General features: G+C 55.4%; 6 protein-coding genes, 1 long non-coding RNA gene and 1 pseudogene across 12 annotated transcripts in view; 7 read left to right on the plus strand and 1 right to left on the minus strand.

The window, feature by feature from the left end:
* The window catches only part of ZNF277 (zinc finger protein 277), a 46,787-nt gene extending 45,510 nt beyond the window's left edge, over nucleotides 1-1,277 (plus strand). For both annotated transcript variants that reach the window (XM_070424807.1, XM_070424808.1), the window contains exon 12: nucleotides 697-1,277. In XM_070424807.1, coding sequence (XP_070280908.1) covers nucleotides 697-898 — 202 coding nt within the window. In that variant the 3' untranslated portion in view covers nucleotides 899-1,277. The remainder of the gene's footprint in view (nucleotides 1-696) is intronic.
* A 5,670-nt stretch (nucleotides 1,278-6,947) lies between these two features.
* LOC139016576 (NAD kinase pseudogene) lies at nucleotides 6,948-9,630 on the plus strand (annotated as a pseudogene).
* Nucleotides 9,631-33,770: 24,140 nt separating this feature from the next.
* Nucleotides 33,771-33,970, plus strand: LOC139016578 (uncharacterized). Its single transcript, XM_070424810.1, has one exon. The coding sequence runs from the start codon at nucleotides 33,815-33,817 to the stop codon at nucleotides 33,968-33,970; it is 156 nt and encodes a 51-aa protein (XP_070280911.1). The 5' UTR covers nucleotides 33,771-33,814.
* Nucleotides 33,971-34,013: 43 nt separating this feature from the next.
* Nucleotides 34,014-50,684, plus strand: IFRD1 (interferon related developmental regulator 1). Its single transcript, XM_070424809.1, has 12 exons — nucleotides 34,014-34,104; nucleotides 37,977-38,081; nucleotides 38,224-38,308; nucleotides 39,387-39,511; nucleotides 41,045-41,202; nucleotides 42,248-42,298; nucleotides 42,376-42,554; nucleotides 42,641-42,749; nucleotides 45,578-45,712; nucleotides 47,515-47,643; nucleotides 48,015-48,110; nucleotides 50,019-50,684. The coding sequence occupies exons 1-12, from the start codon at nucleotides 34,014-34,016 to the stop codon at nucleotides 50,106-50,108; spliced, it is 1,353 nt and encodes a 450-aa protein (XP_070280910.1). The 3' UTR covers nucleotides 50,109-50,684.
* Nucleotides 50,685-51,931: 1,247 nt separating this feature from the next.
* Nucleotides 51,932-58,414, plus strand: LSMEM1 (leucine rich single-pass membrane protein 1). 5 transcript variants are annotated; one of them, XM_070424814.1, is made up of 5 exons: nucleotides 52,184-52,265; nucleotides 52,623-52,765; nucleotides 56,270-56,407; nucleotides 57,403-57,531; nucleotides 57,856-58,414. In XM_070424814.1, the coding sequence occupies exons 3-5, from the start codon at nucleotides 56,275-56,277 to the stop codon at nucleotides 57,984-57,986; spliced, it is 393 nt and encodes a 130-aa protein (XP_070280915.1). In that variant the 5' UTR covers nucleotides 52,184-52,265; nucleotides 52,623-52,765; nucleotides 56,270-56,274; the 3' UTR covers nucleotides 57,987-58,414. The 5 variants fall into 5 exon arrangements, with proteins under 5 accessions (XP_070280912.1, XP_070280915.1, XP_070280913.1 ...); XM_070424811.1 differs by lacking the exon at nucleotides 52,623-52,765 and having other exon boundaries at nucleotides 51,932-52,265; XM_070424812.1 differs by lacking the exons at nucleotides 52,184-52,265; nucleotides 52,623-52,765 and adding an exon at nucleotides 52,331-52,408.
* A 5,015-nt stretch (nucleotides 58,415-63,429) lies between these two features.
* Nucleotides 63,430-95,473, plus strand: VOPP1 (VOPP1 WW domain binding protein). The gene is made up of 5 exons (XM_070424817.1): nucleotides 63,430-63,546; nucleotides 85,486-85,544; nucleotides 92,275-92,352; nucleotides 93,124-93,260; nucleotides 95,100-95,473. Exons 1-5 carry the CDS (start codon nucleotides 63,493-63,495, stop codon nucleotides 95,288-95,290), a joined length of 519 nt encoding a protein of 172 aa, XP_070280918.1. The 5' UTR covers nucleotides 63,430-63,492; the 3' UTR covers nucleotides 95,291-95,473.
* A 7,577-nt stretch (nucleotides 95,474-103,050) lies between these two features.
* LANCL2 (LanC like glutathione S-transferase 2) lies at nucleotides 103,051-115,812 on the minus strand. Its single transcript, XM_070424818.1, has 9 exons — nucleotides 115,520-115,812; nucleotides 112,276-112,393; nucleotides 111,640-111,847; nucleotides 110,614-110,761; nucleotides 109,020-109,166; nucleotides 107,903-108,085; nucleotides 106,706-106,882; nucleotides 104,778-104,850; nucleotides 103,051-104,048 (listed from the first exon to the last, which is right to left on the minus strand). Exons 1-9 carry the CDS (start codon nucleotides 115,724-115,726, stop codon nucleotides 103,945-103,947), a joined length of 1,365 nt encoding a protein of 454 aa, XP_070280919.1. The 5' UTR covers nucleotides 115,727-115,812; the 3' UTR covers nucleotides 103,051-103,944.
* On the plus strand, nucleotides 110,173-112,754 carry LOC139016583 (uncharacterized). Its single transcript, XR_011472696.1, has 3 exons — nucleotides 110,173-110,820; nucleotides 110,940-111,279; nucleotides 111,584-112,754. It is a non-coding gene; the product is annotated as an uncharacterized lncRNA (long non-coding RNA).
* Nucleotides 115,813-131,209: the final 15,397 nt, after the last annotated feature.

Raw genomic sequence — 131,209 nt, forward strand, 5'->3', positions numbered from 1 at the left:
CAGTTCCTGCATTGAGCATCTGCCCCCTGGTGGTCAGTGCACATCATAGCTATAGATCAGAGCATCTGCCCCCTGGTGGTCATTGCATGTCATAGCTAACGGTCAGACGATTGCTTAGGCTTTTATATATATATATAGACTAGAGGCCCAATGCACAAAATTTGTGCAAGGGGCTCGGCCCTCACAGCCCCAGCTTCATCCGGAAGGTCTTCCTGCTATCTGGTCTAATTAGCATATAACGCTTTTGTTATTATAGATTACTATCACCTAGAATGAAGGAACCAGTAATGGTTAGGCTGGGAAAGAAACAGGGAAAGCCGTTGTTCTCTTTAGATCTTAGCAGATGGAGTGTGAGGGAGGAGCTGTATTTGAAGCTGCTACCCAGTCGGGGAGAGCGAGGCCTTTGAGAAGGGAGGAGGGATGTCAGCTTCAGCCTGGGAGCGGGAGGCGCTGCCTGGCCGGCTGCCCGAGGTGGAGGGGTGGCCTCTGGCCCAGTGAGCTTGTCTTTATGTAGAAAACCAGCGAGGACCCTAGCAAGACGTGAGGCAGGAAGGGGCACGCTGAGTCCCTCAGAAGGGCCTCCCTCACAGCCTGTGCTGTTGAGATTGTGGCGAGGAAACCCATGGAGCCGCGTGTCTGTGCGGCCTGGGCGGTCTTGGGTGAGGTGCAGTCTGTGAGGCCTATCTGGTGTTGCAGGTACTACTTCCCCACCTACGAGAACGACGGCCTGCTGTGCACGCTGTCCGACAGCGAGGGCGACCTGTCGGCCCTGGGGCAGAGCAGGGGCGTCACCGTCATCAGTGAGGACACGTCCCAGCTCCAGGCGCTGAGGCAGAGCAGCGTCCTGAACCAGCTGCTGCCGCGGGGCTGGGAGGGCTGGCACGAGCCGGGAGTGTGAACTGGAGCCCCAGCCAGGGATGCGTCCTGGCCAAAATAAACGGAAAAATGATCTTTTACTCTAAAGTTTTACTATGTAACCAGCGCACCTGGTCTCATTTCATTAGACCAGTTGTCTGTGATAGGACTTGCACATCACAAAGAAATAAAATGTTCGCCCGGCCGTATGGCTCAGTGGTTGGGCCTCGACCTGTGAACCAGGAGGTCACGGTTCGATTCCCGGTCAGGGCACATGCCTGGCTTGTGGGCCGGCGGGCTTGCTCCCCAGTAAGGGGTGTGCAGGAGGCAGCCAATCAGTGATTCTCATCATGGATGTTTCTGTCTCTCCCTCTCCCTTCCTCTCTGAAATCAATAAAAATATATTTTAAAAGTAAATGAAATGTTCAGATTATTTATAATCCAGGTTTCAGCCAGTGTCTTCAGCGCCTTCCCCCCAATTCCACCCCCACCCCTCTCCCTTCATCCAGGAAGTCACAGTTTTGACCACACATGCTTCATGCCTGCGCTGGGCAACCTGGAGGGCGGAGGCCCGACGGGGAGCCACGGAGGCAGGGAGCCGGGCCATGCAGGTGGCGCACAGATGGGCACTGTTTCAGAACAGTCACGAGTGACCATGTCACCGTAACGCCTTCTGCCTGGAGTTGCAAACTCCCTAGAAATGGATGTGAAGCCACATAAGTTCACTTTCCCTGCAGTATGTCCACATCGTGCACAGACTGCTATTTTCCCAGGTGTCACCACATTCCATCGTGACCTCACAGAACTAACAATCACACGGTTTCCGTTTTCCTACTCAGAGTGCCTTTGACAGGGTTGTCGGCTATGAGACAGGTGCTCTGTGCCTCCTGATGAGATGCAGTGAGGAGGAGGAAGCCTCGCTTTCGGGGATTCCTCCCAAAAACGTTCATGCGAATAGAAGGGAACAGCAGTCCACGCCAGGTCAGGTACAGGCTAGAAACAATTGGCTTTCATTCTTCTAAGTCCAGGCCAGGGAAAAGCAGAAACAACTACGGTTCCCACTAAAGAGGCACCACACCTGTGACCTGCGATTGGATCCTGGACCAAGAAAAAAGGGTTTTCACCCGGCTGGTGTGGCTCAGTGGTTAAGCTTTGACCCATGAACCAAGGGGTCGCTAGTCCAATTTCCAGTCAGGGCACATGCCCTAGTTGCAGGCTTGCTCTCCAGCAGGAGGCGTGCAGGAGGCAGCTCATCCATGTTTCTAGCTCTCTAGCCCTATCCCTTCCTCTCTCTAAAAATCAATAAAAAACATTTTTTAAAGGTTTTTCTTTTGTGTAAAAGGTATTAGAGGGACAACTGGCAAAACTTGGTAAGGTCTGTACATGTTGTGATGTTGGAGTCAATTTCCAGTTGTTGGTGATTTGTATGCGGGGCTAATACACCACCCACTTCCTCCAAAGGGGGCCGGCGCAGCCTTGGTGTGCTTGGCCAGCAGAGGCGTCCCCCACCCCAACCCCCGCCGCCCTGGAGTCTCCCCGATGGGGGAGCTGCGGGTGACAGCAGCTGCAGCACCACCCAGGAGCCGCAGTGGAACTCTCACGCCTCATGACTGATATGCTGGAGAGCACAGCGGTTCAGTCCCAGCTGACAGCAATTTGCAAGACTGAATGGCGCTGTAAGAATGCTAATTGAAACTGAAACACTCGGTGAGTTCATACAGCATTAACTCAGTGTCTAAGATTCAAGGGGAGCTGGGTCCTTCGGGGCTTGGAAAATTAGACTACAAAAAAACACAGATTTGTGAAGATATTCTCACTCAGTTGGCTTGGATACAGGGTGAGCAGTAAATGAAAATCTAGTCCCCGTCAGCTGTGATTTGAGTATTGTCATCATTTGGAAACATTGGGAGATCAAAAGAATACGGTGTGGTCAACAGCAGAAGCAAAAATAAATTGATGTCTTACCTTCAGCAAGGCAGCCCCTCCCACACCTGCCTCACTGCCCAGGAGTCACCAATGACGGCACCAACAAGTGGAACAACAAACAAAAGCTTCTCTCTCTCCTTTCCTCTCTAACAGCAAAAAGTAAATTAAAAAAAAAACTTTAGCTTGGCCCGTGTGGTTCAGAGGTTGAGCGTTGACCTATGAACCAGGAGGTCACAGTTAGATTCCTGGTCAAGGCACATGCCCAGGTTGTGGGCTCGATCCCCAGTGTGCAGCATGCAGGAGGCAGCCAATCAATGATGCTCTCTCATCATTACTGTTTCAATCTCCCTCTCCCTTCTCTGAAGTAAATAAAAATAAATGTTTTAAAAAGAGAGTTTGTTTGTCAAGGTAGAAGCCAGCATGTGTTATTGAACGGCTTGTTAGCTTCGTTGATAACTTCTCAAGTTTAGACGCACAGAATGTGGGCCTTCGGTGTTCTCTGGCCCCAGGTCCCACGACTCTTGGGGAAAGCCCACCGTGGGCCTCATCCCAGGAGGGTCTGGTCCATCTGCACGAGAACGTGAGAGTCCAGGGGCCCTGCCCAGACCTGGCCCCGCTGACACCAAGTCCCACGTGCTAACACTGGGAGCGCCCAGAGATGGACTGTGGGTATAATGTACTAGTTACATGTGATATTTTCCTTTTGTTACTGTAGAAATGTTAACCAAAATTATAATTAAAGCAGTTAAGTGAGTAGTGCATAAAATACAAGATGTCCCCCCAAAAACTGTGTACACATTATAAAGGCAGTGTGTATTAAACTACATTCATTTTCAAAATGTAATAGAATCTATAGCTATCAGCTGTTAAAGGGTGTATACATTTTGGGGGGACACCTTATATATCATGTAATAATCTTATACTTGGATATAACGAATTACAATTCAACATAATGAACTCTTTTAAAATTGCCTATTAATGTTGTTATTAATTAGGGCCAAAGAAAGCATTCTAGCTGTCTGCCTACGCAGTTTAGTATGAACGATCCAGCAAGCTCTATAGCAGCGGTTCTCAACCTGTGGGTCACGACCCCTTTGGGGATCGAACGACCCTTTCACAGGGGACGCCTAAGATCATCAGAAAACATATATAATTACATATTGTTTTTGTGATTAATCACTATGCTTTAATTATGTTCAATTTGTAACAATGAAAATACATCCTGCATATCAGATATTTACATGACGATTCATAACAGTAGCAAAATTACAGTTATGAAGTAGCAACGAAAATAATTTTATGGTTGGGGTCACCACAACATGAGGAACTGTATTAGGAAGGTTGAGAACCACTGCTCTACAGGAATGTATTTGTGCACGCGTGCGCGCGCGCGCACACACACACACACACACACACACTGCCCCCTGCACACGGACAGTGCTCAGCCCTCCCAGTTAAAGCTTGTTAGTGAAGCTGCTTGTGGGGCCCGAAAGGCTGCAGAGCCCTGGGGGAGTCAGCTGGCTCTCCCGGGTGGTCATTATCTGATCAACTCCCTGCAGGGGAGCCTCTACTGAGATGCCTTTGAGGGCTCTCTCCTCAGTCTTAGGAGGAGCCCAGCAGCGCCCCCTGGAGGCCGCCGGGGGCTGTTGCCCGGTGTGCTCCTAGGAAGCGTGTCCTTTGCAGCAGGGTAAGAGTGCGTTTCCCCCGCCTAACTGGAGAAAAGAAAAACAGGTTTCCTCCTTGATCACCTCGGGAATATCTCTTAACTATGCAGGAGCAGCATAGCCAGTTCCTTGAATCGTTAGGATAGTTTAAAAGCCGCTCTGGTGACATTTGTCGCCCCTCCTTCCTTCACCCTCAGTCCCTGGCATTGTTGTCATTGTTCTTGTCGATGGTGCTAATTTTACCAACTTTCACTAAAGCCTTGATTGAAACTGTATTCAATACTGAATGGGATGGGGTTTTTAAAAAATATATTTGTATTGATTTCAGAGGGGAAGGGAGAGGGAGAGAGAGAGAGAAACATCAATGAAGAGAATCATCGATCCACTGCCTCCTGCATGCCCCCTACTGGGGATGGAGCCCACAACCTAGGCATGTGCCCTGACCGGAATCTAACCTTGACCTCTTGGTTCATAAGTCAATGCTCAACCACTGAGCCACACCGGCCGGGCAGAATGGGGTGGGGTGGTTGGGTTTTTGGGTTTTTTTCTTTAAGGTTTTGAACCACAGCAGCAGGTGCTTCTGGAGAAACCGATGTGAAGGGAACGGTCCGAGTCTGGATGTTCCAGTGCCAGGGCGTCCTCTGGCCACAGGTGGGTGCGGGGCCAGGTACAGACGCCCCTGTGCACACGATGCAGCTGCAGATGGAGGAACCTCAGACAATCCCCAACTCGCAGAAATACAGACACCCCTCCCCCCTCCCGTGAAAATGAAGCTGCTTCTGATTAAACAAGGTCACAGAAAGTCAGCACAGACTTCGTGTGTAGCGGCCCTCGGGCCTCCTGATGGGGGGTGGTGTGCTTAAGGCTATGAGGGGAAGCACCTCCCCCCGCCCCGCCCCCGTACACCACACCTGACAAGTGCCAGCCCCTGCTGAGAGCTGAGCGGAAGCCGCTGTGGGTGACCAGTCCCTCTGTGGGGAGCACAGTCGGAAGTGGGAGCGCCGTCCAGCCGGTGGCTCAGCTGGTTGTGCGTCGGCCATGCACCAGGAGGTCGCCAGTTCGATTCCCGGTCAGGGCATGTGGCAGCAAGGATCCAGCAGGTGCTTAGCTCGGCTCCGGGGGATCCCCCCGATCAGTTGGCACACATCCCCCCACATCGAGTCCGCAGAGCTCGTGGGCCCGCATCCCAGCACAGCGCAGCCTCGCTGTCCCGCCGGCTTCTCGCAGCGAGCCCTGCCTCCTGTGACTTAAACTCCTGGAGCGTCTGATTCACGGGAGCCGTTCACACGCCGCTTAGGCAGATGTGGCTGCCGCCCGGGACCCAGGCTGCACCTCCACTTCTGGACAGGAGGAACCCGCCCGGTGCTTCTGGCTCTGGGAGGCCTGCGAGCTGAATGGGCCGTACATTTCTGTGGGAGATGAAAACTCCACCGCAGGCACTCACCACCAGGCCGCCCGGCCACCTCTTCTATAACAATACCACCGACGTTGTTTATGGGGCTGGTAGGCAAGGTAGTCGTTGGCCCAGAGAATTGGGCTCATTAAGCCAGAGCAAAGCAACAACAAAAAAGTATTCAGCAATGTGGCCTAGAAACAGTTCCTAAGTCCAGCACGGGCAGGCTGGGAAGGCGGTAGGGGGGTGGGATGTCCTCATGGTGATCTATTTACCGTTTACGCAGGCATTTCGTGGTTTAAGGGATCAGTGAATATCCCGGGGCCAAGTCCCCTGGCCGAACTCTGTCCTAGACACACAGCCAAGAGCGTAGCCAGTGCAGGGGACGTAATAAAAACAGCATCCAGTACGCACAGTTTGTGTGAGAAATGAGTGAAGCTGTGAGTGACAAGTGGCTCTGGAGCGTCCAGCGCCCTGCGGTGTTATTTTAGTTACCGCTCTCCTCCTGCCTCGGCCCAGACGCAAGGACTCAGCCAGCAGGAGCTCAATGTGCGATTGGCCTATGTGATTATTCAGTCCCCGGGGCCCTAGGGCCTAGGCCAGGGGTGGGCAACCCCTGGCACGCGTGCCAAACATGGCACGCCAGTAACTTTTGCTGGCACGCGAAACCCTCTCATAATCTTCCATTTACAATTTTTGTGAACATTTGAATGACTTAAATGTTAAATTACAAGGAACTGGCAAGACACTTGATGTTATGTTTGGTTACATAAAGGCTTTTGAAAAGAAACTGGAAGTCTTTAAGAGGGATGTGGATGGTGAGAGATGTAGATATTTCCCAAACCTCAAGAGGCACATCAAAGACCTCCCAGAAGATGACAGAACAGACTGTCAAAGCCTTCAAAAGCTGTTTTTAAACATCATCGAGTCAACTATTGAGCAGTTCTTCTCAAGATTTGTGAAATTCAGCGGAGCGCGCGTGCGCATTGGCTGCGCGGCGGCATTGCTGCTCGGTGGGCCGGCGCCGCGGTCCCGGCGGCCATGGGGCGGGGTGCGGCCGCGGCGCCGGGGGCGGCTAGCGACGACGAGCGGCTGCGGGGTGGCGGAGTCCGCGGACGGAGCCAGGCGAGGGGACGGCCCCGTAGGCGCCCGCGGCAGCGAACGGGATTGGTGTTTGGACCGAAGCCCTTGTTCATCGATGATGGAGATGGAGCCTGAGAAAGTCAACGTGCGGAGGGGGCTGAGCAGACACGTCCTCCTACTGCTGTGCCGCCTGCCACGGGGATGAGGACGGTCTGATGGGCCACCCCATCCGGGGTCGCGCCAAGTCCCGCAGCCTGTCCGCCTCGCCCGCCCTGGCGAGCACCAAGGAGTTCAGGAGGACCCGCTCTCTGCACGGGCCATGCCCAGTGACCACTTTTGGACCAAAGGCCTGTGTGCTGCAGAACCCCCAGACCATCATGCACATCCAGGACCCTGCCAGCCAGCGGTTGACGTGGAACAAGTCCCCAAAAAGCGTCCTCGTCATCAAGAAGATCCGGGACGCCAGCCTGCTGCAGCCCTTCAAGGAGCTCTGCATGTACCTGATGGAGGAGAACAACATGATCGTGTATGTGGAGAAGAAGGTTCTAGAAGACCCTGCTATCGTGGGTGACGACAGCTTCGGGCCGTGAAGAAGAAGTTCTGCACCTTCCGAGAAGACTATGACGACATTTCCAACCAGATCGATTTCATCATCTGCCTGGGCGGGGACGGGACCCTGCTCTACGCCTCCTCGCTCTTCCAGGGCAGCGTGCCTCCCGTCATGGCGTTCCACCTGGGCTCCCTGGGCTTCCTGACCCCCTTCAACTTTGAGAACTTTCAGACCCAAGTGACTCAGGTGATACAGGGGAACGCAGCTATTATTCTCCGGAGCTGGCTGAAGGTCAAGGTCGTGAAGGAGCTCAGAGGGAAGAAGATGGCCATCCCTAACGGGGTCAGTGAGAATGGGGTGCTGGCCTCGGACTGGGACACGGAGGCCGGGAAGCAGGTCATGCAGCACCAGGTCTTAAACGAAGTGGTGATTGACAGAGGCCCCTCCTCCTACCTGTCCAACGTGGACGTCTACCTGGACGGGCACCTCATCACCACGGTGCAGGGCGATGGCGTGATCGTCTCCACCCCAACGGGCAGCACGGCGTACGCGGGTGGCGGCCGGGGCCTCCATGATCCACCCCAACGTGCCAGCCATCATGATCACTCCCATCTGTCCCCACTCCCTGTCATTCCGGCCCATCGTGGTCCCTGCAGGAGTCGAACTCAAGATCATGTTGTCACCGGAAGCAAGGAACACCGTGTGGGTGTCCTTCGACGGACGGAAGAGGCAGGAGATCCGCCATGGAGACAGCATCAGCATCACTACCTCGTGCTACCCGCTCCCCTCCATCTGCGTGCGAGACCCCGTGAGCGACTGGTTCGAGAGCCTGGCCCAGTGTCTGCACTGGAACGTGCGCAAGCGGCAGGCCCACTTCACGGACGAGGAGGGGGAGGAGGAGAGCTAGCCTCGCCCGCTGTGCTGCACGTGTGGTCCCGTCACATGCCCTGCAGGCATCGGTGCCAGTCTTCTGTCTGTAGCCAGAGAAGGAGCCCAGAATCTGCCTTTGTCAGCCGGATCAGCCGTTTTTAGCATTTTAAATCTGACCTTTTTTGCATTTCTATATAAGCCACGTAAGCGAGTCAGGCACATCCCACGAGCTGCACGGGCTCTCGTGTTCTCTGTCAGGAAACCACGGGTCAGCCTGTCACACTGAGAGGGAGCAGAGTGGGGGGACCTGTCCTTGGTGTGGAAATAAGTGTCTCACAGCTAAGTCTTCCTTTGGCCACAGGCTCCCGTCCCGCACCCCCACCCCCACCCCCCAGGGGAACACCTGTGAGGAGCACTTGGGAGCTGGTCACAGGCTGGTGGGCGGATGGGCCCCGAATCCTACCCCTGCTTTGGTGTGACGGGGCCACAGAGTGACTGTCACCCGGGAGCCTGGTGGCGGCCAGGTGAGGTCGGCCCACACATTCCTCACGAGTGAGTCGGCCCCGCCCGGCGGGCAGTCTCAGACTCTCACGCTGTGCGCAAGGACGACCGTGGAGCCTCGTCCTCTGTGCTCTGTGACGCGGGTGGGACCTGTCTAGTCCGCCATGGCCGCCGTGCGGGGACTCATTTAGGAGCCTTGGGCCTCCCCAGTTGTCACGGGAAGATTGGGACAAGCGTGTGGGAGCGGAAGGGAGTGCTGATGCTTCATACGGGCCCTGGGGTACAAGGACACCCCATCATTCCAGCATCGCCCTCCCTCGGCCCGCTGGCTGGGGCGTGTGCAAGCATGTGGACAGAGCCTGTGTGGAGTCCATGGTTGGAGCCGAGGCTCAGTTTGCATGTGGCCTTGGCACCCTCGCCCAGCAGACACCCTCAGTGGGGCCTTTGAGTAACGGATTTCTCCCTGTGGGTTTCCATCAGCTGCACAGGGAGAAGGGAAGGGCTCACATCGGGGCGATGGCGGGCAGGGTCTTCCCCCTGCAGCGACGCACGCCCCAATCTTGTGCTAATGAGGTGTCCAGAGCCACATGCGTGGTCACCCTCGGCCAGGCCTCGATGGCTGGTCTCTGCCCTCCGTGCCTGTGTGGACGTGTGTTGATGGAGTGCTGTGCCCACTCTTGTCCCTGCTGGGGCACCTCAGCACCTGGACCTCAGTGGTGCTTGGCACTCGGCCGGGTGTTGGACACAGGTGGGCTCTCCCTGCACCTGCCCACCCACCCGCCCTGAAGCAGCATGATGTTGGGATGGTCTAGAAAGCTATGGGTTTTTGAAGTAAATTCTTAATGTTTCATATTGTTAATATCCTGAAAGTTTATTAAATGTTGTTGAGAGCCTTAAAAAAAACAAACAAACAAAAAAAAGATTTGTGAAATTCAGAGAACTGGAAGAGACAGCAAAATTCATGAGGTTTCCAGACAGCATGAAACTGGAGGAACTAAACTTACAAATGTTTTCATGGATAGACATGGCTGACTTTGAAATGCAGTTGAATGAATTTCAGATTAGCTCAATTTGGAAGCAGAAATTTATTGACCTTAGAGTTGACTTGGAAAACATTGAAAAAAAGTGATTAGAGACAGGAGTACCAGAGAGAAGTGTCGAAAACGAACTATTGAGGACTTGGAATGCCATTCCAGAAAATTTTTTCTGTTTAAAAAACTTTGCAACAGCGTTACTCTCCATGTTTTCATCCACATACGCTTGTGAATCTTTGTTCTCATGATGAATTTTGTTAAGTCTCGTAATAGGAGTAGCCTGACGAATGAAAGTAGAAGCGTGTGCATATCTCTGAAGGTCACGAAATATAAACCTGACGTAAAATCTCTGTCATCAGTGATGCAGCAGCAAAAGTCCCACTGATAATATCAAATGGAGTCATAAAGTTTTCTGTCGGACTATCAGTGTACATGTATACATTAAAAAAGAAATGTATTTTTCATCATCATATACTGTGTTTTTGCTGCTTGAATGAATTTTATTATTTCTTCAAGGTTCTTCACATACACCTTAAGAGATATCAAGTAGGCGTAACATGTTCTCAAAAAATTAGGGTTGGCACGCAGAAGAATTTTGAGTCAGAGGTTTTGCTGGTTTTGGCACGCACTCACAAAAAGGTTGCCCACCCCTGGCCTAGGCTATTAGGCCCGCAGGTGCGATCTTAGCCAAACGGCACAACGGGGTGGCAGCTCTGTTCAGCGGGAGAAGCGGTGACTCGTCCTGTAACCCAGCCCATTTACCCAAACGAGTAATTCTAAGATGATGCAGGGGTAGCAGGCGTTGGGCAGTGGGCGTGCCACTTTGGTTCCTGGTCAACTCCGCCCTCCGACCGCACGGCTCCTGGGCCCCAGGAGTTGAGTATATCGTGGCCTTTGGATATCTTCCATCTCTCTCCTCCTCACGGCCGTGTTTTCTTCTACCTTCTTGAATCTGTAACATATTTATAATAACCATGTCAACATCTCTGCTGATGCCACCATGCTTTTCATTTCTGGTTCTGGGCTGTTGTTCAATCAGCGTGTCCCCAGGTTATAAATGATCGTGCTTGCCTCTCTGTGTTCATGGCCAGTTGTGAGCAGGTGTTGGGCGCTGTGAGAGTTACGTTTTTGAAGGTTTGATGTCTTTGCCTTCCTTCAGTGCTGCGCTCTGTTCTGCACATGGTTAGTCACGTGGAATCGGTGGGAGCTTTCCCGCTCTTGCCTTTAAGCTCTCTCGGGGCAGGTCCAGAGCTGCCCTCGGTCGAGGGGTAACGCTGCCCCGTTATCAGGATGCACACCCCCGAGGATTTGGCAATGCCCCTCGGACTGCACACCCTGCCCTCGGGCCTGCGCCGTGCAAACCGCTCCCGGCGCCGTGTGAGCTCCGGGACTGTGCCTCTCGTTCCCAGGCTCCTTTCCTGGCCGGGGCTAGTTTCCTTCACACGGAGCGTCCTACCCGGCCAAATGCTCAGCGATGCCTCCGCCGACCTCGGCGCGCGCTCTCTCTCTCAGCAGCGCCTCCTCGCTGGTTATTTGTCTTGAAAATTCTACTTGCCTTGGCCAATACCTGCCTTCATACTCCCCGAGTCTGCAGGGGATGGTTGGGGTGGCGGGGCTCATCCATTCAGCAAGGATTCCTTTAACCACATTTCTGCCAGGTGCCTGCTCTCCTGGCTCTCCCGCAGGCCGGGCCAGCTGCGGGTCAGGTGCAGCCAGAGCAGCTGGCAGGCTGTGGCCACCAGGTGTTCGCCTCCCTCGGTCAGTCCCCTGAGCCCTCTCCCAGTGTCAGCACCAACCTCGAGCCCCGGCAAGGTGGGGTCCTGTCCGGAGCTCTGTGCTTCAGACACCTGCGTTTCACAAACACAGAAAACAGAAGTTTCCTTTTTGTTGTTGTTGTTAATATATATTTTAATTAATTTCAGAGAGGAAGGGAGTGAGAGAGAAACACCAATGATGAGAGAGAATCACTGATTGGCTGCCTCCTGTTCGCCGCATCGAGCCCGAAACCCGGGGCCTGCGCCCTGACCGGGAATCGAACCATGACCACCTGGTTCATAGGTCGACGCTCAACCACTGAGCCATGCCGGCGGGCCGGGCAGAAAACATGTTTCTGAAAGAACACGAGGACCCTCGTCCCTGGGCCCCAGGGCGTGGCTCTGGTGTAGCAGGGCCCTGACGTTACACGTCTGCCCTCAGGACCCAGGGAAATACTCAGCCGCAGCTTTTCCCCGGAGTCCCTTCAAACAGGCGGGCATGGAGCCCTGAAGGTCCGATGGGTTTCCTGCAGGCGGAGGGAAGGACACGGCTCTGGGGGAGGCTGTGCTAGCAGAGATGTTCAGTGAAGAGAAGGCAGATTAAGTCCCTGTTGAACGCCGCCGCTCGGGGGCCGGAATGCAGTCGATGCTGCAACGTGGATGCACCTGGGGCACATCCCGCCACGTGAAGTCAGCCGGTCACACAGGCAGGCCCTGCGCGATTCTGCTTCCCTGCGGTCCCCGACGGGTTAGACTCCAAGACACCCAGTGCCACGTGGTTGCCAGGGCTTGGGAGAGGGCGGGGGAGGGTTAAGTGGGTGTAGAGTTCCCGTTTTGCAAGATGGAAAGTTCTAGAGATGGTTGCACAATGAGGTGCATTTAGTCAACAGTATTGTACACTTCATGCCTAGATGGTCAAGTTTAAGTGACTTTTTAAACCACAGTAAACAAATGTTGGGCATCATCATTCATTATAATATTGTGCCTTGTCGTTGTGAGGGAACATTTGAGACAAAAATAACCCTTGTTCGTTTTCTCTGGCCCTTGGCCCCACCGAAGCAAGGTCAGCCAAGGGTCGGCTCCTCTCCGACCTCGACCTTGCCTCTGCCGGGTGCGGCACCCTGACCTCCAGGCCTGGTCTCTAGGCCCCGTCGGGTGTTCGGGAAATGTGGTTCTTCGCTGTAACTTGTCCCAATTGACTTGAAACAGTGCCAGTCCCCCTGCCCCCGCCCACACTGGGTCACGGGACAGAGGGAGGGCTGAGGCCTCCGGGGGCAGAGCCAGGAGCGGGGCCAGTATTGGTGTCACTGTAGCCAGTGTTGACACCAGCCATGAAGCGTGGGCGTCATACGGCAGGAAAAGTATGTAGTTATCCTCGGAGGAAATTGAACAATGAACTCAACCACGTCCCACCCATAGCGGCCACATCTGGACTTCCATTGGTCAAGAGAAAAATCACATGACCCACTTCTAAGACACAGTTTCAGCTTTAAGACGTCAATCAGGCCCTGGCCCGTGTGGCTCCATTGGCTGGGCATTGTCCTGGGCACAGAAAGGTTGCTGGTTCGATTCTCGGTCAGGGCCAATTCCCCGGACAGTAGGGGGCGTGCAGGAGGCGGCCCATCGAGGCTGCACTCTCACATGGATGTGTCTCCCCCTCCTCACTTGGATGTTTCTCTCTCCCTCTTTCTCTCTCAAAAAAAGATGTCAAGCAGAACAGTGCATTTGCAGAAATATTAACTGCAAACCTTACACTCATCCTCAAGGTTTTCATGAAACCAGACCCACCTGGCTCTGTTAAGCTGCTTCCAAACGCTAACTGCTTGGCAGGAGGGGCAGGTGTTTGGGGAAATGTTAGAATCGCACCGATGAGAGCAGGTGCGTTGTGTCCTGGCAGCGCCCTTGTGGGGGGCTTGGAACTGGGGTGTTACTGTGCAGATGAGCCCAGGTGGCAGCCCTTCCGAGCTGTTCGGTTTGTGAACAGTCCCTTACCCGCCCTGTGCCTCAGGCAGGGCAGGGTGCCAGGCTTCTCATCTCACTGGGCTGAAGAGTGAGATGACGTGTGTGACTAAAATGCTAGCAGGGCGCCCTGCAGCACGGCTCAGGGCCGGACTCCCGGTCAGGGCACGTGCCTGGGTTGCAGGCTGACCCCCCAAAAGGGCGTACAGGAGGCAGCCCATCGCTGACTCTCTCTTATCATTGATGTTTCTATCTTTCTCCCCGTCTCCCTTCCTTTCTCTCTGAAATCAATAAGAACTTTATTTTTTTAACGCTAGAGCGGGGCCTGGCACATACCACGCACTCAGTAAATACCACGTATGACGAGTGCTCTCTCTCCAGGTCGTTCGCTCCCTCTGCGACGGATTCCATCTCAGCTCACCTGCTGCCTGGCAACATGTGCTCGTGAGGAGGGTGCTCAGTGGGTCCGTTTAAACTCGTCACCACGACAGATGATTAAAACACGACAGCGGAAAAAAATAAATAAATAAAAAAAAACAAAAACAAACAAACAAAAAAACACGACAGCGGAAGGGCCTGTGATCCTGGGGGTGGTCATCGTGCCCCGGAGGCCCGGGGAGGCGGGGACGGCGGGTCTGTGCTCAGTCACAGCTGGAACCCACGCCGAGGGCCACAGGTGTGTGTGAGCGGCCGGCGGGGGAGCCCGAGGTTGGCGGGCAGCGGCCGCCTGTGACAGAGCCCTTGCCATCCGGTCACGAGGGTGGTGGGCAGGGATCTGCTTCTCTGTTCTGTGACCCTGGGCTTGTGGAACAGGTTTGTGAAGACGGAGGTGCATGTGAGCTCCTGTTGAAATCAGGAGCAGCCGGTCGGACTGAGGAGGACGCGGGGTGACTGGGGGGCACCCCACCGTCCCCGATGCATGCATATGCTTTGCCTACCTGCTCACGTCCTGAACTCAGTGACCCGTCCGCACACCTGCTGCATCTGGCCGCTCCTGAGCCACTCCTTCGGGGAATGTCTCACCCGAGAGAAACAAACCCCACCCCACCCCTGACCCTGGCCCCCATGGGGAGAGGACTCTTATTTGTAGACATTAGCATTGTCTCAGCAAAGGGTCTGTAGGCCACCGCTGCCCAGCTGTTCTGCCCCGAGCGCTCTGGGTGACCTGTCGCTGCCGTAACCCAGAGCCATTCTTTTCCTCTCGTTTTGTGACCTTGAAAGTCCAGCCGCGTCCTGGTCGGCTCTGGGTGTTCTTTTTAAAGCTCCGCGCTAGCGAAGGTGACCTTCTGGCACAGCTCCGCCTGGTCTGGCAGGAGGCATAACAGCCGGGCTTTGTGCGATAAGCAACTTCTGCAAACAAGGACCCTTATTCAGCACCAAGTTTCTCACAAGGAGGGAAAAACCACCACCTAAAGTTAAAAATAGGCCGCCCAGGCGTGCAACCCATCACTCGGTGCCCTCGGAGCGGTGGGAGGACACGGACGGGCTTCCGGGGGGATCGAAGCAGCTGCTTGTTGGCTGGAGGTTTTGGACGAGTTTCAAAGCAGACTTCACTCCCAGGGGCAAGTCTGGCGTGTGATTAACCCCTGGAGTGCCGAGAGCACCCTCACGCTCCTCCTGCAGTGTCACTCTTAGATGCTAGTAGTTCACTCTTTACTGACAGATGGCCCCTAAGTGCAGATTACTTATGATGCCGAATGTTTGCAGTTCTAAAATTGGCCACTGGCATTTATCTGCCTAATTTTTTACAGGTACTACGATTTTATGAAGCTTAGATTTGGTAGCCCTAAAGCTTCGAAATGGCGTCCAGTTCTAAGTCTGCTTTTATTAGTGATGATGATATTGCTAAATATGTCAGTTCTTGCTGTGAAGATGACGCTTTTGTGGAAGATATTGGAGAAGGGTGTCCCTCTATTTTAACATTATATGTTTTGTTCAAATTTTTTTTCTACTAGTATTTTATAATACAACCAGCAAACAATATATGTCAAAGATGAAAACAAATATAGTAAAGGTTTCCTTAAGTTTTTGAATATGTAACTTCATTTACTTGCGATTCATAATTTTTTTCCTAAACTGCTCGTAAAATCAGCAAAAATGCCTTGGCAATTTTAGCATCGTTCCTAGGATACTGGTTAAAATCCCTTTGTCTGCGCTTGTGGCTCTAACCTGTTGAGCAGAGAGAAGCCCAGAATGAACTGTGTGGCGTTTCAGAAGGAAGAGATGCATTTGACGGAGGGGACAGTTCTGGCCCCAGAAAGGAGGGGGCGGCTCCGTGCTGCTCCCTGTCCGGCCGCTGCGGAAACACAGGGCGCATTTTGCTTGTCTGCCAAGAAAATCTTCCCCAGGAAACGTCTCCAGTCACCTCCCTGGGAATAATCTGGCTGCATATTCAACACAGAGACTTCTCCCAACAGAGGGGCAAGAGGACCACGATGAGCGAAGCAACGGAGCAGAACACAGAATATGTGAGAACTCCTGGGTCGGTGCTGACCGTCTGTGTGCCCTGCCCACCCCCAAATGCATACTTGAAGCCCTTGTGCCCAGTGTGGCGGTATTTAACGTGGGGCCTTGAGAGGGACTTAGGTCAGGGGTGCAGCCCTCATGAAGGGGATTAGTGCCCTTGTAACAGAAACGCTTTCCTGCACTCATTGAGATGGTCATGTGATTTGTATCCTTACCCGTGTTGACGCGGTGATCTGTGCAGTTGAACCATCCTTGCGTCCCAGGGCTCCATCCCACTTGGTGAACGATCCTTTTACTCTGCTGTTGAATTTGGTTTTCGAGTGTTTTGTTGAGGATTTCTCCTGGCACCTTGTTCTTAAATGTCCCAGCCTCCAGAACTGTGAGAAATAAATGTGATCTAGTGCCAACCAGTGAATATAAGAGCACGTCACCAATCATGTCCCTCCTCTGTCCCAGCACAGAAAGAAAAAAAAAAGGGCACGTTAGCTGGGGAAATAGTTTCTTCCCTGATAAGAGCCTAAGCTGCAGGAGACCCTGGTCTCCGGACTTCCAGCCCAGCGGGCTTCATATCGGTGCCACCCCCCAGCCCCCAATGAAGTGTGTGAACAGCACAGTTTGTCCTGGAGGAACCTGGCTGCAATTTCTCTATCCAGACCCGAGGCTGTGGGCTTGAAGTTTCATTTGACAGTAAGTACCATATTTTTCTGTGTATAAGATGCCCCCATGCATAGGATGCTCCCCACTTTTCCAACCCAAAATTAAGAAATCAATATCTTAAACGTTTTTCTGATTTTCCTCTTAGGGCCGTCTTCTTTATTGGCATCTTAAGAAGCTGTTCTTCCTGTTTTCTCCACTGTCTGATCAGACACTCAGTGGCAGGAGGTCCAAATTGTCTCCCTGCAGCTCTGTTTCCATGCTCTTTTGCACAGCTGATTACATTCAGTTTGAACTTTGCAGAGTAAGACAATCGCTTACCGGTATTTATCTTTTTATTGTTTGACGTCTTTATGGGCTCAGAACGCTCAGGTCCCTGTTGCACTCTCCACCTCCACCTCCGATTACAGCATCAGCTGACGTCAGTGACAATAAGGCTCGTGATTGGAGGAAGCCTATTTGACAAGGTATGGGCAGCCGACTCCCTGCTTGGCTGACTTCCGTGTATATAAGGCTCCCCTCAATTTTCAGTCTAACAATTTTAGAAAAAAAATAGTGTCTTATACACAGAAAAATACAGTATACCATCTGCAATTGGGGGTGGGGGGCAGCATGAAGGGGGGACCCTGGAGGAACCCAGGGCCAGTGGCCACAGGGTTTGCTGGCGTCTGAGCCTGCTCTGGCCTCTCCCGGCAGGAAAGGGCGGTTCCTCCTCTCAGCCTCCCCACCTCCAGCTCACTTACCTGCAGACTGAGTACATGTCAGTTTCCAATAAACAACATTTTGGTATTTGTTAGTCCATTTGTCAAAGGTCATTACATGTTCTATTTCCAATAACATCACGTTCTCCAACGAAACCTATTTCTGAGATGTATAAATTAATCGCGGCTGTGTGTGCTTGTTAAAGTTTCAGAGACTTTATTTCTGTGGGAATCTTCAAATAAAAGTGTTCCTGAAACTGTGAGGTTACATGATCCCAACATTCCCCCATATTTCTGTCAAGTATTTAGGGATCTGTAAAGACATGCATGTACCATTTGAAGAAATTCTGACTGTTTATAGAAAAGCAGAACTTGGTTGCAGTGCTGACAGTCCTCGGTCTCTGCTTTAGACATGCAGCTTGGAATCAATTCTGTCGGAAGAGCCACACGTGCCACTGCGGTGGGAGTGCATTGTGCAGACCTCCTGTCTCACGCTTTCCCGGGACCGTGCACGCGGCTGGTCTCTGGGTTCTCGTGCCCTCTGCTGGCTAAGCTGAGACCTTCCTAAGAAACACGTCACCAATGGGCGTCCTGTCCTGGTCTACTCATTTCCAGGGCCATTTGGCAAAAGCCTCCTTCACAACCAAAGGGGTCCGGACAGGCCTCCCCAAGACGGGCCACTTTGGCGTACAAATGATTCCGAGCTGAAGGCGATCGGGACTCTGCAGACCCCTCCCTTAAAAGGGTTTAAATCCGGGGCTTTGCCCATCAGAGCTATCGCCAGAAACACCTCTTTATCACCTCTCCCTAGGGCAGGGCAAACACCCAATTTCTGAGCAGTCTGCTCTTCCATCATTCTGAGAGGGACTCCGCCCCCTGCAGCCCCGAGGGGTCTTACCTCATCCTCAGCTCGAAGGCCATAGGTACCTCATCTTCCTTTTGTGTCTCTGAACCCCCGGTGTATGTGGGGTCTCTGACTCTCTCGTGTGTGGGGCTCCCATCTGCACGTCAGTAATTGAATCTGGTTGTTTTCGCTTGTTCCTCTGCCTCAGGTGGAGGTGGTTGTGGGATCAGCTCTGTCTCAGGTGGAGGTGGTTGTGAGGCAGCGGGAGACCCTCGAGGGTAAAGTTTCTCCCTTCCCCCACCACCTTTCTGCCCCAGGTAACCATCTAGCTTTAGACCCTGCTTCTCATCAATGTTCCATGACCTGGTGGCCAGCTCCTGGGACCGGTCCTGTCTCACACATGTCCCGTGTTCACCCCCCACCCATTGCCAGCACCTCCTCACACTCTGTTCTGACCGTGTCTCCGCCGCGGACTTTAGTAGATGTGTCGGCAGGTACATGCAAGGTGGTTTGGTAAGTGCCTTCTGCCTGGGCTATTGCTTGGTGTTTGCCTTGTTCGCCCTTGTTGTCCATTCTGTGGGCCTCCAACCCCATCGACGGGGGGCCAGCGGAGGCCTCAGCATAGAATCCAGCCATCACACGCCCCCTGGACCTTCATGGCGGATGAGGGGCCTCGTCTGGCTGGGACCCCGGCGTTCCCAGGCCCCCGCCCGTCCCCTTGCAGGGGCCACGATGGAGCACACGCCCTGGGTACGGTCAGCCCCTTGCAGGGGCCGTGGAGGAGAGTGGACCAGCTCCTCCTCCTAGCCCGTGTCCCTGCTCCTGCTGGTGGTGACCTCGAGAGGATGTTGTCTGCTGCTGAGACCCCGCGTGCTCTCCTCTCATCCGTGTGGTTCCCCGAGTCTGAGGTCGGCTCGGGACTGACTGCGCTCTCAGATTTCCACGCTCCCTTTTCCATCTCAGGTGAGATCGGTGTGATTGTCTCCAAGCTATTTTGAAGATATGAACTTCTCTCTCCCTCTTTAATTTTTTAAAGATAATTGATGAGTTTATATTATTTTTTTAAACATATTTTTATTGATTTCAGAGAGGAAGGGAGAGGGAGAAAGAAACATCAGTGATGAGAGAGAATCATTGACCGGCCGCCTCCTGCACGCCCCCTACTGGGGATTGAGTCTGCAACCCAGGCATGTGCCCTGACCGGGAATCGAATCTGAGCCCCTAGTTCATAGGTCAACAAGGCTCTACCCCTGAGCCACACCAGCCGGGCTGTCTATCTATTAGTTTGTACTTTTTCACAGAGGGAGGGCCTTGGTTTTGTGTTGTTTCTACACGAGGCCGAGACGAGGTCACTGTCTGGCTGGGAGGAGAGAGGGTGCAGCGGTGCTTCGCAGGGTGGGGCTGGGCTGGGGCTGGGGCTGGGGCTGGGCTGGGCTGGGGCTGGGGCTGGGGCTGGGGCTGGGGCTGGGCGATGTGACCGCCCTGCAGCAGGAGTGACAGCCTCGGTGTGGCGTGATAAATTTAAAGACCAGTCCACGTGGCCAGGGCTTCTCTCCACCCCGTTCAGCTGCATCCTGTTGTGGTTTCTCCCAATGACACAAAGAAAAACCACAAGCAGATGGGAGCGGCCAGCCCTGTGCAGCCCCCGGGAGCCGCACACACGGGAGGACGTGTGTCCTCGGCCCTCAGCTCAGCCACGGGGTGGCCCGTTCCCCCTCTCCCCCCGAGGTGAGGGGCACGTTTACCGCGATCACAGGAGACGTGGCCATTTCTTATTTATTTTTCGGGAGCCAGCAGAGTGGATTCTAAAGTGCATAAGAAAAGTGAACGAGCGAAAGTGAATAAAGAAGTAGACATTTAAAGAATGTAAAATGGCCCGCACACACCTGAGAAGGCACTCAGTACTGCTTAGACTAAGAGAGAAGTGAACTAGGAAGTATTTCAAAGTCTGATTGCTCACCCATCCCATGGGGAACATCTGTTAGGGAGGCCATGCACCAGCAGGTGTCGCCCTAAGTGTGAGCGAGCAGAGCAGGCAGCCTCTAGGGAGCATACTTTGGAATCCAATATAATAAAAGGCTAATATGCAAATTGTCCCCTCGACCGGGAGTTTGACCAGCGGGTGAGGCCGACCCACCAACTGCCCATGGCCCCTCCCCCCTGGCCGGCCTAGCCTGACCTAGTTAACTAATAGCGTAACCTTTCACGCACCTGTTGACTTAGCGATTCTACGTGTAAGAATCTCTTGAAGCCCTGACTGGTCTGGCTCAGTGGATAGAGCATCGGCCTGCGGACTGAGGGGTCTCAGGTTCGATTCCGGTCAAGGGCATGTACCTTGGTTGCGGGCACATCCCCAGTGGGGAGTGTGCAGGAGGCAGCTGATCGATGCTTCTCTCTCATCGATGTTTCTGATTCTATCCCTCTCCCTTCCTCTCTGTAAAAAATAAATAAAATATATAAAAAAAAGAATCTCTTGAAAATCAAAACATTGCACAGTATTTATTGTGATATTATTTGTAAGAGCAAAAGTTTATAAACAATCCAAATATTCATCAATGGGGACTTATATAAAAGAGAACACAGAACAGTTGTTTAAAAAAATAAAGGAAAAGAGGAACTTGCTAAAAATAAGACTCAAACCAAAGGTTGGGTAGAGAGACAGACAAACGATACCCATAGAGCGCTCGTGCTCTCTCTCTCTTGCTCTCTCTGCCTCCCCATCTATCCCTGTTTCTTTCTAGCCCACTTACGTGGCAAGCAGTGGTATTTTGGATTCATGGAAGAGTAAATCTCTCTTTAAGGGTGGCTGTGCACAGATGAAATTTCAGTAGGTCGGATTTAGCAATAAACTGGACAGACCTGACTCAAACTAACAATAGCATTGACCAGGCCCAGTAGGTGTGGCTCAGTGTTTGAGCATCAACCTACAAACCAGGAGGTCAGGGTTTGATTTCTGGTCAGGGCACATGTCTGGGTTGTGGCTAGATCCCCAGTGTGGGGCATGCAGGAGGCAGCCAATCCATGATTCTCTCTCATCATTGATGTTTCTCTCTCTCTATCCCTCTCCCTTCCTCTCTGAAATCAATCTATATATATAAAAGCCTAAGCAACTGTTAAGACCAAACCACCAGAACGACTGGTAGACCAGTCACTATGATGCGCACCCACCAACAGGGGGCAGACGCTTAACGCAGGCGCTTCCCCCTGGTGGTCAGTGCACTCCTACAGCCAACCTCCCACGGCCCCTCCCCCCCAAGCCCCTCCCCCCAGTTGGCCAGGCCCCCATGCCCCCGATCAGGGGTGCTGGCTGGCCAACCTCCTGTGGCCCCTCCCTCCCCCAGGCTGGCCGGCCCTCTGATAGGCCTCGATTGCCAGCCAGGCCAAGGGACCCCACCTGTGCACGAATTCATGCGCCGGGCCTCTAGTAAAAACATATTTAAAAAAAAATAGCACTGAGCCTCTGATGTTCCTCTCTCATTTCATTTCTCCATAAAATCCACTACCAGGCTTCAGCTTGGAAACCACTTTTTTAAAAATTTTATTTATTGATTTTAGAGGGGGGGGAGGGAGAGAGGGAGAGAGAAACATCAGTTTGTTGTTCCACTTATTTACGCCTTCATTGGTTGATTCTTGTATGTGCCCTGACCAGGATCGAACCCTTAATCTTGGTGAGTCAGGATGACGCTTGAGTGAGCCTCCCGGCCAGGGCCTGGGAGTGACACGTGGATTTCAACCTTTGCTCAGACTAGTTACGAACTCACCTTCGTGGGACCCAGTTCCCACCATTTCGGCAGCACCTATCTTTCCCAGTTGTTGGAAATGCTTGCTCACAGGCATGCACACCTGTGCCAGTTCTTCGCTGAAGGGCGCCCTTGATAAAAATAACATGACTGTGCCTGCGGGAAAGTATAGGAAAAAAGACGGGAAGGAAATGTAGGAAAACATGGCTGGTGGTCATGCCGTGGGGTGGCAAGGTCGCTGGGCTTTTTATCTCGGTGACTAGACGCGCCTGGGCTTTTCCTGTCTTGTAAAATGACGGCTCAGGACTTTTATCGTCAGAAAACATGGTCTGTTCTCTTTCCAGGACTCCGCCTGTTTCTCCAAAACAACTCACAACAGAAGTCGCACCAAATAGAGGAAGTTGTGTCCATTCGCTCCATTCACCACCAGGAGAACGAATGTGAACACAGACGCGGCCTGAAAAAAACCCGCAAGCGAATACGGGAAGAAGGAAAAGTGCGGACTTGCTCTTATCACAAACGCTGACATCAGGCTTCAGCACCTGGCGAGCAGGTGGCAAGTCCCTCCAAGTGTCGGCCAAGAAGAGCCGGCTGGAGGTGTGGGGCGGGACCCCAGGGAGCAGAGCGTCTGCTATCACAGGCCCCTCTCGGGGGAGGCCCCTCCTCGGCAGCCCTGCGGGAGCGTTGCATGTGCCAGGGGCACCGAGGCGGGCAGCTCTCCGCCCCGCAGCCCGGTCAGCGTGGAGGACGCCCACCAGGGCAAGTGGGGCTTGCAACGCCGCAGTGAAGGGAGCAATCGAGATTGGAGCCCAGAGGGAAGGAAGTGGAGAGGGGTGGCTGCGGCAGACCTGCAACCAGGCACCTGCTGTCCTGCAGGGGCTGCGGTCAGGGTGGCAGAGGAAGGGGGCCCGGGGAGGCCTTTCTGACCGCGGGCGTTTCATAACCAGGACACAGGAAGCGGGTTACAGGGCCTGTGGGGCTGCAGCGGTGTGTGCACCCCACCTCCGGCCTTGTTGCCAAGACAGGCGCCCAGGAAGCCAAGATGGTGACAGGCGTCTCCAAGGCTTCGCCCACAGAGTTCTGCCCACTCCCTAGGTCACACACAGAGCCCTGTCCCTAAGTCACACACAGAGCCCTGTCCCTAGGTCACACAGAGCCCGCTCCCTAAGTCACACACAGAGCCCTGTCCCTAGGTCACACACAGAGCCCTGTCCCTAGGTCACACACAGAGCCCTGTCCCTAGATCACACACAGAGCCCTGTCCCTAAGTCACACACAGAGCCCTGTTCCTAAGTCACACACAGAGCCCTGTCCCTAAGTCACACACAGAGCCCTGTCCCTAGGTCACACACGGAGCCCGCTCCCTAGGTCACACAGAGCCCGCTCCCTAGGTCACACGCGGAGCCCTGTCCCTAAGTCACACGCGGAGCCCTGTCCCTAGGCCACACACAGAGCCCTGGGGGAAAGCCGGGTGAGCCTTCGTCCCGCAGAACAGAGCAGGTCGACAGGTCCCTGGCGGACCGTTCCCATGGGGAGGACTGTAACAGCGAGTAGATGGAGGCCCTAGGATCACGGGTCCGAGTGCTCCAGCTCCGTTGATCTGGAAAACACACGCCCGGCAGGTGTAACGCCGTGGTTGAGCGTTGACCTATGAACCAGGAGGTCAGGGTTCGATTCTGGTCATAGGCACATATCCAGGTTGTGGGCCTGATCCCCCGTGTGGGGCCTGCAGGAGGCAGCCAATCAATGACTCTCTCATCGTTGATGCTTCTATGTCCCTCTCCCTCTCCCTCCCTCTCTGGAATCAATAAAAACATATTTTAAAAAGAAACGCACCCAAGTGTTTGCTGCACTGCACCCATGTCCTGCCCTCTCCCCTGGCTCCCTCCTCGCTGTCACTCAGCTGAGAGGAGGAACCGGGCGCTGTGCCAGGGGGTCAGGAGCACCTGCGCCAGCTCAGGGCCTGGTTCGCAGGGGGCGCCCAGGGTGGGGAAGAGTGCGGCTCAGGAGCCCAGGCCGGGGCTGGTGCCCGGAGGGGAAATGGCCGGTCGGGTCAGTGGGGAGGGATGATCCGTGAATAGGAGGCAGAGAGGTCGGCTGCTGGTGGGTCAGGAGCCGGGGTGGACGGGGTGGACCCGCTGGGCCTGCTCTGCTGGAGGCCTGCCCGCGAGGACTTCAGTCCCCACCCGCGGCGGGGGCCAGGGGCAGGGTGACTCAGCACTTCCTCTTAGTGACTCAGGCCAACCCGAGCCCCAGCCAGCAAGGCTGCGGCTGCTCGAGCAGGCTGTCCTCCTGGCCCCTGGCTCATTGTATGTGATACGAGGGATGTACAGTCACCCCAGGATTAATGGTCTTTCCTTTCTTTTTTAAAACTTGGGCCAACAGCCTGAACTGGGTCGGCTCTGGGCTGGCGCCAACTACTTCATCTGCTCTTACTCATCAGTAACCTTCACTGCGATCGATCGCTAGGCGCCGACTCGTGCAAAGAACTTGCTGGGACTTTCTCAGAAGCAGCCACGAGGTAGGTTCCACCGCCGCTTATATGTGAGGAAACGGAGACGGTGATCGATGACTGAAGGACAGAGACTCTGACTCAGGCTTTTGATGTGAGCGTCCGCCCTTGACCTGTCCCTGTGCCCGGAGGTTAGGAGCCGCTCACTGAGCTTCAGCAAACACCGGACGGTGACCCCGAGCAGGGAGATGACAGGCACAGGGGGCCAAGGCAGTCGCTCACTGCGAAGCTTCCCCGTCGGCCCCTTCCGTGCACGGGCCCATGCAACGCCCGGGGAGGGGCCCTCGCAATCTTGTCTCCCATCTGCCTTCTTTACCTTAAAGAGGACCCGCACCCTCTTCACACTTAGACACACACGCCGGGACCCACCCCGCCCAGCCCCTTCGACCCATCCCTCTTCTTCACGGAAGTTCAGAGTCCCTGGGCCTCCGAGGCCCATCAGAGCTGCATCAGGTGTGTGACTGGTGAACCTTCTCGTCGACTACTGGTCCTCTTGCTCTGCTCTTTTTTGTTTGTTTTTAAATCCTCACCCGAGGATACTTTCCCATTGACTTTAGAGAGAGTGGAGGGGAGGGGGAAAGACAGAGGGACACAGATGTGAGAGAAGCACATCGATTGGTTGCCTCATGCATGCACCCCGACCAGGCCCCGGGCCAGGGAGGCGCCTGCAACCAAGGTACATGCCCTTGACCAGAATCGAACCCAGGACTTTTCGGTCCACAGGCCGATGCTCTATCTGCTGAGCCACACCGGCCGGGGCTCGCTTTGCTTTTATACCCACTGAGGCCCTTCTGCTTCAAACCCCCGGCCCGTCCCATCCTGGCCGTGCCGTGGCGACGGGTGTCTGGGCGTCCTATGCCGACAGAGCCCCGGCATCAGCAGGTGTCACTGTGGCCACACGCACATCCGGCATCCGACACTGACCGCTTCCCGTTCCGCTGGACACTGATGAGCCGGGCACTTGGCCCGCTGGCCTGCTCCTTCGGGCTCTGCGCCTCTGGACACTGGTCACTCAGGAGGTCGGGCTCCTGGGATCGGCCACACCGTTCCTGTGGCCGCAGAGCTGCCCTGGGCCGCGCTTCCCCCCCCCCCCCCCCCGCCCCCCAAGGGGCGTCTGCATTGTCCTCGCTGCTCTGCCTCCTGATAAATGCCTTCTGAGCAGCTGCAGCTCCAAGTGTGAAAAATCCAATTTCACCTCTTCCGCCTCCCTCCCCTCCCCCCCAGCCCCCCCAGTGTCCCCTCTGCTTCGGCAGCGTCTCTCAGACACTAACATGGGCCTCTCATGTCAGCGTGTCGTTCTGCGTCTCACAGACAGGGCCGCCCCGTCTCCCTCTTCCTTGGGGACAAGGCAGCGTGGCCCCCGCGATACAAAAGGCAGCTCGGTCGCATCCCAGCCGCCGTCCTGCGTGTCTTATAAGATGGTAACTTAGGGGAAAGCTGTCCTAGAAATCAATACAGCCCGGCCGCGTGGCTCAGTGATCGAGCGTCGACCTACGAACCAGGAGGTCACAGTTTGACTCCCGGTCAGGGCACAGGCCCAGGTTTCAGGCTTGGTCCCCAGTGGGGGTCATGTAGGAGGCAGCCAATGGATGATTCTCTCTTATCATTGATGTTTCCCCCTCTCTCTCTCTCCCTCTCCCTTCCTCTCTGAAATCAATAAAAAATATTTAAAAACTTCTTAAATCAAATATAGAATGTCACCACGAGGAGATAGTTCTGGGCCATAGCACCCGGTGCTGGATGCTGGATTCCAGACCGGGCCTTCCTCATCACCCTCTCCTCGGCGTCTTTGAACTTCTGTGTGAGGCAACAGAATCCCAGCGGAGGGCTCAGCCAACAGCCCTGCTCCCCGGGGCCAGCAGCACTGTGCTGAGGGGGGTGCGTCCCGTCCAGAGAGCAGGACGGTCCCTGTGTGGGAGCTTCAGGCACAGTCACCAGCTGCCAGGGTGCGGTGGGGTGGGAGCCTCCACCCTGGGCGTGCCCGCCCACACCCGTCCTCATGTCTGCGTGGGCCTCCCCCCACCTTGTAGTCATGGGAGGGCGTGTCGGGCAGTGGGGGGGCCTGGGGGGACCCGGTCCCACATCGTCACCTGTGTTTCTGGGCTGGGTGGGCAGGTGACCAAGGTCAGAGGCTGCCTCCCCTGACTGCCCGGCAGGAGTAGGTGACAGTCTCGAAGGAGGTATTGGAACTGAGACAGGCAGGGCGGCCGCGTCCCGCCGAGCGTGGAGGCCTCTCTAAATCTCCTTTCCCAGGAAACTCCGGTCTCTGGGCCCTCAGGTGCTTAGGAAGGAGCGCGTCACCCCTTGCCCTGCCGTGGGCATCCTTGGTAAATATTTGTCCACGCGGGCCCTCGCAGCCTGAGTGCTCGGTAAATGTTTACTAAGCAGGCCGCTGTGCTGGGGGCAGAGCCAGTGTTAGAGGTGGTGTCACCGAGTGGCCTCGGAGCCAGTCCCGGGCGGGCTCCTCCTGACGTTACAGAAAACCCACGGCGCGGGCCCTGGCAGTTCTTACTTCCTCCTTTTCATACTCGTTTATTCTGGGAATCAAAGCCAGGGACGGGCCTGGGCTGTTCCACGCCCCACGCTCTGCCTGCCCCTACCCCAGATGTCACCTTTGAGAACTATTTCAGTGGAGGGCTTGCTGAGAGGAGACCCTGGGGTCTTCACGCTGAGCAGGTGGAATCGGCTGCGGGTCGAGGGGGTCCCTGAGTTGAAAATGCACATGATCTGCTGGCAGCCGCAGGCATGACGCCATCACCCAGGTAAATCAGAGGTGATGTCACAGAGAATGTACCTCGCTGGTCAGTGCAGAGACCGCTCTCTCTAAAGCTGCAGTGGCCTCATCACCCTGGACATGCAGACTGGGATGTGCCGTCACTGCTGGACCTGTTGTCTGACCCTTTACCAATGCTTCTCTCTGAAGGTGTCATCTGGCGGCTGGTGGCGTAGAGCATGTCTCCGTAGGCGTTCGCTTTGTAAAAGGAGATGGAGTGTGTGCTCACAGGGACACCGCTTACTCACGAGTGACAGCGAGGGCAGGAACGCAGGGCGGTCCCCGGGCACATGCGAGCGTGCTCCGCCCGGGGCAGCGCTTGCCCCAGCGCCCAGGGCAGCGGACAGATGATCTGTCCGGAGTGACAGTCACAGCAGGCATTGAGGGGGCGCAGGCGATCCTACATGCTTGCTGAGATTCCTCACCGCAGGGACGTGCTGAGGGCGTCATCGGCATTTGAACTGAACGAGGCGGAGCATCTGAGGGCTGCGTCCTGGAGTCAGTGCCCTGCGGCCCAGGGTTCTGTGGGGCGCCGAGGGGGAGGGGACCTGCTCTGGCCCTGAAGCCTGAAAATGTAGCCGCATCCCCATCCTATACTGTGCTATCACACCCACAGACCACTGTGGGGAGCCTGCCTGTTTCTAGCCTGGGGGGCCACCTGTAAGGGGTCAGGAGACGGTCCAGGAAAGGGCACCTGCATCAGAAGTGACCGTGGTGGAGGCGAGGCCTGGAGACGCTCCGGTGGGGGAAGGGTCGTTTTGAGAGCTGTGCCTCATCTTGCTGGGCCTGCTTAGGGGCTGATGAAGCCAAGCGGGTGGGTTGGAGCCAGATTCCGAGGCCCGGAAGCCAGGCTACAGCGTGTGGGTTTATCGGGCAGCCAGGAGCCCGTCAAGGGCACACACAGGCAGTCACGTGGTCATCCATCCACAGGCGTCACGGGATGTCCACTAGGTTTCAGGCCAGTGGCAGGTGCTGAGCTTCGAAGACGAACTTGACACAAAGAACTCAAAGTCCAGTAAAGGAAAATCCAAACCAGCGAGTCAATGGGATGATGATGATGATGATGGTGATGATGGTGATGACAGCTTACACTTATGAAGCATCATGTGCAAGGGTGTGCATCCGAAGAACCAGAATAGAAGACAAAGGCAAAGTCGTTTCAATGATGGGTAAATGGAAACAATTTGAGATCCCTCCTTCGCACAAAAAAGACTAGGCTGTGGGAATCAAGCCAACCAATCAATAGCCTTCAAAGAAAACAACAGTCGTGGCCTATATGCTTAGAATCAAATGAACCCTTTTATCTTGTGGGTGGGGATGCTTTATTCCCCGTGTTTGGGGCATCGCCAGGGCACCATGGCTCACCCGCTGGCAGCCCATTTAGAAGGAGAACTGCCATTCCAGTGCCACGGCCTCCGCAGGGCGAAGAGTAGCCAGTTGGGGGCCACTGACAGAGGCACGAGCTCGCCTGTCTGCAGCCGTAGGGACAGTAAGGAACCTGAGTCGGCCAGGCCATCACCAGGCACCAGCACCAGAGGTCAGGGGTCACTGAAAACATCACCACGGCTCCGGGGACAAGCAGGCGTGGTCCGAGAGCCAAGGCCAGCCAGGACCCTGGAGGCGGCGGGCCTGGCTCTAACCTCGGCCTCACTGTTGGCCAACAGTCCGAGCGCAGGGAAGCTGCACACCCACTCCGAGCCCATTTCTTCATCCCCGAGTGGTCAGGCTCGTCTTTCCCTCACGGGTGTCGTAAGAAGTACCTGAGACGTGTGGAAAGAGCTGAGAATTAAGTGTTCTTAGCACAGACACACACACACACACACACACACACACACACACATGAGGCGGGAGGAAGCTTGCAGGTGATGGGTATGTCCATGGCACTGGTTGTGCTGATGGTGTTATGGGTGTGTACTTACCTCCACACTCAACGTGTACACATTAAACGTGTAAGGCTTCTGGTGTAGCACACCTCAACCCAGCGGTTAAAAACAAACCAGATAACCTGGGAGAATGCCGTGACAGAGGAGACTTCAGCAGTTCAGCCTCATCCTTCCCCACAAGTAGTTTCTTTGCCTTTAAGAACATGGCTCAGCCTTAACCAGTTTGGCTCAGTGGATAGACCGTTGGCCCGCGGACTGAACCCAGGTTCGATTCTGGTCAAGGGCATGTACCTTGGTTGCGGGCACATCCCCAGCAGGGGGTGTGCAGGAGGCAGCTGATCGATGTTTCTCTCTCATTGATGTTTCTAACTCTCTATCCCTCTCCCTTCCTCTCTGTAAAAAGTCAATAAAATATATTTTAAAAAAAGAAAAAAAGAACATGGCTCAGATACAGAGGAAATTCCCTCCAGTTGAATGAAACAGTTGTTGTCTAGCAGGCCCGCTGCGGTCGGTGCATAGGCTGTTCCCTGCCGGAGGGGGAGGGGGGGCCGGGACGGCTCACCCAGTGGGTGCCCTGGCCTCTCTCCAAGGTGCACGAGGCTGCTGCAAGCACTCAGTAAAGCCCTGGTGTCTGGTTCTGAGATGACGACCCTGGACTTTGCCCACTTTGGGTCTCAGTCAAGAATGACAACGCACACAATCGCTGCTGCTCTGGGGAAGGAGCTGCAGGGACAGAGGAGAGAGATGTAAAGCAGAGGGGCGAGGACCTGGGACTACAGGAGGGGCTGTGGAGGAGGTGCAGTAGAGGAGTGACACTGAATTACCCACCCGCTTCTCCACTCAGTAAACTGACTGAGCATCCGCCGTGTTCCAGCTCTGAAGATAAGCAGCGAATAAAACAAAGCCTCCCTCTCGCCATCCCGCCATTCCGGCGGAGATGATGGTGACTGAGCCAGAGACAGACCCGGGGCACGGCGCTTTGGGAGAACACAGGCTTGGTGGTGGGCGGGGGAGGCCTCGGGGAGGTGTCATTTAAGCTGAGATCTGAGTGGCGGTGTGGGAAGCTCAGGAGACCTTGTATCAGGCAGATGGAGCAGCTGCAGAAAGTCCTGGGGGGAATGAACTTGGTATTGGGGGTTGGCGAAGCCGACTGCTGAGCCGGCGGTGCAGCAAACGGAAGAGGTGCAGGAGATGAGATGGAGAGGTAGGCCGTGCCCACCCTGTGCCAGGCCCGGCAGCTCGGGCAGTGAACTTGGAGACCTTCTAGGGGCTCCATGTGGCAGAGGGAGGGGCCGCGTTGTCAGCTGGTGGGCGGTGAGTCTTAGACTGAGAACCGAGGACAGTTACTCTCACTGCCACGCGAAGACCCCACAAAGCCACGACCGCAGTCTCTGAGACCCTTCCATGTTGCTGCATCAAGAGAGGTTCCAATACCACGTCTTGTGTTTATTTTTAATATATTTTTATTGATTTCAGAGAGGAAGGGAGAGGAAGAGAGAGAGAACATCAATGATGAGAATCATTGATCGGCTGCCTCCTGCACGCCCCACACTGGGACCAAGACAGCAACCCAGGCATGTGCCCTGACCAGGAATCAAACTGTGACCTTCTGGTTCATAGGTCAACACTCAGCCACTGGGCCACGCCGGCCCGGCTTATTTATGTTTCTTGTTCTTGAACCAAAGTCCTCGATATGCACATCCCATGAGAGGTCAGAGCTCACCTCACGTGTGTCCACAGATTCAGGTTAATGTGAAATTTATTCTTGCAACATCTGAAGATACCACGATGGTAATGTCTGTTAGATGGAACGTTCGACTGCGTCAGTTGTTTTGTAGATGGGGGGGCGGGGAGACGAGGATTCACCTTCTTAGGAGTAAGAGGTATCCCATGATGTCAGGTTGGTAACAAACATACAAACATGTGATTCTTATTTGGGAGAATTTTGTCTCAGTCCAGAAGGTGGACGCAGCCCGTTGCCTGCCTTATATCCATGGTCTCCCCTTCATTCTTGCCCACAGAACCTCAGGCGTGATCATCCATGAGCCCAACCACAAACTCTTGCCTCCTGGATGACCCGTGGCACATCAGGCCACCTCGATGCAGACGAAGTCCCTAGGGAAGGGCTTTCCGAGGAACCAGGCAAAGCCTGGGCAGGAGAAAGCCCTTTGCCCTGTCCCCGCTTCTCCTCGCATTTCCAGTTATTTGGTGACTCTCTCATGTTGCTGGGAGTCTTCTAATTTCTTCAAATATGTTACAAAACCACTATGTAGGTTTTGGATCACTGTCTTATGAGGTCTATGGCTAAATCTGTGTTTGTACTGACCTGGAGTTAAACCGTAGACATAATAAAGATACAGTTAAGCTGATTTTATGAAAAGGAGCTCTCAGAGTTCATTCCACTGAAAGCAACATGTGTAATGTCGGTCCCTTTTCAGGGCCCAGAAAAATCTAGTCAACAAGTATTTCTTAACATTCACTGAACATATACTGTCTATAATGACAAAGATAACCCTTTTCATGTGCTTTGAGGGATAGAGATGATGAAAACAAGGTTCTTCTTTGCAGGGAGTTGACAATTTCATGAAATGACAGCTGTGCTGACAAACAGATGTAACACCAGTGTGTACCTGATGAGGTGGCCATGGCTAGTTGCCCCAGAAAAGCCCCTAAGCGGCCATGAGTGGATGCGGATACAAGGACTGCGCCCCAAATGCAGGCAAAGCACAGCTTTCGAGGCTGGGAACCTGGACGATGCGGCTCAGAGAGTAGAGAGTAGCAAAATTGTTGCCTGCGTTGTTTCTGGGTGATAAAGAGCCTGGGTTATAAAATAGTTCGTACTCCTTCAGCCTGGGGCCTTCTCCCTCGGTGTCAGCCAAGGCCACGGGCTTGATCCCCAGCCTCTGAAGGGAGGGCCCGGGACACAGCGGGAGCCCTGCCCACCGGCCGGCACCCTTATCTGGTCGGCTCGCTCGGTACGGTATACGTGCTGCTTCAGGGTTTGAACAGCCGTGCGGCCTGTGCGGATGCAATGAGTGCCGTGAGAGCGCTGCAGGGAGGCTGAGGACACCGAGGAGGCTGAGGAGGAAGAGGCCATTCTGGTCGGAGGCTTCACGAAGGGGCGGCATTGGAGCTAGACCCTGAGAGACGGGTGGCCTTTTGCAAGGTGAGGATGGGAGTTAGGACATGGAGAACACGGGACAGCATGAGTGACCGCTCCGGGAGGGCAGCAGAGCTGTGCGCTGGGAACGAGAGCGTGCAGGTGGCTGAAGAACAGGTGGTGTCTGGGGAAGCAGTGAAAGATGGGGCCGGAGAGGAAGGCCAGGCCAGGCTCAGAGGATCGGCATTCAATATACTAGTGAAGGGAGCCGGGGGGAGGGGGGTGGGGGAGTCTTGAACAACTAGGAAAGCACATGAATAAATAAATAAGTTTGGCAACTTCATCACCCATGAAACGGTGGTGGCATAACTGGGAGATCCCTTAAAATGTCCAGGCATGAACTGAGGGCACGTGCGGTCAAGACTAGGACTCAAAGAGTTTTATTATTCCTGGAGGGAGGGTGGTGCCCAACGGAGAAGGAAACCACATACGAACGAGGGATTTTGAACTTGGACTCGTGGGAGAATAGCAGGATTGTGAACACACAGAGGGAAGGCAGGAAGGGGATTGAGGGGCATGGAGACCTTCGGATGCAAATGTGCTACAGGCGGAGGAAGAAAAGGAGGAACTCAGGAGAGAAGGGGAGAGGTGAGTCAGCCAGCGTGGCTTGTCAAGCCCAGGAGCACGAATGGAATCACAGGTCCTAAGTACATGACACATGCACCAAGGAAGGCAGAGCTAGGATCACCTTGGGGGGGAAAACAAAACAAAACAAAACACTGCGATTAGTGCTATTTATAGCTCGTGTCTGTTTTACCAGCTGTTATGTTCCCAGAAACTAACCCTGAACCTGACCGCCTACCTGGCAGGTGAGACGTGTGATCCCTGAACCGCCAGATCTTTCCAGTCTAGAATAAGAGAAGGACATGAACGGCACGACTCATCTGGTTGAGCCCACCTTTCTGTGGAAATGAAAGACACAGCCCTGAACCGGAGTTCAGCTATAGCTACTGGCGATCGCTAAGCTAATTCAACAGCTACAGCCACGGAAACGTTGCCACGGCCGCCGAGGGGAATTGGGGGAAAAGGTAAAAGCGGAGGAGAACGCGAGCGAGGGGGGAGGAAGGGCCACCGATGGCGTAGTTACCACTGGGCGGCGGGCTGTCGTCATCACGCGTACCCGCCCCATTGCTCACCACCCTCGGCTACTGCAGGTCCATTCCCCACCGGCCCGGAAGCAGGGGCGGGGCCGCCAGCAGGAGGCAAAGGCGCAGGAAAGGCCGTTGGGAGGAGCCAGGAGGGGAGGTCCCCCGGGCGTACTACATCTCCCAGCGTCCAATGCGGCAACAAGACTGGCTCCTGGGGCGCCGATGGGGCACTGGCAGCATGGGATTGGTAGTCCGCGTCCAGCGGCCGCGCCGGTGGGGAGAGGCACGGGGATTGGCTAGCGAGAGTCCTAGCCACACCCACATGCGGTGACAGGCGGCCGTCCTGCTACTTAAGGCGTCGTGGCCGCGTCCGCCCCGCCTTAGCTCCCGCGCTAGAGAGAAACATGTATCGTTTCCGATCACAGCTCTTCACCGGGATTTCTGCAGCCGCCAGCGCCCGCTCTCACCCACGCCGTTCCTCGCCTCTGTTAGCCGAAGCCTCGCCGCTCAGCCGCCCGCCGCACAGACGCACGAGTATAAAGTGCAGCTCCATCGGCTGATCCTCGCTGAGCTCCGAGTCTGCGCGGCACCGGGCGTCCCACGATGCCGAAGAATAAGAAGCGGAACACTGCCCACCGCGGCGGCGGTGGTGGCGGCGGCTCAGGGGCAGCTGCAGCGACGGAGACGACGGCAGGTAAGGGGGTCTCGCCGCCGCCGGTGTCCCGGTTGCCGGCCGGGCTGGCGCGTCTTTTCGCCGGGGGCACGCTGGGAGTCGTAGTTCTTTCTTTCTCGAGCTGTGCATCTGCGTGGCGCCTGGCAGGGCTAGCGAACTACAACTCCCAGCGTGCCCCGGGGGGCCGCACCTCGCGCGATTTGGAGCTGGCGTGCGCTCCGAACTCTTGGGCACTGGCGGTGGGGGCGGGGAGGGGGGGGCAATGGGTCCTTGGGCCCGAGAGCGGGTTGGGGTCGGGGTGACTGGGCTCTGAGCGACGGGGGAAGTGTCCTCAGATGCCAGTGCCTGTTCAGCGCACCCCCTCCCCGGGGTGGGGCAGAGCCGGGGGTGCGCCCCTGCTGTCACGGGTCGCCTTTGGCCGCCTGCGCCGACGTGGACCTGCTGGGAATGCCAAACGTCTGCCGGGTCTGGACGGGCCCTTGGGTCACGCGGCCCGGCCTCGGGCGCTGGAGCCGGGGTGACGCAGAGGCGCCCATGTGCCTCCCCTCCCGCTCCCTTCTCGCGCCTCCCGCGTGCGCACCTGGCCAGGCGGTGGCACCTGGGGGTGCGAGTGGGGGTGGGTGGGTGGGTCACTGTCCCAGCCCGGGTTTGCCCCGACCCCGAAGTGCCACCTGCAAAAACCTCCCCCTCCCCCACCGCGCCGCACCGGGGGCGGGGGAGGCGACCTGCCCGCCCCGGGGCAGAGCCACGTTCTCCTTTGTCCTGGAGGTTCTCTGCTCCGAGCCCCGAGGGGAGGTGCTCGGAGCTCAGGTTGCACTTGGCCAAAAGTTTAGTTTCCTGTGTGTCCCCGCCGCACAGCGGCAGCTTTTCCAGGATGGGTAGCTGCCTAACTGGACTTTGGATTCTCTGCGGCCAGTTACACAGTTAAAACAAAAGGGCTTCAAGCAGAAAGCCCCTCCTCGACCCCACACTAAGCGCACAGCTCACTGGGCAAGCCGTCTCGTTTGGTTCTTGTTTGAAGGCTTTGGAGTTAAGTATCGGAATGCCCTCAGTCTATCGCATGGGAGAGGCTTGTGGTCCTTAGAAATTTGTCAACATAGTTGCCACTCTGGTCCTCAGAATGATCCTTTTCATCAGTGCGTTTTCTTGTTGGGGATGATTGGAACCGGCTTTGAAAGGCTTTCCCGGAGGGCTTCTAGCAGGAAAGCTGGTGATCGTGGGCTGGACATTGAATAGTTGACACTCGGAAGGGGTTACTATGAACGCAGTCCCCCCTTTTCTTTCGCTCTTCATTTGGTTTGGATGCGCTTGATGTTCCTCGAGTTCATTCTTGATCACCAAAGTGTAAGATACATGACGAGTTGGTGGCATCTGGTTGTTCCCTGTGAACTGAGGATCCCTCTGAACCTTTGGTGGTTCAGCTTTTCCTCTGAAGGAAACATTTTCCTTCCGTCTTGAAGGTCCTTATTTTATTTAAGTTTGCCTTTTGTTGATGACCCAAATCATGGGGAAGCGGCAAGCTGAAGCCATTGGGATCCGGTGGGGTTGTTGCTAATGGCCTGGAATAATTACCAACCGGGTATTCCCGTCTGGGGCTTCCTGTGGGACCTCCTTCCTTCCTGGCACCTAATGGAATGGCCAGTCTTCTGCTGCTGCCTTTCCGATGACTCTCCGTGGAAAGGGTGCTTACACTGAGCACAGTGAGCTGGGAAGGACTGGTTAGTCTGTAAGACTGCTTGCTTTGAATATCTGCGACTTGACACGGCCTCTGGAGAGAGGGTTGTGAGGTGAGATTGGCTTTTTAAAAATTTTAATTTGGTTCCATGTTAATGTACTTCTTATTTAGTAAATAAATGAATAAATAATAGTTAATAGACGAGATGGGAAATTGTCAGACACTTGTACTTACAAACCACTTACTTGATTGGTCTTTTTAAATGGCATCTAGAAGAAATGGGGTTTATTTGAGATCTTTACATGTACAATCAAGATAAGATAACCAACTTCTGCCCGGCCAGTGTTGCTCGGTGATTGAGTGTCAACCTATGAACCAGGAGGTCACAGTTCATTTCACGCCAGAGCACATGCCCAGGTTGCAGGCTCAATCCCAAATAAGGGCGGTACAGGAAGCAGCGGATCAATGATTCTCTGTCATCATTATCTCTCCTTCTCCCTTCCTCTCTGAGATCAATAAAAATACATTTTTAAAAAAGATAACCAACTTCTTTTACTTTCATGGATTTTCCAAAGTTAGTGGAGGGCTGTAGGAAGGTAATAAAATTGATCTATTACGCAGGTGTGCATACTTGTGATAGCATTTACTTTGAAGAGAGCATTTTTAGGGGAAAACAACACCTTGTTAGTGAGTAAGCTCCCAAGAAGGAAGGCCCTTGCGTCTATAGTTGCACCTCATTAATGGCACTTAGGGTCACCAGGTGGGTGAGTCTGACTTAGATATTAGGCATTCCTATAGGGTTCTTTTCCTTCATTTTTTAAAAAATCTCTATTCCCTTTAAGTCGTGGGAAACTTAGAGACAGGAGCTCAGTAAATCCTGCCTAGGAATAGTCTTCTTGACAGATAAGAAATAGGCTGAATATGAAAATTGTAAATTGGTGAATAAATGTTAGTAAAAGTTAAGCAGATGACTCGGCTGTTGCCATGACTTCACATCCTGGAAACAAATGAAGATCCAGAAATAGAGAGTGATGTCATAGGTCTTTGTTTATTTGTTTATTCTTGCCCTAAGCACTGTGATTAAGAAGTTTTGGGGTCTTGGCTGCATTGCTTATTTTTTATGGCTTACTGTTTTTATTGGCAGTTTATTCCCTTTAGTGTAGCAAGCACATTGGAAGGCTGCTTCCTCTGCTGATAGAAAAATCTGCTAAGTTCTCTGTTTTGATTTTTACAAAAAGAAAAACACCATTAAAAATAAACAACCCAACAACAAGCAATGTATGTGTAGATGATTTCTTTAAAACTTACCTTAGGGTAGTCAGTGTCACATGTTTTTTGGCAATCTGATAAGGAAACAGGCTCAGAGGTAAATCAGGTGACTCGAGGCCACTTTGGGGCAGAATTTGGGGGTTATTTGAGCTGATTGCTCAATGTAATTCATGACTGGGCAATCCTGTTATTAATATGAAATTCCTACAAAACACAATGACTAGGAATATGGATTTATTACTTAGGTTAATGAAGTTGACAGATTCTAGTTTAAAAAAGGAGATTTTATTTTTTAGTAACAGCACTGATCTTTTTAAACCGTTGCTTATGTTAGAACCTTTCTTTTACAGGTAATTTATCTAACAGGCTATATCAAATACCAAAACTTCCATTTTAAGCCTTTTTTCCCCTCTCAGTTCAGAGGGAAAAAAGGCTTAAAATGGAAGTTTTGGTATTTGATATATCATCTATAAAACTACCATCCTGTAACTCCTTAAATTCTTTCACTTAGGACATGTGTATCCAAAAAAACCCATTCACCAGTTACTGTTTCCCAAGTCATACTTGTTGGAAAGTATGTTTGTCTTGGTCTTATGATGACCTATGATATCATAGTTTATTTCTGGATCTATTTCCATTGTCTTCCTGATTTGAGGTTGTGGTTAGGAAGTAGTTTTTTCATCTGTAATCTGGAGCTGCTGGTCAGATGATTGATGTATTTCTGAAGTTGATGGATATTGTAAATTGTTCATGCTCAGAAGTACATATTAAGTGAATTGACTTATTTTAGAAATATTTGTGTGTTCTTTTATAACATAATCATGTTTTCTTAAATAAGTTTTGGGTTTTTATGACTGGATTCCCCTTAAGTAACTACTAAGATTCTCAAGTTAAATATTTGCATCGATGGCTGCAAAGTTTCTTACCTCCACCTTTGTTGACTTCCCAGGTGGCCAGCATCGAAATATTCACCCGTTCAGTGACGAGGATGCATCGATTGAAACCATGAGCCACTGCAGTGGTTACAGCGATCCTTCCAGTTTTGCTGAAGACGGTATGCCCTTTCCATTCCGTTGGCAGTTCAGGCCGATGCTTTTGTTGGGGGAGTTCTTGTGCCCAAGGTGTGCTAGCACTGTCCCCAGCTGCTCTCCTGCCACTTGACTGACAGCGGCTGCCTGGTCCCTGTTGTTCCCTAGGACCAGAAGTCCTGGATGAGGAAGGGACGCAAGAGGACTTGGAGTACAAGCTGAAGGGCTTCATTGACCTGACCCTGGATAAGAGGTAGAGCGCACTGAGACTCCCCATGGGCTGTTCGGCAGCACCCTCTGCCCGTGGGCAGGCCTCTGACTTAACAATGTGGTCTGTGTGATTCTAAGCTTGATTTGTTTGCTTTGGATGTCTAAATGATTCTTGTTTCTTTGGACTTTGGATGTGGGTAGAAACGTGCCTTAGAATTTAGATTGACTCTGATTAGTGGATGTTCTAGCACAGCGGTTCTCAACCTGTGGGTCGCGACCCCTTTGGGAGTCGAACGACCCTTTCACAGGGGTCTCCTAAGACCATCGGAAAACACATATATAATTACATATTGTTTTTGTGATTAATCACTATGCTTTAATTGTGTTCAATTTGTAACAATGAAAATACATCCTGCATATCAGATATTTACATTACGATTCACAACAGTAGCAAAATTACAGCTATGAAGTAGCAACGAAAGTAATTTTATGGTTGGGGGTCACCATAACATGAGGAACTGTATTAAAGGGTTGCGGCATTAGGAAGGTTGAGAACCACTGTTCTAGCGTAATGCCCGTCACTGTGTCTGACTGCAGCCTGGATGGATGTGTTGAATTAAGAGTTAATGTTCTAGAACGGACAGCTGGACTTTTCCTGTAAGCCTCTTGGTCACAGTTTTGTTAGGGTCATGAAAAATACGAAGCTAGTCATTTTCCTACTTCCCAGTGGCTCTAGAACTCGCTTAAAACCAACGGAATTAAAAACCCAGGGGATGGGACAGGAACTCGAGGCTTTTGTAGTGTTAAGTAAGATGTGCGTTTACTTTAAATGTGGAGGGTATTCATGGAACATGTAATACAGCAGAGCATGTCCTGCCCATTGAAATTATAAAATACCATGTGGTCATTTAAAGTTGTGGTTTTAAACTATAAACAGGAAAATGCTGTGATCTAGAGCAGCTTAGAATCTTTTGTGTAATAAGGTGAGTGTAGATGAAAAGTATGTTATTAAAAAATGTTTAGAGCTGATGCCAATTAGATTTTTAAAATCTATAAACAAAAAACGCAGGAGGGGAGACAAGCTCAGTTTGACAGTCACTGACGGCACTTGTTCCCAACAGCGCCAAGACCAGGCAGGCGGCCCTCGAGGGCCTGCGGAGCGCCCTGGCTTCCAAGCTGCTCTCCGAGTTCCTCCTGGAAAGAAGGATGACTCTGACCGACAGCATCGAGCGCTGCCTGAAGAAAGGTACTGTCCTGGCGTCGGAGCGCCGGTCGGGCTCCCTCTCTGCCGTGCCCCCGTCACGGCCCTGGAGACGGCCTGCCCTGCAGCTCCCGTTGTCAGGAACGCACGCTGTTCAGCTCGAAGCCAGACTCCCTAGAAGCTCCCTGTTGTCTGCGGTAACAGCCTGGAGCTCGGATGCTGGGGTCGTCGTCCTGTCGTATCAGACCAGGGGTGCTGTTGTCATGGGTAGCAGAAAGGCTGGGAACAGGGTCAGATGTCAACTAAAGCTAGCGTTAAAAAAGCCATTTTTTATTTTCCTAAAATTGAAAAAGGACCATAATTTTCTAGCTTATTTCCCTTGTACTTATTTAAAACAGCCGTGCCTGTGGCTGATATCATTTTCAGGTTACCCCTTGGGATATTTGAGTTCTAGGACTTTATAGTAGAGATTCTAGAATTCATATTGTCATAATCATGGGACCTTTAAGAATAAAGAAAGACCTTAAAGAGTAAGTCTGGCATTACCAGACTTTTCAATTTTAGGAACCACCAAAATTGACAAGATTTGGGGCCACCACCTTACTCATTTTGCCAAGTGAAAACGTTATGAAGATCATTACCTTCCATTATTATGACTTGATTAACAAAATATTTCCAGCACAAACAATGTGGGAAGCACACGTGCTCCTCTGAATTGAATGAGATGTGCTCCGTTCCTTATTCTCACTGCCTCAGGGGAGCTGGTCCTGCTGGGGTTGGAGCGCTTTGCCTAACTCACTCACGCAGCATCGAGAAGGCCCGGGCGGAGACTGTCGAAGCTCATGGAACTTTGTTAGAGCTGTCCTTATAGAGCCGACTGTTTTGGATGCTACAATGGCTTTGTGAAAGGTGTTTCCATGGAAACTGTGTCCTATGAGGTAGCTGGGCTAGGTGACCTTTAGCAATTCCATTCCAACCTGCATATTTTACCCATTTTCAGTTTATCAGGTGATAACCTAAGTTCAAAATATGCCCAGATCCTTCTGTGTATCCAGTTCTCAAAAGAATTAATTTACATCTGCCTTTATAGAATGTATTTCTGTGGTTGAAAGAACTTTGGTTTTCATCCCACTGGGGCCCCTGCAAGTTTCCTTGGTCCCGTGGGCTGGTGCACCTGCCTTGCTCGGGAGAGGAAGTCGGGGCTGGTGCCCTCGCCTGGGGGTGCAGGGAGGGTTTGGAAGGTCACCCGGCTGGAGGGTCCTTATTGTCTGAACTGTGACAGCACTCCCACAGGTCGGCGTCCCCCTGCAGGTCACAGAGGAGGGGTCTGTTGCCCGAGGGAGAGGGATTAGGTGGCGATCGAGGCTAAGCAGTGGGCCTAGGATTCGAGCAGAGTCTGTGTCCAGAGCTGAGCTCTGGCTTCACACTGGGTTACCACTCGTATCAGAGCCCATCTGTGATGGAACATGACCTGAGTGCCACGGGTCCCATCCATGGCGGATGGACTTGGAAGCCGCTGCCTTCATACGCTGGTCCTTGGAAGCACTCATCGCAGTTGTCTCCTGGCTTCCCCCGCAGGGAAGAGCGACGAGCAGCGCGCAGCCGCAGCCCTGGCGTCTGTCCTTTGCATTCAGCTGGGCCCCGGGATCGAAAGTGAAGAGGTTTTGAAGACCCTGGGACCGATCCTGAAGAAAATCATTTGCGACGGAACAGCTAGCATCCAGGCGAGGCAAACAGTGAGTCTGAGGGGTTTGCACGTGTTGGTTTGGGCGACACCTGGGTGTGAGCGAGACCTGGGAGACCAGCCTTCGTGACCCTGGGACAGCAGAAGGGAGTCTAGTGACAGCCCGGAGGAAGGGGAGGAAGGAGCCTCGCTGCCTGGTGGGGCTTCCCTTCCTCCAACAAAAGGCAGTTACAGGGTTCCCAGCCTCTTTTCAGCATGTTCCAACATAAGAAAAATCTGAGTTAATGAAATGCTTCTTTAAGGGAGAAGTTTGAGGACGATTACTTAAGTTTTATGAGATTTCTGCTGCTGGTTGCTTATTTTTTTTGAAAGCTGATTTATTTTTTAGAAGTTTTCATAGTAAACCCTACATTAAAACAAATGCATATAAATGATTTTAAAAACCTATAGCAAACTTAATGACTTAAAGGTTTTTAATAGAGGTAGTGGATGTGGTGATGAAAGGGGAAAGTTGCAGTGATGCCCGGGGGCCATGACAGAGGGATGCAGGCAACTCTCGGAGCTAGAAAAGCCAGGAAACAGGTTCTCCCCTAGCGCCTCCAGAAGGAACGCAGCCCTGCCCACACCTTGATTTTAGAAAATCCAATTTCAGGCTGCGGCCTTCCAGAACTATAAGAGAATAAATTTGTGTTGCTTTAAGCCACTAAATTTGTCACGGCAGCTATAGAAAACATACAGGTAGCTTTAAAAAATAACAATAAATTAAAAGTTGTAGTTTTCTTTATCCCAAATGACTAGCCTCGTGTGTCTTTGATTGGAATTGAAGTTTGCAAAGATCCGCTAGGGGAACGAAAGCGGTGACTCGAGTTCCTGACGTCAGAGTTCGGTAGCGGAGCTTGAGCCAAACCCAGCCCTCCCTTAGTCTTGTCCTGCCGTCTCCTCTCTGACACTGTGTGGGCCCTGACGTAGGCGTGCAGTTGAGAAAATGTTCACGTTGAATTATAACAGCAGGAAGATGTAGAATTAATACAAAATGGCAGACATTGATGTGTGTGTGTGTGTGTGTATTTATTTATTTTTATTTTTATTTTTTTTAGTGTGCCACGTGCTTTGGCGTTTGCTGTTTCGTTGCCACGGACGACATCACTGTGAGTAGAGAGCCTTTGGCTGCAGCTCCCTTCCCGTTTCTCGTTTGAGAGGCTCACCGGCTCTGTTCTCGCGCTAGGAGCTGTACGCGGCCCTGGACTGCCTGGAGAGCCTCTTCTCCAAGGCCGGCCTCAAGGAGAAGGACGCCCTGGTCCTCGGCAGCGGCCCCAGCAGCGGGCTCCCCGTCAGCGCGCTCCTGGCGTGGGCGCTGCTGCTCACCATCTGCCCCGCCAGCGAGCTGAAGAAGAGGCTGGAGACGTACGTGTCATTGGCCTCAGGTTTCATAAGCGCATTTATCGACGACATCGTTTATGTTCACAGTGTGACGACTGCCTGTTTTCTAGGCATTTCCATAAGCTCCCGAGCCTCCTGTCTTCGGACGACGTGAACATGAGGATCGCTGCCGGGGAGACCTTGGCGCTGCTGTTGGAACTGGCCCGGGGCATGGAGAGCGTGAGTACCCGGCGAGCACCCTCCTGGGCCAGTGGGGGGACCGGAGCCCAGCCCCAGGGAGCCCTGGTGGCCCATCGCCTGCGTCTCGGCAGCGGCCATGTGATGCTTGCAACCCGGAAACCAGAGGGTGGGCAGGGCAGCTTCGGGAGGGTGTCCCTTGCACCCCACTGTGCGGTCTGCTGCCGGAGGCTTGGGTACTCCTCCTACGTGGGGAGCACGCGTCTGCACTCGGGGCTGCGGGCACATCGAGGTGCTGCGGGCATGACGCTTCATCGTGGGTGTTAGATAAATGGTGGGTGATCTGTTAAGTCAGCACAGGTTTGGGGTCAGGTGGTTCAGTCACTGCTGTTTGACTAACGGTGTGAACAGACCTGGCCTTTTAGACGGGCCCCCATCGTCTCGTGGGCGTCACCACCACGGTCGGCTCCGGGGGGCGGGGGGTGGCATCTGACAGGCGCCCACCCCTGGAGTGTCCCGGTTCCGCACTCAGAGTCCTGTGCCTCGGACATCCCGTCTCAGGCTGACGGGGCAGTTGGCCACCCTGCTCCTGACCTCAGTGTCAATCTTGGGTTACTTACTAGGTCTTTAATTTAAGGAGAAAGACTTTCCAGAATGAAACTTGTGCGGTTGAGTTACTAACAGTGAGTAACCCACTGAGACTCGCACTGCTCTGGGCCCTCGTCCTGCACTTCCCGTCGGCCTGGGTTAAAGATGTTTAGACTGGAAGCTTATGTCTGGGAAGTGCCCTTCCTGCCCCGCCTCCTCTTTCTGAAGGAGAGCAGGTGGGAGGGAGCAGGAGGGGTTGTGCTGTCAGTGGCTCAGGATTCTCCGTGAGAAACGACTCGGGTTGAGTGATCAGGCTGCTGTTGCCCAGCGAGTGAACGGCTCCCTGACCGCAGGCCCAGCCACCGCCGTCGCGTCTAACCTTGGTTCCTCTCCTGCCAGACGAGCTCACCTCTTCCCTCTCCAACTGCTTCTTAGAGTGAACGAACCACGACTGCAGTTACACGCGTTGAGTTGGTTTGTGGAACTCTGTGCACATCCTGGGTCCCTGCCTAGTGAACGTGCGGGAGCCTGAGGGTTTCATCGGGCCCAGGCCCTTGTCCGGGACACAAGTGCACCGGCTTCTGCAATAGAACCGAGCGTTTTGTTTGTTCCTTTTGATGAGGAAGTGAATAAGCTTTTTGAAAGTAGTGAGTGGTGGAGGTGGGGGTTGGAGGGTGTCCGTGAACTGACTAGGAGCCGGTGAAGAGTGTTGATATTCTTGAAGGGCCTCTCTGCAAGCGGGTGGCGCTGAGTCACCCGGAGCTGGCTGTAGACGGGGATGAACCAGGGGCCCAGCAGTGCTGACTGCCTGGGAGCCGAGAGACCTCCAGGGGTGCGAGTGCTGAGACCCCCTGCTGGGTCCCTAGTTCTTAGGACAAACTAAGGGATGTGTAGCTTTCTTACTTGCAGCTTTATTCTTCCACATGTATTTAAAATCTTTCATACATTCTCTTTTTTTGACAATACTATAAAAAAACACGTAGTTGGTGACATACACAGGAAACTGCTGGTGCCTGAATGTACTTACTCCAGCAACCAAGACTGTTCCCATCTTGTTAAGATGGAGTCGGATTTATTGGGATTTAAAACAGATCAATATAACTTTGATCTGCTTTACTACCTCATCCGCTTTGGTAATTGCTTTTCTAGATACGAGTCTTAATGGGTGTTGTCTCCAGCTAACTCAGACATAGGAGGCTGAATTGGAACATTTGAAGAAAACATTTGTTAGAACAGTGGATGATATTCAATCTTTAAAATATCGACAATAAGAAAATATGTGCTTGCAAGTTAGAATGCCTGTTATTTTAGTTTCAACCTCATTTTCCAGCAGTGTAATATTCTTTTTCATTCCAGATATTAAAAGAAATCACATTTATACTTTCGAGATTAAACAATTATATACACAGTTTGAAGAATGCCCAGAAAAAGAGCTGCTCATTTGAATAGGATGTTAAATGATTGTTGCCGCGTGTTAGGAAATGCTAACCAGGCGTTCATAGCAGAACTGGGGTCGCGCACCTTCTCTTCCCGAAGTGTCTGCTCTCGTTTGGGTCAACTAGATAACTTCCGCTCATCTCTTAGTTTTTAACATGGTTGTAAGATAGAACTAGGGGATAAGAACACGCTGGCGGCAGAGGAGGAGAGATGGGGACGCGTGTGATAGGATCAACAGTAAAAACAACCACCCGGAATAAAGACTTCATGGGAGGGCAGCCACTGGCACTGTCGCAGGGCGCCCCGTGGGCTCTGGAGCAGCACCTCATGGTTGTCTGGGGCTCCCGCCCAGTGGGGTTGAAACGCCTTCTTCCCTTCGCGGTGGTCGCCTGGGTGCGCGTGGGTAGACGCTTCGTGCCTGTTGGAAACATGCCAGTGCGTCATACACCAGGTGCTTTAAAAGGCTCCCGGGCTGCTTAGCGTGGGATGGATCTCTGGACGCCTGGGAATGTGGGGACGAGAAAGGACAGGGTGAACGGATGTGCGTGCGCCTGACTCCGCCGGCCCTGAGCCCCAGCTCCGTCTGAGGCAGCAGGAGCAGCCTTTCCGGTGCGCCGGGCTGTGCTTGGGAGGGGATTTTAGTTGATGAGTGGGATCTGCCGTCTTGTGGCCAGGATTTCTGGGTAAATCCTGCATGAGAATGAGTGTTTCTGTGTGCCCGTAGCAGCAAAGCAGCGCGAGGTTTGTGTTTTGGGCAGCACTGCTGGGCGTCTGCCGCGTGGGCTGCCGGCTCCGGAGGGCGCGGGGGGAGGAACCGGCCGCACTCACCCAGTGTGTTCCCGCAGGACTTCCTTTACGAGGACATGGAGTCTCTGACCGAGATGCTGAGGGCCCTGGCGACCGACGGCAATAAGCACCGGGCCAAAGTGGACAAGCGGAAGCAGCGGTCGGTGTTCAGGGACGTGCTGCGGGCCGTGGAGGTGAGCCGGGTGCCGGCAGAGTTCCCGCCAGAGGGGCGGTGGGTCACTGAACCTCACCTGTGACCAAAACAATTCTCTCATTTCGATACTGAGCGGGTTTTCAACAACAGAAACGAAGACTTCTATTTTTCTTTCTTTTTAAAAATATTTTTTCATTGATTTCAGAGAGGAAGGGAGAGAGAGAGATACATCAATGATGAGAGAGAATTATTGATTGGCTGCCCCCACTAGGGGTCGAGCACACAACCTGGGCATGCGCTGTCACCGGGAATCAAACCTTGACCCCCCTGGTTCATAGGTTGGTGCTCAACCCCTAAGCAACACTGGCCAGGCAAGACTTCTACTTTTTCAACAAAGAAAAATTTAATCTGATGTGTAAAGGCATTCTTTTATTAAGTTTAAGCAGTTAAACATTTTCGTAGTGACAGAAATTACTTCACTGGGGTGTACTTGGCCGTGACTTAAGCAGTGGTACTTAGCACAGACGTACCTAGGGTGGTGCTTCTGTGTGAAGGATGACTTATCGCCTGCCCCTCAGGAGCTTGAAGGCCCTAAAAGCTGAAATAACGAAGTCCAGCCTTTTAACAAGACCTTAAAGCCGTTGTCCGATGCTCCGGGCCCTGCTCTGGCCTCTGCCGTCTGCCTGGGAGGCATGTGGCTCTGGAAAGTTCGGGGTTGGAATGGCTGGGGAAGGTGCACTGTCGGCGAAAGGCCATCTTAGTGTGGACCGCAGTCCAATGACGTGTGTGCGTGTGCCCGTGTGCGTGAGCCCGTGTGCGTGTGTGTGCGTGCATGTGTGTGTGCAGGTAAAAGTACGTCTTGGCTATGCAGGTGGTTCTTTACTAAGTGCATCGCCAGAGTCATTCACCTGACCTCCTGTGAGACTAGAATGGGAGCTGGCACAGGGGCTCGGGCCCACTCGGGCCCGTGTGGTGGTTCCCTGCTCATGCAGCAGCCAGGCTGCTTTCCTCGCTGTAGCCTGTGCTCTAGCAGTAAAACCTCGGCTGCAAGTGCCATAGAGCTCCTCGAGGACGGCGGGGGAGGTCCGGCCGGGGGCCCTCCAAGGCCCGTGAAACCACTGGGTCTGGCCCTGCCGAGGCCACCGCAGGCGGGACTGGGAAGTTAGTAAATCCAGGAGCTTGTCCTGGCAGCACACGTTCATGTGGAGTGAATTATGGGAAGCGAATGGTGTGATAAGTACCCACGGCGCCCTTGGCAGAAAGGAGGTTCCCCATCCCGACCCTAGGATCTAAACTTGGGGTTAATGAAACTTCCTTTGGGTTTTATCATCTAAAACAAGGCTCGTTTGAGCAGACATCCAGCTGAGGACTCATCTTGTTCTCATCAGGGTGGTGGGAGCCCCGAGTATCAAGACTACTCCCGTATCTGAGTGTGTAGCCACAGAGCAGCCACGGGCTCCCGATGTGGGAAGAGTGTGTATCCCTCAATATCTGTAACTCTGGAAATGAGATGCCCTGCAGTTTCTGCCAGTACAGATACTTGACTTTTCTTCAGGTTGGTTGAGTGGCGTTGAAATTGAAAACGTGCACAACAATGTGGCTGCCGTTACAGGTCACCCACACTGAGCGGTGCCTGCAGGTCTGCCACCCAGAGAAACCCTGCCTCAGGCGGGGCAGGGGGGCGGGCAGTGCTTCTGCGTCCGCACACATCCCAGGGACGGGTCTCAGTCCACACCTTCACGGATCTCGGCGTGTGTGTGTGTGTGTGTGTTGGGAACTGTTGGTGTGGGGTCTCTTCAGCCTTTTATTTCCTCTTACAATTTTGGTTTTCCTGTCGGCCAGGATCGGGATTTTCCAACAGAAACGGTTAAGTTTGGTCCTGAGCGCATGTACATCGACTGCTGGGTCAAGAAGCACACCTACGACACGTTCAAGGAGGTCCTGGGCTCCGGCCTGCAGTACCACCTGCAGGTGAGCGGCGGCTTCTGCTTGCCCTTCAGTCGGGGAGCTTGGGAGGTGGCTGCTGATGGCTGTGCGGGGAGTGAGTGTGCGGAATGCTCTCGGCACGTACAGACGTGACACAGAGCGGGACACGGAGGGGGGCATGCCAGGACAGGGAACGTGTCCCGTGGCTCCGTCTGTGTCCCCAGAGAGCACCGAGATCTTTGTGGAAACGGGGGGCGTAGCTCCAGGTTCAAGGCCTTGGGAGCAGGGTCTCCTAGTGAGAGGGCAATCGTGACCCAGTGCACAGCTACCCCTCGCACACCTGCCCCGTCAGACCCGCTTTCTGTAGCAGAACAGCTGAGCTCATCTGAGCCTGTCGCCCTTTTCCTTTACCAAAGGCGAACGAATTCCTTCGCCACGTGTTTGAACTGGGGCCCCCGGTGATGCTCGATGCTGCCACGCTGAAGACGATGAAGATCTCCCGCTTCGAAAGGGTAGGTGTTATTCCCTGTTCACGGCCTCAGAGCTGCCCCCGCACGGCGCTGCGGGCTGTTCTGCAGGGCACGGGCTTGGCGGGGCCTGGGCGGTTCTCCCTGGCACAGACCAGGCTCTGGAAGCGGACGCTGAACCGCGTGGGGAGTGCGGGGCTCAGACACAGACTTCTCGCCCATATCCTGTTATCCTAGCGGAGGCGTTATTTTCATTTTGTTTTCTTTTCTGTGAAGTTTTTTAATTAAAGGATAAATATTAACACAGTGCTTCTTTGGTGCCAGATCACTGAGCAAGTTCCAGGCTCATTTTACGATGAGGAAGCTAAAGAGCCCATGAACTAGCAATTCATTCCTCCTGCTAACAGTCCAGAATTCCCGAGTCACATTCTTCCTTTCCCCTGGGGTAAATTCCCGTTATGTAACAGACGATTGGAAAGTGGGTAATCCGGTGGCATTTGGTGTATTCAGTGTTGGCCAGCCACACCCCTGCCCAGTCCCAGAACATTTCATCTCCTCAAAAGGAGAACCATGAAGCCTTCACACACACACACACACACACACACACACATGCCCAGTGCTGGAGTGCTCCATGGCTTCCTGCCGGCTCTCCTCACAGCAGCCCGTTGCTCAGGTTCATCACAGGTGTGGCAGGGCCCCTGCCTCAGCCCTCCGTTCCCATGTGCGACACACGTGTGTCCTGCAGCAGCTGATGGACGTGGTGGCTGTGCCCACGTGTCCCCTTGTCCCTGTGTAGCTGCTGTGGACATTGTGTAGGTTTGTTGGAGCACCTGTTCTCAGTGCGTTCAGGTCTATGCTTAGGCGTGGGAGTGCTGGGCCATATGGTAATTCTATGTTTAACTTTTTAAGAAATGGCCCTGCTTTTCAATAGCAGCTGCCCCTTTTGCATTCTCATGGCAATATATGAGGTCTATCCCTGCACCCTGACCAGCACTGTGATTCTCTCTCTTTTTTTAAATAATGTAACGCTTGGTGACATTTTTTAATACTCTTTTAAAATATATTTTTATTGATTTCAGAGAAGAAGGGAGAGGGAGAGAGAGAGATAGAAACATCAAAGATGAGAGCCAATCATTGACCAGCTGCCTCCTGCACACCCCACACTGGGGATCGAGCCTGCAACCCAGACTTGTGTCCATGACCACCTGGTTCATAGGTTGACGCTCAAGCACTGAGCCACAGCAGCCGTGCTCTCTCTCTCTCTCTCTCTCTCTCTCTCTCAAGTAAGCTATCCTACTCCCACTCCCTTTTTCTCTGAATCAATGAAAATATTTAAATAAATAAGCCATCCTAATAGGTGTGACATGCTTAATTATATATTTTTTTAGAATTTTAAATCATTTTTTATGACCACATCATTGGGAACTAATATTTTCACATACTTTTTCCTTTTGCATTATTTTTGGAGCAAGTCCTTGTGTGGGAGCCCAGGGCTGGGCATGGCTCTGACCCCATTGCCAGTTACCTTCCAGTTCCTCTACCATTTGGAGTGGCGTCCAGCTGGGCAGAGCACAGAGCTGCCACACTCCACAGCAGGGGTTTCATGTGTAAAGAACTTGTCAGTCTACTTGGTACTAAAATGGAACTTCGTCATATGTTTTGTGATTGACGGCATGGTTGGAATTTTTCTCCACGTTCATGATTCGACTTTTCCTTGATCAGATTCAGTGTAGGTGCACTTTTTTTCCTTTTTACTCTTTTCACTGGAATTTTCTTAATATAGATAGCCACTATTATATGTGTTGATTTCCCCCTTGTTCTTTTTGTATGTGTGGGTTTTATAAACATAAAATATGTATAGGGTCAAATTAGTTCATTTCTCTCTTATTTTTTAATATTTTGTAAGCCTTTCTAAGCCTGTGGGTCACGCGTGTTTTCCTGTCTCCATTCCAGCATTTATATAATTCCGCAGCCTTCAAAGCCCGAACAAAAGCTCGGAGCAAATGTCGCGACAAGAGAGCAGATGTGGGAGAGTTCTTCTAGATTCACACGCGAAGACCACTTCCTGGTCCCCAGTTCCTTCTTTTGTAATTTCTCATGTATTTAAACTCTGTAGACAGTTTTTATCGTGGGTCAACATAGATAGCTTTTGTAGCAGGGGTTTGATTACTTATAATTTAATGTATAGATTGCAACTGTGAGTTCTGATTATGGACTTTTCTCTGTAAATATCAGTAAACCATGAAGAAGGTGTTTGTGATGTTTGGTCATTTTTGTCTATTTATGAGGAAGCAAAAATAGGGTATTTCATAAGAAAACTATTAGCCAAGATGAACTCTACATACTGTGGTGTGTCAGACATTGATTTAATGATACAGATTACAAGTCATTTCAGATCTTAGACAAATGAGTTCTGGAGACAATTTTGGCAGCTAGTTTTTCTGGAAAAGCTGCTGTGTTTTTAACTGTAAGTGGAAGCTGATGCTTTTGCCTGATCCCTGGGACCCACGAAGGGAAGTCGGCCCAGCTGTGGGGCTAGCACCTGTGATCGTGACACTAACTGCGCCTGTTGTGAGGCTCCACGCTCTCCATCCCCAAATAAAGGTCTTTTCACACTAACGTGCTGAAACGTTGTTTATGGACCTGAGGTGCATGCAGAGGGCAAAATGACGAGGTTGGAGGGGGAGGGAGGGAGGAGGGAACGTGAAAACCGGGGAAATCGCACGGATTCGGCTCCTGACTGAGTACTGGCTGCGTGGCTGCTGGGGTGGTTCTTTGCGTCATGGAAGGAGTGAGCTTCATGGAAGGAGTGAGCGTGCTATGTGCACTGGGCTGTACGTGAAACTGCCCGAGTGACCTTGCACAGTGGCATCTGCACTTGGATCCGCAGGTGCCGAAAACGAGTCAGTCTCTTGCTTTGAACTCAGTTCTCCAGACGTCTGACCAGTCACAGCCTATAAAGCTCACCCTCTCCCCTGGTGGAGCCCCGACTAGGGCTGAGGAACTGCTTGGTCTCCATCTCCTCCCGAGGTGGGGTAATGCCTCCAGGGTGGGGTGTCAGGTCCCGAGGCAGGGTAATGCCTGGGGTGGGGGGGGCGGGAAGGGTCAAGTCCGGAAGCCAGCAAACAGCCAGTGCTCCACAGACCCTCCACCATCTCTTCAAAGGATGAGGGCTTGAGGCAGAGCAGGTCACTTGGAGATTGGTGTTAAAACAGCACGATAGTTAAGCATTTTCACTTGTTAAGAAATCGGACATCACTTTTTCATATAGTGTGCTTTTGAATTGATCCTACGTATAGATGACACTTAAGGAAATGCCATCCTCCTCTGGCCGGTGTGGCTCAGTGGATAGAGCATTGGCCTTCCGACAAGGGTCCCAGGTTTGATTCCAGTCAAGGGCACATGCCCAGGTTGCAGGCTCAATCCCAGTAGGGGGCGTGCAGGAGGCAGCCGATCAATGATTCTTTCTCATTGAAGTTTCTCTCCCTCTTCCTTCCTCTCTGAAATCAATAAAAATATTTTTTTTTTTAAAGAAAGAAAACGCCATTCCTTTACCCCGAAGGTAGAGGGGGGTCCAAACTGAATGTAAATGCACCAGAAATTTTGTGACGCAAACGTTCCTGATGTGTGTTCCAGGGACGTCCTGTGTCTGTCTGCGCCCAGCAATAGGAGGTCGGACTCTAAAGACCGTATCCTGTTACCTCCCAGCCCCTTAGCCCCTGCTGGGCAGGTAGGCTTTGGGCTTGCTGAGCTCTCACTGTGGCTCCTCCCGTGTCCAGCAGGGGGCGGAGCTGCTTGGCGCGTGTGTGTGTGTGTGTGTGTGTGTGTGTGTGTGTGTGTGAGAGAGAGAGAGAGAGAGAGAGAGAGAGCGCGAGAGCGCGAGAGCGCGCACTCAGAGCTCAGCCTTTGCAAAGGACGGTGGTGAGACAAGTGCTTCCATTGCCTGCCCTGGTGGGTGTGCGGCCACACACTCCTCCCCTCACCGCCGCGGTAGCTCCCAGCAGCGCCCGCAGTCCTGCCACCACGAGTTCCAATGTCACCTTGGCCTGCCCCCTGCACTGCTGGGCAGAGGCCTGTGCGAGCCGGCCGCGGCGGCAGCCTGCTCAGCTCGGATGTTTGTCTCGGGGAGCGCGCCGGCTGCCCTGCTGGAGACGGGCCGGCCCCCAGGGTCACAGCGGCCAAATAAGGACATCAACTTCAGTAAGAGCCTCTCAGTGCGCCCCGTGCTGCTCTCTCTCCAGCTTGGGTTCGGCGGCTCAGTTACTAACCCTGGGGCACCGGAGGGAGTCGGGCCTGGAGCCGCCTGCTGCTCGGTCACCACCCAATGCCGGGCAGCGGCTCCGGTGGGTGTGCGGCCTGGCAGGGCCTGCGGGGGGGGGGGGGGGGGGGGGGGGAGGCCGCGGGAGGACTCGCATTTCCAGACAGATTCCTTGTTGTCGCCTGCTGACCTAGCAGTGAGAGCTGTGTTTGTAAGTAACATGCATGCAATGACACTACTGAGAGGGAAGGTGGCTTCTTGCTGGGGTGCCTGTGGCTGCATGTGCTCTGTGCTTCCAGCTTCGGAGAGAAATGACCGAGACTGAATGTGACCAGGCAGAGGCTCTGAAACGGAACCACAGGAGGAGTCAGCAACTCCCTCCCTGAGCTCCCTGTTGGCTCCGCATCCAGCTGTCACAGCCATTCCGACGTCAGGCAACAGCGTGAGCGAGTTACTTGCGGGCTTTGATGCCAAGGGCCTGTGGGAAAATATAGATGACAGCAAACCCATTTTTCCTCGACAACCAGCTTTGCCACAGCCTTCCTTTGTGCGCAGTCAAAGCATTCCCACGTGACAGACCCAACTGTCAGCTGTTAGCGTGACCGAAAGCGGAGGGAACCACTTACAGGTGTCAGCCCAAGGGCTGGAGGGGTTTCCGTGCCCCCGGGAGGAGGGAGGAGGGCCCGCTGGGGATGCAGAATTTAGTGGCTGCTTCCCCTGCCCTCCCATCCTTCCCAGATGGGCTCGTGTGGAGAAGCAAAGCAAGCAGGAGCCGGGGTCGGACAGCTGCGGGCCGTGTTAGGGCACGTGACCCTGTGTCTGTGTATTGGCGAGTCCCACCCAGGATCTTGGCGGCCACACGCACACCCAACACAGCTTTCTCTGCTGATGTTTTGGTTTTTTTTTACTCAATGTTTTATTTATTTTTTCTTGTTTAAAGTATTACAAATAGTAGTACACATGTCTCCTTTTTTTTCCCCATTGACCTCCCCCCGGCCTCCCCTACCCACCAGCGCATGCTCTTACCCCACCCGACCCCCAGTGTCTTGTGTCCATTGGTTATGCTTATATACATGCATATAAGTGCTTTGATTGATCTCTTACCCCACCCCCAACACTCCCCAGACTTCCCGCTGTAATCTGACAGTCTGTTCCACGCTTCTCTGCCTCTGTATCTATCTTTTTGTTCATTAGGTTATAATGTTCTTTATTTTCCATAAGTGAGTGAGATCATGTGGTATTTTTCTTTCACTGCCTGGCTTACTTCACTTGGCATAATGCTCTCCAGTTCCATCCATGCTGTTGCATCTCTGCTGATTCTTGATTTGCCATTCGCTCGCTGCAGTTCATGTAGAAATGCCGCGAGACAGCGTCTTTCCACACGGCGACCCTTCCCCTCGGAGCACTCAGGGCTCGCTCTGCGCCTGTCCCCACGCTGTGGGGGTTGGTGTGGTTCTGAGTCACCCTTTGAGTCTGTAGCCAGGCCAGGAATGTGGAGATTTTACGAGCTGTTCTGGTCTGCAGGCGGTTTTTGTGGTCACGGTTTTGTAGCTGGTCCTCTGCTTTGCAAACGCCCGATGAAGCCCGTCTGAGATGTAAGCACAGTAATTACATCCCTGGAGGGGGAGCTCGGGGTCCAGGATATGAAGTCAGATCCCAACGCGAAGCAAATGCATCTCACTGAGTCACACGCCTTAAATAGGAGCCGAGTGTGGAGTGATGATCCTCGATGTGACTCACACAAACTCTACTCCTCACCAAACACCAGCCTTTGGGACAATAAAGTATAAAGAGGCAATAAAGTCGAAAACATTCCTAGAGGCATCGTTTAGAGACCTGTGACCATGACATCAGTCAGGACTGGGTTTCATCTGTAAACGGGTAACAGTGGACGGCTCTGAGCCCCTTTGTTCTATATGATGCTCCTTTCACTTTTGTAAAGAGCAGAGGTACTTTAAATATGTTTTTATTGGTTTTCAGAGAGAAGAAGGGAGAGGGTGAGAGAGATAAAAACACCAATAATGAGAGAGACTCATCGGTGGGCTGCCTCCTGCACGCCCCCTACTGGGAATCGAGCCCGCAACTGGAGCACGTGCCCTGACCAGGAACTGAACCGTGACCTCCTGGTTCATCGGTCAACCTCAACCACTGAGCCACACCAGCCGGGTGCCTTCTTTTCACATAATTAATTCCAAGGCCACAAGGCCTCTGTCTACCAGAGAGCATCTTAAAATAGACCTTCAGTCCGTTCGGGCTTTCAGTGCTGCGTGAAGTCTTGCTGTCATCGGGGAATATGACCTGTGGTGTGTCCCTCCACCTGAAATGGCCGTGTGGTGTCCGTGGCCTCCGTCTGAGGAAGCTCGGGGACGCCTCAGAGGCCCTGGATCGCTTCCCACGCCGCAGGGCTCCTCTCTGAGGTCTCAGCTTCTCAGGTTTGTCCCGAGGACCACCGCCACCTCCAGTGGCTGCAGAACCGTCACAGCAGCCAGGATCCGGGAGCAGCCCCAGGGCCCGTCCGCAGATGAAAACGCTGCGGGACATTCACACCGTGAAGCAGCACTCGGCTGCAAAGGGAAGGAAGTCTCACCCTTTGCGACAGCACGAGGGGCCTGGAGAGCATTATGCCGAGTGAAATAATAAGCCAGGCAGAGAGAGACAAGTACCACGTGATCGCCCTCATAGGTGGAAGCTAATGAACAAAATGAACCAACGAGCCAAACAGAGACAGACTCAGAGAGAGAGAGCAGGCTGACAGCTGCGGGGGAGGGAGGGGAGGCAGGGGGAGGGATTGAACAGAAAAGGAAAGGAAAAACTCACGGACATGGACAACAGTGTGATGATTGCTGGGGGGCGGGGGGCGGGGGAGGTGCAGGAAGGTATAGGGAGATAAGTGGTGATGGTGGGAGACTTGACTCGGGGTGGCGAACGCGCAAGCCAGTGCCCAGGTGACGTGCTGTGGAATTGAGCACCTGACCCTGTATAACTGTGTTAGCCGGTGTCACCCCAATACATTCAATAAGAAGGAAAAAAGGAGCACGTTTTAAGTGGAGACTCAGATGCTGTCCTGATGGAGAACATGAACATGACGCCGTGTGGAAACCTCTGCGATTAGAAAGGTTTACGGTCCTTTTCTCCTCTTCCCATGAGCTGCCTTTGCTCTTCCCCGATGTTTAGACATAATCTTTGTACACAAAGGATTTGAGTCATCTCACCAGAATGTGAACAGTGTGATGAAAGGGAAATATTTTATAATCAACTAGAGGCCCAGTGCATGGAGCGATGATCTCGAACAAAGGGGCCTCAGAGCCACCAATTGTTACCCTTGCGCTTCCTGCAGCCTCTCACAATCCGGGACCCCTTGGGGGATGTCCACCTGCCAGTTTCGCCCGATCCCCCACAGGCCAGGCCAAGGGACCCCCGCTGGGCCTCTGGTGTGCATATAAGATCTTTGGTTAATCTCTTTCCGCCCTCCCCGCTTCCTCCTTCCCTCTGAGATTCATCCGTCTGTCCCATGCTTCCATGCCTGTGCGTTGAGCGTCTGCCCCCTGGTGGTCAGTGCACATCCTAGCTACTGGTCGAATGGTTGAATGGTCAAAGGGTCGCTTAGGCTTTTATATAGAGAGATTACAAAATAAAAGGGGGGGGCAGGAAAAATACAGGCAGGATGGGGAAACCGGAGGAGGAGGAGAGGGCGTGCAGTACGCAGGGTGTAGGAGGCACTCCTGCACAGCCCCCCAGCCTCCTGGTGGGCAAAGGACAGTACAAAGGTGTCCCCACAGGAAACATTTTCCCTGGACAAGCATGGCTTCCCCGGACCTGCCGCTGGAAATACTATGTGGGGGGGGGGGGGGGTTCTGCCGGCTTGTCTGCTGCCCGCGGGCTGCCACTCTCCAGCCACGCGCTAGGCCAGCCTCCAGCTCGCGGCTGACGTGGTGCTTTCTTCCAGGGACCATGCACCGCACCCCCCCGGACTCGGGCTCCCGCGGCATCCCCGTCCCCGAGGACAGGAAGCTGTATGTCGTGGACTCCATCAACGACCTGCACAGACTCAACTTCTGCCCCGAGGGGACCCAGCACCTGCTCAGTACGTGTGCCCTCTGGCCCGAGGGCTCCCAGCTCCGCAGCCCCTGAGAACAGCAGCTGCTCACCTGGGCTGGGGGGATGGGAGGGAGGGTGGGAGGCCTCAAATGCTTGCTTCAGAGATGCACTGACTACTGGGCCACACTTGCTTTTGCCCTGAAAGCCCGTGGCGGCAGCGGGCGATGGGCTTTTGTGGCTTCTGAGAGCTCTTGTCTGAGAAGCCCCTGCTGGGCCAGGAGGCGACCACGGGCAGGTCCCCGGGGCGCCCCCTTCCCCAGACACGTCTCCCTTCATGGTGAACGGCTGAGGAAATGTCCCACACGTCCATCTAGTTTTTAAAACCAGTAAAACTTTGTTGGGCAAAAAGATCAATGTCATTTTCTCCTGACAAATGACAAATGGCCCCATTAAAGGGCTAGAATGAGAGGCGGGGGAGAGAAAGCAAAGCAAAGCAATCTGCCGACCACCGAGGGCGTGTCTCGTCCCCGTGCACCGTCAGTGCCCCTGCAGGTGAGCTGGGCCTCACCTGGTCCCGCGTACCTGCCGACCCCCCACAGGCCTTGTTGCCGTGTGGCGTTTGCCTCATGTGGACTCTAAACTCTAAACTCTAAACTCTCACCGCGCCAATTTACAGCTGCTGCAGGCTCCTTCCAGATCTCGCTTTTCTCTGTTGTAAAGCATTCAGAGTTCTCACCTGTCCTAACCGCAGCCAGTCCCAGGAAAAGGAGGTGCTGCTGCTTTGATTAGGAAGCAAGGATGTTGGGGTGACCGAGGAAGGACGGACGGAAGCCAACCCGTCTCTGCTTAACTGGCTCAAGTGGTGACAGCAGCCGGGGCCCAGTGACTGTCCGGCTACGCCTCCGCAGAGTGATTAGGTCCCCGATGGTGGGATGTCAGTCCCGCTGACCGGCCGTGTGTGTGTCTGTGTGTGTGTGTGGGGGGGGGGGGGGTGAGGGGGAGAGGGGAGGGGGCCTCTGTGACGGTGTTGTTCTGTGTTAGCGCCGGAGGAGAAAACCCTGGAGGCCGGCACTCGCTCGGGCGATGGGCGCTCCCGGCTGCTCTTCCTGGGGCTGGTCCTCGCGCTGATGGTCAGCCTGGTGCTGGTCGCCTTGGTGACCTTCCTCATCAGTAAGTACTCCCCCCACTTCACTGCTGGTGCGCGCCTACTCGCACTTACTTCGTAGCTGGTGGTTTCATTGGCTCTTCCACAAAATACCACGTGCGGGCGCGCAGGTACAGTGCGATTGAAACTTCGTGGCCCATGCGCAGAAGTCGGTATTTTGTGGAAGAGCCGGTATTTTGTGGAAGAGCCACACACAAGGGGCCAAAGAGCCGCATGTGGCTCGCGAGCCGTGGTTTGCCGACCACTGGCCTAGAGGGCTGATCAGGGCTCAGCCGAGTACCAAAGCGGGGCCCTGACTCCCATGTAACATTCTGTTTTCCATCTTGAAGTTCAGACCGGAAGCAAGATGGACAACGTGTCGAGAAGACTGGCGGCTGAGGGGAGGGACATAGATGAGCTCAAGAAACTCAACAGCATGATCGTCAAGCGACTCAACCAACTGGAGTCGGCACAGAACTAGAGACGATCTTCCCAGCGCAGCTGCAGACCCCAGCTTCCGGTCGGCGGGGCCTGTGCGGGGCCAGAAGCCGAGCCCAGCGTCCCTGCCGGCAGCCCACTACCCGGGCAGAGAGCCCGCCCTGGGGCCAGCCCTGCCGCCGGGATGGGAACCACTGCAGGGCAAGGGGCGTGGGACCAGCAGCCACGGGACTCATTTCACGGCCCAGTCCTTCAGCTTTAAAGGGGCGAGGGGGTGGCTGGCATGAAGGACAACCCTGTGCCGATTCTCTTACCAAGGTGCTTCGTCACCAGAGCAAGGTCACGGTCCCAGGAAGGTCCCGGTGCCTCCCACCTCTTTGTAAGCTCCCACGATGAGTGAGGGCATTCCTGTCCCAGGGAACTGGGTGATGACAGATCATCTTTTTAATAAAAGAGATTCTGCTCAGGGGATGGAACCTGGGCTCTTATTTCCCCCGATGACCGGGGATGGGGATGGGTGGGTGGCCGAGCTGGCTGCCTCCTGGCGTTTGCTAGTAGCCGCGTGGGCTGGTGGGGCGGGGTCAAAAGAGAGAGCCCAGTGTATTCAGCCAATGTTTGCTGAGCTCTTTCTGCAAACTTTGTTCTCATGTCTATTTTGTCTGGTATAAGCATCGCTACCCCAGCTTTTTGTTTGTTTTCATTTTTATGAAACCTCTTTGTCCGCCCCTTGCCTTCAGTCTGTACGCGTCTTTGGCTCTGAAGTCAGTCTCTTGTAGTTACCTATTCAGCTACTGTATGTCCTTTGATTGGAGCACTTAATCCATTCAGTTCCTCCCCGAATGGCCCTGGTGCTGTCCAGCTGCTGCCCCCGTGCTGGAGCTCCGAGGGAGTGAATCTGAGTAAGTCCGTGCCTGGGCCTTTTAAGAGGAACTACCTGGGACTCCAGCAGCCTCCATGTCTCTCAGCCACATCCTTGCTGGTTTTTTACAACCAGAATTTATGGGGAATTTTCTTCCTGGCACTGGGACCCTGGGCTGGGGGGCCTGGGGGTGGGGGGACACCTCCACAGCCGAAATATCTTCCTGATTTTTTTTAAACTATATTTTTACTAATTACAGAGAGGAAGGGAGAGGGAGAGAGAGAGAAACATCAATGAGGAGAGAATCATTGATAGGCTGCCTCCTGCACGCCCCACACTGGGGATCGAGCCTGCAACCCGGGCATGTGTCCTGACCAGGAATCGAACCGTGACCTCCTGGTCAATAGGTCAATGCTCAACCACTGAGCCATGCCGCTGGGCTCCCTCTTGATTTTTATCTGCCTCACGTGGGCGTGGAACCAGCCCTTTCAGCGTATGGGCTCCTCCTACCAGTTTCCATGTGGCTTCTTCTTTAAATCCCTATTCAGCTAGAATCCAGGTGGTTCTGAATGAGGGTGGTTCTGAGTCCAGGTGTCATTTTGACCTGGTTGTGGGAAGATGTGAGTCCTGCATTTCCCAACACCCACGGCTTGACCACAAGCTCTCTCCAGCTCCCTTTAAATTCTGAAACATTGCCGGGAGCCGGTCCATCCTTGCTGTTTCAAGGGACCTGGCATATATGGCATATTGTTCTTAATATGTTTGCTCACCTTCTTGGCGCTATGTGTTTTAACCAAGGTCACCTCTCCGAAAAAGGTGGTTTTCCCAGGTAGGGATTTTCCCCTGAAGTTAGGGAGGGGATAAAGCTCCTTAACTAAGTGCCAGGCGGGTAGTTAATCACTTTAACTACAAACAATCATGCTTGAGCTACATAATCTTTACTCCCTGGAATGGAGATAAGAAACGCCCTAACCTTTGTAATAGAAATTGACAGGATTAAAATCGGCTGGTATAAATACAGATGTAACAAGACAATAAACATCAGATCCTCATCAGATCCTCATCAGATCATCATCAGATCCTAACCAGAACCTAGCCAGAGAACATGGCAAAAGAACCTGGACAGAACCTGGCTAAAGAACCTGGTGACTGAACTTGGCTGGAGAACCCAGAGACAGGACTTGGCTGGAGATCCTATACAGAACCTAGAGACAGAAGAAGAACCTAGCGAGAGAACCTGGCTGAAGAACCTAGAGAAAGAACCTAGACACAGAACCTAGAAACAGAACCTAGCGAGAGAACCTGGCTGAAGAACCTAGAGACAGAACCTAGAGACAGAACCTAGAGACAGAACCTAGCAAGAGGACAGAACCTAGAGAGAGAACCTAGGGAGAGAACATGCCAAAGATCCTGGACAGAACCTAGAGACAGAACTTGGCTGGAGATCCAAACTAGAGAACCCAACTCTGCTGATGAACTGAACACTGCCTTCATGTCATTCCTTCTTCGCCGACTCCGTCCACACCTTTGGGGACCCCTGGACCTGCTGGGGTTGGACCCCAACAAAACATGACTTACAACTCGAGCATGAATCCTCAGGGAAATGGGTGGTGACCAGCTCATCCCCTCTGGATTCTCTTCCTGAATGAGGAGACCTCCTGCCACGGACCACTTACCGTCTCACGAACAAATGCAGCAGGCGGACAATTGGAAAACGGTTAGTACTTTAACTGTGGCTTCTCACATGCTAAAAGCAACCAATTTCCTACACCCTAAAGTGACTGCAAATATTGCCACAAACAGACTAAATGAGAATTGTGTTCTGCACCTCCCCGGCCACCAGCCTAGCAAACTTCTTTAAGATTGATGAGTTGGCAATCCACTTCTGAACTGCTGTACGGTCACTGAGGGGCGCTCAGACTCGAAAGAAACAGTAATGGGACAGAGACGAGGCCCTTGAAGGGGAAATCTAGGATCTGTTTTCAAACTTTCATTCAGTACAGCCGATAGGAAGCCCAGGTGCTTTCCGTACGACTTGCGGGCATGACAAGGAGCCTTTCACAATCACTTCCCTGCTCAGCTTGAGCCTAAAGCTTCACTGGCGTCCCCCGAGCTTGCTTGCTGTGGCGTCCTCGTGTGGTGCACGCCGTGTGACCTGGTGTCCTCGTGTGGTGCACACCATGTGCCGCGCTCCTCCGGGCACCCTCGGGGGCTAGTTCGCGGCTGTGTGTGTGAGTGAAGTCAGCGGGAGGTGGTTCCCGGCGGCCTGCACTGCTCCGATTTGCAGTGAGAGCTGCTCGCTAACAGGGGGGACACCTGGTGCCGACGGTGCTTTCAGGGGAAGGAGGTCAGTTCAGAAGGAGGCCAGAGGCAGGAGCCCACATGCCACGTGTGATGCCGGAGGGGGAGGAAACGGTTGCTTCAGGCCTAGGACAGCTGGGCTACCCCTGGGGCAAGTGGCTACCAGGCTGGAAGGTCACCCAGAAGATGGTGAAGACCTGGTGACAGGGGGCTTGCCCGGGCAGCCGGGCCACCTGCCGTCTGCTCACCCAGGTGCCTTCCCTCCCCTGACCCTCCCCAGCTCCTACTCTCCGGGCCACCAAGTTGGGCACCTAACCAGGCCTGCCTCCTCCCCCTCCTTCTCCTCCTCCTCCTCCTCATATATTTTTAGTGATTTCAGAGCAGAAGGGAGAGGGAGAGAGAGAGAGAAACATAAATGATGAGAATAGTGGATTGGCTGCCTCCTGCACGCCCCCCACTGGGGATTGAGCCCTCAACCCAGGCATGTGCCCTTGACTGGAATCGAACCTGGGACCCTTCAGTCCAGAGGCCGGGGCTCTATCCACTGAGCCACACCGCTAGGACGGGGATTGTTAAATGCTGTGCGGACTTTTACCTGCTGCCCTTGCTACTGTTCCGGTCCAGGGCGTTCTGAACTGGACGCTCTGGGAGCGAAAGGGAACCACTTCGCAGAGCCTTCCCCAGGGAATGCAGCCCACAAAGGAACCCGTGGCCGTCCAGCCTCCCTTGTGGTCCAGGCGACACACCCCAGCTGGGGATCTAGAAAAACTGGCCAGAGAGGCCCAACACCTGGCTTCAGAAAAAGAAACAGCAGTGAGGTTGGGACTCACAATCGCTGGTTGGATAAAAGGGAACGCTCTGGTCCGGCCAAACACGGCCACGAGGCTCCCAGGCCTGCGAGCGCTGAGGTGCAATCCTTCCTTTCGCCCCCGTACATCCTCTTGGGGGCGGGAATACCTAGCGATGCCGTCTTCCCAGTGGACAGCACCCGTGTCACTACACCTGTTACCTAGTGAGCACCGGTCGCACTTGCGTTTGAATCCATTCACCAGGGAACCGTGATGATGACAGAGGAGTCACACGGGAATGCAGGCCACGGCCCTGCACACACAGCCAGTGGGAAGGGAGGGGCGGGAGGGAACTCTTGGGATGAAATTGATAAATTAGGTAGAAAGCTGGTTAAGGTTCCGTCCCCAGCGGAGGGCATTTGCATTTCACAGGACACCAGTCACCTCACCAGTGGGGGGTTAAGACATTTGCATCTCTATTGACAACGAGGCTTGCGGCTTAGTTTCCAGCACAGTTAACTTTTGCCCTTAAAAGGCAGTGAGATGCCCGATTGGTAAACAGTCCCAGTTACTGGAGCCCAAAGACTCGGGGCTTCTCTGCTGGCCCCGACCGTGGGCAGGCCTCGGCACCTTCTCTGCTTGGCCTGCAGGTCTGGGTCCGGCAGGGAGAGTCCCGGTGCCTGTTGCATGGCCACCAGGTGAGTTCTTGCATCGGAGGTTGGAAGGTGTTTGGGACTAGCCTTCGGTGACGTCTGTCTCCATGACCCCATGCCCGCCACTCTGGCCATGGGCGGCCCGTGTCCTCCGTGCCCTGTACCACCCCACCCGGGGTCTGCACTCAGCACCCGGTATCATGGCTTCTCCGCTCCCTACACGACTCTCCAGCTCAGGCTGCGGTACAAGTTCCATAAATGCTCGTTGAGTAACCGCAGGGAAGAGACGGGAACCGAGCCACGGTGTGAAACCCATAGGGTGGGGGCCGGCGGGGGGGGGGCGGAGGGACGGCTCAGCGGAGGGAAGGACCCGCACACGCAGCCGCTGGAGGGTGGACTTCCACGTGGGGCCCCGCGGTGAGGGCCGGGCGGGCGGGCGGGGCGGCATGAAGAGCCCTGACAAGCGGGAGACCAGGCGCTTGGCGCCTGCGGCCTCCTGCGCCCTTGGGTTGTCCTTGCCGTCACGTGTGGGTTGGGTGCACGGCCCCTCTGTTGGCCGGGATCAGGGGGAGGGAAGAACCGGAGGCCCCGGGTGCGAGCAGGAGCGATGGCTTCGGGGACAGCCACCTCCCTCCGGAGCGAGCCACACCCCGCGGAGACGCTGCGCCTTTGAAAAGCCTCCCCGGGTCTATTGGGGGGACAGGACGGCCCCCGGCAGAGGCGACCCCGGCCAGACCGCTCCCCAGCCTCCCGCGGGGCGGCTGCCCATCCCGGGGCCCCCCGCCGCCGAGCGCCCCGGGCGGGGCTCCAGGTGTCCGCGGGCGCGCGCCGGGCGCGTTCCGGCCGAGGGCGGGGCGCGGGGCGGAGCGCGGCGCGGGCGGCGGGTCCGGCTCCGGCTGCCGCCGCCGGGGCCCAGCGCGGGACGTGTCGCCGGGAGAGGACGGAGCCATGAGCCGCCTGCCCCCGAGCGCGGCGGCGCTGCTGCTGGCGCTGCTGGCGGAGGTAGGGCCGGGCGGCCGGGCCGCCGGGGCGCGAACAATGCGGGGCGGGGAGCGGGCCGGCGCCCGGGGTACCCGCCGCGAGGGGCGCGCGGGGGAGCGGCCGCGCCGCCCGGGTCCTGCGTGTGTCCGGCGCTGGGACGCGGAGGGACCCGAGGTCGGGGGTCCCCGCTTCTGTCCCCACCCGGCCCCGCCCACGCCCCACCCCGGGGACGGAGCGGCTGATTTCTCCCGCTTCCAGCGCCGCCGGGACCGGGAGAGACCCTTCCGCGCAGCCCTGCCGGGTCTCCTCCCCGCGGGGACCCGGATCCCGGGGTGGGGGGGGGGGGGGCGGGGGCAGAATGAGGGGGGCGGGGGCGGCGCAGGCGCAGAGGCGGGGCGGGTGGGCGCGGGGAGAGTTTGGAGAGAAAGTCCCGGGAGCCGGGAAGATAACGGGGCGGCCGGAGCGAGCGCTCCTGCGGGCGCCGAGGCGCGGGCCACGTCCCCGGGGCGGGGAGGGTGCGGGCAGCCCGGAGGGAACCGGGGGGGAGCCTGGGGAGCGCCCGGAGCGCCTCCCTCCGGGGACCGGCTGGCCCAGGCGGCAGCTCTGGTGGGGTCACCCCGCGCCGCCGGCGTTTCCGGGCGTGGGAACTGGGGCTCCGTCCGCTCCGTCCGCTCCCGCACTTGGAAGGACGTTTGCACGCGGTTCCTGAGCCGCGGGAGGTGGTCGGCGGGACCGGAGGCTGTGCGACTCCAGCGGTGCGGGCGCCCGGACCCCGGCTCCCGTGCTGAGTGCGAGGAGTCGGGGTCGCCGGCGGGGAGGGACCCGCCCCCCCCGCCCCCTGGGAGGGCGGTGAGGAAGGTGGACGGGAAAGGTGTGGCCCCGGGCTCCGGTGGGTGCGTTCTGGCTGCCCCCGGCCGGGCGCTCGTGCCTTTGTGGGCGCCTCCCGCTGGCAGGCTTCCACGGCTCGGATTGTAAAACCTTAGGAACAACTTCCCCGGTGAGTCACTGGCCACTGTTTATCCAGAAGCACCGGCGCCGGGGCCTCCCGCCCCTTGAAGGTCCGCCGGCCGGACCCCAGCAGCCTGGCTGGTCGTCGCTGTGTGTGGCCGGTGCCCTGCAACCTGGACCAGACCGCCTCAGGGTTCTGGCCAAAAGAGCTGTTCGGGCCCTGGCTGGTGTGCTCAGTGGTTAGAGCGTTGGCCAGCGCGGGAGGGTCCCAGGTTCAATTCCTGGTCAAGGGCTAGTACCCGGGTTGCAGGCTCCATCCCTGGCCCTGGTCAGGGCAGTCTGGGCACCCAGGTGGGAGTCAAGCAATCAATGCGTCTTTCTCACATCGATCGATGTCTCTCTCTCTCTCTCTCTCCCCCTCCCTCCCTCTCCCCCTCCCCCTCTCCTCCTCGCCCGCTCCCTCTCTCCCCTCCTCCATCCCTTCCACTCTCACTAAAAATCAGTGGAAAAATAGTCTCGGGTGAGGATTAACAACAACAAAATGCCTGTTTTGTTGGGAGGCATTCCTCATCTGGATGGAGAGTTCGGGTCTTGTCCGAGGGGTTGACGGGTCTTAGAAGTGGGCCCGTGGCCGCCGGACTCCTGCACCGTCAGCCGGGCTCGCTCTGGGCGGACGGGTGAGGTGTTCCACGGGCTGCGTGGTGCAGCCATCTCACGGTGATCGTCCTGAGGTGTGTGAGGAACTCGGGACGTTCCTTTGGGATTCATCGCGCGGAATCTTACACGGGAGATCGAGATCTGAGATGTTTGCCTCTTAAGTTGGGCGCCCGGGGTTTCGTCTCCAACATGTTGTTATCAGAACGCCTTGGATGCGTTCCAGTCCCGAGCCACGCACACAGAGCCCCCCGGGCGCGGGGTGTGGGGACGCAGGGGGCTCTCTGAGGGCAGACCAGTTGAGGGAGGTATCTGAGGCTCCCACAGCCACCCGGGATGCTTGTCTTTGTTCCGCTCGAGCTGCTTGCATTGTAGCTGCTGGTTGATCATAAACCACCTGGAATGTCGGGCCCTGGGGCCCTGGCGACAGGGGTGGCTCCACGCTGGCCCCCTGCTCCTCGCTGGACTGTCCAGGGTCACAATTGAGGGGACCTAACACCTGTTTGGAGAAGGGCTCCCCCCCCATGACCCCCTCCACACACTTCACCCTTTGTAGAAACTCACGTACCTGTTAGACATAAGGCTGAGGATTCGTGTTTTTCCTTAGCAAGCACCTTGGTAGAGCGCTTACTCTGTCAGCCGTTGTTCTGAGCACTCTACAAATATCCGCTCCCTAAAAGAAACAAAACAAAAGCAAAATCAGCTTCTTCATCCTCTTGGCCATTCCTTTTCTCCCCGTTTTCACTTCAGATGGGAGGGAGGTGCTGAAGGAGTTGTCCAGAGGGTCCCTGCCGGTCCCTGGGGCCAGAGACAAGCCCAGGATGAGGGGCCGAGGGGCCGAGGCCTCCTGGCTGCAGGCACGTTCATGCGGAGAGTTTACGCACAGGTCCTCAGGGAGCCGTACCATTTAGCATCCAACTCCTGACACCGGGGGAGTGACATGGGGCCCGTGGGCCAGGGGGCCCCTCGGCCTCTCCAGGGCTGTCCGCCTGGCGGCAGGCTCACCCGGAAACCCAAACGGGGCTTTAAGGAGCAGCCCTGACCGCACCCTCCTCCCCAGAGTGGCTTCTCGGGACCCATCCTAGGTGAACTTTCCGTTTTTGTATATATAGATGTTTTTATTGATTTCAGAGCGGAAGGGAGAGGGAGGGAGAAACATCCATGATGAGAGAATCATGGATCAGCTGCCTCCCGCACGCCCCCTAGTGGGAATTGAACCCACCACCTGGGCATGTGCCCTGACCGGGAATCGAACCCGTGACCTCCTGGTTCATAGGTCGATGCTCAACCACTGAGCCACGCCGGCCGGTCCATGTAGTCATTTTTGTTCTAAGGGCTCCATTACTGAAGTGAGCCCAGAAATGGGTGCTCTGCTGTTTAGTGTAAAATCCCCCCCGCCCCCCGTGCAGGGGTGGGGTTCACCAGTCATTCCCGGGGGGTACCCCCCACCAGGTTATTTTAATCAAGGCCCAGGCTCGGAATCTTCTTGATTCTCCCTGGAACTAGGACCCTGTACGCAAGGCTGCCATGTGTCTCCAAGTTGTTCTGGCAGAAGAACAGCCCGTCTTGGGCTAGAACAAGGGGGGTCTGCTCTTAGGCGGTTGGACAGTGGGCATTTCTTCTAGCACTGGGGTCGGGAAGGAGATCAGTGCGTGTTTTTACAAAGTCCTGTGTCTGCTCACGCCCAGCAGTTTTGAATCGGAACCCAGTTATGTTTCAGAGTTTCTGTGGGATTTTTGTCTCGTGCCAAATGTTTTTCATGCCCTGGGACCCAGTGAATGTGGCAGCCCCGGGTGCCAATTTTCTGAAATAATCCTCTTCAGGCCTCCCACGCAGTAGAGTTTTTAGAATCTGAGCAACATGCAATTTGAATGAAAAAGAAGCGTGGGGGGAGGTTTTCTCTGGAAGCTCCCGGGAGGCTGGGTGCCTGCAGGAGAGGTGACAGTGATGCATGAACAGGTGGGAGGGACTCTGCTGTGCTCAGGGGAACCCTGGCTCCTGGGGGCCGGGAGGGCCAGGCTCGTGCCCAGACTTGGACCCCTAACAGGCTCTGCTTCCTTTGGGCTTCAGTGAACCTAGACATTCATGGATGAGGCCATGGTTTCTCTCGCCAGGGGCGGCTGGTCATTTTCCCGGTTATCTTTTCTCACTCAAATGTCACCCTCTCAGTAAGCCTGTCTTGGCCACCGTATATAAGATGCCACCCCTTCCCCTTCCCAGCCCCCTCCCTCTGCCAGTTCCCTCCCTGCTCTGTATCTGTTACCTCCCAATATGTTGGGATTTATTCTCCACCATCTATGCATTAGAGGGTCAAAGGTTTTGCTCTCTTTTTTAAAAATATATTTTTATTGATTTCAGAGAGGAAGGGAGAGGGAGAGAGAGAGAGAGAGAAACATAATGATGAGACAGAATCATTGATCGGCTGCCTCCTGCACGCCCCACACTGGAGATCAAGCCCACAACCTGGGCATGTGCCCTGACCGGGAATCAAACTCGTGACCTCCTGGTTCATAGTCGACGCTCAACCATTGAGCCACGCCTGCTGGGCTGATGATGTATAATTACATTTCACATTACTTCTTTCACCTCATTTTCTTACGCCTGTCAACATCTGTCTGAATACTGTTTTATTTTTTATAATATAAAATGTTATTGTGCTCACTTTAAAGGTGAGAAGTCGGCCCGTTTAGTGAGTAGGAAGACACAGCATGAGGTTGAATTGCACAGCTTTGAATGTGGTGCTCTTCCTGCTGCCCATGCTGACTTGGTCAGTGATGAGCTCCCTGTTCGCAGACCCTGGTGTGAATCCTGGCTCTGTCAAAACTCGGCAGCACGACCGAGGACATTTTAATAAAGTGCAGTAGGTGAGCCCACGTCTGTTACGCACAGAACCCAGCATCACTTCCTGCTCTCACGTTGAATGTTCAGTACACCTTTACACTTACAAGTGTGTGTCTGATCCTTTTTTTTTTTTTTAATTTGTTGTCCTTGATGGGTTTGTGCCATCTGCAGATTTGATGATCACGCCATTGAGCCAACTGATTAATAAAAAGGTTGAGCAGAGCTCCGTGGAAGCTGGAGGCTCACACTGGGATTGAGACAGATGAGCGAGATTGTGACGTGGAGACACCGATGGCCTTCATTTTAAAAAGTCAGAATTCTGCTTCATTCATGTGTTGAAATGTTTGGTTGTTTGCCCTTGGTGGGGAGAGATGCATCCACAAAGGGAAGTCCAGAGCGCCAAGAGCAGACATCTAAATGTGGGGGTTGTTTGCACTCACACGGCCCAGCGGGAGCGCGCAGGCAAGGCCATTGTGTTGGGTGATTAGAAGTGTGACCTTCACTGGTTGGGGTTAAGGAGTCCAGGGCTCCGGGAAGACAGGGAGGCAGTGGATATAGGCAGAGAGATCATTGCAGGGTGCACAGCTGCGGACTTCCACCCTCTTGACGAGAGAATGGCAGCCTCGGGCCAGAGCAGAGAGAGAGTCCTATACTTCAGGTTTGGGACGGACCCATTGTGGGCATGAGGCACGGGGACCCTGGACGATAGTTAAGTTTCGTGCCTGGAGGGTGTCTTGGTTGGTTGGGAGGGCTGTAACCTAATTCCCCCTCCTGGCTCGGGGACTTGGGACTGGGGACTGCACTAGGAACTGTCCCCTAAACCCCTCCTTTTTGGGAAAAAAAATTCCTGAATCCCAAAGACACAAATAGCTGGTATACCAGATGTACCTCGTTTCTCACAGCCTCCAGCGTGCAAAACAGACGGGAGGGAGTTCACGAGACACAGTCAGCTCGCATGTCTCCTTAACTCCCGGAGTGCTTCCAAGTTTAATTTATTTTAGGGAGAGTGACAGTTATAATTATGTTGTCAAGCCTTTGTCATTCTTACGGAGCGACAACGTGGAAACCCAGACAGAAAGCCCGCCCTGGCTTTGCCACGGGCCGGGCCTGGACCAGAGCCTCCGGCAGCAACTGCGTCTCGGGAGCCTTTCTTGTCACCATGGTGCCCCGTCGCTGCCTGGGTTAGCACCGAGCTCAGGCCGAGGCCTCTGGGGAGGACCGGCTCCCGGCCGCCGCCTCTCCTGTAAGTGAAGGCCTGATTCAGGGACAGTAGGTCCGCTCTGCCTTAGGAGGGAGGTGGGTGCTTGACCTGGGTCTCCCCGGGTTTTTGGAGGTGATGGAATGTAGTGGGAAAACAGGCAGCTTCGGAGCAGACAGACCTGCGTTTCGGGCGGACTCCAGCGTTTTCTTGTTTGTCATGCACGTGGCTTCCCCGAGTTCACTTACAACACCGGGGAGATCCGTGCTCTTAGAGATCCTGCCTGAGCCCTGGCCAGTTTCGCTCCGTGGTTAGAGCATCAGCCCACAGACCAAGGGGTCATGGGTTTCATTCCAGGTCAAGGGCATGGACCTCGGTTGCAGGTTCGATCCCTGGCCCCGGTCGGGCCACGTGGGAGGCAGCCAATCAATGTGTCTCTCTCACATCGATGTTTCTCTCTCTCACCCTCCCGCCTCCCTCCCTCTCACTCTCTCTAAAAATCAATGGAAAAAAATATCCTTGCATGAGGATTAAAAACAACAAAAAAAGATCCCGTGTGAGTGTGGAGGTTTGTCCAATAGTAAATAAATGTCTGCCAACAGTGGCTGCTGGCCCTACTATGTGCCATTTGCATCTGATAGGGGCAGATGTGGAAGATGGGAATGGGAACATATTGGCCCCCATTCTAGCCTCTGAAGGCGAGTCCATCCTCCCGGGAGGCAGGCGTTTTGTGCAGAGCTTCTGAAATCAGCCAACTGTATCCCTTCTCTCGCCGCTGCTTCTGAATCCAGAAGGCGCTTGTGTTTGTCCGAGTCATTTGTCCTTCAGTGGACGCCTCCCCCTGGGTGCCTGCCAAAGCCCGCAGAGGCACAGCCCTGACTGTGACGGGTCCCACGCCTCCCCTCCTCCCCTGTCCCTGGTCCCCACGCCGTCCCTCCCTCTCCCCGTCCTTGTTCAACTCAACATCCATTTCGTGTTTGTTCAGCTCTCATTTCCCCTTCCGTGGGGTTCCGTTTGCCCCCCTACGGTGTAAAAGGGGAACCGGCCCCCCTTCCTCTGCCCAGGGGCCCCTCCCCCCTCAGCGTTTCTTTGGAGAAAGGAGTCGACCTTCTGTCCTCTTTCTGGTGCATTTAGCCGTGGGCTTGGACGGAACACGGACCTGTGGGACGTGCGGGGAGGAGCGCTCGGCATCGGATTGGACACAGCGCACTGTGTGCTGTGACCCCCACGCAGGGGCACGGGGGAGGGGGGGTGCCTACCTGCACGCCAGGTCCCAGGTCGCCTCTCCTCACATCCAGGGCGTGGCCTGCATCTAAATGAGCACACCACTGACTTCAGAAGCCATTAGACTCCTGCAAGGGTGGCCCGATCCAGTTGATCCAGTTCCGTCCTGTGACCTGCTACCGGGAATGGCAGCCTCAGGCCGGTGTTCTATTGGAAAGAAGTCGGGAAGAAAGCCGCCCAGACCGAGAGCCAGGGGGCTGTGGGTGAGGAGGGAGCGTGCTGGCTTCATGTGCCAGCCAAACCGCAGCGCCTAGAGTTTCTGAGCTAGACCCCCCACCCCCCCCCACCCCCACCCCCGCCCGCCCCGCCCGCCCGCCCGCCCGCCATCCACCCCCCTTCGCTCCTGGTCATGCTGTTCCTCCTCCAGGAAAGGCCTCTCTCCATCTTGCTGTTCTCATTTCACATCCAGCCTCTCCCAGGAGGCCATTCTGACCGCTCAAGCCAACGGAATCTCTCACTTTCAGATGATGGCGTTAGACCGGTGCTTTATTTAGTGAGAGAAGAAAGCTAATGCGTTCTGATTGTGGAGCAACTGGGAAGGAGAGACAGAGAAACAGAGACGAGGATGCGGCCTCACAAGGCAGCACTCAGAGCTGCTCCTGAGTTCCTAAACCTGGTGCCATGGCTTTGCTCAAGGTTGAGCCATAAACATCCCCGGCCTGACCGGCTGTGACAGGGACTTGACTTCCTCCTGGTAGTTTTCGCCCCTTCATTTGCATATTGGAACTAACCAATCCCTGTGGACCTAGCCTGATCCTTCATTTGCATGAAAGAATTACCTGCGTGGTTTTGCCTTTATAACTTCTCTGTCTTCTCCCCGGAGTGCTGTTGGGTTGCTCCCTACATCCGAGCCTTCTGGGCTGCAGCTCCTTTTGCTCAAATAAATGCTTTTATATTCTTGTTTACCACCTGAAAGCAATGCTGGTCGAGAGATTTTTCACAAAAAAAGCTGGGCATCCAGGTTTTCCTGTAATGTTACCTTATCTTCCGGTAAAGCTACCAGTATTGTGAGCCAGAAAGCGCACGGGCCTGGGCGGCCGGGTGGAGGGGACCGCTCCTGACTCGGTTTCCCGTGAGCGCCTGAGTGACTGGCCCCCTTCGGTCTGTGTGCAGAGGTCTCTGCAATTACTGCTTCTGGAACTGACGTGACCCTGTAGCTCCCAGGAAGCTGGCGAGACTGATTGGTATAAAGAGAGAAGTTGAAGTGATAGATCCCTATACGTAAACGTCAGAGAACAGGTCTCCGCTATAAAAGTAGCCACAGTGCCCTGCCGAGCCTCAGGTTTGGGTGGCATCATAGTTAGAAAGAGCCAGAGAGGTCCCCTGGCTGCTGCTCCCCAAACTCCTCCCAGCTGGTAGCAGGGGCGTCACCTTGTCTTTCTCCCCAGCCTCAGAATGGGACAGGCTGTCAGCGGGCCTCCCGGGAATACCGAGGCCCCTACTACTTCCTAGAGCTGTGCGCCCTCACAGCCGACCCGGATGCAGCACCCAGCCCAGCTTTCATTTCCCCTGCAGTGAGTTTCTGTTTGCCCCTCCCCCTCCCCCTCCCCCTCCCCCCTCCCCCTCCCCCCCTCCCCCTCCCCCATCAGCGTTTCTTAGGAGAAAGCAGTCAACCTTCTGTTCTTTTTCTTGCGCCTTAAGCCATGGGCTTGGACAGGAACACGGACCTGTGAGCCGTGCGGGGAGGAGCCCTAGGGGTCGGGTTGGACACAGAGCGCATTGTGTGCTGTGATCCCCACGCAGGGCACAGCGGGGCGTGCCTGCCTGCAGCCGGGTCATAATGTGGGTCAACAGAGCGCTTCCTCTCCCTCGCTCACATGCTGAGTAATCTCTGCTTTGCTGGTTCATGCATTTGCCAACCAGAGGCTGCCCTTGCCCCAGGGCCTGAGGCATGCTGGGAGGGGCCTGATGCGGCCTTCGGGTGTTCCTGGCTCCCCATGACCCCCCCACCCCCCCAGACCAGAGTCCTACAAGGTGGCCAGAGGCCCTGGGCGGCCTGCACCCTCCCCGTCACCCAGGTCTGCTCTCTGCGCTTCAGAGCGGGGGTGGGGGTGGAGGGTGGGGGGCCTTCCCTCCGGTTTCTGTTGTTGATCTGTTCTGGGTGCAGTATGCTTGTGACCAGCTTTAATTTGGGAACAACGTTAGATTTATAGGAAAGTTGCGAAGCTAATGCAGAGGTCCTGATGCCTCTCACTAGTTGACACCAACTTCACACCCTCTGTTGCCCATTAAGGAAACTTCAGGCTTCATTGGTATCTCACTGGTTTTCCTAGCACGTCCTCTGTTCCCGGCCCCATCCCGTCCGGGCCCCGTCCCGTCCCGGCCCCGTCCCGTCCCGGATGCCGGATGGAACTCATGCTTCAGCTTCGCAAACACTTCCTGCTCCTGTCGCCGCCCTTCCCTTCTCTTAAGGTGTTTTCTCTGTACAATCGCTCAAAACTTTGTGAATTCCCTGGGAAGAGTGACAGATTCATCTGTGAACTGATTTTTAAACATTCACCCCCTCTGTCCCCAGGGGTGGGCCTGCGGGCTTGGAAGGCATATGCCCTCAAACAGGTGCCCATTGAGGCCCCCCAGGAGCCGAGGGACAGGGTCAGAATGCAGGCCCTTAGACACAGCTGTCACCCCTGAGCTCTGCGGGTGTGTCACAGGGTGACCCCGAGCTGGGACTGCAGCTGCGGTCCTGTCTGGTTCACTTTTCTGTCGCACCAGCGTGGGGACGTGCCTGCGCTCTCCTCCAGGGTGGATGCGGTTATGCAGTGTCTGAGTGTATCAGGGGGAGAGGAGAGGACAGATCTCGGCCCTGGCCCAGGCACGGGGGTTGTGCCCAGGCCTCACACGCGTTGGCTGTGTGCTGCTCTGTGTCGGTGGCAGGACACTGGGAGGGGACAGGTAGGTCAGCCTGGAGGGTGAGGGGCGACAGGACCAAAGCGACATTGATGGCTCCCGTGGTCTAACCAGGCCAGATCCCTGGCACACGGTCATTTCTCTCCCGCTTGGTGGGGGGCTGGGGCGCAGTTGCAGACTCTGCAGCAAGCAGTTCAGGGCCAGTGCAGCTCAAGGACAGGCTGGGATTCATTTATTTTATGGGCTAAGCAGAAGTGTGTGGCCTCGCCAGGAAATGTAGCCAACATTTGTACCATGATTTCTGTGAGAAAGGGGTCCTCAACTCTCAATCACCAGTTTTGATACAGACTTTGGAAATGCGATCCGTTTCTACGTTGGGATGTATCGGTGTTAATTCATTGGTGGTCTTTTCAGTAGCTACTCCAAAACATGGGGCCTGTGTGTGTGTCCAATTTTATGTCATATATGTATAAAACATTTACCCCTTGTGGACCCCAAGAAGAATAGACCTACAGAAAGGACGCCCGTGGTTCATCGGAGGTAAATTGTTCGCAGAGGTCTCTCAAGCTCCCTGCATTTCCGACTGGGCTGCCAAGCCTCCTGCCCTCTGAGTCAACCAGGATAAGAGAGCTCCTAGGATCGAAATTCCACCAATAGGACTGAGACTTTCCCCGTCCAATCAGAGCTGGGCATCTACATCCTCATTTGCATCTTCACTGACTAATCCAGTGGTTCTCAACCTTCCTAATGCCGCGACCCTTTAATACAGTTCCTCATGTTGTGGTGACCCCCAATTTCATTGTGACAAATTGAACATAATGAAAGCATAGTGATTAATCACAAAAACAATATGTAACTATATATGTGTTTTCCGATGGTCTTAGGCAACCCCTGTGAAAGGGTCGTTCGACCCCCAAAGGGGTTGCGACCCACAGGTTGAGAACCGCTGGACTAATCAGAGCAGCTTTATTCTGGCAGAGCAGTTTGGTGCTATTTGGACCAATCATAGTGTGGGGTCCTCATTTGCATAGGAATGGACCAATCAGGAAATGGGGGTGGGTAAATTTTCCTATAAGCCAGCTTCACCTCTGCCTCAGGGGAGTGCACTTCAGTTTCCATGGGGCTGGGGTTGGGCCTGGGGCCGGGGCTGGGCCTGGGGCTGGGCCTGGGGCTGGGCCTGGGGTTGGGCCTGGGGTTGGGCCTGGGGTTGGGGTTGGGCCTGGGCCGGGGCAGGGCTGCAACATCCGAGCTGTAGCACCAGGGCCTCCTTGCTGTTCCACAGCCGAGCTGTTTCCACTGAATAAGGCCTCTCCCCTCCTTGCACCCCGGATTGGAGATTTCTGTTGGTGTTGATGACAGCAACCTTTAGGTGACACCCATTGTTCTGCATAGTTGTTTGTATAGTTGGTTTAGCAACCATTTATTTATATTTAGTTAGTTTTACTTTTTTTTTATTGACCTTAGAGAGAAGAAGGGAGGGAGGGAGGGAGGGAGAGAGAGAGAGAGAGAGAGAGAGAGAGAGAAACATTGATGTGAGAGAAACATGGGTCAGTTGCCTCCCGCGTGGGCCCTGGCCTAGGATCGAACCTGCAACCCGGGTATGTGCCCTGACCAGGAATCGAACCTGCCGCCTTTTGGTGCACGGGACGATGCTCCAACCAGCGGAGCCACACCTGCCAGGGCAGCAACCATTTCTCGAGCCCCACTACGGCCATCGTTGTCCCAGGAGCATGGCCGGAAGGCGGGATACCCAGGACTCTGTCCTCAAGACCTCGCAGTCCATAGGTCAGGGAAGCGCCTGAGCTCCAGCCAAGGCAGGGCCTGTGGCTCTTGCTCCCGGGAGGCCTGAGTGTCCAGTGGTGAATGTTCAGAGCCGGGGTCCTCTTCCTCGGGGCCTGCATTTGGCCATCTCACAGCTCATTAGTTTTGCTTTAAGGACAGGCGGGGCGCGGGAGAGAGGAGCAGGGAGAAACGGAAGTCATTTGTCTGAAGCTTTGCTGCAAAGGGGCGAAATCCGAGTGACATGCCCTCTTATGTTACCTGAGGATTTCATCTGTGTTGGCCTCGCTGCCTGTTTTCATAGATAAGGGATCATGGATTAGATGGTTATAATTTCCTGAACAAAGTGAGGCATGAATGTGGTTTTAAAACGTGTAAAACAATGTGAGCTCCTCTCCCTCCCCCTGCCTCCCAATCTCAGACTCTCTCTGCAGGGGGAGTTATGCTAAGTTTCTTTCACAGTCCTCTGGATTAAAAAATATATATATATGCTCAGATACTTCGTTAAACGTGCACAGATGGGATCATGTTATACACAGTGTCCCGCACCTTTCTCTTCTTTCTTTTGTGAGCGGTATTTCTCGGAGGTGTTCCTGTATCGGCATGCACACACCCGCTGCAGAATCACAGAGTGTTCTTTTGTAGGAATGAGCATTAACCGGCTTTCTCTCGCTGGACGTGGAGTTCGTTTCTAGCTCCTTCCTGTTGAACACAATGTCCCGTGAAACTCCTGGCAAGTGCCTGCCTTCTGCTCTTTCGCAAGTTCGCATTGAGGGATTGTTGCGTTTGTCATCCAACCGGGGAAGGTCACGGTTGACGTGCCTCCCGGCGGGGCTGTGGGTCCGCCGGCCTTCGGATGGCACCTGAGGCCGCCATCGCGTGTGGCTTGGGTGCAGCTTGGTCAGAAAGGTTCATACTCTGATCTGGAGAAGATGCTTGAGTATCAAGTGACAAAAAGGCCCGAATGTATCCTTCCTTTCTGGGGGTGGGGCTTCTTCCTGGCATCTTCCTATCACTTCCGGAGCTGGAAGGACCTGGCTGCATGTTTGCTGGGGCTTGGAGGGGGCAGGAGGGGCCCGCGAGGCCAGAGATGCCAGGTCCTAGTAGCAATCGGATGGCCATCCGTCCGCAGTGCGGCTGCGTGAGAGTTGGATTTGATGACATGGGTTGGAAGAGTTGAAGTGGGGGGAGGTGGCAGCACTGGGAGGGGGTTGTTTGGTATGGCCTGGGGCAGGGGGGCAGTCCTATTTTTTGTGCTTTGCACACATTCCTTCTAAAATGTCACTCACGCCCTGGCCGGTTTGGCTCAGTGGATAGAGCATTGGCCTGCGGACTGAAGGGTCCCAGGTTCGATTCCGGCCAAGGGCACATGCCCAGGTTGTGGGCTCGATCCCCAGTAGGGGACGTGCAAGAGGCAGCCGATCAATGATTCCCTCATCATTGATGTTTCTATCTCTCTTTCTCTCTCCCTCTCCCTTCCTCTCTGAAATCAGTAAAAATATATTTAAAAATAAGTAAATAAAATGTCACTCCGCAGGGAGGGTAGTGGGCACCCTGAGGCCGGAAGTCCCTCTGTGCTTTCTGGCGTTTAGCTCCTGAAGCCACTGTCCTTATCAGCCTCTGGGCATTTCTGTCCGCCAAAGGCGAGACGCTGGTATTTCCTCCGAGTCTGCTGGTTACGTCGTGGACCTGCTGGCAAAGATTGTGGCCCAACTGGAAAGGAGTGGCAGGGAGAGAGAGAAGCGTCAGCGATGAGAGAGACTCACTGATCCACTGCCTCCTGCACGCCCCCTGCTGGGGACGGAGCTCGCAACCCGGGCCTGTGCCCGGACCGGGAATCGAACCATGACCTCCTGGTTCCTAGGTCAGTGCTCAACCACTGAGCCACACCAGCTGGGCTGAAGGAGTGGTTTTTGAAAGACAGGTCTGTTCTCCCACGAGGGGGCCCTGAGTGACAAGATTGGGCGCTCCCGACCTTTCCCTGTTCTCAGTCACTTCCTGTGATGGCATCACAGCCGGGTGCCCAGCTGTGACCTCTGCCCAGTGCTCCCTGTGCCCTGACAGCAGAGGTGCCACCGTCCTGGGTCCCGCCCTTAGGGAGCGCGTCCGAGGTCCGGTCTCTGCCCAGCGCTCCCTGCCCAGTGCTCCCTGCCCAGTGCTCCGCTGGACGTGGCCGTGGCAGGGCTGATGGCCTTCATGTGGCGCCAGCAGAACCCAGCACAGTTCCCCTCTGTCACTGCTGCTCCCACCGCGATAATCAATCCCCGCCTCGGCCTGTGAGGAGGATGCTGGGGGCCTGAGGGCAAATGGCCGCAAACCTCCTTGGCTGCAGCCCACGCCTTCGTTTCCAGTTGCTCTCGCCCTCACGCTGCCCTCGCAGCTTCGAAGCCTCTTCGGAGGGAGCAAGAGGCGGTGAGCCCCCGGCGGGGGGGCCCTGGGCTCTTGGGGTGGGAGTTACGGACAGGTCAGCCTCTGAGCAGATGGCAGTCTTCTTGGCAGAGCTGCTACGGCCCCTTGTCACGGCTGTTGTTCTGGGAGAGCCAGTAATGAGGGTGCAGCCCTGAGGGGTGCTCTAGGCACAGCCCTAGTAGCTCATATGGCCTGTTGGGGGGGGTGGGGGGGAGGGCGTTCATGTGGCTTCAGCATCATTCTTGTTTCCTCTGGGCCGAGAAATAACGCCCAAGGTTCACCTACGCCTGTGAGAGGGGGCGGGCATCCGACGATGGGGTCATGGGTGGTAGAGGCTCTGCAGTCCGTTCTTCCTCCTGTGAAGAAACGTTCATTTCACATGGTTAAAATCAAATACAGATAACGTGTTTTAAAGGATTGCATACAACGAGCAGTGTCCATGATGTTCAACTTTCTATAAATGTCGTTTCAGTTGCTGGCCGTGTATTTGTTTCAGTTTACCTTTCCCTGTGTGTGAGTTTTCACAAACTCGGCTCATCTGTTACTTTTCACTTAACTCCTAATTGGGTAATGCTCACTTTTGTGAACCAATGATATTTCCTTAATTTAAATATCTCTTTATATTCACTCTCCATTTCTTTCTTTTTTAAAAAATATTTTTATTGATTCCAGAGAGGAAGGAAGAGGGGGAGAGAGAGAGAAACATCCATGATGAGAGAGAATCATGGATCGGATGCCTCCTGCACGCCCAGCACTGGGGATCGAGCCCACAACCTGGGCATGTGCCCTTGACCGGAATCAAACCTGGGACCTTTCAGTCCACAGGCTGACGCTCTATCCACTGAGCAAACCGGCTCGGGTCACTCCCCATTTCTTTATTGGGCCATAAGTGATCTGCTTTTTTTAAAGTAAAATTTAATGGACATTTTAAAACAAAATGTTACGAGTTCCATACAGAAAACTTGGAGGCCAATCACCAACATGTACAATGAAAAACAGATCATCTCTAATATCACCAAAAAGACCATTTATCGTCAGTATTTTTGTACCTGTCTCTCCATATTATTTTCTCCTGTGGGCGATAATATATGCTCCTAGACACACTCTTTACTGGCTTTATTTTTCTGAGCAAAATGTTCTCATACTGTTACATGTTTCCTTACCATCTGATAGGACGTGCCTGCTCATATGTCTCTTGGATGTCTTATTAATTTGTTAACCAAGCACACGCTTTGAGACTTTTGGTTATTAAGAGCCTGTATTCACAATGGTTACTCTTCTGTTCTCGGGATCAGTGTGACCACCCTGTGTAGCGGATGTGCATTTTAAGGGCTTTTTGATCCGTATTGAATCACTGTCTTCGTGAGACATTGCATTTACATTCCACACACGTGGTGCGATGTCTTTTCTGTGTGCCCTCACCGGCACTGGGTGCTGGCGTTTTGACAGATAAAACCTACCATTGCACTTCACGTGTATTTCACTGCTAATGAATCTTATCTTCTGAAATAGGCTTGTTGGCCTTCTGTGTTTCTTCTTTGAAGAATTCTCCCATCTATTTCATTTTTTCCCTGTTGGGATTTTTATCTTTTTCTTACTAAGTTGTACACGCTCCGTATTCTTTACAGACATTAACCTTATAATGTGTCAACACGGTTGCTCTCTTGTTTGCCTTTGAATTTTGGTCAGTGGTTCATTTTCAGGGCCTGGCGACGAGGCGTTTACCTCCTGGGATTAGGGGCTTTGAGATCTGCTTCCGTACCTTCCTTTTGTTAAGAGCTCAGGCAGGGAAAGCAGACAACTCGACTTCATCCAGAGGAATTGCGAGAGTTCACGGGGCTTTCCCGGGACCTGCAGGAGAGCTAATCGCGGCCCCCAGCCTCACGTCCCAGCTGTGGATGGTGCTTTGTGTGTGATGGCTCTTTGCTGGCTGGTGTGGCTTCGTCTGCAAGACGCTGGAGGGGCTCTCGTGTCTGTCTTTTTAAGTGTTTCTCTGCTCTCTTCCCTTTGGTAAATGATGCTTGTGAGATGCCTCAGACTCTTATTTGTAAAAATAAATAAATAAATAAATAAATAATCAAAGTTCCTTGGAGATGACATGTTCCTGAAAATCAGGATGTTCGTCAGCCCAAGGAGGAAGTAATAGGCACGTAGGGATTGATTAAAATTCCAGCGACGGAATTGAAAGCAGGGTCCTCCTGTCCTTTGACATTCAGGGACTTTGCGGTCATGAGCTGTCACCCCTCCTTGTGTTTTTTTGCTGTGATGGCGACAAGCCCGCTGCCTCTGTCCCTGGTCCTAGCACCCACCTGCCAGCATCCAGCGCCTCCTTTGTTCGGAGTCTGTGTGGAGCGTGGACTCTGATTGGCGGGACCTGGGCGCAGCTGGGGTCTCAGGGCTGATGAAGGAGACAGCAGCGCCGGGCGCCTCCCCTTCGACAAAGAGCCATCGGCCGGTCCTCGGGGGCCGCCTGGCCATTTGGAGGCAAATAGCGGCCTCACGGGCTCAGGACAGGCTGCCTGGCGCTTCCCCACAATAAGTCGTCGGGGGGATTCGTGCTGGAGGGAGGCGATCCCTGTGAAGATCCCACCTCCGCCCTGTGAACAAGGAGAAGGGGCAGAATCAGGTCAAACCCACCGTGTTTTGAACCTCAGACCCCAGCTCTTAGCTCCCCAGTATCCGAAGTCACAGATTCCTCACGTTCTCTCAACGCCGTGCAGGCTCCTCAGACACAGGTATTCGGGGACGCGACGTTACCAAGCTCCTGAGAACCAAGATGCTAGACAGGTGATACCTTACATGTATTGGTGTGGGAGTTTGCCAAACGCTCCATAGGAAGAGCAAACATTTTTTAAAAATATATTTGTATTGATTTCAGAGAGGAAGGGAGAGGGGAATAGAAACATCAATGATGAGAGAGAATCATGGATCGGCTGCCTCCTGCATGCCCCTTACCGGGGATTGAACCCACAACCCGGGCATGTGCCCTTGACGGGACTCGAACCTGGGACCCTTCAGTCCGCAGGCCGACACGCTATCCACTGAGCCAAACCAGCCAGGGCCCAAGAAATGTTTAAAAGGTGAATAAGCTATGAAAAAATCCATGTCAGGGTTTTATGTCCCCCTAAAAGTAGCTCTGCCCTCTCTGTGAAGATTTCCACTGTGGTTTCTTAAGACTCACCCCTCCGCTGAACAAGAAAATGTGTGTGTTAAAAGCGGTCAAGTCAGCGCTTGCTGTCAGCCCCCGAGCACCCGCCATAACTGGGGTGCTGTCCACGGCTCTGCTCTGCATGGACCGCAGCCCCTCCGTAATAACTGGGGTGCGGTTACTCTCTAAACTGGGAACAGGAAGAGGATGTCTATTCCATTTTATCAAACGGCGGCATCGGGGCTCCTGAATTGAGCAGGGCTGGATGCAGAATAGTTTACATCAGTGTAGGATTCCTGCTGGGGATTAGCGAGGATTTGTTCTTCGGGCTTATTTAGGTGCTAACCTCGGATGCCTATATTTAGGAGGGCTCCGCTGCAGTGATGCACAGCCTGGTCTTTAATAACGGCCTCCCTCCGTGGAATGGCTCCTCAGTGGGTGTTTTCTCACAAGCCTGCGTGCTCTGCTTTGTTAATGGTTTGTAAGTTGTCGGTGTCTACTCTCTTTTTTATATGTAGTTTTTATTCATTTCAGAGAGGAAGGAAGAGGGAGAGAGAAAGAAACATCAGTGATGGGAGAGAATCATTGATTGTCTGCCTCCTGTACACTCCCCACTGGGGGATCAAGCCTGCAACCTGGGCACGTGCCCTTGACCGGAATTGAACCTGGGACCCTGTATTCCGCAGGTCGATGCTCTATCCACTGAGCCAAACCAGCTAGGGCTAGGTGTCTGCTCTTATGATCACTTCAAGAAGTAGATAGCGATGTTCCATCAGAGAGAGACAAGTGTCACAGGGTCTCATTCACAGCTGGAATCGAATGAAAAAAATAAACTGATGATCAGAATAGATCCAGAGACACAGAACCATGGAACAGATGCGGAACCTCACAGGGAAGGCGGGGGTGGGTGGGAAGTGATCAACTAAAGAACTTATAAGCATAGATGCATGGCCCATGGACACTGACAGTAGGGGGTGAAGGCCTGGGATGGGGGGCAGGGGCAGGCTAGAAGGGGTCAATGGGGGAAAGGGGACCTATGTAATACTTTCAACAATAAAGATTAAAAAATAATTTAAAAAATAGATGGCTGTGCTATTGCTTCCATGACACCCCTGGAAGGAATATTAATTATGAGCCCAGGGAGGGGCTGCAGTCCATGTAAAACCGTGGACAGCGCCCTGGTTGTGGTGGGTGCTGGGTGCTGGGGTGGGGGTGGGGGGGTGACAGCAGCGCTGACCTGACCGCTCCCACACACACACTTGCTTTCCCAGCAGAGGGGCGATTCTTCAGAAGCCACGGAGGAAGGCTTTGCAGTGGGTAGAGCTCTTTTCCGGGGTGGACATTAAGACCCTGAAATGGATTTCCCTTAGTTTATTCACTTTTTAAACACGTTTTTGGAGATGGGTTTGCTCTTTCTGGGGAGCGTTTGGAAAACGAGCACATGCATAAATGTCAGGAGTTGCATGTCTGGCTCCGTTGTTCCGGGGGCCTGGCAGCACTGCGTCTGCTTCGGTGACCGAGGGTCCCAGGAGAACGAACCCTGGAAGCCGCTGGGTCCGGATCTGGTGGTTCCTCGGATGGGTCCAACCAAAGTCCACTGGAACCTTCTGGAAAGAACTCACCATCTTGGTGCCACTAGAGACACTTGTGGTCGTGGGAGGAGGTCACAAGATGAACGTCGGCAGGAGTTTAGGAGAAGGGGACCCCAGCCCTCAGGGCGGCTTAGAGGGGTCAGGACTTCAGAGGGTTCAAGACGTGGCGGAAGCAGCAGGATGAGAAGTGGGGCCAGAGGGAGGGACCGCACGGCTGCATCTCCCGGCAGCATCTCCCGGTAGCTCTGCCAGCAAACGGGCATGCGGCCCGCCAGGCGCGAGTCTGAGATGCTTGCGAGGAGCTGTTCCCCAGGGTCGGGCAGAGAACGCGGGTTCTCGAGGTGGCTCCCCCCCCCACCCCACCCCCCGGGGAGATGCCGTGAGGACAGCTGGAAGGACAGCGGGGACTGAACATCACGCACGGCCAGGCCATGGAGCAGCGGCAGGTCCGAGATTCGGACTCGGCTTTTGGAAGAAGTGCTGCTGCGGGTGCTGTCCGACCGCATCGCGTGCTGCAGAGGAGCCCATGGACGCGGCCGCCGCCACCCCAGCCTGCAGCCACCCACAGTGAGCCGGACCCTCACCAGCAGAGATGAGGGCTGCAGGCTCCGACGGTGGTTAGCATGTTTGAGCAGTAAAGTGCTTTTTATTTTTTTAATATATTTTATTGATTTTTTTACAGAGCAGAAGGGAGAGGGATAGAGAGTTAGAAACATTGGTCAGAGAGAAACATCGATCAGCTGCCTCCTGCACACCTCCTACTGGGGATGTGCCCGCAACCCAGGTACATGCCCTTGACCGGAATCGAACCTGGGACCCTTCAGTCCGCAGGCCGACGCTCTATCCACTGAGCCAAACTGGTCAGGGCCGCAAAGCGCTTTTTAAATGAAGGTGTGTGCACGATCTTTTAGACGTGATGCTGTTGCACACTTAAGAGCCTACAGGGCAGTGTGAACATGACTTGTACGTGCACCCCAAACAAAGCCGTTCACAGCGCTGCGTGCGGGGAGGCGCGCTCCACTGTGGTCTGGACCGGACCCTGCACTGTCCCCGAGGCCTGCCTGCTCGGCCGCGCACGGTCACGATGATGCTTCGGTCCCTGACGTCCCACTTGTACCACAGTGGTCCCGTAAGACTCGAATGGAGCTGAACAGCTTCTGTTGCCTAGCGACGTAGCCATGGTAACATCACAGCACAACACATTGCATGTCTGTGGTGGTGCTGGTGTCAGCACTTACTGCCCTGCCGGGCGGTGAAAGTAGATCACATACAATTATGGGCATGCAGCACGTCACCTTGGTAATGAACATAAGTGACTGTTTTGGTTTAGGTACTGACTGTACTCTGCTTTTTATTGTTATTCAGAGTGCACTCTTTCTGCTTACTAAAAAAATTGCCGTAGTCCGGCCGGCGTGGCTCAGTGGTTGAGTGTTGACCTATGAACCAGCAGGTCCCAGGTTCGATTCTTGGTCAGGGCACCCGCCTGGAATGTGGGCTCGATCCCCAGTCAGGGGCGTGCAGGAGGCAGCCAATCTATGGTTCTCTCTCATCATTGATGTTTCTCTCTCTCTCTCCCCTCCCCTCCTCTCTGAAATCAATAAAAAAATGGAAAGAAATTGCTGTGAACCAGCAGCCGTGCTACCCCAGCGGCCGCCTCGTGCATCTCGTGTTGACTGTGTCTGTGGAGCTTGATTTCCTCTCCGGTGGTTTTATGAATTTAGTGCAGCCTGAGGGTACAGTGTTGTCAAGTCCACAGCCGTGTCCAGTCATTCCTGGGCCTTCCCGTGCCCCCACCACAGCCATGTCCAGTCATTCCTGGGCCTTCCCGTGCCCCCACCACAGCCGTGGCCAGTCATTCCTGGGCCTTCCCGTGCCCCCACCACTCACTCCCTCACTCGCAGAGCGTCGTCCAGTCCTGCGGCTGCCTTCAGGGTGAGCCCGTCCAGGTGCACCACTCGTTCCCTTTATGAAGCCGTGTGCGGGGCTCTTCTCTGTTCGGATGTGTGTAGACACACAGATACCCGTGTCACAGCTGCCCACAGCGCTCAGCACATCACACGCTGAACAGGTCTGCAGAGGCGGTAGCATCCAGGTGCGTGTACACGCCTCTGTGCTGTTCGCCAGCGACGACATCGGACATGGCTGACGGTGCGTGTCTCGGACGCTGTATTTTTTAAAAATATATTTTCATTTATTTCAGAGAGAGGAAGGGAGAGGGAGAGAGAGAGAGAAACATCAAGGATGAGAGAGAATCACTGATCGGCTGCCTCCTCCTGCACGCCCCACACTGGGGATCGAGCCCACAACCCAGGCCTGTGCCCTGACCTGGAATTGAACCCTGACCTCCTCGTTCATAGGTGGCCACTCAACCACTGAGCCACGCCGGCCGGGCTGTCCTGTATTATTTCGAAGGCGCTATATATCCACCAGGGGTCAGTGGACAGATCGTGGCAGTAGGAGGTTGTGAATTAAAACAGAGATGGCATGAGGGGCATGAGTTTAGAAAACTCCAGTTCGAAGAGGTCGGAGCGGTCCTGCTCAGCGTCCTCACGCAGGGGTGCGCCTGGCCGCTGTCCCTGTGAGCCCCCCACCAGCTGGCTTCCCAGCGGCTCTGCCCGCCCCTCCGGAGTGCCAGGTGTCTGACTTCCTTGGGAAGCACAGGGGGCTCCTGTGGTCTTTTCTGCCCCTCCCCCCTTCCTCACCCTGGAAATGGGGGAGGGGGCAGTGAATCCTGACTTAGAGTCCGGCCGGCACGGGTCCGCACGGGGGACCTGTGATTTAGATGCGGCTTTTAGAATATTCCGGAATATAAAGATCTAGGACGTGAAAACTATGGGCAATGTCTTTCAAAAATGGAAATGGGGGGAGGGGTGGGAATCTTTGGAATGTTTGCTTCTAGTGTTCTTTACATATCTGAGTACCCCGTGCGTTTGACGTGGATTGCCTTTGCCTTTTCATAAATGGGTTACCAGTGCGTTTAGAGAGATGACAGGCTAGAAAAATCCTCGGGAAATATTTGTTTTTCTACGTTTCTTTTCTCATTTAAGAAACTTAAAAGCAAAGGTCCGGGTGGGGCCTCTCCCCGTCGCCGCCTCTCCCAGGGCCCGCTCCCCGCCTGCGGCCCCGCCCTCTCTCCCCGCCTGTGTCCTCTGTGCGGTCCACCGGGCAGGCGGCCCCGCCCTCTCTCCCGCCTGTGTCCTCTGTGCGGTCTCCCCACCGGGCAGGCGCCCCCAGTGACCGCGTTTCTCTTCTCTTTGCAGTGCACGGAGGCCAAAAAGCACTGCTGGTATTTCGAAGGACTCTACCCGACATATTACATGTGAGTACCTGCCGCCCTGCTGATCCTGGAATTACGGTTCTTTAACGGGACTGGTTATGAGACAGGGAAAGCCCTGCTGGGAGGCCCTCACCCGGCTCACCCGCTTCTGCTCACTGGTGCGCAGCGATCCCCTGGGTCACCACCCGCTCGGGCCAGTCTCGTGGAGGACGGCGCTGTGGTGCCTCCCACGCGATTGGTCAAAAGGGGCAAGATGTGTGAGCAAGGCCAGCGTGACGCTGGCTTCTATGGCTTCTAGGCCGAGGGTGTGAGGGCACGGGGAGTGGGATTTTGAACTTGAGCGGGAAAAACAACCCTGCTCGGCTGCTGTGACCACGCGTGTATGTGTGTGTGTGTGTGTGTGTGTGTGTGTGTGTGTGTCTGTCTGTCTGTCTCTTCCTGTGCCCCACACCTGCCAACCTCGCTCTAGTAAGGCACCGCTGCGTTCCCTGTTTGCATGCGTTTTTCATTTCTGCTGTATTAGTCACTGGCTGTTCTTGCCCCACCTGCCTAGGTGGCCAGGTTAACTATCAAGGTTATCAATTATTGTTATTACTAGAGGCCTGGTGCATGAAATTCATGCACTCGGGGCGGTGGGGCTCTCTCAGTCCCGCCTGCGCCCTCTCACAGTCCAGGAGCCCTCGGGGGATGTCCGCTCCCCATGGGGAGCAGGCCTAAGCTGGCAGTCAGAGGCAGGAGAGGCTCACCAGTTGTGAGCCCAGCTCTGGCTGAGCGGCACTCCCCCTGTGGGAGCACACTGACCCCCAGGGGGCAGCTTCCAAGTTGAGCATCTGCCCCTGGTGGTCAGTGCATGTCATAGCGACCAGTCATTTCACCATTCAGTTGATTTGCATATTAGCCTTTTATTATATAGGATTATTTAAAAATTGTAAATGTATTTATTGATTTTTAGAGAGAGAGGAAGGGAGAGGGGGAAAGAGAGGAATATCGATTGGCTGCCTCCCGTATGCATCCTGACCGGGAGTTGAGTCCACAACCGGGCATGTGCCCTGATTGGGAATCGAACCCGTGACCTCCTGTCGGGGCTCAGTGATTACTTTTGATTGTGTTTTGATGTCCCATAGTTTTGCAGGAATGCCTCAAACCAGTCCCCCGAGCCCCCAAGACTTATTTTTAGTATTGAGTTTTGCAAAACATGAGATTTTTCATAATGCATCTAATGTTACAGCAGAAATGCCGTATGTTGTGTCTAGGAAATGCTGTATATTTCCTAGGTGTCTAGGAAAAGGGGGCAGGAAATATATAACAGCGGCCAAAAGGGTGATTGCTTCCCTGGCCAGTACGTACATCTTTCTTGCCGGTTGTCCCCGGGGTTTCTGCTCCTGAGGAGGCGTGTGGGCGGGGAAGGCTGCTGGCCGAGCGTGGAGCGGGAGAGGGGCCGAGAGGGGCCGCTTCCCGCGTGGTTTTGTGTTGAGACACTTGACACAAAGGAGCCCTGACGCCCCACCAGAGAGAGTCTGTTCCCAGCACCTGAGTCTTTAACAGTCATTGTAACAGGAATGCAGGCGGTGGATGCTCCTGTTACAGACTTACCGTCTGCATAGTAATGCAAGTCGGCGTTATCTATAATAATAAAAGCATAATATGCTAATTAGACCGGACGACCTTCCGGACGAAGCCGGGGCTGCAAGGCAAGCCTGGGTCCTGGGTGCCAGAGGGAAGCTGGTGCCGGCAGCCAGGGGAAGGAAGGCCTACTCTGGCACGAATTTCATGCATTGGGCCTCTAGTTAGAAAAGAAAATCTCTGCCTCTAGACTTCACATTAACGTAAAAGAAGTTTTGACCTTAAAGTTTAAACAAACAGTCATTTTTCACTGATAAAATAATTGAAACATGAGTGACTCTGCAAGTCCTTCGTAATTTTTATTATTTTTATTTTTTCTGTCACCATTTATCCCCTCTCCGCCCTCCCGCTCCCCGCCAGTCTTTTTACAAATGCTTCGGAAGTCATCAGAGGGGAGTTTTTGCCCGGGCCCCCTTTCTCCTGCCCTCTTTACTCCGTCCCTCTCAGCAGGTCACACGAGGAATGCAAACTCAAGAATTCCAGGTGCGAGGAATACTTCTGCCTCAGAGAAACCACTACCTCCTCTGTGTAGTGAAAACAAAGTAAAAAATTGCATAGAACCAGACTTTTCTCAAAAAATAAATGCAAGCTGAGAAGAACAAATACAGATTAGGGTGTAAATAAGAGTATTTTTGGAAAACAGGTATTTCCTCTCTTTCTACTAGAAATAGCACAACGCCCCCTAATACTTGCTTTTTTTCCCGATTGCCTGGTTAACTAGCATGTGTCCCAGCAGGGTGATCGGAGAACATTGCTAGGCAGAGGCGCCGACGGGATTTCCTCCTCAGATTTGGCTAATTCTGCGGCCGAGAAAACAATGTTTGGTCTCTAATTAGTCAGGAAGCAGCCGATCTTGTTTCGAGGCGTCAGCCAGTGTGACCCAGCGAACCTCTGGGGAGGGCGCCTTCCAACAGAGGTCTCCCAGGACCTGGAGGTGCTCCGTGACCTGGAGCCCTTTGGCTGTTCTCTCCTGGAAGGACGGAGCGGTGGTGAGCCCACACCCGCCATGAAGGATGCGGGTTTTCCGATGAGGCTGGTACCGGGACCTCACAGTGAGCGCAGCGTCCCTCATCAGAGTGGCTCCAGCCCCTCAGCCCTCCGCTGTGTCTTTGCTGCCACCTGACATACGTGGCCCCGACCGTGGCCGGTGTCTCTAGGGACGGCGTTGTAGGGCGTCCTTGGTCTTCCTTCTCCTTGAGTTCTCACCGGACTTTGACAGCCCGTTTCCTAGACGTTCTCCCCACACCGCTGTGTTATCTGGGCCGTGCAGCCGGCAGCAGGGATGGGCAGGAAGGGCAGCGCTGGGCTGTCAGCGAGGCTGGCAGGCGGGCTCCGGGCCAGGGGCCGGGCGGGAACCAGCGAGTGCTGGCAGGAAGCCTGGCTACTGGGAAAAGCGGAGCCTTGAGAACTGAGGCAGCAGCGGGAAGACTGGGGTCCGGTCGCAGAGCCACCCGGTGGAGGGAAAGGGGCTGGGCGGCCGGGGAGCGCACGCGTTAGTTCTTCTGGGAACAGTGGCCTTTCCTGGTCGGCTCTGCTTGCTGGACTCCGGTCGGGGCAGGCGTGGCCACCCTTGTCTTGTGACACGGCCTTTCTCATGTTACGTAGATTAGCCAGGGCGCATCCCCAGGCTCCCAGAGGCCGCAGGGGGGCCGCTCCGTATTTCATTGTTGATTTGTTCCTGATTTCCTGGTTCAGGATGTAGGTGAACGTCTTTGCTATGGACAGAGAAGACGAAGGCGAGCCATTCTTGTTACTCAGACCTGCTGGTCTGGGCTCTGTCACCCCTCTCTCCCCCCCTAGTGAAGGGAAGGGGCCTGAAAAGTTAAAAATGTTGTCATTCTGTTATTAGAGCTCCGAAAAGCCATTGCCACCATCAACATTGAGGGCTTCTTCCCCACGTGGGGAGGGGGGGAGAGGAGGCAGCAGACTTGTGAGTCTGATTTGGGGGCAGGGGACCCCAGGCCGTCTCCGAAGGCCAAGGAGGAGAAAGACCCTGATGGGGGGAGGGGGGCAGCGCGACCTCACAGCCCAGCTCCCATCCGGCATCACCAGGGCCCACCCAGTTTCCACATCTCCCTCAGACCAAGACAGAGAGTGTGTCCCTGATTTCCCAGACGGGCCCCCCATGGAGTCGGGGGAATCTCTATATATAAAAGGCTAATATGCAAAGTGTCCCCTCGGGAGTTCGAGTGGGAGAACGGGAATTCCATCGCTTGCTATGATGTACACTGACCACCAGGGGGCGGCGTGGAATATGGCGGGCGACCAACAGCGGCAGTGGGGTGCTGAGGGAGCGAGGGAAGGAGGAGGCGGGAGGCGGGGAGGCGGGGAGACGGGGAACCTGATAGGCCCTGGTCACCGGTCAGGCCTAGGGACCCTACCCATGCACGAATTTCGTGCACCGGGCCCCTAGTTAGTTATAACAAAGACTGACTGTGATCACAGCTGACATGTCCCCTCCCTGGACTGGGAGCTGTGGAGGGCTGGAGCCGGTGACTTCCACATCTCCGGTGACCTGGAAGGCGCTCCTACACACGCAGGACCCAGGGAAGGGCGGGGAGGAACCGGGGACTGGCAGCCTGCCCTGGTGCTGGGGAGTGTTTGGGGGGCTGGCAGTCAGACCTTCTCCAGTCCTGCTCTGCGGCTGTGTGATCTTGGGCAAACCTCCTCACCTCTCTGGGCCCCAGTCGCCTGTGCTGGATTATCTCCAAGGTCCGATCCTGCTTCTGGGACACCCCAGGGCGGCTGCACGGGATAATTTAGACGCAGGGGTCCTCAAACTACATCCCTCGGGCCACATGCAAATACAAATATTGTATTTGTTCCCGTTTTGTTTTTTTACTTCAAAATAAGATATATGCAGTGTGCATAGGAATTTGTTCATAGTTTTTTTAAAACTATGTCCCTCCAACGGTCTGAGGGACAGTGAACTGGCCCCCTGTTTAAAAAGTTTGAGGACCCCTGATTTAGAGCGTAGAGAACCGAAGACCAGCAGCCCAGCCGATGAGGTGTTGTGGCAGCGACAAGCGCACAGATGTAAGAGGGATCGGAGCTCCCTCCTGCCTGCCAAGTACAAGCAGCCGCTCAAGTTTCCCTGCGAAGGGGGGTCGTCTTTCTCCCGCGGGCCTCGGGCTCGGGGTGACACACTGGGAAGGGTGTGCATCGCAGCTGCAGCGTCTCGGCCCCAGGAGCCATGAGCGCGCAGTCCCAGCTGCTGAGGTCCTACGGCAGCCGTGCCGGTGCAGGCGGGCGGGAGCTTCCCACAGTCAGTCACGGGGCATTGTCTGACGTGGTGACTTTCTTCATGGGATGCTGCTACGTGAGTCAGAGAAGGCCGGTGACTCAGAGGAGCCAGCTTCCTGCTCTTCAGGAATAGGAATGACAGGAATTCGGCCCAGAAGACAGGTGGGGAGGAGTGGGTTGGGCTCCTCAGCTGGCCTCCAGGGATTTGCGAGCGAGAACAGGCCCATGGCCTCTGGTGGGCCTTGTCACCTGCATTTTACTGAGAAAACCTTAGGGCCAGCGGACTAGTTTCATGAGTGACATCCCCGATGGCAGAGGTGTCAACCCTTCCCCGGGCTCCTGCATGACTGGGTCCCTCTCAGGGGCGGTGGATGCAGCAGGGTGCTGGGTGCTGGGTGCTGGGTGTCCTGTGTACACACTTGTAGTTTTGGGTTCGGATCTCAGTGCCGCTGAAGTAGAGAAGCGGGGGTCTCTGAAGTCAGCGGCATGGAGACGAGGCAGCCCATGCCCCTTGCCCCGCCGCGAGGAGGGGGCAGGAGACAGGAGACAGGTGCAGGGAAGGCGAAGGAGATGGGACGTGGATTAATGATGCGGTGACAGAATCAGTGAGCACACCCAGCAGCTCACGCCTCGATGCCTCCGGGTCCCTGGAGACTGGTCACTTCCACGCCACCTGAAGGGGCTGGGGGCGAGCGTGTGGGCGCCGTGGGACTGAGGACGAGGGCAGCAGGCTCGCCCTGCAGGAACTCCGGCCTGGCTGACCCTCTGCACCCCCTGACCCCCCACCGACCCCACACCCCCAGTGTGTACCGGGGTGGGCAGAGGCCACTCCTCCCGCTGCTGCTCTGCCTGTGGCCTTGACCAGGTCATTCCTAGGCCCTGTCCCCAGCCTCCCGTCGGGGTGTGCCGCTCCTTTAGACGGGGCTCACCTCAGCCTCAGCCTGGCTGGCTGTGTCTGGCGCGTCCTCGCTGTGAATAATGGATGGCGTGAGGGGAAATGCTGTTCGAAGGTGTCGGAGCAGGAGGCGGAAGCAGCTCCATAGAACCAGTGCCTGGCCGGCTGCCGACCTGCCTGCTGGCGCTGGAGAGCCAGACCAGGTCCGGGGCCTGACACAGGCCACCTGCGGCCACGAGGGGGCGCTGGTGTGCCCACCTCCTGGCAGACCTGGGCCTGATGGGCCCCTCTGTGCGGGGTGAGGTCAGCTCTCCTGCTTGGGGTGTGCGGAGTGGAAAGGGCGAGCGTTGGGCGGGCCACAAATAGTGAAGGAGGCAGTGATGACCCCTCGGGGCCTGAGGGGGTCCTGTCCCTGGTGAGGGCCTTTCTCGGCTTCTCTTCTGGGGGAAGAACAGCCCCTGAGTGTCCACAGGAGCCTGAAGCCTCTGGCCTGGGGTGCGGGAGGGCTGGCGAGGGTGGGGACAGTGCCTGTGGGCACTTCTGTAAGGACAGCGGCACCGTGACCGCGTCCTGTCCTCGCGCCCATTTTGCTCAGGAAACTGCGGCTCCCAGAGGCCCCACCGTTAGTGGGGGGCTGGCAGTCAGACCAGGACAAGCCCCCTAGCCGGTCTGGCCCTGCAGGCTCTGTCTTTAACCCCCTGCCCCGAGCGGGACCCACAGCGCATCAGTGCCGGCCTGTGGCAGAACCGGCGGTCACACGCTCCTTGGTCGTGGCACTTCCCCGAAGGAGCCGTCGTGATTGGGCGCACGGGGCCTGCGGGATGTGGTGCCATGAATTACATTGACCGTGTCCGTCTCGCACCTTCCATTTGGGCCACGAGATGGACGTGGTCAGCGTGGCCGTTTTGTGGCCTGCGGCCATGGCTGTCCGTCCTCTGCCCTGAGCTCTTCCCGGGTCTCTGACGGTCCGCCCTTCCCGGGACCGGCCCTGACCCTGTGCCCCTCCCGCAGATGCCGCCCCTACGAGGACTGCTGCGGGTCCCGGTGCTGCGTGCGGGCACTCTCCATCCAGCGGCTGTGGTACTTCTGGTAGGTCACACCCTGCCTGCCCACGGCTTCTCCCCCTGCCCCCGGCCCTGGGTGCCACCTTCCCGTCGCCTTCCTGGTCACTGTCTCGGGAGCTGCCTGTCCTCACGGTAGCATTTCTGCTCCCGGAGTTGCCGGAAGCCCCTCCCGGTTCCCAGGCGGCGGCCGGGGGAGGAGCTGATTCCTGCGGACGGGGGCTGGGCAGCACCTCTTCCTCCAGCAGCTCCTGGCTAGTTTCCGAAACAACACTGAGGTCAACTGTCTTTTTATTGTTAAAGATTTTTAAATTGATATTTTAGAGAGAGAGGGAGCGAGAGAGAAACACTGATGTGAGAGAGAGACATCCATCAGCCGCCTCCTGCACACCCCCTCCCGGGGATCGAGCTCACAACCCGGTGCATGTGCCCTGACTGGGAATCGAACAGGCGGCTTTTCTGTGCAGGGGACAAGGCCCAACCAGCCCAGCCACATGGGCCAGAGCTCAGCCTCCTAAAGATCAGAGAGTCTGCAGATCTCACGATAAAATTCCTGCTGCCTCGCCGTCTCCCTTCACATAGAGTGTGGGCTGCCTCCCGACTCAGGACAGACGCTGGGCCAGCCCATGCCCAGCTCTCCGAGGAGGAGGCCCCCGCCAGCGGCCAGGCCCTGCAGGGCAGTGTCTGCACAGACCCTCACCGGGGAGCCGAGACCAGGGCTCTGGGCAGCGTGGCCTCTGACCCGCAGAGTGGGGGCCTGGGCCGCCCCGGCCCTCACCTGGGCGCTGTGCTCCCCCAGGTTCCTCCTCATGATGGGCGTCCTCTTCTGCTGCGGAGCCGGCTTCTTCATCCGGAGGCGCATGTACCCGCCGCCGCTGATCGAGGAGCCCGCCTTCAACGTGTCCTACTCCAGGCAGCCCCCGAACCCGGCGCCAGGTCAGCCGCCCCTCCGTCCGCGCTCCGTCCGCGCCCCTCCCGCCGCCCAGGCGTCTTCCTGAACATTCCGCGTTCCCTTTGCTGCCGGGACGCGGCCCCACTTCACCATCCTAGTCCTCCCAGCCCCCTTTGCATTCTCCTCCTCCTTGAATACCCGGGTTCTCTTCCTGTCGCCAATGTCAGGCGTCCCACCGCCCGCTCCTCGGCCTTGTGTCCCTCCCTGCACACTGCGTGGGTGGCTGTAACCACCATGGACCGTTCTCCTGAGCCTTGCCGTCCTCCTGTAGCCCCGCCCTCCTCCTGTAGCCCCGCCCTCCTGTAGAACTGCCCTTCTCCTGTAGCCCCGCCCTCCTCCTGTAGCCCCGCCCTCCTCCTGTAGCCCCGCCCCTCTCCTGTAACCTTGCTCTTGCTCCGTGGGACCTCTATCAAGACCAGACGCCAGTCATTTCTATGTAGGCCTCTTCTCTGTCCCATGCATTCCACACTGAGTGTGCCCCCAGGTCCTCCCGAACACCTCTTCTTCTCGACTCCCCATTTCGTCTCTCCTCTTCGGAGGCTTCCATTGCCTATCCTGGACTATTACAATAGCCTCTTTTTAAAATCTTAATCTTTAAGATATAAAGGGATTGGAGATAAATAAGGCATAACCTCTGCCTTTGGGAAACTCATGGGAGGTGAAGGGCTTGTGGGCAGACACGGCCCAGGGCAGTGGGCGGCCGCACCAGGGAAGCAGGTGAGAGAGGAGGCCCCGGCTGGCAGACTGCCCTCCTGCCGGCTCCTGCAGATGCACTTCTGGCCTCGTGTTTCTGTTCTCATTCTCCCCGCAGCACTGGAGGGAGGTCCCAGGTCTGACGTGTGCAGGCGTGAGACCCCTCGCACACCCGGTGGGCATCTTGGCGGGAATCGGACCGCCATGCAGTTAAACTGTAGCACAGGGAGACCCTCCGCCATATGTACTGGGACGAAGGCTCTGAGGCTCCCAGTGTCTCCGGGGGTAAAGGAGGCCTCCCTCAAACAGACCTGCGTCTACTCAGAGTCAGCTTAGCCCAGGGCGCCCCAAGCTCCCGCTCCGTGTCTCAGTTCTCTGTGTGTATTCACTGCTCTGTCCATGGTATAGCATGGCCAGAGGAAGCAGATCTGAAACACACGCTCCAGAACTGCAGCTCAGATCGAGCTGAGGGGCCACCTTGGAGCAGAGCCGCTCCCACCAGCATCGGTGCCCAGGTGCCCAGCCGCCCGCTGGCGTCCCCCGAGGCGGCCTCCCTGTCTGAGCTGGGCTCACCTGTGCCAGGTGGTCCCCTCCCTGATCAAATGTTCCCTGGCCGGTGGGAATGGCGGCCGTACTTCTGACTTGAGTCTCAGCAGATGGTTCTCTAAGGGCCTTGGAGCTGCAGGGGTGGCGGGGGCGGGGGGGGGGTGGGGTGGGGGGAGGATTCTGGCCGAGGCTCTTGCCGCGTTCCTTAGCGGGGAAGTGACTTCCCTTGCCGCCGGTTTTGTTGAGCAGTGTGGGCGCCCTCTCTGCTGGTAGTGTTTTCAGCTCGTGCTCCCCAGGCCTCCTCAGAGCGGCCTTGGCTCTCCATCCAGGTTGGCGAGGTCCGAGCCCTCAGCCCACCTGTGCCCGATGCTGCTCCTGTCCTCCTGTCCCTTAGCCACCCAGGGTATGTGTCACTGGACGCCCGCACCCCGGAGGTTAGAAGCTCCAGAAGGCCAGGGAGTGCTGGTGCCCGGCACCTTGTCGGCCACTGAGTCGAGCGTGCTGGGGAGGCCTGGCTGCTGGCGGAGCTGGGGGCGATGGGCAGCGGGGTGTCTGCTGGGCTCACACTGCTCTCTCTCTTTCAGGAGCCCAGCCGCCGGGGCTGCCGTATTACACCGACCCCGGAGGACCCGGCATGAATCCTGCCGTGAATCCCATGGCGATGGCTTTCCAGGTTCAACCCAACTCACCCCAGGGGAGCGTGCCCTACCCCCCGCCCCCCTCCTATTGCAACACGCCCCCACCCCCCTACGAACAGGTGGTGAAGGCCAAGTAGCGGGGTGTTGGCCGGAGCCGGCCCAGGCGGCGCTGCGGACACGGAGGAGCCGTCGTCGGCCGCCCGCGTCCCATCAGCGCTGGCTTCCCGAACGGTCTTAGGAGCCACAAGGGCACATCCCTCTTTGACACCCTCAGAGCAAGCACAGCCCCTCACGTTTTCTATAGATGACCAGTATCTGCACTGGCCGCGTCCTGTTTCTGATGTCTGTGCTTTGGCAGAGTGTGGACAGTCCCCGAGGGCCGACCCCCGAGGGTGGCGCGCCCACAGCCTCAGGCAGGACTAGAGGAGGCGGCCAGCGAGGGCCGGGTGTGGGGGAGACCCCTCCCCTGCTGGAGCCCTGTGCCCGGCGGCCGCTGGACTGAGGCCCCACAGGGTCAGCTTTGGGGGCCTCTCGTTCCGTCCGTTTTCCTCTTGAAGAAGCTGCTAGAGAGACGTTTGGTGAACAAGGACCTCCTGCACTTTCTGTCTCCATCGCTCCCCAGAGAGGAGGGACACCCCTCTGCCCAGCCAGGGCTGGGAGTGAGGGCCCGGGTGGGTGTCTGCAGTTGCCTGCAGGTCACTGAGGAACGCTCTGCATTCCTCGGACATCGCTCCGTGCCTCGAGCCGGGACGTGGCATTTAGGAGCTTGTCCGACTTGGGGAGAAATCGCGTTCCCCCCATTTTAGTTCATTTATGGGAGTGCGTGTAGAGCGCTGCCCTTTGAGGTCTGACTCTCATCAGTGTATCCCCGGAATGTCAGCAGCTCCCCGGTCTTTGATCGTGACCAGCAGTCTCCACAGCCTCCCCGGCAGCTCTGGCTCCAGGTTTTGATGAAGGACACTTTCAAAGCAAAGGCACCTTGCAGGGTGGCCGGTGGCGGTGCCTCGGCGGGTGGGCGGGCTGTGTGTGGCCTGTTTGGTTCAGCAGCTGTGTGGGCTCGAAGAGGAGCTTGCTGAGAAAGACAGGACTGCAGGGAGACCGTCACAAGTCCCCGTAGATTCACTGACAACTTAGCCAACGTGCGAATCAAGAAGATGTGGTCGGGATGCAAACCTGGCTCAGAACCCCTCCCCGGGGTTGTGGGCAGCCCCCAGGATTGTTGATGGCCATCCTGGGGTTGCGGACAGTGAGTGGGAGCCCCGTTCCTCTGTGTAGTTAGTGATGCCGCTAGTGTATGTGAGCCCAGACTGAGCCCTGCTGGCTAGTGCGTAGGAAGGGCAAAGCAGCGTAGCCAAGACGGTAGGTAGATCCCTGTATGTGTGGCGGTTCCACGGTGGGGGTGGGGGGTAGAGGGAGCCTACTCTTGAAATTAACTAATCGAAGCCTCTTGAGAAATAGTTACTTGTTGGACTGGAGCATCGGGACATGTCACTGCAGGGGCTGCCGGTGGTTTCTGTTCCCCAGGCCAGGAGTCTTGCTGTCCCTGGGCTCCGGTCTGTCTCCAGGGCAGTGGCGAGGAATCAGGGTGAGGCCGTTGTCACTGCTCAGAGGGACCTTCCTGGGAGGATGGAGACCCTGGGAGCCTCCCGGGGAATTCCAGGGGGGGCGCCTGGGACCAAGCCAGCGCCCTGGGGAGCAGTTAGTGAGTGCAGACTCGTGCCCATGTCTTTGGTCACCCTCGTGCGACCTGTGAACCCCTGTCCCCGAATGCAGGCCCTCCGCACACCCGGGTCCTCGAGTGAAATGAGTTGACAAAGCACAACATTTGCTGTTTACAACCAACGACAACAAGGGTCTAAAAGTTCCTCTTCCTCCAGGTCACTGGTTTTGCATTTTTAACTTCAATTGGTCCCTTGGCTTTTTTTCTTAAATAACGAAGCACACTCGAGCTGCGGGCCCCGGACCAGGTGCGGGTGAAGAGGCCCCACGTGTCCATGCAAAATCTTATCTTCCTTTTGGATAGCAAGAGCCTGGGCGGTTTCAGCAGCTCCGGCAGTTTTATATCCCACGTTTGTGTAAGATACATTTTGTTGCCCCTAGAGCTTGGGTGAGAACCTGCTCCATGGGTGGGAGTCCCTCTTGCCGAGGTTCGAGCGTGGGTGCTCCTGGCGGGGGAAGCCCCGGAGAGCCCGCGGTGAGGAGGGAACTGGGAGCAGACGGCGCACGTGTCTGCAGCACGTGGCTCCGTGCTCTTCTGTTCTCTTCCTTAGGGTCCTGTTTCCTATGTTCGCAGAATAAAAACGCCTTTGGACGTGTGCTCTGACTGTCTGTGCTGGGAGCGGAGGGAGGGCAGAGTGAGGCACCTGCTGAGGGTTCCCTTGGCAGGTGGGGGTGGGGGGTGGGGGTGACACAGCCAATCTCCGGAAAACTGGACTAGACGCTATCAGAGAATATAAGGAAGTTTTGGTTCACCAACACGTTTTATTTTGTTTTTATTTAAAAATATTTTTTTAATGATGAAAGAGAGAGAGAAATGAGAGAATCATGGATCGGCTGCCTCCTGCACGCCCCACACTGGGGATCGAGCCCATAACCCGGGCCTGTGCCCTGACCTGGAGTCAAACCATGACCTCCTGGTTCCTAGGTTGACGCTCAACCACTGAGCCACGCCAGCCAGACTCATTTAAAAAACCTAACGAAGGAAAAGTGATCTGAGCAGGTGGGAAGGGAAGGGCAGCAATCAGGTAAACTCACAGCTGACACCGATGTCGGGTCTCCAGGCCCGGACCGGCTTCCCACAGGCAGGCGAGCCTGGATTTTACCCGTGGCTCTGCTTGTGCGTCTCACAGACCTGTTGGTGGGTGTATGTGCCACAGCTGGCTGCACTTAGATGAATCAGCGTGGAGATCCCGTGGAAAAAGCAGCATGTTCTCTCTCGCTCTCTGAAGACAGCACAGGAAACAGGCCGGACGAGGCAGCAGCTCGCGGTGGCTGGGTCCCACTGGCTCACACGCCTTCGCCTCTCCGGGCAGCGCCTGCCACCAGCTCCCCCTGCAGAGGGGCGCAGGGTCCCTTACAGGCCCAGGCCAGCCGTGGCTTGCTTTTATCTGCCTCTCACAGTGAACTTCAAAAAGTGCAGGTGGCCCTGGCTGTTGTGCTCAGTGGGTAGAGCCCGCACGCCGAGGGTCTCGGGTTCAATTCCCGGTCAAGGGCATGCGCTGGGTTGCAAGTTCAATCCCTGGCCCCGGCAGAGTTGTGCAGGAGGCAACCAAGCGATGTGTCTCTCACATCCACGTTTCTCTCCCCCGCCCCTTCCACTCTAAAAATCAATGGAAAACATACCCTCAGGTGAGGATTTAATAAAAAAAAGTCCATAGTGGCTCTCAAGGCACAAAAATACAAAAACAAGAATCTGGAGCAGTTTCTGAACTGGAAGAAGACAGATCGGAGCAGATGGAAGCCGGGTCTGCAGAGAAGGCGGCTGGGGAGACGCTCTGTTTCCAGGCTGGGGCCCAGCAGGCGCCGGGGCGGGGGTGGGCGGGCAGGGGCCATGGGGACCGGCGGGGCGGAGGCGCCGGCCCCTCGCGTCTCCCACGGAAGCCGGGCGGCTGGGACAGGGCACTGTGTGGGGAGGTGCCGAGACCTGAGCCGTTGGAGGCATTAACTTTGAGAAGGGGTGCAGGGGCGTCAGCACCACATCCTCCTGGACAGCGGACTCCCCGCTTCCGGTTCCTGGGTTCAAGTTCCGCTTGTGTCCCCGTCCTGTGGTTCCGTGCATGTAGGGAGGCGAGGGCGAGACTTTGGTTCCGGCAGCAGCTGGGGGGTCAGAGTTCTCTCCTCCGCACCTGCTTTGGCTGCCTGACATGGGTTTTATTCTGTTCTGTTATCTCTGAAAAGCAACTCAGTGTCTCCATAAGCGGGACAGGGCCATTTTGAGGTGGTTCTGAGGTTACACATGTCTCTCCTTCTTACCCCTTTGCTTTTTTTGGTTTGTTTTTGTTTTTAAACCATGTCTTTTGTCTGTACCCACAGTGTGGAATTTGCAGATGGCATCCCCACGGTGTTTGCATTTCGTGTACATTGGTAGTTCTATAGAGAAGTGTGATTGGACTCAGATCCTCCTTTTGTTTGGAAGGAATACATCAGAGATGGTGGTTGCATTTCCAGAGGAGCACAGTGTCTGCTTGTGTCCAGCTAGCCACAGACGGTCATTGCTGGGGCTCACCGATTGCTTATGTCCGAGCAGTAACATTTACATTATAGTGTCCCATGAAATACATAGTAGATTGAAGCACTGAGAACCGTAATTGCTTGAACGTGGTATAAAACAGGAATGTAAAGCTCGAGTGCGTGATTTAATGCTTAGATTCAGAGCATACCTTTGCTGTCCTTGTCCACTAAGATGTTGTGCAGTTACTTCGCTGCACATTCTAATAATGGCTTATCTCCCTCATCTCCAGCGAGAATGGGAGTTAGTTCCATTTTCATCTTTGACCTGGAAATATTTGTTGCTACTCCTGTAAATTCGGGTCTCGTGGAATCTGTGCCCCAGAGCTTAGCCGTGGTATGACCTCCCCGCCCCAAGTTGCCTCCCAGGTAGAGAAATGTGGCAGGGAAACCGTCACACAGGCTCCTGTGGGGCCAGATGAGATCACCAAATGCGATGGGCTTACCAAGGACTTCACACAGTGCCCAGCTCGACAGTCAGTATTGTACATTAGAGATGCCATGCTCTCCAGAGCTTAACCCTGTTAAATGGAGGAGAGCCTAGAATAGAGAATGGAGAGTCACTCTGGCTATATCCCGTGAGTAGGCCACTGGGAATAGTACCGATGAATCATATGTGCTGATTGTAAATGACACACCACGTCCCCCTAGCAGAGCTGGCCATCTGTGGGTGTGCGGCTGAAGCTCAACACCTAGTGGGAGCAGCCAGCAGCTCCCTGAAGAATTGTCATTCTAGAAAAAAAGAACAGGATGTGGGGCTGGAGCTGCAAAATCCCATGAAAGCTGCCTTCCTGGGGGTGGGGCCAGCCTGCTGCTCCAGGGGCGGGGGGGGGGGGGGGTGCCAGCCAGTAGAGGCAACCAGTCCACCATCACAATCCTTTCCCCGTGAGCGAGCATCATCTGAGGTCACCCCTTAATCCCCCAGTTCACAGAGAAGGCGACACCGAGTTTGTGAACATGTGCATGATGTTAGGTTCTTGACTTGGATTATTTGGTCTCATCCTCCCAACAACCCTGGAAGGCAGAACTGAATGTGGCATCGTGAGTCTGAGCTCACAGCAAGGACAGCAGGAGCCCGCCCCCCCCCCCCCCCAGGCAGTTACCCAGGCCCTGGGCCTGGGCTGTGGGATGGGCAGCACCCAGGGGCTCTGGGTGGCAGGGAGGAGGTTTGGCCACTGGCTATTTAGCTGCCAGTCAGCTCTGTGGAGGCCTTTCCTGCCACCCAGCAGGGTCAGGGCCCTCCCCTACCTAGAGGTTCTCTTCTGGAAAGAGCGCTGGTCTTTGGCCCAGAGGACATGAGGTCAGAGTGCCCTCTGGTGAAGATGGCCCCTGGCTTGCTTCCCCCTTCCCTCTGCCCCCTGCAGCAGGAGACTGGGCATCGGCTGGGCAGGCGCTGGTCGGCTCCAGAAACAGGCCCAGCGTTTCCCCGGTGAAAAGATCCAGCCACGTCAACCCTGTGGGCAAGAATTCCCCATGAGCTTCAGTCCCCACCCCACAGCTCTGCGAGGCTTTGTGCAGCCTTGAGCTAACTAGCAGACCCTCTGACATGAGAGACTAAAGCCAGCACACAGGACAAAGCAACTCAGACAAACCCAGCTAACCAGCGAGCTGAGCTTGGCTGGAGGAACACCACAGCCCACCCACTGATCTCCCTATGTCCACAACCACGTGGGCCTGGATGCCATCATGCCGAGCACCCCGTGTCCAGACCAGCCTTCCTGGGGTGACCAGAGGAACCAGGGACCCACGGGCAAGTTCCCCTGACGTGTGGGGTCCCCGGGGGAGCAGCACTGGCATCACCCTGGACTTGGCAGGAGCCGCCCCCAGGCCCTACCTAGACCTCCTGGATCCCACCGGCCCAGAAACCGTTTCCACAAGCCTCCCAGTGACTGCTGAGCGGCTGGCGTTTGAGAGCTGCTCACTCACCCTCCTCCCTTCTCCTGGCGATCTTCACACTTTCTCTTCTCACTTCCAGTCCCCACACCTCCTCCTCCATCTTCACTCAGCAGATGCTGCCCCGCTGAGAACACTGAAGAAATCAGACTTCCACCATGCCCACCAGCCCCTCTGCGCCCACAGCGTCTGTGCCCATCTGTGAGCCAGAGACGTGGAAGGCGGGCTCCCAGCTCTGCGACCGGCTGGTCTGGGCCTGGGCACCAGCTCCCCCTCCCCTTCCCCCTTTCTGTGCCATGTCACATTTCAAACACTGCCCTTTGGGTCCTGCCCATGGATTCACAAACGCGCTGTTAATTTTTTGAACTTAAAAAAGTATATTCTTGATCCCCTTTCTCTCGCATGGCCAATTCTGTCCTCTCCGAAAGAGCCCATCACTCTTCTCTCCCTTCCTCTTCCCCCTCCCTCATGGCTTCCAGGAGAGCACAGCCCCCGCCCCAGGGGCTGCACGTCCTCTCCTCTCAGCCCCCTAATGCTGCTGGGCTGTCTGTGGCCCCTGCCCTGTTGTGCACCCTCACTACCCAGAGCACTTCAAAGACATCAATATGCAATCCACCCCAAAATGACATGTGCCTGACCCTGACCGTGCCTGATGCTAAGCCTGACCCTCACTGTACCCGACCCTGACCCTGACCCTGGCCCACGCCACGTCCCCTCCACCGTGGGGGCCTGAGCCACAGCGGCTGGGGAGCGGTCACTGGGCGGCACACTGCGCACTGTTGACACCAGTGGGAAGGAGGGAGGTGTCAGTCCTCCTGGCCAGGGGCAAACCTGTAAGTACAAGCTCCTCGTTTATTCTGCAAACACTTTACCTGTCCCTCACGTGTTAGCCCGAAACAAGCCCTTGTCACACATGGAGGATTCATAGGTGACCAAGCGTCACCCTCATTGTTTGGGGACGTGGCCAGGATGCGCCCTTCTGGCTGGGACACCCTGTCCTGGGGCCTGGGGGTGAGTCCTGTGCAGCCCCTGGGGCCTCCCTGGGCCATGCAACAGCCGAGGCCACGCTCCTGTCATGGTATCACAGGCTGGGGGGTGAGGGTGCAGAACCCTGGGAGTGGCTGCGTGTGGATGGGGGCGGGAGCAGGTTGTCCGTTTGGGCTCAGCTCACTCATGACGCATGTCCTCCAGGTGACAGGGCACTGGCTTCCCAGGAAGCCCCTTAAAAACAACCCTGAGGACTTGTGTCCCGGGAAGTCACCAGAGAGAACAGTGAGAGAACAGTCATGACTTGGAAACAGTGTGTGTGGCGAAGGCTCCTGAGCCATCATTCCCATCAGGCCAGCCCGGGCGGCGCTCAGCAGCGCTAGGATTCCCCGCGACCGCCTTCCACACTGACTCCTTCATGAGGGTCCAGGGGGGCTGCTGGCGTCCAGACAAGGACCAGGCCTCAGAGGCCTCGCGTGTCTCCCTGACCCCGCCTCAGCTCTCAAGGTGAGACGTTCCCGACCAGCTGTCCCAGGAGGGAAACCCTTCTACACTGAACCCCGCGGGGCAGGACTGGGGCAGGTACGCTCACCCAGAGCAGCGCCCGTTTTACAGGAACGTGTTTCCCGTGTGGATAAGTGAAGACCAGTCCTTTCACGTGTCATCAACATGACCCTGTCATCACCCAAACAGTGGACAAAGCACAGGAATGTTCTGATCCCGAGCGGATGCCTTGATAACGGACCAGGTTTGACGTCGTTTAATCGCAGGGACACGGAACAGACCTGCCTGCCGGTCGCCTTCTGGAACTTTATTCACTGAACTTCAAGCCACACACTTAACGCGGATGGACAGGGGAGCCGTCTGCTTTAGTAACGCACCGGGCCTAGAACTGCCGACGCTCGGGGCCCTGACGCACAGCGGACACAGGAAGGTTCACCTGGACGGCCGCCCGTCCCGAGGCCACTCTGCTGAGGACTGGCCCGGAGAGCGAGGCGCCCGGCTTCTCAAACCACCGGTGGCTCAGTGGTTGGAGCGTCAGCCCTGTACACCCAAAGGCTGCGGGTTCAAGTCCTCGTCAGGGCACGTGTGGGAGGCAATCTCTCTCCTCTACTCTCTCTCTAAAACCAGAAAAACATATCCCAGGTAAGGATTGAAAGAAAATTAAAAAACGACAACAACAAAAAACACCGAGGTGAGCACAAAACCCTCATGGGGAGGCCGAGCCCGTATCTGCTCAGCCTCTCGGTCCTGGAGCCCTGCCCTCCTGCCACGTGAGGTGCAGCGAGGCGGCGCGGGTGCGAGCACTGGGTGTCACCGGCCTCTGCCCGAGGCTCCCGCTGTGATTTACAGGGAAGGGGCTGCCGAGTGTCCTGCGGGCCAGCTCCGCTCGAGGGCACGGGGGCTTTCTGCTGAGCACAGCTGGTACCTACAAACAACAAACACCAAGAGACATGCAGACGCTGTGAGAACGGGGTGTGAGAGCGGGTGTGGCCTCGGGTGGGGGGGGGGGGGCTGTGACAGGAGAGACGGGAGCTGCCACTGGGCTCCAGGTCCAGGGTCACTGCACACAGGGCCCAGCCTGTCTGCTCTCCGCCTCCCCTGCGGGATTCACAGCTGGTTCCCCGTCAGGCACTGAGCAGTCTCATGGCTTTTGGTCCAAACGGGGTGCTTAGGAGTCTTTTTACATCTTTTTATCCGTCTGCGAAGAGCTAAGTTCAAACGCCGGGAACCGGGATGTCTCAGGAGCCAGGACGTCGGAGAGAAAGTGGATCGCGCCGGCCATGCCTGCAAGTCAAGGGGGTCCTTTACTAAGGCACTGGGAGGGACACAGCCCCTGACCGCTCCTTGTCAGGAGCCACCAAAGCAACAGTCACAAAACAGCACACACGCTCACACATATGCACACACACACTTGCACACACATGTGCACGCATACACTCATACACACACATGCACACGCACACCCCAGGGCTCTCTGTAAACTATTTTGCTTTCCCAGATTATGTTCTACATACTGTGCCTGCAGCAGACTGTTAATATCGTTTTCTCACTTCCTGTCATTGCTCTTGATTTTCAGAACTTTCTTCGATATTCTCAACTTTTTCCAACTACTAATATTTCTAGGTACTAATGTTCTTTAAATACTAATATTGATTAGTCACATTTGTTTATGTAACTGAAGTAATTAGATACATGTAGCTAACAGGCCCTGTGACAGAGCAGTGGCATGCACGCAACACTGCACAGGGTGCAGAGGAGGAACTGAGCATGTCCTCGTTAACAAGCAGCAAGCGCCTTATGTTCTGTCTGCATTTACTGCACAAGAGACCAAAACACGGGGAAGACATTCACAGGAGCCACAGCAGGTGGCAGAGAGACTAATGTAAACTTCAGCCATGAACTCCTGTGTGAGTTATGTGTGGCTGTGGGGTCATCGCTCGAGCAGGATCGGAGGCGTTGGTGCCAATCCCACAGAGATGGGGGCCCGATCACCCACACCTGGGGCCCCCTCACCTTCAAAGAGTGAATAGGGCCTGTCGGGGATGCGGCACCCGTGGGCGCCATAGTCCAGACACCACTCTGCAAACTAAGAAGAAGACATTGTTTGTCAAGGCTGAGAGTTCACTCGAGGAGGCAGCAAAACAGACTCTCGATGACCTCCCCAGCCACGGCCGGGAAGCTGCGCCCAGTGCAGAGGGCGGGCGGGCTGTGCAGAGGGTGGGCGTGGGCTGTGCAGAGGGCGGGGCGGGCTGTGCAGAGGGCGGGGCGGGCTGTGCAGAGGGCGGGCGGGCTGTGCAGAGGGCGGGGTGGGTGTGGGCTGTGCAGAGGGCGGGTGTGGGCTGTGCAGAGGGCGGGTGTGGGCTGTGCAGAGGGCGGGGCGGGCTGTGCAGAGGGCGGGTGTGGGCTGTGCAGAGGGCGGGTGTGGGCTGTGCAGAGGGCGGGTGTGGGCTGTGCAGAGGGCGGGCGGGCTGTGCAGAGGGTGGGTGTGGGCTGTGCAGAGGGCGGGCGGGCTGTGCAGAGGGTGGGCGTGGGCTGTGCAGAGGGCGGGGTGGGTGTGGGCTGTGCAGAGGGCGGGGTGGGTGTGGGCTGTGCAGAGGGCGGGGTGGGTGTGGGCTGTGCAGAGGGCGGGGTGGGTGTGAGCTGTGCAGAGGGCGGGGTGGGTGTGGGCTGTGCAGAGGGCGGGGTGGGCGTGGGCTGTGCAGAGGGCGGGGTGGGCGTGGGCTGTGCAGAGGGCGGGGTGGGTGTGGGCTGTGCAGAGGGCGGGGTGGGCGTGGGCTGTGCAGAGGGCGGGGTGGGCGTGGGCTGTGCAGAGGGCGGGGTGGGTGTGGGCTGTGCAGAGGGCGGGGTGGGCGTGGGCTGTGCAGAGGGCGGGGTGGGCGTGGGCTGTGCAGAGGGCGGGGTGGGCGTGGGCTGTGCAGAGGGCGGGGTGGGCGTGGGCTGTGCAGAGGGCGGGGTGGGTGTGAGCTGTGCAGAGGGCGGGGTGGGTGTGAGCTGTGCAGAGGGCGGGGTGGGTGTGAGCTGTGCAGAGGGCGGGGTGGGTGTGAGCTGTGCAGAGGGCGGGGTGGGTGTGGGCTGTGCAGAGGGCGGGGTGGGTGTGGGCTGTGCAGAGGGCGGGGTGGGTGTGAGCTGTGCAGAGGGCGGGGTGGGTGTGAGCTGTGCAGAGGGCGGGGTGGGTGTGAGCTGTGCAGAGGGCGGGGTGGGTGTGGGCTGTGCAGAGGGCGGGGTGGGTGTGGGCTGTGCAGAGGGCGGGGTGGGTGTGAGCTGTGCAGAGGGCGGGGTGGGTGTGAGCTGTGCAGAGGGCGGGGTGGGTGTGGGCTGTGCAGAGGGCGGGGTGGGTGTGAGCTGTGCAGAGGGCGGGGTGGGTGTGGGCTGTGCAGAGGGTGGGTGTGGGCTGTGCAGAGGGCGGGGTGGGTGTGGGCTGTGCAGAGGGCGGGGTGGGTGTGGGCTGTGCAGAGGGCGGGGTGGGTGTGAGCTGTGCAGAGGGCGGGGTGGGTGTGGGCTGTGCAGAGGGTGGGTGTGGGCTGTGCAGAGGGCGGGGCGGGCTGTGCAGAGGGCGGGGTGGGTGTGGGCTGTGCAGAGGGCGGGGCGGGCTGTGCAGAGGGCGGGGACACCACCCAGGCTGAGACTGGATGGAAAGGAATCACAAGGGGTTGTGGGGGGAAGGCACCCCTGATGGGAACCAGCTGAGCAGCTCAAAGGGAACAAGACATGCTCCTGCGTGGAGAGGGGCAGAGGCTGGAGGTGCAGCGTGGTGCCAGCGAGGGAGAGGAGGAGGGACAGGGCGAGGCCGGGCTCTGGAACAGGGTGTGGTCTGACTCCCGGGTGCGTGGTGGACTGCGGCCAGGACCGCTGTGCCTGGGACAGAAGCCGGAGGAAAGGACAGGGAGCTGCGCGTCGGCTCCGCCTGGAGTGTCCAGGCTGCTGGGACAGAGAGGCCTCACCTTGCAAGCGCGGTAGAGGTACTTCCTGTCCTGGGTGAGGCGGTACAGGGACAGGAAGGCGTAGCCATTGCCGGCCGTCCCGTGGCAGAGCCCGTAGCCCTTGCGCAGCAGGCCGCGCTGCCAGATCACGTCGCTGCACTCCACGGCGTCCTTCAGGTACTTCTCCTCCCTGAACACCTGGCAGGAGACGCAGGGCAGCGAGAGGAGGGTTCTCAGTGGGAGTCAGCGAGACACTGCCCTTCCCGGTTAGGAAACCATCGGACGCTCGGCACCCTGACGGCCCTGAGGCAGACAGCACCCACCTCCTGGCGGCGCAGGGGCAGACAGCACCCCCCTCCTGACGGCGCTGGGGCAGACAGCACCCCCCTCCTGACGGCCCTGGGGCAGACAGCACCCCCTTCCTCCTGACGGCCCTGAGGCAGACAGCACCCCCCTCCTGACGGCCCTGAGGCAGACAGCACCCCCCACTCCTGACGGCCCTGAGGCAGACAGCACCCCCCCCTCCTGACGGCCCTGAGGCAGACAGCACCCCCCCCCTCCTGACGGCCCTGAGGCAGACAGCACCCCCCTCCTGACGGCGCTGGGGCAGACAGCACCCCCCTCCTGACGGCCCTGGGGCAGACAGCACCCCCTTCCTCCTGACGGCCCTGGGGCAGACAGCACCCCCTTCTTCCTGACGGCCCTGGGGCAGACAGCACCCCCTTCCTGACGGCCCTGGGGCAGACAGCACCCCCCTCCTGATGGCCCTGGGGCAGACAGCATCCACCTCCGGGCGGCCCTGGGGCAGACAGCACCCCCCTCCTGACGGCCCTGGGGCAGACAGCACCCCCCTCCTGACGGCCCTGGGGCAGACAGCACCCACCTCCTGGCGGCCCTGGGGCAGACAGCACCCCCTTCCTCCTGACGGCCCTGGGTCAGACAGCACCCCGTTCCTCCTGACGGCCCTGGGGCAGACAGCACCCCCCTCCTGACAGCCCTGGGGCAGACAGCACCCCGTTCCTCCTGACGGCCCTGGGTCAGACAGCACCCCGTTCCTCCTGACGGCCCTGGGGCAGACAGCACCCCCTCCTCCTGACGGCCCTGGGGCAGACAGCACCCCCTCCTCCTGACGGCCCTGGGGCAGACAGCACCCGCTCCCCTCCAGCAGCTCGGGCTGACCGAGGCCCCCCGAGGAGCGGGGGTGCGGACGGCACTGACCTTGTATGCCTGCATCAGCATGTGGATGACCCCCGAGGCCCCGTGGCACCAGTGGACCAGTCGGTCCGTTTCGTTGCTCAGAGACGACGGGTAGTTCCCGGAGCGGAAGCGCTTGTGGCGGACGTAATCGATGCTGGGCTTCACCATCTCGGCCAGGGTGTCCTGGTCCACTTTTGCTGCTGGCTTTAAACAAACAAAACAAAACACTTAATCTATTTTTCTAAAGTTCCTTTTTTTCTTTTAAAAAACCTCTATCTTATGGCAACAAAGTACCAATTACCTGGAATACTGAGAAGCATATAAAATTAGAATCAACTCAATTATCGGGTTAATTAAGTCTAGGACAGATCTCCCACCCATTTAAATACAAACCTCACCCAAAATACCTCACAGGAACATTCAGGATAACTCTGACCACATCTCTCGGCACCGTGAGTAAATATCAAGTTAACACATAAAGTTAGCACAGAGAGCAGGCCTGTTTGTTTGTGTTTTTAATATATATTTTTTTTATTGATTTCAGGAGGAAGGGAGAGGGAGAGAGAAGTCTGTCCCAGTCTGGCATGTTGTTGCTTTTTTTATTCACACACTTAAATACTTTTTCTCTTTCTATATATTGGTAATGATAAAGCTTAAAATGTTTATTCTATGAAATAAGCACACGTGAGGAATAGACATAAATGATTTATGTTTCAGAAACTAAAGTTGAAAATGTCTTCCACACCCTCAGAGTTCAGGGTACTATGGTGGCCAGGATTTCCCTCAGCTGTGAACTGCCGCGTCTCACGAGAATGATAAATGACCAAGCCCGTTTCGCACCCGGGGCCGGTGGACACGACAAGGCCGAGAGCTCCCGGGAGCTTTCCCGATGGGGAGAGCAACTCCTCCCACGGCAGCAGGACCCGCACAGGAGTGTGGGCGGAGGCACCTGATCTGAGTGCGGACTCAGCCCCCTGAGCTCACTGCTTGGGTGAGTGCAGCAAAGCTTAGGTGTCCTGGTTCCAAGGACCCTTAGTGCAGCCTGCATGGCTTGTGAGCCAAGTTTAGCTCTGTTTTCCTATCTGATCTACTGCTTTATGTCTGGTTGCCGTGTCAGTATTTCAGAGCATTCTCCCACCTGCATCAGCATGTAGTAGATCCCGGCCATGCCGTGGGCTGCCCCCACGTACTGCTTCCTGTGCCACTGGTACAGCAGGGGGCAGCGCTCAGCCTTCCTCTCCTCCCTCGACAGAGCCTTGCCCGACTCAATAATAGCAGTAACAACCTGCAGACATAATGGCACAGTTTACGTCTGAAAAACTTAGATGTATCCTGTTTCAGTCTAATACCACTAACAGCATGTCCTTAGATAGCTTCATCTAGAAATCTCTAGGCACTCAGCAGCCAGCACTGTTATCTTTATTTTTGTGAATTAATAGATACAGGCAGAGAGAAATCCGTAGACAATCTCCGAGTAGAAAAAGTCAAACCATGAAACCAAAACTTTTTGCATAAAAAGTTTACTAGAGTCTGGAAAAACTTCCTATAAAAATATTCTAGACTACTTAGTTGCTTTGTAGCTACAATGTTTCCCCCAAAAGACTGGTGATCTCCCATAAAATGCTGCAGGAACCGGCTGTGTGTGGGAAAGGCTGCAGGAACCGGCTGTGTGTGGGAAAGGCTGCAAGGACCGACTGTGTGTGGGAAAGGCTGCAGGAACCGACTGTGTGTGGGAAAGGCTGCAGGAACCGGCTGTGTGTGGGAAAGGCTGCAGGAACCGGCTGTGTGTGGGAAAGGCTGCAGGAACCGGCTGTGTGTGGGAAAGGCTGCAGGGACCGACTGTGTGTGGGAAAGGCTGCAGGAACCGACTGTGTGTGGCAAAGGCTGCAGGAACCGGCTGTGTGTGGGAAAGGCTGCACGGACCGACTGTGTGTGGGAAAGGCTGCAGGAACCGACTGTGTGTGGGAAAGGCTGCAGGAACCGGCTGTGTGTGGGAAAGGCTGCAGGAACCGGCTGTGTGTGGGAAAGGCTGCAGGGACCGGCTGTGTGTGGGAAAGGCTGCAGAACTGGCTCTGTGGGAAAGCCTAGTGACATGAGGTCCGCTGTGGCATGCAGAGCTTTAGTTAGCTCAAAAGAAGACTCGCATAGCTGTAATGAGGCTGCAGCACACATCCTGACTGGCTCCTAATATCCTGACTCCCTTCATACTTTTGGTAACTGTGTTACAAGTTTTAGCTGGGCCTCCTGGCCTCTTAGCCCCAGAGATCTTGACACTGTCACCTGGCTCAGTTCTGTATGTGGGACGTGAGCAGAAGTGAGAAGAGCAACTTCTTGTTCTTCGCCTTACAAGGAAGCTGCTCGTCCTCCACTTACTCACTTGTCCCTGGGCACAGGTGCTCACCTAGCTTTGGCCATGCAGACAAGGGCACGGCCCTAGGATGTGGGAGGACAAGATAGAAGGGTCCCCTGCCAGCTTCCCAGGACTGCCCACTAGTTCAGACATCTCGTGAAAGAGAGACATGCTATCTTTCTGAAGCGGGGGTTGTTTGATTCTAGTAAAAACAGCTGATTGGATACAGGCCTAAGAGGAGTACAGATTAAAAACAAAAACATTCCTAGAAGACGCAGGAAGGAGCAACTCGTTAGTTTTATGAGATGCTTTTAGAAGTCACTGTTCTTGGGGGCAGAGTGCAGACGGGTGAGAGGATGCCCGGGGTTGTGGGTGACCCTACCTCTCTAACAGCCGACTCACACACGGTGCCTGGCCCGATCTCCGTGTTCAGGTAGAGGAGGGCATACAGATACCCGGCCCGGCCATAAAGCAGCTCGTCGGGAAGGTCCGAATCTTGGCAGACAATGGATCTCTGGAGCTGCAAAAGTCTACCCAACAAGAAAGGATCTCTTTTCCCCGAGAAGGTCTAGGATACCTTCCCGAAACTGTAAATAACCCCGTTCCTTTAGGAATTGCCTGTTATTTATTTTCAATTTAAATGGTTTAAAAAAATATATCAAAAAACAGAAAAGAAAACCTTGTCCATTTCACTCATTTCTCTCTCAGATATCACAATGAGTAACAAAACATCGTTTTGGTCAAAATGTCTACCGTGCATCTACCCTAAGCCATGTAAGAGAAGATACTCAATTTTGAAATCCAGAATTAGAAGAAAGTGACTTCAACTCTAAACGAAAATGGTAGTAAAATGTAGCCAACGCTTGGGAATTAGCCCGAGTTGCCTGTCATTCAATAAACAGGAACAGACCAGCATGAGCTGGAGACCACAGCCGTGGTTGTGAGCGCTGACTTCTGCTTCTCCAGAGAAGAACAGAAGCCAATAGATGCACACACAGTGGGCTCTCTAACTGTCCCATCCCAACTGAACCTGAGAACAACGCTCACAGTAAGTCTGAGGCATACAAGCTACTTTCCATGCACTGAAGGCAGCCAAAAATTACCTCAGGAAAATGATCAAAGCAACACGAAGAAACATGCGTGTGCTCCGCCCCCTCCCTCCCCAAGTTAAGGCCAGCAGAGCTGGGTAGAAAGCGAGCACATGATCCCACACTCTGCTCAGTATTCACACACAAACTTCACTTCTCGGAGAGATCTGTAGCAGCAGATGAATTAAAAAATGTCTTCCTTTCGGATCTGAGTCACGGCACCAAGAAAAAAAGAAAAAAGTCTTCCTTTTTCATTATCTTTAGACAGCAGGACCTTGCACTGACAGCCTGGAGAAGAGACTTCAATGTTAAGCACTCACTTCGCGATGCACTCCTGGGACTCGCCATCACTCCTGAGTTTGTGGTACACCACCGCGCCCACGGCCAGCGGCCCAGCGTCTCCGCAGAGGAACGTGACCCTGCGGCCATTCAGATTCCGAAGGGTCCTCTTGACGTAATCCAGGGACCGCAGCAGGTGCGTCTGGTCACCCGTCACCCGGTACAACTGCAGGTACAGCAGGGCTATGCCTGGGGAATTCCCCAAGAAGAACATCAATCCCGTTCCCTTTCGCCTTTTGGACATGATTTTACATTAACCCGAAAACCTGTATTTCTGAAGGGCAACAGGATAGACTTGAAAAAAAAACTCAGGGTAGAAAAAAGGCAGCACAAACCCTGACCCTGGGGCAAGTGTGCTCTTATCACACATTTTTGTAGACGCCGTACGTGAGGGCAGATAATGTCATCAACATGCGACAGACGACAGATCAGGTTCCAACTTCCAGGCAGAATTTTTTAGAAATAAAATTCCAAAGCATCTCCTCTAGGAAGACAGTTCAAAACTTCATCTAAAGGGTAGAGAACTTTACCATTTTACAAGAGAAAGGAGTTTTAAACCCAAGTCTTACATAGCACAACCTAAGAATAGGACACATTAGGCAGGCGCCCCCTCTCACCTGTCCAGCCCGTATACGCAGAGCAGTCATGTGGGTCCGCGGTCCTCAGCCCTTCTTCCATCTGCTGCAGCAGATCTTTGATTTTGGTCTGGACCCGCCTTGCGAATGTGTGAATGATCTGAGAACCAAAAGACATCAATAGAAATGGACAACGTTGTAATAACTACTCTAACAGTCTAAGTTGTAAGAACGTTAACAGGCAGAAATTACACTGCCTGGCCCATTTTAATGCTTCACTGGTTGGAGAGTGTACCTTAGTTTTTTTAAGGTAAGTTTTTAAATGCGATAATGCCCTACACAGACTATAAGTCTTAAGTAGGATTACACAAAATAAGTTGCAGAACCAAAGGAACAAAACCATTGAAAAGTGGTGGATTTGATTACACAAATATTTTAACTTCTATAAGTGAAAGAAAATAAGATGGTTTAAAAGTTAATGACAAAAACTTGCAGACACAGACAACAGTATGGTGATTACCAGAGGGGGTAAGGGGGATGGGGGAGGTAGAAGAGGGTAAAGGGGTGATAACTGGTGATGGAAGGAGACTTCACTTTGGCTGGTGAACACACAGCACAATGTATGATGTATTATGGAAGTATACACATGAAACCTATATAATTTTATTAACTAATGTTGCGCCAATAAATTTAAGTCAGAAAGTTAATGACAAGGGAGAAATACTTATAAATAAAAAGAAAACTAGAATACAGAAATATACCTAAAATTATCAATGCACCTCATAAAAAAAGTCAAGTGACAAGCATATGCAAAAATGGTCAATCACTTTAGCAATCAATGCAGTGCAAATAAGTACAAATATTATGGTGTGCCTATCCTATATAATAAAAGGCTAATATGCAAATCAACCAAACGGCGGAATGACGCCCACTGACCACCAGGGGGCAGACACTCATTGCAGGAGCTGCCCTCTGGTGGTCAGAGCACTCCCACAGGGGAAGCGCTGCTCAGCCAGAAGCTGGGCTCACGGCTGGCGAGAGCTCCCAGACTGGGAGAGGGTGCAGGCCAGGCTGAGGGATCCCCCCACAGTGCACAAATTTCGTGCACCGGGCCTCTAGTCTGATGATAAAAAAATATTTTAAAAGTATTACATACCAACACTGTTAACAGCTAAGGAAGGAGGTATTCTTACCCACTGCCGGCAGTCTTCCTCATGGGAAACTTAGCAACGTTCTTACACATGCAGTTGTTCAGATGTTTCTGTCTTTGATGATTTTTTAAAAAATTTAGTTGCTATGCCAACTGTGGAAGTGCATTACAATCCCTGATGATAGACATGTCTATTGTCTATTTCTTCCTTTAATACTGCACTTTTTATTTATCTTTTTGCTTTCGTGTATTTTGTAGTCTGTTATTAGGTACAGACAAATGTATAACTGTGTCTTCCTCACAAACTGACTTGCTATCATAAAGAAATGTCCTTCTGTGGACCCAGAGAGAAAAGGCGTTTATGCAATTGAAAAGGAAAAGGAATTCATGGCCCCATGTAAATAAAAAGTCCAAGGAAGAAAAAGAAAAACAGAAAATGATTTTATATTCCTGCACATTTGGTGCTTTCAGGGCAAATTTTACTGACATTTGTGGGTGTTGAGTCAAAGCAAACCCTAGAAATTAAGTGACCAGAGTGTAAGGTGTGAGAACTCCATGGTTTACTTAACCCTGGAGGCACCTGTTTACACCTTAAACGGGTGCAAGGCCCTGGAACTGAATGTGAGTGGATTTCTCTTTTTCACAGAAAGGCTCATCGACCTTCCCAGCACTGAGAGCAGGACTCGGGGAGGACACCTTCCCCAGGGGAGGGGCACTGCCTCTCTCCTGCACAGAAGACCTGCCTTAAGGAATGACATTTCCTAACAGGGAAACCAGCTCCCGAGCGGAGGGGTCCCCCTGAGGGCTCGGGCACATCTTCCTGGGAGACACCATCCCACCCATAACGTCCTTGTTTTCATGAAATTCCATGTCTCTCAAGCCAAATGCATACTTTGATATTATCGATATTCATTACAGTCTTGACATAATATTTTAACGATAAAAATGTCATGATCAGCCAACCATAAAGTATCTGTATGGAAGATAGTGGAACTTAATCCATCTTCATTTTATCTTGTGACTTTCCCCGCTTTTAACATCACAGCCACCCCCTCCCCCCCTTCATGCCCAAGAACACAATTCCCACGCCCCTCGCCTTGCCGGTCCCCACCCTGACATCGTCACCGCCTGACCGCCCAGAGAACACACAAGCCGCAGGAGTTATTTGTGCTGTAACTTTCTTTTGTAGGAGTCCGTCTGCACATGCAGGAGTGAGCAAAGGTAGGTTACAGCTGTCCACAAAGGAGAATATATGATGCAAGGTTAACAATACAAGAAAAAACACTGCTTTGTGAACTCACAGCTGTCAACCCGCTGTTGCCCGCCCCTGTGGTTGGGGTGAAAATCACATTCACTGCATACAAAGGGTAAAAAGGGGGAAAAAAGCATGTTCACAGCCAGCGTGCATCGCATGCTGCCCGGCTCTCCCTGCTCCCACGGGCTCCGCCGGGCGGGGCTCGCTCCCGCACCGGCACCGGCACCGGCACCGGCACCGGCACCGGCACCGGCACCGCGCAGGCAGCAGCCTCTTCACTGAGGGCGGCGGCGGGCAGCTGGTGCTCGGCGTGAACCAGGGGTTGTGTAATGCTCGCCAGGCGTCAACATAAGCCTTTTACTATAAAAAAACGTGAATCCTAAGTGACAAACAGGACGAGGAAATGGAAGACGCCGTCGGCCGCGGGAACACCGGGAGCCGGTTCGCAGCGCGTGCGCTGGGCTTGCGCAGAGGCGGAGTGAAGGGCGTCGCCCGCCATCAAACCTGCGCCTCCACCACCCGGGGCGCCCGAGCAGACCCCCCCATCAGGGCAGCTCCAAGGCCGAGGGCACGCGGCGCCGCGGGGAAGGAGGCCCCAAACCAGCAGTGCCCACCCTCCCGGGGCGGCGCCGCCAGGAAGGGCCCAGCGGGGCAGGGGCGAGGGGCGAGCAGACACCGGTGCGCGCTCCCCACGCCCCGCGAGGGCGAGACGCAGGCCGGTGCGGCGCGCGGCGCGCAGGTGGGCGGAGCCGATGACATCAGCGCGTAGGTGGGCGGGTGACGTCAGCACGGCGGTGGGCGGGGCGGGTGGACGCTACCACCCCGCGGGCTCCCCCCACCCGGCGCGGCCCAAGGCCGGGCCCTCGCCGGCTGCCACTCACCTTCCCGTCGTCGTGAAAGGGGAGGCCGAGCTCGTCGGGGGCGGGCGCGGGGCAAGCCCCGTCCGTGTCCTCGGCCGCGGCGGAGGCAGCGGCGTCCGCGGAGGCGGCGGCCTCGTAGTCCGGGAAGCGGTTGGGGAACGCGCGCTCCTCCATCTCCGCCTCGGCGCCCAGGTGCAACCTGAGCCTCTTGGACATGGTCTCGCCCATCGCCCCGCGCCGGGCCCAGCCCCGGGGCCGCGCGGGACGGTGCGCGCGCGGGGACAAACCTCCGGCGCGGCGTCCGCTCGGGGACCCCGCGGGGGCCGGGCTTCCTCTAGGAGGGCGGCGGGCCGCGGGGGCGGGCGCGGCCGGGGAGCGCGCGGGAGCCGGTGCGCGGGGCCGCGGGCCGGCACATCTGGCCGCCGCTGGCGCGCCCCACGTGGTGCCCGCCCGGCCGGACGCTGCCCGGGCCGCGGGGCCCCGCGGGGAGCGCTGGGCGGCTCCGAGCCCGGTCACGGCCGCCGGCCCCGTCCCTTCGCCGCCCGCCCGGCCGGAGCCCCGGCTGGAAGCGCCTCCCGCGGCCGAGCCCGCCCCACGATCCCCGGACGGACCGGGCGGCCGCGAGGGGCGGTTCCCGCAGGGAGCCCGGGAGCGGACTCGCCGTCATCCGAGGCGCCCGCGGCCCCGGGGCGCGCCGTCCTCCCCCTGCATCTCCTCCCGCCGGCCCGGGGCTGGGAGCAGCTCCTGGTTCCGATCCGGGAGACACCGCCTCCGGGAAGATGGCAGAACCGCCAGCACCGCACGGACGAGTCTCCGGGGGGGCGCGCGGCCCTCCCGTTCCTCCGGCCGGGAGGGGTGGCGGGGGAGGAGCCACCGGCCCTTTTTTTTTTTTTTTGATGTTTTATTCTCAGCCCCTTTGTTTTGAATGAACGAATATCCTTGTTAACCAGACACAATGTGAAAGCACATTTAATCCACATATTTAACGGGCGCCGAGGGTCCCCGACGTTCACGGGAGGACGGGCAGGAGCCTTTGCCTCCCTGGACAGGGCTCACTGCACCGGCTGTCGCTTCTCTTTGCTCGTGGTTCTTTCATTATTTGGAACCAAATCGATGCAATGATTCCTCCTCCTCGAGGGAAATATTTTACCCCCCGCCCCATTTAAACAGTGATTGGGTGCCAGTTGGTACCAGGCGGTGACAAAGCAGAGGGAAAGGAAGCTCCGGGGTCAGTGGAGAGGGGGGAAGGGCCATAGGACACGGGGGGGGGGGGGGGGGGGGGGTTGGGGCGGGGGGGAGGGTCCTGTGTGGAGCCGGGGCGAGGGGCACAGTGGCATCAGCACTGGCAGGACCGGGGAAGCCCTCAGCACCGGGAAGGCGGGCGAGGCCTGGCTCCCCACCTGCCTGTCTGATTGCCAAGCGCCCTGCTGACCGAGGTGTGTGTGTGTGTGATCATCCTAAAGGGGTTACTGAGCACCCTGTCCTCAGAGCTACAGGAGCAGCTGGTCCCACGGGGCCTGCTGAGGAGGCACCTGGAGGCCCGCCCACCTCCCTCTTTCTAAAATCAGTAAACACACCTCCTAGGGTGAGGGTTAATAAAAAACACCTTGAGACAAATGAAAATGGAAATATATCACAACATAAGGAATGCAGCACAAGAGTTTTCAGGGGGATGTTCATAGTGATACACGCTTACGTTCAGAAAAAAGAAAGATCTCAAACAATTTACACGCCAAGAAAAGAACATCTGAAGGCCGAGTTGGTGCCTATCCAGCCGTGTGGGGAGCCCCGATGTTTCTCGTTTTACTCGAGAGGCGGGAGAAGCCAGAGGCCCTTAGGCGGGACGTGCTTGTGTGACCCGAGGACACAAACCTCTCCAGGGCCACGGCCTCTGAGTCCAAGTTCAGCAGGGACTCTGCGGCCAGCGGCCTGGTGTGAGCAGGGACTGGAGCGGAGCTAGGGTGTCAGCACTGCCTGCTTCTCTACGATAAAGAGACACCCTCCTAATAGAGGTGCGGAAGTGGGGGCCCACCTGGAGGCCGCCGAGGAGGCCTACACCTCGGGGAGACCTACATGGGTAGGGACAGACCCTGCGGAGCGTACTGTCTCAGAAGAATTGACAATAATAAAAATGACTGGCGTCCACCTGTGATCGCTGTGCCCTGGGCATTCGACACAGTGTGGCGATGGCGGCATGGGGTTACAGCGGACGGGAAGGAAGAATGTGGAAGAGGTTGTGTTATAGCAGCGGTTCTCAACCTGTGGGTCGCGACCCCTTTGGCGGTCGAACGACCCTTTCACAGGGGTCGCCTAAGACCATCCTGCATATCAGATGTTTACATGACGATTCATAACAGGAACAACATGACAGTTATGAAGTAGCAACGAAAATAATTGTATGGTTGGGTCACAACATGAGGAACTGTGTTTAAAGGGCCAGAAGGTTGAGAACCACTGTGTTACAGGATCACGAAAATATTTGCGTATTTATTTAGCTGTGTGTCTCCTCCACGAGCCCACAGCACGGTGAGGGCGGGGGTTGTGTTTGTATCAGGTATTACTTTACCATGGCCTCACATAGTGCGGGCACGGCATAGGCATTTAAAGTATTTCATGAATGAGTGCATGCGTGGATGGATGGGTAGGTGGATGGATGGATGGATGGATGAGGAAATGGATGAAATCATTTCGTCTGAAAGCGCCTTGGAGAGTGAGATTGAGATGGCTTATCACTTGTACATGACTTTTCCATTTTTAAAGGACTTTAACATTCATATTCTCATTTGAGCAAACGTGAGAATCTGAGGGTGAGGGCCTTTCCGAGGCACAGGGTGTGCCCGTACGCAGGACGGCCTGGCAGGACTGGGGTTGGAAGCTGTCTCTGACTTGTCCCGTCCCGTCCGCTTCCTACTTTCCCAGATGAGGAAACGGAGGCCACGGCGGTAAAAGAACGTTCACAGGGTTACACGATAGGCCACACGAAGACAGAATCATGGTGGAAACCTGTCTGGTAAAAACAGCCGTATTCCCTTCAAATGTTTTCCTGCAGTCCTTTCACTCTGACCCCAGGCAGGTTCCTCAGCGGCTGTTGAAACACATTTTCCTGCCTGGCCAGCCGGAGTGGCTGTGGCTGAGCGTCAACCTATGAACCAGGAGGTCACGGTTCAATTCCCAGTCAGGGCACAGGCCCGGGTTGTGGGCTCGATCCCCAGTGGGGGGCGTGCAGGAGGCAGCCAATCCAGGATTCTCTCTCATCATTGATGTTTCTCTCTTCCTCTCCCTCTTCCTTCCTCTCTGAAATCAATAAAAATATATATTAAAAAAGTCTCATGCTTTAGAATCTAAAGTTTAGATAATACACACCCTATACACCTACAGTGAAAATATGAAAGAGCGGGGCAATGGACAGCCCTGGGGTGGGGGTGGGGGGTTGGAGGAGGGGGCGTGTGTGTGTGTTGGGGAGGAAGGGGGGTTGCTCTGCTGTCTGCTGCTTGTTGCCTCCAAGGGTTCAGCCCACGGGAAATACTCACACGCGCTCAGAAACCCCAGCTAGCTCTGTCCCCTCGTCCCAGGCGTCTCCCAGTCTCCCAGGAAGTCGAAAAGCCGAGATGAAGTAGGCGGGCTGGGGTTTCATTGCTTCTGCGCTGGCTGTGACGGGTCCAGGTCCCAAACCTTGGCAGGAACGTGCGATGGATTTCCATGCTCTCGGGAACAGACCCCTAGCGAGCTCTGCGGACCCTCTGCTCAGACTGCATTCTGGACCAGACCTCAGAGGGGGGGGGGGGGGCACCAGTAGGATGTCGGGAAGTCACCGACAGGAGAGCCGGGGCTGGCGTTCAGCTCCTTCACGTCTGAGTGAGTGCTAACTCCCCACTCTGCCATTTCGGAGACCTACCTACCTACCAGGAGACAAGACCTCATCCTTTATGTTGTACATGCCACAGCCCACCAGCAGGGGGCACCATCGACCCGTCGGCATTTTCAGGACCGCTGGGGTCTGGCCCAGGCACTGGTAGGCTGGCATTCATATTGGACAAATACATTATGGGGATCTTGCATCCACGGAGTGTAAGGACGGACATGGAGTGCTGGACGGCGCTGGCTGTGTGAGGCCGATGCCTCAGCGCCAGCGGGCACACCGGGAAGCAGGGTTTAGGTGGAGTCGGCGCTGGCTGAGCACAGGGAACCTCTGAAAGTCTGTCCCTGTGTTACTTCCGGGCACAGAAACAGGTGGCAAACATCGGACTCATCCTCTCTTTTTATTTTATTTTTAACAATTTTTTGTTAATCCTCCCCGGCGGATATCTTTCCATTGATTTTTAGAGAGAATGGAAGGGAGAGAAACACACAGAGAGAAAGATTGATGCGAAGGAGACACATCCATTAGCCCCGACCCGGGGCTGGGATCGAGCCTGCAACCAATTCCCTGGACCGGATTTGAACCTGGGCCCATGCTCTAGCCACTGAACCACACCGGCTAAGGAAACGGGGACGCAGGACACAGCTGGGACATGGCGGGAGCAGAGCTGGCACCTGGCGTGGCCCAGGGCCCATCGGGGACCAATCCCCGTGGGGCCACAGGACAGCTCGCCCGGGGCCTCACCAGCAGTGAGTCTCATGCTTCAGAATCTAAATACCCAGCCCGCACAGCTAGTGTTCCCGCGTTTAGAACAATTCCGCACGGCAGCTCAGGACTTCAAACAAACGCACGCCGTGCCAGGCTGTGCTGCCTGGTCGGTGTCATAAAGCTCGCGGCCCACTTCCTTCCAGCAGGAGCTGGGGAGCGTCCTCGAAAGACAAGAGTGGACAGCGGTGCTGTGGGCGCCCACCAGAGACCATCCCCGGTTTCCAGGGACTCTTCCCCGGAGTCGCTGTTAACGCAGCCACCGGGGAGCCTCTGAATTGTGGTGCTTGCCTCAGCCACGGGGGAGGCGCCCGTGGGGACTCACACGGCCCCTGCAGGGGCTCTGCCTGTGCGTCTGGCTCTCCCTCCAGGCCTGGGACCTGCACATCCAACCGGAGTGAATCCCCGACACCCACGGGGCAGTGAGGGCTGGAGGCCGTCTCCCGCCTGCTTTCATGCTCTCACTGTGGCTTGGCCTAGAGCAGTGGTTCTCAACCTTCCTGAGGCCGCGACTCTTTAATTCAGTTCCTCATGTTGTGGTGACCCCCAACCATAAAATTGTTTTCGTTGCTACTTCATCACTGTAATGTTGCTACTGTTATGAATCGTCATGTAAATATCTGATATGCAGGATGTATTTTCATTGTTACAAGTTGAACATAATTAAAGCATAGTGATTAATCAGAAAAACAATATGTAATGATATATGTGTTTTCTGATGGTCTTAGGCAACCCCTGTGAAAGGGTCGTTCGACCCCCAAAGGGGTCGTGACCCACAGGTTGAGAACCGCTGGCCTAGAGCGAGCTCTCCAGGCAGCGCGAAGGAATGGGCCTTTCCCTGGACCTGGCAGTCACCTGCTGCAGGGAAACACACACACACACACACACACACACACACACACACAGGCAGGTGTTCCGGGCGGCTGTGCCTCGTGCCCTGCCCTGGCCACGTGCCTCCCACATGACAGATGCAGCGACTCCAGTGCCCACACCCAGGGGCCCAGCTCCGCCCGGTCACAGGCGTGGAGACGGTCACAGGCGTGGAGACGCACGCAGGAGCGGGTGGGCATTCGGCGGGGAGGGTTCCCATTGCAAACTCCCCATCACAAACGCTTCAGCATTTCCCTCTGTCCCTGAACTCCCTCCTGGACTCAGCAGATGCCTAACCCCCTGCAAGTCCGCGTGCCCAGGCCTCGCTGGCTGCGCCGTGTCTTCCTAGACCTTCCCACCCGTGTCCTTGCTTATGTTGAACCATCTCCCACTTGATCTTCACCTTCAACCCTCGGCGACCCCACACGCCTTCTCTGTGGCACTTGCTCCAGCCCAGGCTGTGGGCTGTAAAAGGGTCTGGTCTCCCGTTTCTCTGCAATAAAGTCCCTGGAGTTTTAGCCGTCGCGTGGCCACCCAGGCTCCTGTCTCTCCCCAGCGCCCGGCCGGCGAGGTGTGGCCATGGGTGTGCCGGGCCCACGGGAGGGAAGCGAGCGTGGCCTCGGCTTCCGAGAAATGTCCTGTGAGCGGGCGGCGGCCGCCTTTCCTGCCTTTGTTTCCCCTCCGCCTGGAATGCGGATGCGTGCCGGCCGCCACACCCATCTGGACGCAGAGGGGACGCTGTGTGCTGAGCAGGGCAGGTGCCCCCGGAGGAGACGCAGGGCCTTGCTGGGTGATCCAACACGTTCTTGACAAGAGAAGAAAAGCTCTACGTTTTCTTCGTTGTATTTTTTTCTACACACAGCATATTTATTTTTTAATTTAATGTAATTTTTTAAAGTCCTCCCCCAAGGATATTTTCCCATTGATTTTTAGAGAGAGTGGAAGAGAGAGGGAAAGACAGAGAGAGAAACATCGATGTGAGAGAAACATTGAGGGGCCCAGGCCGGGGAGGAGTCTGCAACCAGAATCCAACCCGGGACCCTTGGGTCTGCAGGCCGACGCTCTGTCCACTGAGCCATACTGGCTAGGGCTACATGCGATATTTTTATAATCAGAAAAAAACCCCGTAAAATCCCACCAGTGGAGGCCTATTTAAAATTTCACTTTCTCTCTTAAGAGTTCCATTCTTTTCTCCTATCAAAGGAAATAAAGTAATTGATAATGTAATTCTTAAAATAGTCCACTGTTTTGGTTTTAAAAAAGGTATGGAAGTGCTGGTGGCAGCATTTCCTCTCTGTGACCTTGACAAGGTCACTGTGCTTCCCAGGCCCTGGCTTCATCCCTGGAAGGGATGCTCACACCATCTCTGCCCTCCGGGGCCCCGCTGCCCCCTCAGCCTGGCGGCCGGACGAGCGCGCTCCTCCCCGCTTCCCTCCCAAGTTCCTGCTGAGCAGGGGGCAGGGGGCCCATCCAGGCTCCCCCTGACCTCCCGCTGGTCCTCCCAGGGGCCCGGCCCTCGCAGGCACTTGAGCCAACGCAGCGGCGTGGCCGTCCTCAGCACAGGCTCCTGCCCGTGCTCTGCACCTGTCTGTCCTCACACTGTCCCTCTGCCTCAGATGTTCCGCCACCACCTGTCCTCAGCCGCCGCCTGACCCGCCCAGTCCTGACCGACAGGGGTCCAGGGCTCCAGCTGTGACCGTGGGCCCGTCGCTTCCCTCGCAGGCCGTGGGGCTCCGTTGCTGGGCGCATCCACGTGAGGACTGGGTGCCCCTTTCATCCCTGATTGTGTCCCCTGCTTTGAGCTCGCTCCCTCTGAGGTTGGCCTCTCCTGCTCTCTGGGGATTAGTGCCAGCACCTTTGTCTTCCTCTTTCCCTTCCCTTGGTTTGGGTTCGGGCCTAACCATTAGGGCCAGGGCTAGGGTTAGGGTTAGGGTTAGGGATAGGGTTAGGATTAGGGTTAGGGTTAGGGTTAGGGTTAGGGTAAGGATTAGGGTTAGGGTTAGGGTTAGGGTTAGGGTTAGGGTTAAGGTTAGGGTTAGGGTTAGGGTTAGGATTAGGGTTAGGGTTAGGGTTAGGGTTAGGGTTAGGGTTAGGATTAGGGTCAGGGTTAGGGTTAGGGTTAGGGTTAGGGTTAGGATTAGGGTCAGGGTTAGGGTTAGGGTTAGGGTTAGGATTAGGGTTAGGGTTAGGGTTAGGATTAGGGTCAGGGTTAGGGTTAGGGTTAGGGTTAGGGTTAGGATTAGGGTTAGGGTTAGGGTTAGGATTAGGGTTAGGGTTAGGGTTAGGGTTAGGGTTAGGATTAGGGTCAGGGTTAGGGTTAGGGTTAGGGTTAGGATTAGGGTTAGGGTTAGGGTTAGGATTAGGGTCAGGGTTAGGGTTAGGGTTAGGGTTAGGGTTAGGATTAGGGTTAGGGTTAGGGTTAGGATTAGGGTTAGGGTTAAGGTTAGGGTTAGGGTTAGGGTTAGGGTTAGGGTTAGGGTTAGGGTTAGGATTAGGGTTAGGGTTAGGGTTAGGGTTAGGGTTAGGGTCAGGGTTAGGGTTAGGGTTAGGGTTAGGATTAGGGTAAGGGTTAGGGTTAGGGTTAGGGTTAGGATTAGGGTCAGGGTTAGGGTTAGGGTTAGGGTTAGGATTAGGGTTAGGGTTAGGGTTAGGGTTAGGGTTAGGATTAGGGTTAAGGTTAGGGTTAGGGCCAAAGTTAAGGTTAGGGCCAGGGTTAGGGTTAGGGATTGGGTTAGGGTTAGGGTTAGGGTTAGGGTTAGGGTTAGGGTTAGGATTAGGGTTAGGGTTAGGGTTAGGATTAGGGTTAGGGTTAGGGTTAGGATTAGGGTTAGGGTTAGGGTTAGGATTAGGGTTAGGGCCAAAGTTAAGGTTAGGGCCAGGGTTAGGGTTAGGGATTGGGTTAGGGTTAGGTTTAGGGATAGGGTTAGGGTTAGGGTTAGGGATAGGGTTAGGGCCAGGGTTAGGGTTAGGGTTAGGGCCAGGGTTAGGGTTAGGGTTTGGGCCAGGGTTAAGGCTAGGGTTAGGGTTAGGACTAGGGTTAGGCTAGGGTAATGGTTAGGGTTTAAGTTAGGGGTAGGACTAGGCTTAGGGTTAGTGGTTTGGCAGGGCTAGGGCTAGGCTTTAGGACCAGCCTTTTGTTTATGTTTATGGCTAGAGTTACAGCTTTGATTTTATTATTATTATTTTAAAATATATATTTGTATTGATATCAGAGAGGAAGGGAGAGGGAGAGAGAGACATCAATGATGAGAGAGAATCATTGGTAGGCTGCCTCCTGCACGCCCCCTCCTGGGGATGGGAACCGCAACCCGGGCTTGTTCCCTGACCAGAATCGAACCCGGGACCCTTCAGTCCGCAGCCGATGCTCTATCCATTGAGCCAAACCCGCCAAGGCAGAAAGTTTATTTTAAACACCTGCCCCAGGTGGTTTTGAGGTGGGTGAGGAGCAGGTCACGGGGAATCATTGAAAACACCAGGGCCGGGAAGGCTGGAGCGGGAGAGGCCGGCTCGAGGTCCCTTCCCCGGCCCTGGAATGTGGGTGAATGTTGGCTCAGCCACGGGAGGATAGGCCTGAGAGGCGAGGCAGCCCGTCCTTCTTAGAGGCCCGGGAATCCCCTCCGTGGTCGAGTTAGAGCCCTGAGGCTGAGCCTCGGGGGGAGAGGCTGAGACAGTCATGGGGGCAGCTGCTCAGGGCTCCGGGCAGAGGGCAGAGTGTTCCCACTTTTTGGTCTGAGAACGTCCTGAGTCTTGACTCAGCCTCAGTCCCCTGAGTGTCTTTCCTGTGCCTGGCTCTGTGTTTTGAGGTCAGAGGTCATTCCCAAAACTTAGACTTTGGAAACAGCTGGAAGGGTCCTGTCCCTGGGTATCCACGTGCTCTCAGTGAGGTCACAGGAGCCCCCTGGACACTGTGTGGATGGAAAGAGTGACACGGTCGTTGCAAACGGGGTCTTTAGTTCCCCAGTTTCACACTAACGTGCACAATACAGTGAGGCTTCTTTTTTAAAATGTATTTTTATGGATTTCAGAGAAGAAGTGAGAGGGAGAGAGAGATAGAAACATCAATGATGAGAGAGAGTCATTGTACGGCTGCCTTCTGCACACCCCACACTGGGGATCAAGCCTGCAACCTGGGCGTGGGCCCTGACTGGGAATCAAACTGGTGAGTTCATAGCTCGAGGCTCAACCACTGAGCCACCGTGGCCGGGCAGCGTGCCTTCTAAATTCGCACGCTCATCAGCAGAGGGGAGACGCACAGACAGCTGGTTCTGGGGAACGAAGACCTGCGGGACACTCCGGGCTGCCCCGGGGGCGTGGGCAGGGCTCTGTCCTGCCCCAGGTGGGCTGGGGACAGGGACAGGGACAGGGACAGGGACAGGGTCGCAGCTCTCTTGGCCTCCGCCCCTGCTCTCACCCGCTACACCCCACCTGTGCCCCGGGAGCCGCTCTGGCCCTCACCATCACCCATGAACAGGGCCCCCTCTGGGCCTGTCTCCCCAGTGGGGGGCCCACCTGTTGGGAGCATTGAGCGGCTGCATGATCGACGTACCAACTCTTAGCCAGGCCCAGAGGGAGGCAAATGACACCAATGGTTTACAGCATCGAAAGGCACCTTTCTGGCCCAGCCGGTGAGGCTCCATGATCGAGGCAGCGGATCCATGATTCTCTCTCATCATTGATGTTCCTAGCTCTCTCTCTCTCTCTCTCTCTCTCTCTCTCTCTCTCTCCCTTCCTCTCTGAAATCAACAAAAATATATTTTAAAAAATATCTGGACCCAGATTCCCTTTGCATGAAGCTTTTAAGGAGCAAAGGAGACAAAGATTAGGGGCACGCAAAGGGCAGGGCTGTAGGGGGGGAAAATACTCAGTTCTCTTCCTGCTCCTGCTTTTCAGGAAGCTGATAACATGTGTTGTTGAGAGGAGGTGGTTGGTTGCTGGGCCTTTTGCTAGTAGTCACTCCCCATCCAACTTGGACCACAACAGCGGGAGCAGGAAGTGCTTTGCCATCTTCTCACCCTCGGATGCGGCCGGACGTGGCTCTGGGCCCAGGCAGGCGCTCCTCGCCTCGGGGCGGGCGTGGGTTGGGAGCCTCACTGCCCGCCGCCCCGAGTTCCGAGTCTCAGCCAATTGGAATCACTGGGAGCCCTGGCCAGGCTCTTGGACGGTTCGGGCAGCCTCCTGCTTTTGCAATCTTAGCGGGATGGGGAGAGGCCGCTCGCCCGGGCCTCCTCCGTTCCCCTAAACTTGGGTCCGGTTCCGAAAGGAGGCGGCGTTGCCGTCACTTGATGGTAAAACCAGAGCGAAGTGGGTCTGGTTCTTCTAGATTTTCCTCTTCCGGTTTTCTGAGATTCGGAGATGCGAGTCTTGGCAAACGCCGACTGGAGCCACGCCTCCGCTGCCAACAGTGCGAGGGAGCCTGGTGTTCTGGCTCCTCCCGACCTTTTCCCCACGGAGGCTCCATTCTCAGGACCGTCTCTCTCTCTACTGTCACACGATCCGTGTTGTGTCATGTACGGTGACATGAGGGACCCGGGACAGAGGGACACAAGCAGCAGTTGGTGGGAGTGTGGCTCTGGAAGAGGTCAGTGAGGCTGTGGGGGAGGGTTAGGGCTAGGGCTAGGGCTAGGGTTAGGGTTAGGGTTAGGGTTACGGTTAGGGCTAGGGTTAGTGTTAGTTTAGGGATAGGTTTAGGTGTAGGTTTAGGGTTAGGGTTAGTGTTAGTTTAGGGATAGGTTTAGGTGTAGGTTTAGGGTTAGGGTTAGGGCTAGGGTAAGGGTTAGGGTTAGGGTTAGGGTTAGGGTAAGGGTTAGGGCTAGGGTTAGGGTTAGGGTTAGGGCTAGGGTTAGTGTTAGTTTAGGGATAGGTTTAGGTGTAGGTTTAGGGTTAAGGGTATGGTTAGGCTTAAGACTAGTGCTAGGGTTAGTTTAGGAGAATACAGGGAGTTGGAGAGGCCTGTGCTGACCCAGGAAGGTGGGGTCAGGCTTGGGCACGTACCCCACTTTCTTCCTCACTGTGCGCAGTGTTTTTGGAAGGGTGCGGGGAGTCGGTGAACTTCGCAGTCTCGGGCACATCCCTAAGGAAGGAGTTATAATCCATCTGTCACAGGCTGGACTCGTGTCAAACCAGAGCGAGCCTTCCCGGGGGAGAGAGGGGTGACTCCAGGGTGGGGGCGGCAGAGTGGGAGCAGAGAGGCTCGTCTGAGTCATTTTAAAAAAATCCTCACCCAAGGGTATGTTTTTATTGATTTTTAGAGAGAAAAGAAGGGAGGGATGGAGAGAGAGAGAGAGAGACATCGATGTGAGAAACACGCACTGGTTGCCTCCTGCCTGCACCCCAACGGGGATTGAACCCACAACCTTTTGTTGCTCAGGACTGTGCTCCAACCGCCTGAGCCACAGCAGACAGGGCCTGTCTGAGCAGCTTGAGTGTGAAATTGCCGAACTCATGGGTCAAAGAAAATACCAATGGCTCCCAGAGCTAAATAAACAAAACTAACAAAAGCCACCAAGTCCCCCACAGCGGGCCCGGCCTGGGTGGGACTCCAGCGAGGTGCTGGCGGGCCTTTCCTGGGCCCATCTCTGCGGACAGAGCCCCGGGCTCTCCTGGCTCCTCGCTGGGATGTCAGCTTCAGAAAAGCAGCTCATCCCGTGCCAGGGGGCCAGCTGGGCCCTGGGTGCCGTCTAGCACCCCTGACGCCAGTGGCTGGGCGCCCTCCCCTCCGCTCTGGCCTCCTCTCCTGGCAGAACCGGGAGACGGCGGGAGGGCGGGAGGCGGCTCCTGTGGGTCTCCACGACTCACGGTGCTGACCCCCGGTTACCACTGTCCACCGGGATCTCAGTGCCGGACCTTCATGTCCCCAAACTGGACCCGAGTGGCCATCTCCTCCTGACCGCGTGCTTCTCCGGAGCTGGGAGAGTGATGCACGGAATCCCCGCACCCTCCGGTCCCCGCCCGGCACGTGGCTGCCCCCAAGGTAGGGACCAGGCCGGGCACGTGGCCGCTACGAAATATTTACTCCGAATGGACAGAACGCTGTGCTTGCGTGTTCAAGCGTCTGCTTCCTCAAGATGTGCCGTCAAAAATGGCGAAGCAGCCCAGCCGGTGCGGCTCAGCGGTTAGAGCGTCAACCTATGAACCAGGAGGTCACGGTTAGGATTCCGGTAAGGGCACAGGCCCGGGTTGTGGGCTCGATCCCCAGTAGGGGGTGAGCAGGAGGCAGCTGATCCATGATTCTCTCTCGTCATTGATGTTTCTATCTCTCTCTCCTTTCCCTCCCTCTCTGAAATCAATAAAAAAAAAAAAAAAATATATATATATATATATATATATATATATATATATATATAAAGAAAGCTTGCCAGGCTCCGCAGGGGTGTGCAACCCACTGGAGCCCACAGCCCTCGGGGTGGGAGGGAGCTGCGCTCTGGCCCCGGGAGGAAGAGGGCTCGGTTGCGGGGTTGATCTTCGGGGTGGAGGTGGCTGACCACCTCCCCGGCAGCGAGCAGTGCCCACGAGCCCTCTGTGACGGCTGTCCAGGCTGGGACAGAGGCTTCCAGGGTGGCCGGCCCCCCCCGCCGCTCCCCCTCCTGCCACGGCTCTGCCAGAAACACTGGAGAAGCGATTCCAGGTTGTCCGGGAGTCCCACAGGGCTCCTTCCGGTGGGGCCCAGGGCTGGTCCCCGGTCTCAGGCTCCGTGGGTGGTGAGGCAGGACTGGCAAGCTGAGAGCTGGGGGCCCCTAGGGATGTGAGAGCTGGGAGGTGGGAGCGGGAGGAGGCCGGGGGCGGGGGGTGGACGCGAGCAGATGGAGTGAGGGCTGAGGACCCAGCGGGAGGGGACGAGGCATGGAAGGGTCGATGGGGCGCCAGCCAGGGACAGAAGCCACCCCCACAGCAGGGTGTGTGGCCCAGCACAGAGGCTCTGAGCGTAAGAAGATGAGCGTGAAGCGCCCGAGGCAGAGAAAATGGCAAACACCTCTGCGTCCTCAGGGGAGGGGCCTTCTAAGCCAGATGCCCTGAGCAAATACCATGGAAAATGCATTTAATATAAAAAATGTTAGAATTGCGTTTCCCCGATGATAGCATTTACAGTAGCTAATGTATATGATGAGGAGATTGGGAACCAGCGTCCCAGATACAGAGTGAACGTCTGTGAGTCAACACAGAGGAGGCAGCTGTCCCGGCAGAAAAAGGTCAAACGGAATTGGGATGGGGAATAAAACACGGAGGATAAACACGCTTCATGCCTGATCTTACATTTACCCATGCGGCCGTGTTTTCTATACAATAAGCATATGTTGCAGGCGAATATAAAAATGAAAGAGATGCCCATTTTCACGAGGAAAATGCCAAAACCCCAAACAAAGAAAGCCAAAGCAAGCACAAATAGCCTTTTAGCTCCATGAAATGAGCACAAGTTGTCAGAGTTGATAGCACGAAGAATTGGCAGGGACGTGAAGGAATGGGTCCCGCATGTTGTTCTGGCAATTGGACAGTATCCATTTAAATTGAAATGTCCTACCATTTGACAAAGCAATTTCCTGTGGTAGAGAGAGAGGGAGAGAGGGGGAGAGAGGGAGGGGGAGGAGAGAGAGAGAGAGAGAGAGAGAGAGAGAGGGGGGAGAGAGGGAGGGGGAGGAGAGAGAGAGAGAGAGAGAGGGAGAGAGGGGGAGAGGGGGATAGAGAGAGAGAGAGAGAGAGAGAGAGAGAGAGCGCCTTGCAAGGGTACACAGCAGGGCACATGGAAAATCATGTCCATTGCAAAAGGCCCGTCAGCAGGCAGACGGCTGCTTTATGGAGGAGCTGCGGTCACACCGTGGAGTGATGTTTAGGGAGAATAAGCTCCATTTCTCTGTCATGACAGAGGGAGGGCTCCTAACGCATCGCTGGACGGGAGAGCAGCCACGGAGTATAGAGGACCCCCCCCACCCCCCCGCCCACAAAACCCGTTACCATCCGCACCGTTTTTAGTTTTTAAAAAGAAGGACCAGTCCACATAAGCACAGAGCACATGGATAGTGCATGTTAAAGGCTACATGCAAGCGCTGCACCTGATTAAAGACAGAGGGGAGAGAGAGGCGTCCCCACTGCGCACCGGGGTGGGGAGGGGACGAGGGGTCCCTGATGCAGGTCCTGTGCGAGGAGTGACGGGACAGCTCGTGCTGGGGGCCCCCTGCCCGGCCGGTCACTCCCTTGGCTGAGCAGGAGCCTGCTGCGCTGGTCAAAGTGTGGGCAGTGAAGGCCGGGACTGTGCTAGCCCTGTACCGGACTCCTCCTGAGCGCTGACGGCTGCGGTGCCTGCTCTGGGCTTTCGAGGAGGCCTGGGCTCGGTTAGATAATAAATACGAGGCCTGCTGAAAGGATGGACGAGAGACGGGTCCTGAGGTGACGCTGCCAGACCTCGAGCGACATGCAGCCAGGTCGGAGACTGCTTCCCATTCCCATGCCCCGCCAGAGAGTCCGTGTGCCCTGACGGCTGGATCCTGCAGGGCCATTACCCTCAATCCCCACCCCCCAATCCCCGGGCGAGCATGGGAGGCATCCTCTCTGGAATGGGGCTGAGACTGGCTTCGGGATGTGCTGCCTGAAGTGAATCTAAGGAAACTTCCCAACCTCCTCCTGCTCCAACTCACTTTCACAAACACATGACGAACCTTCCTGTTGCTGTGGCAGCGGCCGATCCACTGAAACATACGCTTCACACTGTTATGGACTGGAACTTTCATCTGTAACTAGAGGCCCAGCGCACGAAATCGTGCACAGGTAGGGTCCCTCGGCCCAGCCTGCGATCAGGGCCATCTTTCACCTGTTCGTCAGTCTCTAGTCCCGCCCCGCTGCCGATACCCACCCCAGTTCCCCATTCCCCGTGGTTCCCCGTTGGCCATCCAGTGATCAGAGCCTGTGGGCTGGGGGAGGGAGGGGGGAGGGACCAAGAGGTGGTCAATGCACCCCATAGCGACTGGTCGTTCTGCCGTTATGGTCTCTGGCCTTTTGTTATATAGGATGGCCAAGACTTGGACCGATACCTCCTTTAAAGAACCAAGATCCAGAGAGAAATTCCAGGCACTAGTTGGAGCTCACTGCACGGTGGGGTCCCTGACTCTGGCATCTTAGAGTAAAGAAGCCTTTCTGAATACGTGTGCCCCTCCACTGGGATATCGAAGCCCTACCCCCCAGCGCGATGGTGTTGGAGATAGATGTGGGCTTTGGGAGGGATTAGAGTG

Source organism: Myotis yumanensis, unplaced genomic scaffold (assembly GCF_028538775.1).
Source record: "Myotis yumanensis isolate MYYU_CA2020_CCGP unplaced genomic scaffold, mMyoYum1.0.hap1 SCAF_9, whole genome shotgun sequence".
Taxonomy (NCBI): Eukaryota; Metazoa; Chordata; class Mammalia; order Chiroptera; family Vespertilionidae; genus Myotis; species Myotis yumanensis.

Bases quoted from the DNA above. Each gene is read 5' to 3' on its own strand.
- LOC139016578 (XM_070424810.1), top strand. From the start codon at position 33,815: ATGTATCGTTTCCGATCACAGCTCTTCACCGGGATTTCTGCAGCCGCC.
- IFRD1 (XM_070424809.1), top strand. From the start codon at position 34,014: ATGCCGAAGAATAAGAAGCGGAACACTGCCCACCGCGGCGGCGGTGGT. The intron at 34,105-37,976 runs GTAAGGGGGTCT...TTGACTTCCCAG, and splicing joins AGCGACGGAGACGACGGCAG to GTGGCCAGCATCGAAATATT. The intron at 42,555-42,640 runs GTACGTGTCATT...CCTGTTTTCTAG, and splicing joins CTGAAGAAGAGGCTGGAGAC to GCATTTCCATAAGCTCCCGA.
- LSMEM1 (XM_070424811.1), top strand. From the start codon at position 52,178: ATGTTTGTCTCGGGGAGCGCGCCGGCTGCCCTGCTGGAGACGGGCCGG. The intron at 52,266-56,269 runs GTAAGAGCCTCT...GCTTTCTTCCAG, and splicing joins AAATAAGGACATCAACTTCA to GGACCATGCACCGCACCCCC. The intron at 57,532-57,855 runs GTAAGTACTCCC...TCCATCTTGAAG, and splicing joins CTTGGTGACCTTCCTCATCA to TTCAGACCGGAAGCAAGATG.
- VOPP1 (XM_070424817.1), top strand. From the start codon at position 63,493: ATGAGCCGCCTGCCCCCGAGCGCGGCGGCGCTGCTGCTGGCGCTGCTG. The intron at 85,545-92,274 runs GTGAGTACCTGC...CCCCTCCCGCAG, and splicing joins CTCTACCCGACATATTACAT to ATGCCGCCCCTACGAGGACT. The intron at 92,353-93,123 runs GTAGGTCACACC...GTGCTCCCCCAG, and splicing joins CAGCGGCTGTGGTACTTCTG to GTTCCTCCTCATGATGGGCG.
- LANCL2 (XM_070424818.1), bottom strand. From the start codon at position 115,726: ATGGGCGAGACCATGTCCAAGAGGCTCAGGTTGCACCTGGGCGCCGAG. The intron at 108,086-109,019 runs GTGGGAGAATGC...GTTTGTTTAAAG, and splicing joins TCTACTACATGCTGATGCAG to CCAGCAGCAAAAGTGGACCA. The intron at 104,049-104,777 runs GTGAGGGGGCCC...CTTGACTTGCAG, and splicing joins GCCCTATTCACTCTTTGAAG to GCATGGCCGGCGCGATCCAC.